The 144179-nt window shown below is 38.6% G+C and overlaps 3 protein-coding genes and 2 non-coding genes across 9 annotated transcripts; 4 read left to right on the forward strand and 1 right to left on the reverse strand.

The window, feature by feature from the left end:
• Window positions 1–8478: 8478 nt before the first annotated feature.
• clu (clusterin) lies at window positions 8479–18943 on the forward strand. 2 transcript variants are annotated; one of them, XM_060866242.1, is made up of 9 exons: window positions 8479–8630; window positions 15166–15287; window positions 15371–15519; window positions 15612–15782; window positions 16197–16554; window positions 17217–17357; window positions 18033–18259; window positions 18361–18540; window positions 18640–18943. In XM_060866242.1, the coding sequence occupies exons 2-9, from the start codon at window positions 15200–15202 to the stop codon at window positions 18673–18675; spliced, it is 1350 nt and encodes a 449-aa protein (XP_060722225.1). In that variant the 5' UTR covers window positions 8479–8630; window positions 15166–15199; the 3' UTR covers window positions 18676–18943. The 2 variants fall into 2 exon arrangements, with proteins under 2 accessions (XP_060722225.1, XP_060722226.1); XM_060866243.1 differs by having other exon boundaries at window positions 18361–18536.
• Window positions 18944–19789: 846 nt separating this feature from the next.
• On the reverse strand, window positions 19790–38541 carry reps1 (RALBP1 associated Eps domain containing 1). Of its 4 annotated transcripts, XM_060866244.1 has the most exons (21): window positions 38331–38541; window positions 37908–38206; window positions 34946–35069; window positions 33523–33716; window positions 32627–32783; window positions 31328–31452; window positions 30053–30215; window positions 29895–29958; window positions 28553–28707; window positions 28286–28407; window positions 27475–27555; window positions 26371–26458; window positions 25378–25473; window positions 25224–25296; window positions 25006–25136; window positions 24846–24913; window positions 24355–24528; window positions 23004–23093; window positions 22694–22842; window positions 22507–22612; window positions 19790–21241 (listed from the first exon to the last, which is right to left on the reverse strand). In XM_060866244.1, the coding sequence occupies exons 2-21, from the start codon at window positions 38058–38060 to the stop codon at window positions 21173–21175; spliced, it is 2382 nt and encodes a 793-aa protein (XP_060722227.1). In that variant the 5' UTR covers window positions 38061–38206; window positions 38331–38541; the 3' UTR covers window positions 19790–21172. The 4 variants fall into 4 exon arrangements, with proteins under 4 accessions (XP_060722227.1, XP_060722230.1, XP_060722229.1 ...); XM_060866247.1 differs by having other exon boundaries at window positions 31391–31452; window positions 37908–38541; XM_060866246.1 differs by having other exon boundaries at window positions 27475–27552; window positions 37908–38541.
• Window positions 38542–39796: 1255 nt separating this feature from the next.
• Window positions 39797–39879, forward strand: trnal-cag (transfer RNA leucine (anticodon CAG)). The gene has a single exon. It is a non-coding gene; the product is annotated as a tRNA-Leu (tRNA).
• A 730-nt stretch (window positions 39880–40609) lies between these two features.
• On the forward strand, window positions 40610–40692 carry trnal-cag (transfer RNA leucine (anticodon CAG)). Its single transcript has one exon. It is a non-coding gene; the product is annotated as a tRNA-Leu (tRNA).
• Window positions 40693–43481: 2789 nt separating this feature from the next.
• bcl11bb (BCL11 transcription factor B b) lies at window positions 43482–73189 on the forward strand. The gene is made up of 3 exons (XM_060866249.1): window positions 43482–43554; window positions 50554–50919; window positions 69906–73189. Exons 1-3 carry the CDS (start codon window positions 43491–43493, stop codon window positions 71855–71857), a joined length of 2382 nt encoding a protein of 793 aa, XP_060722232.1. The 5' UTR covers window positions 43482–43490; the 3' UTR covers window positions 71858–73189.
• Window positions 73190–144179: the final 70990 nt, after the last annotated feature.

Raw genomic sequence — 144179 nt, forward strand, 5'->3', positions numbered from 1 at the left:
TTGGGATTTGTTAATTTGTTTTCTAATTTGTTAATGTGTTTTCGGATTTGTTAATTTGTTTTCGGATTTGTTAATGTGTTTTTCACTTCCCGGCCACCGTAGAAGACAGATTATAGGTTCATAATTTGGTACCAACAGTGTGAATACACGGAAACCAAACCTTCCTTAATGGTGTTGACTTTGGGCCATTACTTCCAATCAATTCTCACCTGAATGCCACAGTGTATTGTTTTTGATCAGGTGCATTCCTTTATTTCCACAATTTACCATCAGCTAATGGCTATTCCAGCATGATAATGCACTTTTTCACAAAACAAAGCTTATCTGAAACTTATCGGTTCAGTGTTCTTCTGCAGTCTTCCCAGCCCTCAGATCTGAAACCTTTGGGATGTAGAACAGGAGATTCACAGCATGAAATTGACCTGAAAAATCTGCAGTCAGCATGGATCAGAATCTTAGAGAAATGTGTCAAACATATTTTGGAGGCTGTTTTGAGAGCATAGAGAGGCCCTGGCCCAAATTAGTATAAGGTTCTTAATGAAGTGCACAAGCACTGGGAAACATTAATGTCATTCACAACTAGGAGCCATTTAGCATAGCCAGTCACTCAGCCAGCATGGTTTTGGGAGGTAAAAATAAACCAGAGAACAGAGAAGCAGCTCATTTGGATACAGAGAGAACATAGGAAATCTTGGGGTGAGTTTGGGATGGAAAAAAGTGTAAAAAAGTATGCTTAAATCACACAGTTTCCCATTAATATTTTTATCAATACTGGAGTCACCAAAAAAAGTTTTGATTGATTGACCACATTGTGGATAAGAAAAACATCCCGTATGTTTCAACCAAAGACGTAAGACTAAAGGATCCATCAAAAAGCACAAATGTTTGATCTGTCACAACAGGAATGTTGTGTGCATTTTATAGTCATACAAATAGCTAGCAGTTTGCAAGCAATCCTCAGAAGCAGCGGTACAATGATGGCAACACATCAAGTTTGATAAATACTGCAAGATGCTCTTCAAATAGTTTGGATGAACTTCTGAAAGCAAACTGTTCCTTGATTCAGGACAGAGGAATTCCATTCAGTAAAGAAATGGTCTTTGGGATGCACACAAACACAACAGGCATTTAGAGGACTTTATAAAAATATACAAACAGTTGGGATACATTTGAGGTTGGATAAATATAGCACAGTCATTTGTAGCGAAATTATCCTTTTGAAAGATGTACCGTGGATCTGGACTTCTAAAAATAAGGTTTCCTTAATGGATTAATACTTATATTGTTCAGAAGGCTGCAATCATGGTCCAGTCATTTGAAGTTTGCTGGCAATTATATAAAAAAGAAAAATATCCGTGAGGCAAAAAGGAGAGCCTATAACTGGTTATCAAGATTTACTCAAAACATCAGGATCACAGTCGCAGTCTATTCTTTGGTGAGCACTGAGACCGCATCGACTGTGTTTGTGCAGATGTGCAGAAGTGATGATCGCACGTGATCGTGAGCAAGGCATTTTAGCACAAACAAACATCTGGCGCGAGTGATAGATATCCTTTTTGTCAGAAAAGAAACATGCCGATTACACACATGGAACATCTTACATAGGAAATGATTTGAAAATGGTTAATAAACATCTCAGTGATGTTGTGGAAAACAAATTTCACACCCTGTCATATCACTTCATGTGTCCTGTAATTTGAAGCAATGATTACTCTCAACATCTGGAAGAGATTAGACCTAAACTTTTACAAACATTTATCTGAAAATCATAGAGATTACTAAATTACCATAAATAAAACACAGTATGTCATGCTGAAATATACTGAAGTCTGATGCGATGGGTAACTTCACTGCCCTATTGGGAGATGGAGAAACAAAAGCATACTATTTGCCTGTTCATTTCACTAACGCAGAGTAGTCTACAGGTTTGAACAGCTATCTAAAGGTTTCACGCCCACCAGCTAACATATGGATGCCAAAAAGCCCATTTGGCTGACATATGCTGTAAGAGTGTATGACTGAATATGTTATGTCATTTCCATAACATTATGCTTATGTTGAGAAGCAAGACACCCCTTTCAGTATAGATAAATACATGGATTATTGAAAAAAAAATTGAGAATTTAGAATACTTGTCTTATACTTGTCTTATTGAATGTTATTGAAATTTAAGTGAACATTAATGTGACTGGGATTTAAAAGACGAGCTGGTATAGATCTGTAGTAAACATCATATCACAATGCTGTTGAATTCTGGAAATAAGTTTTTATTTCTATATTAAAGGTTTGTTCAATAGGAGCAGGTAAGTTTGGACTTTATATAATTTAAGCATAATAATTAATACTTGGAAGCATTTAGAAAACGTATAAACTTTAATATGGTAAACTAAAGCTTGGAGATGTGGGAAAGAGTCTAAAATCGGTTACTGAGGAAAGGATAGCTGGATGGATGGAAGGATGGATGGATGGATGGATGGATAGATGGATGCAACTCATCAACCATGACCTTTAAAGAGAATAGGTCATGGGGTAAATAGAAGAAAATAAAGCACAAAAGAAAAAAGCACAAAGATGTTTTAGTATCTTCAGGAAATGGTGCAAGTAAATATGAACCTTACAGTGAAGCCATTTGGCAGACACCCAAATGGAGTCTCCATGGTGTCTGACTCCAGACTCCAAATGACTAGGCAGTTGAGGGTTAAGGGCCATGCTGAAGGGCCCAGCGGTAGAACCTTAGCAGTGTTAGGATCAATAATCCAACATCTTACCATCACTGATCTGCCACTGAAGCTGGAAGTTCTGTAATTTAATAATTTGAACATATTGAAAACACATTCTGATAAAGTATAAGATCAAAATAGCTCAGTTGCAACATTCACATAAAATGCAAAGACACGATGATTAATTGAACTCAAACAATAAAATTTATTATAGAACAGAAGCTTGATCTCAATTATTGGCGATAACTAGGAAGATCATTTAAATAAGCATTTCCACATTTTCAATACTCCAGAGCATTGTTTTAGTTTTGCCTGATCATCTCGTTCATCATTAGGAATGTTAGTAAGTATTTGATCAGATCTTCCTTAAAGGTGTACTGATATAAAATATTAATCAAACAAGTATTTTTGTGTGTTTTGCATTGGATGAACTGAAAATTCCTGTATGATTTACAGTTCCAAGAAGAGGACGATGAGCTTCCCCTACTGAGACTTGGTTCAATTAGAGTTTCTTAACTCAGATTTTCATCTTTCACATTGTGGATTTCTATAAAGGAAATATAGTCACATAGTTAAATTCCCTTCTAATCTATTCTATTCTGGGTGAAATGTACATAACAAAAACCACATGCATTATAAATGCATTAATACAACAAATAATATGAATATAATGTGTTTTGTTATTTGTCACATCTTTCTGTTAGAGTTCACTTGAAGCTAGTCCAATTTATCTACATTTGTAAGATTAAATATAAAATGTAAATATAATTTTATTAGTATTATATAAAAAAACAATATATTCTTATTCTTTTGGCAGACAATTTTGCTTAAAATACCAAAATAATCTGCTAAAAAAAAGAAAAATTCAAGCAAAAAACAGTTAAATATGTCTATATTTATATTTTATTATCGTATATTTGTTTGATTGTATCTTTTAGTAAGAACAGTAGATTACTGAGACTGTATTCAAGAACTTATAACTAGTTTAACTTAAAAATTTTAGCAGTGTAAAATGATCTCAAGCATGAGCGTCCATGTTTATCTTTAGTATGAAACACTGACATCTAGCGGACAAAACAGGAATAAACATACATCTTAAACTTCCTAACCAATCGCCTGCTTAAGCACATTAGAAATTATGGGAGAAAAAACATTCGTCATCTAGTAAGAATTTTAATTTATTTGTGTTAATTTGACCTCTTAGAGCATTAAAATGTATACTAGTGCCCAAACTCACTCATCCATCCCGAGTAAGAGTTTTATCCCAGTCAGGATCATGGACCCCATTAGCAAGACAACAAAACCAAAGGGAACCCATGTGGGACTGACTGAAATAAGCCTAATATCAGCAAATAATTTCTTGATACTACTATTAATATATATTAATTTTCACAGCAGGCATCCGATTACGAAGAGTTGATCAGTTTCACTACAGCACTTAAATATCCAGTAACTTAATCTGAGTACTGATAATCCTGCAAGGCTTTAGACATCTTTAAGTAGACTGACTGTTTGTTAATCTGTATTATTACTAACAAGGGATGTGATAGCGTTGTGGTTAAGGTTCTGGACTATTGATCCGAAAGGTTGTTAGTTCGAATTCCAGGTCCACCAATCTGCCACTGCTGGGCCCCTGAGTAAGACACTTAACCCTCAATTGCTCAGTTGTATAAAAAGAAATATAAAAAAAGTAAGTTACTCTGTATAAGGGTGCTAAATGTCATGAATGTAAATGTAGAAATGTAATCATTTGCAGGAAGGTTTGTGGGTCATGGCGATAAATAGAATATATGTGTTAAGAAAATAAAGCACAAATATCTTTTAGTACTGTATATTCAGGAAATGGTACAAGTAAATATGAACCTTACAGTGACACCATTTGGAAGACACCCTTGACTAGGCAGTTAAAGGCCATGCTGAAGGGCCCAGCAGCAGCATCTTAACAGTGTTGGGATCAAAAATCCAACATCATACCCACTGATCTGCCACTGAAGCTGGAAGTTCTGTATAACTCTATAAAATAAATAATTTGAACATATTTAAAACACATTCTGGCACGGTGGCTTAGTGGTTAGCACGTTTGCCTCACACCTCCAGGGTTGGGGGGTTCGATTCCCACCTCCGCCTTGCGTGTGTGGTGTTTGCTAGTTCTCCCCATGCCTCGGGGGTTTCCTCCGGGTACTCCGGTTTCCTCCCCTGGTCCAAAGACACGCATGGTAGGTTGATTGGCATCTCTGGAAAATTGTCCGTAGTGTGTGATTGCGTGAGTGAATGAGAGTGTGTGTGTGTTTGTGTGCCCTGCGATGGGTTGGCACTCCGTCCAGGGTGTATCCTGCCTTGATGCCCGATGACGCCTGAGATAGGCACAGACTCCCTGTGACCCGAGAATAGTTCGGATAAGCGGTAGAAAATGAATGAATGAATGAATGAATGAATGAATGAATGAATGAATGAAATATAAGAGTTTATTTCAATTTTTGTTGATTGTTGACTTAAATTTGTTTGTTAGTTATTATCACTGTACATCACTGTGTATCATTATACAGAAAATCTGTATTTAACAAATAATTTCACATTTTATTTTATTGAGAATGTAGAGATGAATGGATGAGACTGAATGGATAAACCTCAGTGCAGGCGGAAAAACAAAACAAAAAACGTTCAGTTCCCACAACAAAAACCTGCTGTTCTGTGAATGTGGTGACATCACTGTTATTTTGTGACAATTCAAACAGCTCATGCTATTTTTAGGATCACTGTTGTATCAGGATCAGACACGAATAAGGCAGAATAAGAGCAGTATTACTAATATGAATGTTTTCAGAGCTTTTCTTTAACAAACTACACACATATACAAGTTTATATCCTCTTATGTGTAACTGGTGTTGATAATTCTATCTCTATGCTGTGTGCAGACGTGGAAGGATTTGACATTGGATGATAAAATCTGTTGTTAAACCTTGAAAAATCCTTTGTGGTTATTATAATTTAGGCCTTTAATAGGAAACACACACAGAATTATGTAAGGGTTTGGCAGTTATATTAGTGGAAGTGTGGGTGTAATGGAAAAACAAATAGTACCAATACAGCCATGATTTGCACAAGTTCATAAAGGAAAAATCCACTTTAAATAAATGGATGTTTCATAATAATTTTATATTCTTTTGCTTTCATTTGGATTCCTGTTTTTTGAGAGCATTACTGTAAGATTCAAGGCTTGCTAAATCTCTATCAATGCTGCGGAGCTTTTGCCCTTCAGTCTGTCTGGCTCTTGTACCTCCTCATCTGTTCACTCTGCTCAAACTGTTTCATTTGTTTCAGGGTGAGTGTTTCATTTAAATAATAATGTACTAATGCTCTATATTTTCATCCGAATGTTACAGCTCAAGGTGAAAACAAATTCATCATTCAGATCTTTTTCCAGAAACCAAAAAACATATTTCAAGTCAACTTGTGTCCAAAAAACAGGCTTTAGTCACCTCTGACTCACTGTACGCGAGACAGGACAAGTTGCAGATGTGGCCGCCTGACATTTTTGGCTCGTGAGATGCCTGACAAACAACTCGGCCCTGGAGTTAGACATGAGGAGTAATAACATGCCCTGAGCAACCACCGAAACCACTTGTCTTCACCACAGCAAACTTAATAACCAAAAAACTAAATCCATTTAACGGCAGTAGATGGCACAGCATATAATCATCAGCATTATAAACAGTGTTTACCGTGCACACTTTGGGGCATGAGGCACATGTTTATCATCAGAGAGCTTCTGACCTTTGAACTTGTGGGTTAGAGTTAAGAACAAAAGTTAGGACAAAAAAACAAGACAAAAACATTAAGTTTGTGTCGAGATGTGCACTGCTGCTATTTTCTATACTAATAAAGTGATTAAATATTATATGTTCAGATATTATTGATAAAAAATGATTAGTAATATGGTAATATAACAACACACATAGCCATGTTTTGTGTCTATAACTGGTTCCAATACCAGGATTTTTAATATTATTTCAATTTATATTTGACTAATCAGTCTTTGCATAATCTCCAGTGCTCACTGGTCTTGGATTTTCTACTTTTATAACTACTTTCCTATCAATTTTACTTTTTAGTTTGGCTCACGGGGGGCACGGTGGCTGAGTGGTTAGCACATTCGCCTCACACCTCCAGGGTTGGGGGTTTGATTCCCGCGTCCGCCTTGTGTGTGGAGTTTGTATGTTCTCCCCGTGCCTCGGGGGTTTCCTCCAAGTACTCCGGTTTCCTCCCCCGGTCCAAAGACATGCAGGGTAGGTTGATTGGCATCTCTGGAAAATTGTCCGGAGTGCGTGCGTGAATGAGAGAGTGTGTGCCCTGCGATGGGTTGGCACTCCGTCCAGTGTGTATCCTGCCTTGACGCCTGAGATAGGCACAGGCTCCCCGTGACTAAAGGTAGCTCAGATAAGCGGTAGAAGATCAGTGAGTGAGTGAGAGTTTGGATCACGGTTCTGTCATAAGAAACCTATACTTTTCAATTAATCTCATGGATACACTAATGCAGATTAATAAAATGTCCGATATCATTATTTCTATTATATATATATTATTATTTTTTCTTTATTTCAACCAAATATCAAATAATGTGATAGAAATATCTCATTATTTTGGCTCAATATGGCTAATATTTTCTTCTTAAGGAGAAAATCTCTCTCTGAATTTTTTTTTGTATTTTATGCCAATATTTAATATCCTATAATCTACCAATAAAACTAATTTATTTAATAAAATCTTACTTTTCCTTTTTTTTTCCAGACACACTGAACTCCAACTTGGGGGAAAAGTCAACATGCTATTCAGCTTAAACATAAAGAATAAGATATTAAACTAATTGTTGTTATTTCGAGATTATAATAATTACATGTTAAATGACTTATCACATCACAAATAATGACATAATATCACATTACTATTATTCAGAATAATGCTAAGTTGAATGCACTATTAAAAAAGAGACATAGCACTTTAACTTGCAATTCAGGGCTTTCATAAAGAATATCTGTGCAATTTCCCCAAAGGATGAATTAGACATTGGTGCACTGCTAATGCAGATGTTATTCACTGTACATGTATTTCACAGTCCCAGCTGAAGAGCTGCCAAAGTAGGTCAGCTGATGTGTCTCTGCTGATTCACTCCTTTATAATGTGATCGCTTCAGCAGACTGGTCAACAACATGACTTGCCCGTAAATGACTGAATGTTTTAATCCCATAAGCCTTTGGTTCAATCTTGAATTGGAACATGGTTGCCAGATTGGGTTTATAGTTTGCAGCCTAATAACAGTTTAAAAAGCCTCTCTAGTCTCAATCGAGGAAGTGTAGGATCTCAGTGATTTCTATGTACTTAAAAATCCTTAACACACAAGATTCAGTGTAAAACAGTTCTTTGTTATTAGTTGATGAGTTGAGTCATGGGTGTTAGCTCTGCTGAAGGATTCAGTTTAATCTAACCAAGCCTCCATGTGCCAAAACACAGACCACAAATCTGGACAAATTGGTGGCACAATTTTATGTCATGGCTTGAATGCCATAGCCTAATTGAGTACTGGTTCCTAGTCGTGTGCATCTTCTTGGCCACAATTTAGATCTTTTACTTCCTGCATGATAATGCACCATGTGAAAAAGCAAAACTTGTCTCAAATTCAAAACAAAAGACAAATTATCCACTCAGGAGTAAAATCTGTCTAATCTGGCAACGAGAACGTGACACTTCTGGAAAAGTCCAGCAGTGTAGAAACAAGGGTGGGGGTGGAGCGATTGTTGATTAGGGGTTCGTTCTCACGCGCTGAATCACGTCGCCACCTCGCGGTATAAATAACGGTGCACGCGCGAAGGGATCTAGAGGACGAACGGATTCAGCTGCACAACAGACGGCTCGGTAAGTGCGCGTGATCTGCCTTCATTTTAACTCTGTACCACACGGACAGAACAGAGTAAAGCTATAATAATAATAATAATAATAATAATAATAATAATAATAATAATAATAATAATAATAACAACAACAAAACAACAATCATCATCATCATCATCATCATAATAGCATCAGCAGTACTATTAGTATTATTTATCATATAATAAAATAATACCAAAACATTTTCTTAATTCAAATACAAGTAAAGGTGAATGTTTTAAAAAATAATAATAATGCTGTTTATTATCTGATACTGTAATCCTAATATAATACATAACAAATATACTGCAAGACAGACATCTCTAATCCCATGTGGTGCAGTAATACTATTAATAATAATAATAATAATAATAATAATAATAATAATAACTTTTAACTTGGATACACACACTGTTATGTAGCTTGTCTCTCTCAACCTTGAGCTGAATGTGTATTGATCTTTTAGTGCAGAGGAAACTGACTCTCAGCTCCAAAAAAGGATGGGGTGGCAAGGTAAAATGGGTTCATGTCATAATGCTCTGTCACTGCAGCACTATTCCAGGTTTGTCCAGCCTCAGGGAAGGCCATCTACAAAAAAGAAAAAAAAAAACACACTAAAGACAATCTGCCAGGAACATTTTTTACTGTCTGTGTTTTTTGGTCCTCAAAATGAAGACTAAAGCTTTGTCTGGATTTTGCTGGATAAGAAACACAGCAGAATGAGGAGAGACACAGTAACAACATTCTAGCAAATGTAGCAAGAAGAAATACTTTCAATAAATATTTTCAGGACAGCATGAAATTTATTGTTGTTTGATACTGTAATACAGACTGCATTGTTTAAAAGAGCAAAACAACAACAACAAAAAAAATTAAAATAAAAAAATGGTATAACTTAATTGTAGTATTTACAAATAAAGTCAAACAGGAGGTCAGAAAGACTACAATGTGATTGGTTGATTTTTTTTATTTATCTTTTGCTAATATAATACTAGTTTCTGCAGAGCTGTAATTAGAGTCAACAAAATTACAACCTGATATTTTATACAGATAAAAAAAAACATAGAAGTGATAGTTTTAGTCACAATTTCTGCACTATTTCAAGCTCCACTCATATGTCTCTATTCCTCATTCTTGAAACATAAATTCAAGTTGCCTGCATAAATTCAGTACCAGTAATGCAGTAATAGAAATAATAATAAAGACTGTTAGGGATGAGTGAGTACAGCATTAGCTGTATCTGTATCCGTATCTGTTAACCATATGAATTATCTGTATCTGTATCCGTACTCGGAGTGGGTGGGGCCTAACCCGGAAGTTGGCGGGCTTGTCTTGAAATGGGCGGGGATTTAACCGGTAATAATTAATTTGTAATATTTATAACACTAGCTTACTACCTTTATGTTTTTATGAAATACAGCAAAAACGTGTCAGACACTCAGTGTCTGGTTACTGGTTAGAGACAGCTGAAGGTTTAAAAAAGAAAAAAAATCTCCGACAGGCAGAGACGCAATGCGAGTCGCATTCTACCAAGCAAGCACCACGTCTGAACGAACCCACGTTTACCAGGACTCTACTGGTTAGTAAGTACGTATTATTAACGTTACAACTCGAAGTAAAAAGCTGAAGAAACCCTAAACGTTAACAGAAAAGACCCGCGAACCCGAGTGACTGAGGGAGAGACAGAGAGCTGTTCTGTGTGTGACTGTGAGTGAGCAGAGCGACACACAGCAACACAATACATCTGTATGTGTGTAGGGGAGGGGCGCTGTGACTAGCCTATCACAGAACGCTGACACAATCAGCTACCCAATGATGATTTTCATTCAATCCGAGCACAGATATTGACTCGTATTACTCGTATAATACTCGTACTCGGCAGAAGTGCTTTACTTTATAGTGTGGTAATTATTTCTCCCCCTACCAAGCTATCTTACAATGCTTATTTTTAAAAAATTATATTACACTTAGAATGCAATGTAAAACCTTTTATCAGTTTATAGTTATGTTTACTGTTATGGGACATTTTTAAAATAATTTTTATAATTTCTTAAAAAATTACAGAGAGAACGTTATATGTTATATATGTTCCGTGTTATATAAAAAAACACACAAAATGCAAATTCCCAAACAACTGTTACAAGAGTCTCATTCCAAAAAGTGTTAAATAATGCATTAAAATTAGATTTTTTTTAATCTTCTGATTATTAGACTTGCAGCATTTGCCATAAAGTCCTATTGAATAAGCTGTTGCCATAGAAACGCAGTTGAATATACAAGCAGTAAGTACAGAATTAAAGCCAACACTGCTATTTTAAATATGAATCATCACATTAACACTGACCAAATGGGAATTCAACAAACACATTGTTTTTCAGATTTGTGTTCTCAGGACTGTGGTTGTATCACTCACATGTTGGTATGCAGTGAATATCAGAGAACTTGTGTGCTGCTTATATAACTAAGCTACCTGCGTCCATGTGGCAAAATCTCAGAGGTTCTCAGTGCAGCGACGCAGCATGCAGGCATTTTTTCAGCATAATAGCACTGTCAGCACATGACGAGTGCCTGACTAACTCACAATTCCTCATCAAGATGAATTGTAAATGGTGGCACAGCTTAGGAAACGATCGTGGGTGCTGTCGCCAGCTAATACTGTTGGAAAAATAATTCACTGTATACTCACACACCGACACACAGATTCAAGATTGATCTTCTGGACTTTGTCTCTGCCTGATTAGGAGGCGACGTCCACAAATCCAACCCCAAATCTTTCCAATCCAGTCCAGAGGTCACAGATTTCATACAACTGGAGGATTTTAGCTGAAGATTATTAGATATTACACAATAACTCAAATCAAAACGTCTCAAATCATAACGCTGCATGATGGATGATTTTCTGATGGTTTTTAGGGTTATACTGTAACTCAAATGCAGGACAAATACTTTAACTCCACAGGAAGATACACATCTGCAGTGTAGCAATGATATGACAGTAGATTATAGAGCTTAAATTAATCGCTTAATTACTAACATAGATGCTTGTATAATGTAGGTGATATTTTTTAGCACTAAAAGTAGAAAATTTAGTCTTTGTTACATCTAGCTGGAGACTATTATCTTGCTATTAAAAAGAATTAGCTGAAAAAGCGAAACGGCTTCATAAAATGACATTATAGCTTGGTGGCTAATAATGACACTGGGCGAGTTAGCTAGCACATTGGTTATTTCTCTACTATTAGAACATAAATTAAGGTAGGAAATATTAGATTAGATTAGATTCAACTTTATTGTCATTGTGCAAGGTACATGTACAGAGCCAATGAAATGCAGTTTGCATCTAACCAGAAGTGCATAGATAGCTTATTTACAAGTGGCAGTGTAATAAATAAGGGTATGAGGTTATACAGAAGGTGTAGTAATATGTACATATAACTGAATAAGGGTATATATAGTGTGGTTTTTATATAAGTATGATACAGTATGAAGTAGTATGACAGATATAGCTGTACAAAAGGAATGTCATTATGAATATATACATCTATATATACAGTATATACACAGAATAAACAGAATAAATATGGATGGACATACAGAAGTGTAATGATAGTTTTTGGGGCAAGGATGCATGATTTTAAAGTGGTGCAAAATAGTGCAAAACACAGAAGAAAAGTGACAGTGCAGTGGTGATTGTTAACACCATATCAGCTGTTCAGTGCAGAAACAGCCACGGGAAAGAAGCTATTTTTCAGTCTATTTGTTCTGGCTCTGAGACAACGGTAGCGTCTGCCCGATGGGAGAAGTGTAAACAGTCCATGGTTGGGGTGAGAGGGATCTATTTGATGATGCCCCTCACCCTTTGCAAACAGCGTTTTTTTGGAAATGTTCTCCAAGGTGGGTAGTTCAATACCGATGATTTGTTGGGCGGTTTTCACCACCCTCTGAAGGGCTTTACGGTCTGAAGCTGTGCAGCTGCTGTACCACACTGAGATGCAGTTTGTGAGGATACTCTCAATGGCACAGTGGTAAAAGTTCTCCAGTATCCTGTAGCACAGACGGGACTTTTTAAGTCTCCTCAGAAAATATAGGCGCTGTTGTGCCTTTCTGATCAGGATGGAAGAGTTCAGAGACCAGGTGAGGTCCTCAGAGATGTGTATTCCAAGGAACTTGAAGCTGGGTACACGCTCAACAGCAGTTCCGTTGATGTGAATTGGAAGATGAGTGTGATTGCCAGCATGTCTGAAATCCACAATGACCTCCTTGGTCTTTTTGGTGTTAAGTTCCAGGTTATTGTCCACACACAATGCTACTAGGTGCTGGATCTCCTCCCTGTAAGCCGCCTCGCCGTTACCTTCAATCAGGCCTACCACTGTGGTGTCGTCTGCAAACTTTATAATGCTGTTTGAGGTATGGACAGGTATGCAGTCATGGGTGAAAAGGGAGTATAGTAGTGGAGACAATACACATCCCTGAGGAACCCCAGTGCTGATGGTGAGACTGGAGGAGGTGACAGTGTTCAGACGAACAGACTGTGATTTGTTCGTAAGGAAGTCCAGAGTCCAATTGCGGAGTTGTGTGCTGATGCCAAGTTGTTCCAGCTTCAGGGTTAGCTTGGAAGGGCTAACTGTATTAAAAGCTGAGCTGAAATCAACAAACAGCATCCTGGCGTAGGTGTCAGGGTTATCCAAGTAAGTCAGGGCAGAATGAAGTACAGTGGAAATGGCGTCCTCAGTTGATCTATTTGGGCGATAGGCAAATTGGTAAGGGTCCAGGCTGGGTGACAGACAAGCTTTAAGGTGGGTGAGGACCAGTCTTTCGAAGCACTTAGAGATGACAGGTGTGAGTGCGACGGGACGAAAGTCAGCCAGTTCTGTTGCAGTGGAGTGCTTTGGCACCGGCACAATGGTAGCAGACTTGAAGCAGGTGGGGACGATTGCCTGGGCCAAGGACAGATTAAAGATGTCCGTGAAGACCTCGGCCAGTTGCTCCACGCATGCTCTGAGTACACGACCAGGGATGCCATCAGGGCCAGCTGCTTTCTGATGACTGGAGAGTACTTGGGCAGTAGGAACAATGAGAGATGGTCTGATTGTCCGAGGTGGGGGAGGGGTGTGATTCTGTAAGCATCGGCCACACTTGATACATGATCCAGAGTTTTTTGTCTCCTGGTGAAACAGGACACATTCTGTTGGAATTTTGGCAGAACAGATCTTAAATTGCAGTCATTAAAATCCCCAGCAACAATATCGGCTCAATCAGGATGCACTGTCTGCAGTTTGCTGATAGCAGAACTTAGTTCTTTTATGGCTATACTAGCCTTAGCATCCGGGGGGGACATACACTGCTATCACAACACTGCAAGTGAGCTCACGTGGTAAATAAAAGGGTCTACACTTAATGATCAGGTATTCAAGATCAGCAGAGCAGTGAGAAGAAACAGTGACAGAAACAATGCACCATGTTTTGTTCACATAAATGCATAAGCCACCTCCTCTGTTCTTAGCTAGCTGGCTATTAATTACATTATTATTAACTACATTATGAATTACACTGAAGGATTGTCAGTGGAGTGGCTACAAAGCTAGCTAGCTAGCTTCAGTAACATACAAATCTATACATTCACACATACTGACAATATGGTATATGAAATGAACCTATTCAGTAATTCAGGCTATTAAATAAGCTGGTGTTACACAGAGACTTACAGCAGTAGCTACATGACCTCCATAGCTGGCTAGCATCACACGGTAATTCTGAAAAGGTGCTTAAGTGTTATTTTAAGAATGACATCAGAAGTGATCCATGTAACATGATGTGTATAGATTTAAATAAATAAAATTCTAAACTACTATTAAACAGCTTCTAATGTCTCTTCTTTTACATATCAGGTGTATTGATTTATTTCATGTAAATGAGGTCTATTGACCATAAATGACTAGAACTTTACAATTTATGCTAACAAATTTTAAATGAAGATAATTAAAGTGTCTAAGACTCCTAATGATCTCCTCCTACCTATTTAAATTAGGTAACAACCTCCTAATCAATACCCAATTGTCAGACTGTATGAAATAGAAAGGACATTATTCATAATAACAATTTCCGGTGTTTATAACAGTTTATAATTACACTCTCCAGTGACACCCAAATGAGGATGAGGTTCCCTTTTGAGTCCGGTTCCTCTCAAGGTTTCTACCTCTTTCATCTAAGTGGGTTTTTCCTCACCACAGTCACCTCAGTCTTGCTCATTGAAGAGAAATACAAACAAGTCCAATATTAATATTGAATTTTTGTCTAATATTAATTTTTGTATAATAAACATTTTGTACTATATTTCTTATGCAAAGCTGCTTTGAGAGAATGACCATTGTTAAAAGTGCTATGTCAGTAACATTGAGTACATTTTCATGCTTTATAAACAGACAAACCAGACAAAAGTTGTATAGTCGACGAGAAACACTGTACGGAGGTTAAGCGAGTATCTGGAGGAAGTCACATTACATCTCTTTTCTACCTTTAGTGTTTCCTGCATCTGAAAGCTGAACTCGCTGAAGATGAGGGCGTGTTTGTCTTTACTAGGCCTTTCGCTCCTCTACATCTCTGCTGAGTGTCTGCTTCCCCCCACCAAGGAAGACCTGAAACGTGAGTATAACAGATGTTCTGTGAGCGCCATTATAATTGCGGTCCGTTTCAGCCGGTGCTTTATGGCAGCTGTGCATCTACAGAGATCTCTCAGCTCGGGGAGAAATATGTGGATAAGGAGATTGAAAACGCCATTAACGGCGTAAAGGAGATGAAGACATTGATGGAGAAGTCGGATGAGGATCACGAGAGGTTCCTGTCATCGTTGGAGGAAACCAAGAAGCAGAAAGAGGTTAGTGAAGATTTTCAGACTTATTTTCCTGACTGTGAGGATTGTAACAATTTGGAAGTTTGCTAGAGCTCCAGATTTCTTGTGTACATTAGGATGCTTTGAAGGTGGCACAGGAGATAGAGGAGAAGCTGAACGAGGAGCAGTCAGTGTGTAATGAAACCACACAGGCCCTGTGGGAGGAGTGTAAGCCGTGCCTGAAGAACACGTGTATCAAATATTACTCCCGAACCTGCAGCAGTGGCTCCGGCCTGGTGGGTCGACAGGTGAGAGCAGAAATTCATAGCGCTCAGGATAAACCCTTGTTTAACCATCTGTTATATGTAACATTGACAAGTTACTTCCTGTTATCCCTTATATTAAGGCAGCTATAAAGAGTCGTTCTGTCACCAGCCTAATTTTATTCCCTCTTTTTTGAAGACAACAAAGTCACAGCTTGTCATGTTACTTACAAACCAGAACAAACAAAGTCCTGACTAACTGACATTTACGAAGCACTGATACTGTACAGCATAATTGTAAAATAATCATCTTACCAAAAAAACCTCACCACACCAACACCTACTAATCAAATCAAGATTTCAGCACCACCATGGTTTAAAACAGAGGAACACTTGTCTATTGTCTGTCTGTTCTACAAGATAGAATTCAAAACCTAATTTTGTGTTCTTCTGTCTCAGCTGGAGGAGCTCTTGAACCGCTCCTCACCTTTCTCCATCTGGATTAACGGTCAGAATATGGAGACTCTGGAGAAAGAGGACCACCAGCAGAGGCAGCACTTCCAGGATCTGGAGAGACGCTACACGAATGTGGCTGACAGCGTTGACACTATCTTCATGGACAGCATGAGAGTGTTTGACCACATGCGCTCACTGCACCAGCCCAGATGGATCCACACACCTTCCTACAGGCCCTTTTTCCATAACCCACAGTTCTCGGGCTTCCATAGCTTGTTCCAGCCTATGAGGCAGATGACACAAGACGTCTTTGGATCATTCGGCTCGTACATGAACGGCGATTTGACTTTTCCTTCTGAAGGTAAATGTTAGTGTGTTTTTATTATTCTGCTATGTGTAAAATTTAATATCCTTCAATTTGTGTGAAATTGGGCAAGCAGTAGCCTAGTGGTTAAAGTGTTGGACAACTTATGCGAATGAGTTCAATTATCCTGTGAGTTCAAATCCCAGGTCCACCAAGCTGCCGCTGGTGGGACCCCGAGCAAGACCCTTAATCCTCAATTGCTCAGTTGTATAACTTCAGATAAAATGCAAGTTGCTCTGGATAAGGGTGTCTGCCAGATATAAACACTATACCTACACTATACCTAATGCACAAGTTCAAGCACCAGCACTGCCAAGCTTCCACATTTGGACCCCTGAGCAAGTCCCTTAACCCTCTCTGCTCCAGTGGTGCTGTATCATGACTGACCCTGTGCTCTGACCCCAACCTCCAAAGTTGAGATATGTGAAGAAAGAATTTCACTGTGCTGTAATGTATGTGAGACAATATAAAGGCTTCTTCTATAAAGTTACACTGCATTATGGACATTCTGTAAATAAGGTTGTTTATTGCTACTCATTCTTCAAGTACTGCATACTCTCCATTGCGTACTCAGCCCTTCCTTGAAAAGGGGTTTTAGGGTTGTTATTTCTAACATATAATATTAACTACCTTCCTGTTCATCTACTGTTTTTTGACAGACGGCAACATGAACGAAGACGTCATCATAACCAAGCCGTTCGGTAACGATAAAATGACCTGCAGGGAGATTCGGCGTAACTCTGCCGGCTGCATCAAACTCCGAGAGGAGTGTGAGAAGTGCAAGGAGATCCAGCACATTGGTGAGCTGTGTCAAACTTGCTTTAAGGCCATTAGGATTTTTTCCAATTCATAATGCCAGTCAGAACATAGTTTATTAACAAAGACCTTTAAAGTAAAATTTAATAATAATTAAATTGATGTTCCTAACAGTTGTTTTTGGTATGTTATTATTTGGTATGTTAGTTATTAGCTATAGCTTTATCTCTTTAGAGTTATGATTGATGTTGTGGAACATCTGTGGGGAAAAACAAAAATGATATAATTTCAGCTATAATAGGTTTAGCTTATTGACTTGGCCGCCTCTGGTTGGTTTGCGGTTATTTGTATGAGGGATCAAGCCTCCTTATCTGAACTTCCCTACCCCGGGTTTGAATTAGTCTGACAGGAAACCAACTCATCTTTATCTACCAAAGCTGCTCAGCAGCAGCAAACAGTTGATTCTTTCAAAAGCAAGACTGTGACATATCACTGAGAAAACTGAAAAGTATGTTCTGGGCCAATTTGTAAGAAAGTAAAATAGCTATTTTTTGCCAAATTAGGGAGCTTGTTTGCTATAGTAATGAAGTCTGGCTTGTCAAACCTTTGGTATCTCCAATGGTTCATGCAGCACCATGATTGTGCCGCATCAGCTATAAATGGTTGAAATGACAATAAAAACATCTTGACTTGACTCTTGACTTGGTTCTCTTGTACAGATTGTTCTGGAAAGAAGCCTCTGGAAGGTCCACTGAAGAAGGACCTAGAACTGGCTCTGGCTGTGGCTGAGAAATTCACAAAGGAGTACAACAATCTCCTGAGGCACTTTGAGGAGGAGATGTTCAACACCTCAAAGCTGCTGGACACGCTGAGGAAGCAGTTTAGCTGGGTGTCCTCGCTCGCCAACCACACCACCAGTGACGACGGCATCTTTAAAGTCCAAACAGTTAGTCCTGATGGCAATGCCTTTCTAATCACATGTATGCATTCAGATACTGTGACCTGTGATCCGTACTGTATGTAACTTCATATTCTGTTTTCCTAAAGATCATCTGTAAGGACACAGAGAACCCTGAGAATCCCGGCGACACCAACATATCCGTCAAACTGTTTGATCAGCCAGAAATAAGCTTCACCGTTCCGGGAGAAATCCCCTGGACCGACCCAAAGTTTTCTGAGGTGGTGGCACAGGAGGCTCTGGATCGCTACAAACAGAACACTGTGTGGGTATTTAAGACACGATTCTGGAATTTCAAGCTTTAATTAACTGTATCACTTTACTCGTTGCACTTATGCCAAAATATCTGTTTTTTTTTTTTATTTCAGAGTTGTTGCAAAGTAATCATGAAGGAAACCGGGTGAAACTTCCTGCTGAAAAAAACCCATCAGGACCCAAAATACAACATTACAGAAACACAGTTAAAAGTTATTTCTGCATTAATCTCCCAAAATACCAATAGCTGTTGTACTACTTAGCTCCACGCTCTCTATCTAGCATAATTCCTGCCTTATTATTCTGATGGAGGCATCAAATGATCCTCAGATGTGTGTGTGAATATAAAAGTGCTTCCAATTTCGCTGTGATAACCAACCGTACATTGAGAAAAAGATAATAAAATGTACAAATATACCTGACTTTTTTGTGTTTTGCTTTAAATGTAAATGAATAAATGATGAATGAACAGGTTAAACATTCCATAACCTTGGTTTTGGTGGCATGGGGAAGTGGTAGCTCAGTGTTTAAGGTGTCGGACTTCTGGTCGGAAGGTCACGTGTTCGATTCCAAGGGCCATCAAGCTGCCATTCCTGGGCCCCTGAGCAAGGCCCTTTAACCTCAATTGCTCAGCTGTATAAATGAGATGAAAGTAAGTCACTCTGGATAAGGGCTTATGCTGTAATGCAATCAAATACTGAAGGTTCAGAGATAAACAGTGAAGGTTTTGGGCTAGAAGGGAACTACAATAATAAAATAAATAAATATAGTGTGCGGTTTTCTGGAATTAATTAAAAGCAACAGGTCATAATGCACAGATGTCATATATACATACAGTGGACATGGGTTCAAGTCCAGCCCAACAAAATCATCTTGTGGACCACAATCTGAAGTTCCTTGTTATTCCACTAGGGGGTGAAATAGAGGGTTTATAATAAACCCACAAAATGTGCTAATGATTAATGTGTAAATATTAGGCTGCAAACAATGATGAGTTTTATACATTTTAGGGTGAACATTTATTCAGTACATTTGCAAAATTTTATATTAATGTCTATTTTGTATAGAACCATGACACAGGCCATTTGTCACCTTATACACACATGTACATACACTATGCTGCTGATCTTTAGATAAGCTATGCACATTATAAATGCATGTGCAGTTTAACTTCTATGTGAAACAAGCTAACGTAAATCCAACACTGCTAAATATAAGTGCGACAAAACTTGAACAGATTCGAAATTCATGACAAAGAAAAAGTTATTAAAATATTGTGCCATTTTTATTTTGTGTAAAAATCACACAGCTGCTAGTTCATTCTGCAGAGATACATCCATGCAGTTAAACATCTATGATCCCACAGCCATAATATAAGCAATTAAATAGAATATTTGCTATTAGTCAGCAATTAATGCAAATTTACATATGCGATCAAAAGGTGTGTATCATACAATATACAACAAACCCCTTATACAGTACATCGACCTGAACAGCAGGGGAAAAAAGGCTCATCTTGATTTAACAGAGGGGATGATTAATGTAAAAAGATGAATGAAAGGAGTAAGGCTTTGTGGACAGAAAATGGAACAAACAAACTAACCAACCAAAACTTAAGACATTAATTTTGAGTAAGATTGTAAAACTCTAGTACTAGTTAAGATAATAGACATACAAATCAAGTGGTTCGATTTTAAGATCAGGAACAACATGCAAAAATTGATACAAGGTAAAATACGAACAAACAAACAAAAAGGAAAGCCAAGGGGAAGTAAGTGCAGTTTCAGGTCTTATTTTTTAAATTGATGGAACATGACTCACTCAGGGTCTGTGCCTTACAGAAAATGCACTGATGAGTGTGGGATTCATGAAAGAAAAGATCTGTTATACAGGGCCAATGACTGTACAAGGTAGAAAAAACATTGTTATACCACAGATGTTAAAAGAAGAGTGATCTTTGATGCATTATGCCTGTGTTTCTCAACTCTACTCCTGGTGTCATTTCACCCTGTGCTTCTCCTTCTTCTAATCATCATCATCATCAAGCGCTGATCAAGTGAGATGGATGTGCAGACCAATGACCTTCAGGACGAGAGCTGAGAAACTCCAGTATTATGCAATATATTTTTAACCATCACTCACACACACACACACACACACACGATGTCCAATGTTAATTTAAGGAAGTTTAGAAGAAACATGAACGAGTGCCTAGCAGTCATTCGTGAGCGTACTTCTGAAACAGAGCATGATCTCCCCACAAGAAAATCTGTCCTCCTCTGCACACATGATTATCAGGCCAGATCTGCTGGACAATCATCCCCATCATCCTCTGTGTGATTCAGGAACATATACGCCCCATAGTAACAGTGCTAACCGTGTGCTGCATAAGCAGAGGATGGACAGTTAGATTTAACTCACACTCTCTGTTTTGTCAAAGTGCCAAAATGTTATATATTCCTACTCCTTGCTGTGAGGACAGCCTCTCTATCAGAGCAGGATGGGGTGTGTGAGAGCATTATGGAGGAAGCAGCAAAGTCTTTCCTCACATAGCCAGATGAGGAGCAGGAAGAGGGCTGACATGAGCGTCCTCGCGGAGGATCTGTAGAACCTTTACTGTCGCTCTTCGCGGCTTTCTTCACATGCTTACAAATGGGAAAAAGGTCTCAGCTGCTCCAGTTGAACTTCCAACGATATTCTCTCCTCCAGCAAGTCCTACAAAAGAGAAAAAAATGAAATGAAAAACACAAAACTGTGAAGCTGAGTACACCTATTTTTCTTGGCTGTCACCTTGCCCTTTACTGTTAACAGTGAGTAAAAGTAGGAAGTTGAGGTGATATTCTCTTTTAAGTCAAGTTTGAAGGATTTCACACACATGAGAAAAAGTTGTTTGCTCCCTTCCTGATTTTTTATTTTTTTGCATGTTTATCACACTTTAATGTTTCAGATCAAACAAATTTAAATATTAGTCAAAGATAACACAAGTAAACACAACATGCAGTTTTTAAATGAAGGGTTTTTTTTTATTATTAAGGGAAAACAAAATCCAAACCCACATGGCCCTGTGTGAAAAAGTGTTTGCCCCTAAACCTACCTGGTTGGCACACCCTTAGCAGCAAGATCTGTAAACAAGTGTTTGCGATAAGTTGCAATGAGTCTGTTACAGTGCTGTGGAGGAATTTTGGTCCACTTCTCCTTGTAGTCTTTTGTGACATCTTGGATCAGTCGTCGCTTTGCTCTTGGGGTAATTTTGGTCGGCCGGCCACTCCTGGGAAGGTTCACCACTGTTCCATGTTTTCACCATTTGTGAATAATGGCTCTCACTGCAGTCCGCTGTCCCAAAGCTTTAGAAACATCTTTATAACCTTTTCCAGAGTGCTAGATCTCAATCACTTTCTTTCTCATTTGTTCCTGAATTTCTTTGGATCTCGGCATGATGTGTAGCCTGTGAGGATCTTTTGGTCTTCTTCACTTTGTCAGTCAGGTCTTATTTAAGTTATTTCTTGATTGCAAACAGGTGTGGCAGTAATCAGTCCTGGAGAAATTTAACTCAGGTCTGATAAACAACAGTTATGTTTTAATAGGGGAGCAAACACTATCACACAGGGCCATGTGGGTTTGGATTTTGTTTTCCCATAATAAAAACTTTCATTTAAAAATTGCATGTTGTGTTTACTTGTATGTTTGACTAATATCTAAAATTTGTTTGATGATCTGAAACGTGTGAAAACGTGCAAAATCAAAAAAATCAGGAAGGGGCAAACACTTTTGCTTTTGCTTTAATCAGTCCTCATGCAGATAGATTGGTTGCTTAAATGAAATATAGACCAAACATGTATATATTAATACTCCCACTTCTATCGTTCTCTGTGCCTTAGGTCCCAATTTCGGAGATGTGTCTTACAGCTCAAGGCAAACATTTGACTGTACATTTCTGAACCACACGCTACCTGGAGGACAACTTGCAGCATAACACACACCTTTAACTGCTGCTGTAATTCACTGTTGAGTCTAGCCAGAACCGTATTCGTCTCTTTATTTCTTCTAATAGAAGCTTGGATCGACTTTTTATCCTTCCCAGCAGATCTACATGGAACAGAAAAGATTAAAAACCAGATACACAAAGATTATGTAAAAAAAAAAAACCTCATTGACACAAACATGTACCGTGGTATAGAAGGCTGCGTGGCGAGAACAGTGGCAATGATGTTGGACTTCTGTGGGTGCTCGTCCATTTCAGGTCTGAGCTCATCTTCTGACTTCAGCCTTCGCCGGACAGGTTTGGGAGGAGGTGCCAGTGGAGTAGATCCTTTGGCCTATGAGAAAATATGAGAGTTCAGGAGCAATACAGAATTAATACATCTATTAGGTGTACACAACTATAACCTGCCAATACTGTGTGAGTATAAATGGGATTATACCATGTTATGCCAACATCAATTCATAATATTTCTGAACCTGTAAGAGAGAAACGTACAGAGTTTACAGTGGCCGCAGGTCGTTCCTCCGGCTGAGTTTCATTCTTCACTGATCTCAAAGCTGCAGCAGTGTCTGCACATTTCTCCACCTGAACACAAAAGCAGGAAATTCAGGAACACAACAGTCTTGTTATTGTCAGTGGACAGGTAAGGTTTATTTTCATAAACTACTTTGTAGGAATTGTACAAAGCCATACTAATCTTACATATGATCATCACATATGTAAATTAAACTATGGGGAACCAATGAAGTAAAGTCTAGGTGATGAAATCAGACCTGCCAACCGTGGAAAATTATTTTGAATAGCAACTTACTCAACTTACTTTACTTTTGAGTAGCAACTAAAATAAAGAGTATAACGTTATGTGCATGATCGTTTGTGTATAATATCTGCATACTATTTTAACAACTCTATGTATTGCCATAAATTAAATCTAATGAACTAAACAGTAACGTCATATCTGACAACACATACATTTCTACTTTCTGCTTCTATTTCCCTGCTTTTCACAAAAAAATCTGACGTCCATCAGATGTGATCTACAGGAGCCAGTAACAATCGAGTCAGAATACGATTGATTAAGTCCTCACTTGTAAAAAACAGTCACTGTAAGAAGAATTGAAGACGGACAGAGACAAATGAAAACCACACTCGTTTTGACGGCTCTCCGCTTGTAGCATTGAAGAGTTTTAAACTGGCGCTATGATTGGTCGAATTATTTTCCCAGGTTGCTGCCCAATGCGGTTACACCCATAGGTGCATTGCCTGGTGCGCAAATGCACAGACAGTTGGTTTTTTACAATGCGTATTTTGAAGTGACAAATCGTAGCAGCGTACTTTGATGTCTAAATGCGTATCTGCTACACAAAATGCGTAAAGGTTGGCAGGTCTGGATGAAATGCACTGCTAGCCAGAGCTGAATAAAAGAAGTCACCAACCTGTGCTGGACTCCTGCTGGACTATTACAAGAACTGATTTAACTCCAAGTGTAACACATTCTCTAATAACTGCACATATTTTATTGGCGAATCTGCTTGAATTTAGATAATTGCTGATATGGTGAAGACACAAGAGTGTGCAAATTGTGGACTCTCTTGAAAAATACACTTTATACACTGTGACACACACTCACTAGGCATACATGCACAGCCCAATCCAGCAATGTAACACAAACTGGAGAATATCAGACAGCCGGCTTTACGTGACTGCTCTGTACAAACCCGGTAATCTGAATTTCCTGAAGCGCTAGATAGTTTATCTGCTTAAAGTTTTAATCTTGTCTGTTACAACAAGGTGAGAAAGCCTGAATCTAGTTTCCCCTCATTAGATGAGTCCTCTGTTTCCCCACCTGTCCACTGTCCTGCTGTTTGTCCCCTTCGTCTGCAGGTTGCTCCACAGCAAACGCCTGAAACTGGCTGAAGTCTGCAAAATTGGGCTGTTCGGGAATCTGCTGTGGTGAAGTACTGGAATGTGCTGGAAGACCATCTCCATCTACAGAACGGTGCCCGTGTGGCACTGATGGCTGAGTAAAAACATTAATACACATTAATAAACATTTAACTAACTGTATGGCAGGATGATAACAGCAAAAATAATCATCATAAGGAGCGTTGATGCTCCTTCCCACTGTTCACAATCAGACTACATTTCTGCAAATGTCATGCAATAAGATAAACCAGTAAACACTCAAGTCAAGACTGAATTTGATATGTTAAGAAACCCATCACAGTGTCATTGTATTATGCCAGCCAAATATTATCATTACCACATTTAAAATCTAGCTTAGATTTTATTAGAATTTGTAATACAGGAATGAGCACTGACTGTTATGACATGTACCTGTGTAGCCAGTGGCCGAGGAGGCACGGCAGGAGGAAAAGCCACCGCTCCTGCCTGCTGCTGAGCCCCTGCAGAAATTAAATATTTATTTTACTATTTGTTATGCACACAGACGATTTGGCTGACCTCAGTAAAAACATCATATGAGTGTGATGTGTACCTGTGGTGATGGTGGCAAAGTTCCTGTTCATGTCTAGAGAGGAAGATCGTGAGTGTGAGGCATGAGGGCGAGGAGGGGGAGGGGGCGGAGCCACAGCTTTCAGACCTTCGGGAGAAGTTCCAGAGTGAGACCTGCAACAAACACAGTGTTCAACATTCGCAGGGTTGTGCTTTACAAACAACACACACACAAACATAGGTTGAAACCGTGTGTGTTACCTCTGTCTGGTTGCGGCACTTGAAATGGGTTCCTGATCAGATGTAAATGAATCAGAGCTGCTATAGCCATCACCTGCATGACAAAAAAAAAAAAAACATTTTTGTCTATACTCCTAAAACAAAGCCAACCTGCCAATCATGTTAAATAACTTACCTACAGTACTACCAGGGAATTTAATTGCTGCTAGCTTTTTGTCCTCTGAGAGTTCAGAAGGTTTAGCGATTAGAGGACTTGTTGGATGTGTGTGGTCTGTAGAATCAAGACAGACAGAGTGAGAACATTTGTCATTTGTCTGGATGGAAATGTTTCTGCGATCCTGGACAGCAGTGTATACGTCTGACTAAAAGACAGATTTACATCAACTGAGTCAAAGCACTTCATGCTGAGACTGGATGGAGGAGGTGTGGCTCCTGCGCAGTGCGTGAGCCAACGTTCAACGGACCCTGACGGCTGTCACATTTCCTAATTAAAAAAAGTGCTTGCACTTCCTTCCGTTCTTCATGTTCAGAATATCCCTACTGGATAAATTACCGCTAAGTGACTGTAGATTGATGACCTCAGAAGATCTGTCAAGTAAAATGCAAGTCATTTCTGCACACTGAGCTTCTCACTCTTTTCATTCTCACAGGACTTTCATAGGTCTTAAGCCGACTGAGACGCTGCTAAATTACATGACTTACATTAGCTCCCTTTAACACTAAAATATCATCATGATTCCTGGATGCAATGAAGCTTCATTTCATTATGTACTGTTATAAGAAGTAAAATAGTTTATTGTTTAATAACCATTCAAATTTTCAATCATTAAATACATATGTGTTAAGCTTAATAAAAATTTACACAGAGACTCTCATTAGACAGAGAGGATGAAATTTAGTCCCAGAAGTGAGGCAATGTTTGTATAAGCCTTCATGCTATGCCAGGAAGCCAGGAAATCCTCCATCCCACATTTATTTCCACTAAATTGACTGACTTGAAATAACTGTACAATAAATAAAGCAATAATTATGATTAACGATTAAAAGGTTGCTAATTAGAAACAATGAAAAGTTTGCTTGCTGATACATTCCTGTACAAACGGTCATTGTTACTGTGAAAAGTTTCTTAAAGTTTGTTTGATCATAAATACAGAGAAATTTTATTTACCACTTCCAGTTCTCTTCAGCTCCATCTCCTGCATGTGTATCTTGCTAGGTGTCATACGGATGGGTACAGGATGCACGATGGCCGTATCCTGTAAATTATTCATGTGTTATTCATTACTGCAGTGTTAAGCATCTTACTTTACTCAACACAGCAGCCACTTGTACACCCCAAGCCCAAATGTGTAGCAAAAGTAAATACTGAAAAACTGTCTGTATAGAGAACTGAACTGACAGAACGTTCATTGAGTAGAGCTAGGCAATATTTATCATGTTATAATTTAGAAAAAAAATATATATATTTTAAAGTGTGGTTTTGAGTCAGAGAAGTTATCTTCCGGTTTATTTTTTACAAAGGAATTTGTTGAATAAACAGATGTTTAATCGATTATCAAGACAAAAATTTAACGTGGTTTTCTTCTGCAGTGTTTCAGAGTTAAGTGAAACAGCATTTTTTGCTTCAGCAATAAAATAAAAATGTGTCTCAAATGTGAATGTGGCCATAATTATTTAAGCCTTTATGTGCGGCTCGAAATCTTTTGGCAAAGTTTGTATGTACCGCTACAAGATCTCAAATGGTGTTGCAAATGATCGATTATTAAAATAATTTTTATTAATGAATTTTTGTTCTGACAATGACGTGGTAGTGAGGGAAAAAAAGCTGCACTTTAAAAGAAAGAATAAGTACAAACGAGTTCTCTCAATCCACACTAGCTGAAGGCTTAGACATTATCTGCCTACATTAACAAAGTTGAACATTAGCAATGCAGCGGCAATAAATAAAACTGTATGCAATGATGGGAGAGAAAAAAAAAAAATCAGTTATGGCCAAGCTCCATCAGTGATTCTCGTTTGCATCATAATTAAGTTTTACAGGTCCGTTAGTGGACATCACATAGGCAGAGTTACGCAAACACAGTGCACTAAACAATAATTCATAGGCTTAGCAAGCGAAACTAAAAAAATAAACAAAACCAAAAATTGTACTGGTCACTGCTGCAGATGAATTAGCAATGAAATCATGCATTTTTTCCCCCCAGACAGAATCTGAAGGGTTAATGAAAAAAAAAATCATTAATCATGAAAGAGCACTAGGTGATTGACTTACAGGGTCAGCTGGTGCAATGTTAGAATCAAATTGGGTCAGAGTTTGCGAGCTTGAAGAGCGTTCGCTAAAAGTCTCCCACTGCTGGAGAGACAGAGCAGAGACATAGAGACGTGTCAGCAGGATACACACACTGGACTCATGTCCGACTGACACGCACAACAGCACCAGTGAGCCTGCAGTAATACTACAGCTTCCACACTCACAACACAATAAATCAACACGTGTGACACTATGAACAAATACCGCCTACTGAACAAAGAATAGATCACTTAACATTTTAATAACATGTAAATGTTAAATAAATGAATGTAGTCCACTTAACAAGAAATGGTTGCTGTCTGCAGTTTTCAATCGTTCTCCAGTTTTGGAGCTTAAAGTCTACGCACCAAAGTTAGCATTCTGCGATCATCACACACTGAGTTTATAGGACCGATAGTTCGGCTCAGCAACATCATTTTCTTGAAATAGAGTCATAAAGGTCTATTAGTGATTATAAATGTGTGGTGATTTAGAAGTGCACAGTCATGATGATACATGAACAGTAGACTGTTAGCCTAAGTTCTGTCAATATGTGACCCAAAACTATTCCGACACCTCTGTCTAGTCTATATTATTACACTTTCAGTAGATGATTAATTTGTGTAAATCTAGATTTGGATTAAATTACATACATTAAATCACCACTTTTTTTTTTTTTTACATACAGTACAAGGTACATTTTATTATTCTGTAAAACGTTAGAAATAGAACAGCTGCATTAAATGCTTAGTATCTGTACGCTGTAATTTTGATGAAGAAACTCAGGCCAAACCTCGTTGCTCTGGTTGAGCTCGGGCCAGTTCTGGTTTAAGGAAGGCATGGAAGGAGATTTATTAGGTGTCACCTCCACTGGGGAACCAGAGAAGCCCACTTCAGGTGCAGGATCTGGGACTCCTAAAATAAATAAATAAATGAATAAATACATAACATCATGGACACACTTCTTTTGCATTTTGCATACTGATCCTGTGTTCCGAAATATTACTTCCGTTATTACTCCAGTTACACATTTCTTGGGTTTCTTGCCTGTGCTTCATACCTGCTGAGTCGTCCAGGTCAATAAGCTTTGGCATTAAGCTCTCTGGAAGCTTCTCTGGAAGGTCATAACCGTTCTTTCTAGCAACCACAAGATGAAACGCTGCACAGAACTCGTCCAGGGTCAGTGCACCGTCTTTATCGAAATCTGATAACTCCCTGCAGGGGGAAGAAATATCATCTTAACACAGAGTCCATTTATTAACATGAAAACTATCAGCCTGTAATGTCTGGTTTCCCCCAGAAAACTGACTTCCTCTTAAAACCATTTAAATGTAGTGTGACTAGACCACAATATGAGAATTCCAGCAAGGAACGGTTAAAAAAACTTCTTAGAAAATCAACATTATTTAAAACTATTATATTTTCACTAAAATCAATCAGTCTCAATATTTTTCTAATTTTTCTATGATTTTAAGGCATTATTTTACAAGCTTATGAAAGTTGATTTTTTTTTTAATTCTTGATGTGAATGTTCATGTGAACTATTTTTTATTTTTTTATTAACTACTGTGTTTATCTCAAGTATTTCTCACGAGATTTCTTTTACAGCATGTGGCAGAGGCTCTAATTTATACAGCTAAGCAACTGAGGGTTAAGGGCCTTGCTCAGGGTCGCAGGAGTGGCAACATGGGAGTTCCTGGGGTTCAAACTCAAGACCTTCTGATCAGAAGTCCAACACCTTAACCACTAAGCTACCACTACCCCCATTTAGCAGGGCTCAGTCTAGTTTGGGAATTTGAAATGGAAAAAGTCTCTCAGGTGAAGCTCGAACATGAAGCTGGCTGAGACGATATTTGGAGTGTCATCAGAAACATTTTTAAGACTAAAGCCTATAACAAATAGTTTTGATTTCTTGGTCATTGTAAAACTCTACATTTCAGGTTCTCAACCTTGGTTTGGTCAGTGACCCAATTTTAAGGTCACAGAGTTTTCCCCAATATACACTATGCGAATATATCTAATGAGAGTAAACCTACGGAGATTTTCACTCCTATGCTCAGGGGCATATTTTAACCAGAGCCAGAGCACAATCAGCTGCTGCGGTAAAATGTGATTTTTTTGGTACTGGACAAACTGAATAGTTTAAATCAGTTTAAATCATTATTATATCATTAACAGTGTTCAATAAAAATCTCCTGTGGCCTTAATTAACCTCAAGGTTAAACACACATGGCATATCTTCATTATTATCCAAAACCGACAGTAGAAGTAGTAAAAATAAAGTAGTAAAGTGCAGGTATGCCCAACATTTCGACTGGTAAGTGCATGTTTGTTTTTGAACAAGCTTAAGCAAGGTCACCCAAGGCAAACACAAACATACTAATCTCAGTAAAGCTGCTTACCAAATGTGAGACAACTCTAAAATAGGCAGCTTCGACTTAGTAAAAAACTCCTTTGCAGCAGAGCCTGTAACAAAAAAAATCACTCGTCAGTATGAAAAACCAGGCATATGTATATATATGCACACGTGATCGGTGCGTTAAATGTTCAACCAACTTACCAGGGATAAAACCTGACAGATCGGGTTGGATAGTTTTAAACTGATTAATGTAATACTGTCTTTGCTCATCTGTGATTTTCCAGGGGTCGTCATAACCACTGGCCTGTCTTTGGATCTCATTTGTAGTAGCAGCAGATGTCACTGTCCGTACTGTTGTGCTCTCCTACAATACACGACGGCACGGGTGGTTAGGAACACACACAAAAAACAATCTTAAAACAGTATGTGTGTGTGTGTAGCAAACATCCTATTTCTGATTTAGTCCTCTCTTTGCTGTTAAAACAACCTCTACCGTGGGCTTTCCACTAGATTTTGGAGCACAGCTGTAGGGCTTTGTGATCATTCAAACAGTATTAGAGAGCTCAGGCTGTGATATGTGGTGAAGAAGCCTGGAGTGCCATCAGCATTCCAGTTTATCCCAAAGGTGTTCAATGAGGATGAGCACACAAGTGTTATCATTCTGGCACAGGTTTGGGCCTCCTGGGTTCAGCAAATGGAAATTACATCATACTAATACATCCTAGAGAACTGCATGCTTTAGATTTTTGTTTAATTAAGACCCACACGTGTGTGTGTGATGTCCATATACTTTTGGCCTGATAAGTGTATGAGGTTAACTAAATTCACAGCTATTGCATAAACAAGTCTGAAGTATGCAAAATATTTTCTTAAAATGTCTTTCCAAATTGTCAATTTGTAAAAACAGACTTTGTTTATTCACAGGAGGAAAAAAATAATAATAATAATAAAAAAAAATAATCACACAATGTCTTTCAGAGAACTATTTATGGGAAAGATTCAGAGCGGCGATTGTAAAGTGTTACCCGCATCAACCGTGGTGCGAAAATGAAGAAATTCAGAAGACAAATCTCTCTTGCTAAACAAAAATCTTTCAAATGTTATTGCAAATGCATTAGCAACAAGCAGCAGAAATGACGTTTGCAAAGGTACATACAGAACCCCCAATGTTTTGGTAATGGGAAATAAACATAGCAGAACCGCAGGTTCCAATCAAATGACGAGGGCAACGATATAAACTGTTGTACATGTAAACATTCTCTCGGCTCCCATGGATACCCGCTTTGTTTGCTGCAGGCATCGTTAATGGGTTAAACTGTGTGTGGGCTCGACAAATATTAAAACAGGCTTGTGCTTATGCCATCACAGAAAATGCTTTATAAACAGAAGCTTTATAAGCAGCATCCATAACAAGCTTTGAAAACAAAAAGGCTATTGAGATGGGCCACAGGTTGAGAGAAGTGGACGGTGCAGTACCTGAGCAGAAGAGGGATGCATTGCTGGAAGTGTGCTGGAGGGAGGTGTGTCTGTAAAACTGACCCAGTTTTCCTGAACGGGAGGAGGAGAGTGGGCAGACCACATCCCATCGCCTGCTACTGGACCTTTATTAGTGAAGTGTTGAGAGAAGACAGGGGTTGAGAAAGCAGGAGTTAGACACCCAACACTTTGGTTTAAGTGGATAATAAAATCTGAAGTAAAATTTCAGTGCCCCACAGAATTATTGGGAACCTGTTTACACTTGCTTATTATACAATATTGGGGCATAGAAGCCTTTATTTTTGCCATATATACATTACAGCACAGTGGATTTATTTTATTCATATATATATATATATATATATATATATATATCAACTGAGGAGGTTGGGGTCAGAGCGCAGAGACAGCTATGGTATAGCGCCTCTAGAGAAGGGAGAGCAAGGGCCCCAACAGTGGCAGCTTGGCAGTGCCAGGGCTTGAACCCCAGACCTCAGATCAACAACCCAGAGCTTTAACCACTTGAGCCACCACTGCCCCTTATATTTGGTCATAATTTTTCTTAATGATATGCTTTTTTCTGCTTATCAAGTCAAAAAAAAAAACACGTCACATTTGTGTTAGTACAATGAATACCTTTTCACATGTTCAAAGTGGTTAAGTAATTGTCTGGATTTGTTTACAACATTAGAGTCTGCATTATATTTTAGTTAGAAAAAAACGAGTTATTAATTTGTAACAATAATGTAATTTTATGCTGATTATCTATGAAGGGTGCCATTAATTCTGGAGGACATTACATAAATCTGACAGCTACCAGGTGAACATCCCTGACCAACATGTCTCTGCAGCTGATTAGATCAGCTGACTTTTCATACTCTATGCATACAGAGTGTGCTTGGAATTTTATTTCCTCAAATGCATCCGGCAGAAAACTCTCCAAAAAGAGAAGCTGCTTGGTGCTCGGCTCATTCACAGAAAATAAAATGCAGATTATGGAAACAAATAAAAGAAGTGAAGTGTGCCAAGGCAGATAATATAACCAGCATTTCGAATTGTGTTACTTAAATAGACTTGAGTTGAGAAAGAAACCAGCTTTTGCTTTCTTTAACATCCTATGAAATGACAACTGTTCATCAATACTGTGAAGAGTTTACATATCCACAAGAGGAAGTGACTCAGCCATCTTCTAATAAAATATATATTCCCCTTTCGGAAAGACATGTCACATGAGTAGCACTTTCTACAAGGGTGAGTCAAATGAAAATCTAAATTTGTTCATGAAAATTAATTATGTACCAGATTGTGCTTCTCTGAATGGTGGCCAAACGGCTCCTGCCACCGCTGCCTGTCGGTCCACGGTGCCTCCGCTTGGTTGGCGCTTGTGCTTCCTCCAGGCAGGAGGTGAAGTGGGCGGAGACTGGTGAGGGGACACTACAGGAGACGTGGCTTCTGGCTGGGGTCAGAAGACATGGAACATTCATTTTCACATTAAAACTATCAACCTTTCACAATTTCAGGTTATTGGCAGAGTGCATTTATAAAATTAAATGCAAATCAAACCGGAACTTATATTACAAGCCTATTCCCGTCATAATATTAGTCACACCCTCAGACCTGAGGTGATGAACATGAAACTATGAGCTACGATTCAAGATGGCTGCAATGAGGAGGTCTTTTTATTTTTATAGGTATAGCTAACATTTATCAATAGACGCTGACAAAAAAGCTTTACAGAAATGGCACAGATTTAGATTCATAATAAACAAAACAGAGAAAACAGACGTGAGAAAAAAATAGAGGGAAGAAGCTTGAGAAGAACCAGACACAAAAGAGAGCTCATCCTCTTTGGAGTGACAGCAGATGGGGGCTTATAAATCATTACAAAATACATTACAGTAAATATAAGTACATATTTGTATGCAAACTAGCATATTACCTAATAAATCACTGACTGAAATCTACAGTAAATTCAGGCAGTAAAAAAAAGGTAAGCTACAGACTGATATATAATGTGCTGAGTTAGTGAGAATCCTTCAAAGGCTAAATATGTCTGCTTTTAAACTGATTTATAAACCAGAGATGGAATTATTAAGTCCCTCCAGTGTTTCACTGAGGTTTTTCGTGATTGTTGTGGCCAAACACACATGCTGTTGCTTTGAATATTAAAGCAGTGATGATGGTTGTTCACTGACCTGGGGTTCAACGGGGGGTGCACAGGGTTGGATCACTTCATGCGTGGACACTTTTTTGGTTGGGACTCGACCCGGTGGTCTGGGGATCACGCTGGAATACGGCCCCTGGTTCTCTGTGTCTGGGTACACAGATGCGTGCCTGGCCTCCTGTTCATTTTTTCCCACCACGAAGCGAGGAAGGGGCAAGTCTTTGACTGCAAAGCCAAAAACAGACACATACTTGGTTACAAAAAAATAAAAAACATGCTAAGTGATAAGCTTGCAACAATAACAGTCAAGGTTCAGTGCTTTACCAAACAGATGACTGGCTCTTTCATAAAAAAAAAATTACAAGGTCTTATAAATGGGTCATTTTCTGAGCTAAAGCAGAGGGTGCTAAGTGTGAGTGTTTGTTCTGTGTAGATGGAAATGCAGATCAGTGCGGGACTTTGAGCTATGATTCTTTTTCCATGACAGAAAATCAAACCACAGTCACAAAAAAATGAGCCATTCAAGCCCTGAGCCATGGAGCTGTGAGCTGTTAACAATGAACATTAAAATCAAACAAACATATTTTATATAAACTAACGTCATTTGTTTTTCCTTAAAGCTGACGGACCAAATAGTCCCATTTTTCTGTTTGCACTATTGCAGAAAATATTGTTCCCAAGTATTGTTTGCTCCAGATGTAACTACAAAGACACAAAGATTCATCAAATCATCAAGCTTCCAAACCAACCTGAGACAGAGCAGGTTTGTCCAAAAGCATGTCTTGAGGTAGTAACTCAGCAGGGCTTACAATAGCTTTATGTGTGGAACCAAATTTGACCGAACAGGCTGGCATATTTAATTTGTGAAATAACCTGCAGAACTAAGCTCTGAGCTAAAAAAAGAAAAAAATTCAACACAAGTCAATCAATGTGTGGCACATTAATAATATTACAAATTATACCTTAATAAAAAAAAGCTAGATTTTAGTAGTAGCAAGAACCTTGATGCTGTAGAACAAATGTTCTTTTAAACTGTATCTCTGCATTATAACCCTTTTCACTGCAATTTCCTGTTGACTCATTTTCTATTCTCTTACAGGCTCTTCGGGCCTAAAAGGGATGCTCTTATTTCCTGCTTGTTTTTCCCCTATCTGTCTTTATTCAGTCTTCATCTATGAAACCAGTCATTTCCTGATCTCTAATACAGGAGCTTTCAGGCTGGCAATAGAGAATACCAAAGGCTGCGCAGAATTTTGGATTTTGGTAACAGAAAAAGATTGAACCCTGTGGTTTAGAGTTTATGATGTTATGTGAGATAAATCCTTACTAGGAATTAAATAGTCATTTATTTGCTTTAATGTGTGCCAAATAAAACAGTCATCCATAAAGAGGGATGCGTCTATCGCTTCCCCCCCATATGCATGACATGTAAGACAGGTTCGCTTTTTGCTTACCACTGTTCAGGCTCTCGACGCGAAGCGGCAGGCCAGACTGGGCTATTGCAATAAGCTTCAATGCAATGTAGAACTGACTCCTTCCGAAATGGCCAAGACGGGTCGCGCCACACAGTTCAGTGATCTGAAACAATAAGAACAGGTCAGAAATTCTGCTGTCAGAATACTTCACACATTAACAAAGTATGGACCATGACTAAGCAGATCTGTAAGATTACTTAGTAAAGGAGAATGTGGTTTTCCTGTCAGTTTTCTATAAGCCAGTTTTGCAACAAAGTAAGTGTAAAAGTAACTCTGCCCATCTCTGATCGTCAAGTTCAAAAGCAAAAAGGTCTGCACCACAGACAGACCCACCCCTCTGCATATGTTGGCAAGAGTCCTTGTTCAGCCTACTGGATCCTCAATGCTGAGGGTGCGAAACTCGTCTGCGGACTCATCACAAAATTAGTTTTTGGCTTGGAGTGTTTCGCAACTGTGCAAGTCAGGCCACAGGGTCAGTGGCGCAAAAAACTCTAAACACCAAGCAAATGCTATATCAAAAACAATGAGTCAAGATATTAAAACAAAGTTTACATTTACATTACAGATAATAAAATATACTGTACAAACAGCTCCAATGATAAAAAGTACTTCAAGAGCTGAAACTAAAAAGAAACAAAAACATGCTTTTTAATCTGCATTGTCCATTTTATCCCTGGTGAAAAAAGAAATTTACTATAATGACCTGAATGACTTTATTGCTTCACACACAGTTTATAAAATCTACACTCAGATACTGTAATCTGTTTATCTATGTAAGCAAGTAATGTTATGCGTGATATGCTCATGGAGGTTAGAGAGATCATTTGCTTGTTCAAACAAGAGCTGATATTGTTGTGCAAAATGACAATGTGCTATTGATATGTCAAATCGCTTTATGACTTATAGTTTCAAATAAATAAACAAGGGTGAATCGTCTGTATTTCACCTCTGTATCAGCTGATTCAATACTGACATCCTCACAATAACCATGAACATTTAGAGACACAAGCAAGAGATTTTATTGATTTTATCTTATTTTGCATATTTAATGCCCCTCATCATGTATATTTCTGAAAGGACAACTAGTGGACAACTGTTGCTTTAAGAGTCTTCAATATGACTTTTTATTATTTTATTAAATATAGCTAGTTGTGAGCCCATGCCTCTGTTCTGATTTGACACAACAAATAAATGTATAAAATAAAAGTAATGTATAAAAGCATGGAAATTCTCTAATGAGCACTGTCATTTTAACACATATTCTCATCCCTGCTAATAGTGCATCACCCTTTTTTATACACATTTTAGTGATGTTCCCTGCACTAACACACCCACTATAACTCGGAAATAAGCTTTTAATTAACTGATTAGCTGAATTAGGCATGTTAGAGCAGGGACAATGCTAAAACTTGTAGGACAGAGAACACAAGAACTAAAGCTATGAAGCTGTGCTTTAAGACAGTGAAGGTTGTCTTGTTTTGGTCAGTTGTGTACTATTCATGACAAATTGTCAGTGGATCAGACTGCAAGCAGCATTTCAGGCCTGAATCCAGCTCCATCTACAGTATCGTTCTCAAGGTACGTCTGTATTGGCCCAAGAAACTTGTTTATAATAGCAGGTTTACATAGTTTGTATAATCAAGTCTAAATATTTCAATCTGGTTTTCTATGTAGGATTGATAAAAAGTCTTACCTTTCAGACTTAGGTTAACAATAAAGTTATTACGTGACAGTAACATGACTTACACGACTACAACACAAGCAAACAGTTGCAAATATTTAGGAAAACGATCCAGCACAATAGTGCAACTTATGTGATATAGAACATACAGTAAATGTATGTTTAAATTTACAGTAAAAACAAAAAAAATGTGGACACCTGAGTACCATAACTATCCTGTGAATTTCATGAGCTTCAAGAAGACATGGATTACCGAGTGTCCAGCACAGACGGCTGACCTCAACCCCAGTGAGCAGCTTTGGGATGAAGGGAACATCAGGGCTCCTCACCCAACATCAGTGACTGATCTGATCTTACTAACACTCTTGTGAAATCCCCACAGCCACAATCCATAATCTAGTGCAAACCTTTCCCAGAAGAGTGGAGGCATTTCAAACAGCAACATAGGGACTAAATCTAACAGTCAGATGCCCATATAGTGTACAACGTTGTGCTAGAAGTGATATGAAGGTACATCACAAAATAATATAATGATATTCCACTGTTGTTTGCTTTCACAATACAGAGTGAGTATAAGAAATTATGTTCAATTTGAAAGATCGCACATAACACGAACAGTCCGACTTACGCTGTATAATATTTAGGGTGTCCGAAAAGTCAGGAACCAAATTAGAGTTAATGTGTACTTCATATGAATGAAATATTCATGCTTTTTCCTAATACATAAAAACGCAACCATCGGATATAAACGGTGCTTTTTGGTACAGTTACTAGCTCCTCACATCATGTAGAGTTTAAATAAATGCATTAGTGATATTGAGTGACATCACCGAACAATATATAAGTACTGAATAGAAGTTTTTTTTTTTTAAAAAATCACACTTTTACAATCTAGATTTTCCACATTCTAATTTGTACACTGGATTTCACTGCTCAAATCTAAGATCACCGAACAGCACTGCTGCAAACTAAATATCGTCAAACACACTCTGTGTGTATCGAGGGGTTCTGTTTAAGCATCGCGATATGATATTCTCGCCATAACGCCTGTTAACAGGTCGCGCTCAAAAGTAATGGCACCCAACAGCAAAGGAACACACCCTCTAGCAGCGAGACATCCCAGCTGTTGTGTTTTAAGAGTTTAAAAATAAAAAAATAATCCGTCCGATACTACAGACCTTATTAGACTGATGATATACACGCAAACGGAGTGTATTGCGACGCAGCTGCGTTGCTGATACACCGCTATAGCTGAGTTACCTGCAGCACCACGTCGTTGGAGAGCTGGGCCGCCCGGAACAGCTCCAGAACCTTGCCGTTGGAGGCCACTTTTTTCGTGTTGTCCACGTCGCAGTACACAAACAAATCCGAGTAGTATTTCTGCTCGACGTCGCTCAGCGTTAAACTCTCCATTGTGGCATATAGGCTAAGTTATTAGCGACAAAGCTAACGCTTAGCTGCCTAGACAGCAATAAATATCCCAGACTGCTAGCGTCAATAAAGCGGCTAGCTAATGCTCGAGTGTGTCCCTTAGATACCTCGTTTCGTCTCAGATTGCTCTGTGAAATGACAAAACAAATCAAACGTTACACTAAAAGCTGTAATGTTAGCTTGGTTGCTAACGCAGGTAAAGTTACAAGTGTTCAGTTAGCAAGCTAAGCGAGCTTATATCCGTTGCCGTACTTCACTTTAAGACACGGGGGGAGCTCTCTGTGCCTTTTAAAATCTGTCTTCGTGTCCTCAGCGACCGAAACGATGCGGCGTGTTCAATCCGCGGAAGGTGTGCTGTGCTGTGGAGTAAAGTTTTCAGGCTCTCCAGACTCCCTCCCTCACACAGACAGACGGCGCCGCCATTCCTGCACCCGTGACGTCATCACCCAGTCTCTAACGCGTATCTACGCGATAGCGGAAAGACCCGGATGTTCAATTCATTTATAATTTCACGTGATTTCAGCGTGCGTTCGTGGTGACAACGTTTTGCTTTTTTTTTTTTTTAAAAAAACTATTTATTTATTTATATATCTATATATACTAGTGCAAAAAAAGAAAAGACAGAAAAATATATGTTCCTAGAAGTTCCATACTTCTAAGTATTTTGTACACTTTGTTATGTTTGAATAAATTCTAAATGACATTAGTTTTCCCTATTTGTGTTAATATAATATATATCATTGCAAAAGCCTCTACCTGCAAACCTTTGGATTAAAAACAAAACACATCTAAGGTGTTACGAGGGGTTTATCATAACCCTGGCAACCATACAATTGAAAAACCTCTGTTGCATTCTGGGTAATGCTTGCGATTCCTTCCACATGAATACGATGTAAATTCGCAGTTTTACCTTTAGGGGTTAGGTTTGAATCCCACTCCAGACAGTGCAGTAATAATTTTCACGACCCTGGGGCTTAAAAGATGAGTGTTAGAGATTCAATGAAGGAAATGTGAATAAAGAGTAATGAATACTGAAAACTCTATTTTAATTTACTGAATCATAAACAATAAAAATGGGAACTAGGAACAGATATAATATCTGTTATAATACTGATCAATATTGTAACATGCACTACAAGTTCACCATAATAGTCTATCATATGCAATACACGTTCACCTTTTTTAGATAGATAGACAGACAGACAGATAGATAGATAGATAGATAGATAGATAGATAGATAGATAGATAGACAGACAGACAGAAGTAATCAAAAGTATTATGTGACAGATTTTTTGAATATAGAAAATAAAGGAATGTCTGTAAGGAAAATGACATTTTGGAACAAAGTCTGTAAAAGAGCATCAGGTGTTCAGCTTTATTGCATAATAATGTATATGTTGTCGTTTGTGTTTGACTTGCTAACTAATTATGTGACAAGATAGATAGAGGGCTCTCAAGTTTTGAAGACAGGCAAGAGTGATATCTCCAACCCCCCACCCAAACACAACAATGGGCCTACCCTTTTCGACACCTTCTCTGGGCCAGCATACTGCAACTTGGCCTTTTTAGGGGGCTTTCCTCTCATGGCGAGTGAGAGAATGCTTAGTTGCCTTTTAGTTGACATCTTTGAAAGACAGGTGCAATGATTAATGCATCAATGGCCAGGATATCAAATACTTACACATGTAGACAACAGCGGTCTTAGTTGACTTTGTCAGTCAGGATGGCCGAGCGGTCTAAGGCGCTGCGTTCAGGTCGCAGTCTCCCCTGGAGGCGTGGGTTCGAATCCCACTTCTGACAGAAACATTTTCCAAAGTAAATTAATTCGGATGTAACACTGGTTATAAGTTGTGCGGATTTTGAGAGAATACTTAGACGTGATTAATACCAAACACCTTACTTACCTGACATAATTCCACCGCCTTTTCTCGCCTTCTCTTCTTTCACATACATATTTACTTGTAAAAATCTGCTTGAATAATCTAATAGTCTTCTAAATCTGGAGATGGATGATCAGTGATGGGCTCACTAAAAAATATTTACTTCAAATAACACCCCATATTGTTATTTAAAAGCTGTGAATTGGTCTATTTGTTAAAATAATTCACACTGAAATACAAGTCCAATCACGTCTCTAAACCATACTGTGGTTAAAACCACGGACCTGGCAGCCCAGATAAAGTTAGGTTTGCAGTGCATTTTGGGCAACACGCATGTTTCTCACTACTATTTCTCACTATCTCACTGACGTATTTTCATTAACCTATAAACAATATAAATGATAACTGTTGAATTAAATAGGTGACTATCACCTCAGACTTGCTCATTGGGAATAAATACATACATACACACTGTGAATTATATATATTTTGAATTTTTATTATATTAATTCTTTATACTACTCCTTATGTTTATCTTCTGTTCTATGTTTATGTTCTGTAAAGCTGCTTTGAGACTTGAAATGTCCATTGTAAAAAGCGCTATACAAATAAACTTGAGTTGAATTGAACTATAAGAAAGGCTACAAACAGTCAGGATGGCCGAGCGGTCTAAGGCGCTGCGTTCAGGTCGCAGTCTCCCCTGGAGGCGTGGGTTCGAATCCCACTTCTGACAAAGTTTGTTTTGTATTTGATTGATGCAACTCAATCGATTACGACAAAAGAATGACGAGGTTTTGTTCAAGGGGGCAATAATAATTATTGCCCCCTTGAACAAAACATCATTCTTTTTTATTTAGTTTTTATATGTTTAATGTTTAATCAGAAAAGTTCCTTGACATTATTTTCAGAATTATTTTCAGGGTCAAACAATCCGTCCTGAAAACGAATATAAAACAGGAGATTTGGACCGATTACGTTTATACAAAATTGGAGGGAACCACTTTTTTTCAACATGATTTCTTCATCATTCTTCAGAAATAAAATAAAACAATGTATGTCCTTATAATATTCTGTGATTATAAACGTATCCACCAGAGGGCGCTGTTGTCCGTCAATGTGCATACATTTCAGACTTTTCTGTATTATCTTATACTGGTATAAAATGCATGATAGTAATGTCATGTGTAACCCATTATGGGAAGAAATGTGCATTCATTCATTCATTCATTCATTCATTCATTCATTCAGTGGATTCTTTAGTAAGTTCAGAATCTATCTCAGGAACCCTGAGGACTGGACATCAGTCCATTGCAGAGCTCCAATAACACACACCTGCATGAAATCATTGAGTATCCGGTTCACCTGTGCATGATGGACAGGCGAGAACATGTGAAAGTCCATACAGACAGGAAAAAGAGATAAGACTAGAACCAGAGCTATAAGGCGACAAGTAGGCTTCATAAAGTAAAATAATGAAAATAATGATTTTTTATTATTACTTAAGATATACAATGAGCCAGCAGAATATTATAAAATGATAAATCTGTTTTAATTTGTAATTTGATGGGAAACTTTAGACATTTTACTCAAGAAATGTAACTAGATACAGTATTCACTTGTTTATCAACCCAGAATCAATGGAAATATCCTCCAGAGTGAAGGCTGGATCAGGTATGACAGGACATACACGTTATGCACGTTATGTCATAGAAAAACGAATCAGCTATTGTTTTTATTTAATAAAAATATTTAAAAATAAGGGCAACCTTGGGGATAATAAGACGACTGTGAGCAAAGAGGCTGGGAAGAATAAAGTGTCCATTAAACTGTTGAGTGTATATAGAGACAGAGATTTTGTGTATTAAAGTGTTGAGAGTGTATAGAGACAGAGATATTGTGTATTAAAGTGTTAAGAGTGTATATAGAGACAGATATTTTGTGTATTAAAGTGTTGAGTGTATATAGAGACAGAGATATTGTGTATTAAAGTGTTAAGAGTGTATATAGAGACAGATATTTTGTGTATTAAAGTGTTGAGTGTATATAGAGACAGAGATATTGTGTACTAAAGTGTTAAGTGTATATAGAGACAAAGATATTGTTTATTAAAGTGTTGAGTGTATATAGAGACAGAGATATTGTTCATTAAAGTGTTGAGTGCATATAGAGTCAGATATTGTTCATTAAAGTGTTGAGTGCATATAGAGTCAGATATTGTGCATTAAAGTGTTAAGAGTTTATACAGAGTCAAATAATTATCTGTATTTTGATTATGTACCTGATAATGTGTTAATGAAATTATTCACAGTGAAGAGACAGAATGGAACAGTTTGCATTGTAAATACAATAAAGCAAACAAACGAATAAAATACAGATACTGTTATTAAAGAGGTTACAAAGTGCATTAAAGTGCCAAAGTTTATCTAAATGAACAAAACGTAACTCGCAATTAACCCGTCTGCATTTTTGTTGAACATTTATCATTACTGCACATAACTGCAATGTTGGGTAAATTCGTCTGTTGTGTAATTTTTGGTCCGTTTCAGTGTGTTAGTTGACTATTAAAAGGTAATCAAGACTCCTGCGTGCGCTTCTGCTTCAACCCCCGCGCGCTGCACAGCCGCCGCTAGTCGCCCCGCAGCGCGCGCTGTTCTTTAGGTCTCCAAACGTCACGTCCGTACTTGAACTTGAATTCCAGTCTTTATTCTTTCAGTCTGAGGCAACCCCTGACCACACACACACACACACACACACACACACACACACACACACACACACACGCACACACCCACCCACACACATACACATACACAAGTACAGGCGCGCGCAGGGTGGGTCCTGTCCGCCTTTCCTCCCTCCCTCCTTCACCCCCTCCCTCGCGAAGAACCCCGACGTAAAACGCGAGACGTAATTAATGACTCGGCCTGTAGGTCGCTTTTTGAGAAGCAGCTCCGTCTCGTGCGCCGTGAGTTGCCGTTGCCGCGCGCTGACGCCGGGCAGGATGGAGCGCAAGCTTTCATTCACCTGTCAAAACCACTTTGGGAGGAATTGGGATTTGCGCCAGAGATGCCTTTTTTGACACTAGCGCGCATTGAGCTTAAACAATAATAATAAAAAAAAGAGAAGAAGAAGACCCCACTTCGAGCCGAGGAGCGTATATTTACAGGCAACTTCTAGGTTGGAGAAGCCGCTGGTGTCGCGCGCTGCGAGCAGAGGAGCTGAATTTTAGATTACAGTAGAAATTAGGAGATTAGATTTAGCTCGCGCTCGGAGGGTCCTGTTATTCGTGCAGAAGGTGCGTCGTTGTTGTTGTTGTTATTAGTATTTTTTTTCCTGCTTGTTCTGTGTAACCCGTGCGCACCGGAGCGTTCTTCCGTTCTGAAAAATCACCTGAAAGCTTCGGACTCCGGAGAGAAGAGCCGAAGAAAAAAGTTTGCGCAGGGGAAGGGGAAGAAGAGGAAGAAGAGGACGGCGTGTTTCTCACGGACTGATTTTATTCCTCTGTGCTGAGTGTGTGTGAGATGCCGGGCGATGTCCCGCCGCAAGCAGGGCAACCCACAGCACCTGTCCGTGAGCCAGAGGGAAAACGTGCAGCGTGAGTAATCCCACTCTCACAACCTTCCACCCACACACACACACACACACACACACACACACACACGATCCTAATCAATAGGCCTAATCAATGACAATAACACGCCTGTCAATAACAACTGTGCACACACGCATGGGAATCACCTATAACTTTACGCACACTCACAAACGCACACACACACACAGGGCGCATGACTTAACTGAGACACACTATTCACCCTGTGATTAAATGGTAAATATTTTATAACTCAAGTTTAAAATACAGAGCAGTGCAGGACAAAATCTATCCATGGACACCGAATAGCTATTACACCAGCTTCATTCATGACAAACGGACCCTTTAAAGAGATTCCAATTAGTCCAGATTAAGTAGACACCTTGATCTGGTCCTTGAAATATATCATTTTTGATCCATTTTATTCGATGTGAAAAAAGGACTGAACTCCAGACATCCCAATAAAGCATAGATTTCTTTTTCATGACCTTTAACCATATTTGTGCTCACTACTAAAAAAAAAAAGGTTCCTGGAAGTTCTTTAGTTTGCCTCACCTTAAACGTGTTTCCAGGAAACTTTCTTCTTTTTTTTTCTTTTTTCTTTAAAAAAAAAACATTCTTCTAACATAACTGGCAGATCCCTAGTTTCAATAAAATCTCAAATTCTATACACATATGCATGATTATTTTTGCTTAACAGTATATCATACAGATTTCATCATAGTACTGAGTACATAGATTATACTTTCATTTTCAAGTGCATTTTATTCTGAGTGGTTTTCTGGTATTTTAAATATTTTGACAATGACACTGTATTTATTCATGTTCACCTGGCCAGCTTTTTTATCCAAACACAGCACAGTTCTTTTTTTTTTTAGCATAATAATCAGATGATCGTCTACATAAACATCAGGTTCTGATATAAATGAAATGCTAAACTAGTTTTGACATTTGTGAAGTTTTGATTAAAGTGCAGAAAGTATAGATTAAACAAATCATGCACAACTGCTGTGTTTATTAAAAAACAATTTTAAAAATAGATCTTTGCATAGAAATATACGCACGTGCAAACATTTTTATGCGGTTTGTTTAATATTCTAGTAGCCATTTAATACTAGGCTATTTTTTAAATGTAGGATTTGCTGATGATTGCATATAATTATATATACACAGAAATAAACAATACACTGATTTATAGAATGGTAAGACATGATGCAATTTGCATTTAATTGAACAGGATGAATGATTTGGCTTATGTTTATCTTAATTAGCAAATGAACACATTGTTCTAGTGAAGCCATGCCTCTATAGCTTTACAGTCTCTCGTCGGCTTACAGCGCAATCATCATCATCGACATCATTATCAACGTCACCTCATAATAATCAAATCTTACTTTAATTAGAGCTTAAAAAGACTTCACACATTTGGCCCCGAATGCTATTCGTATCATGTAATTTTGAAATGTCTTTTTTATCTGATGTTTTAACAGAAAAACACGTAAGATTCAGTTCCTGTCTATAGTCAACAGCAGCTTAATCAGCGCAATTTATCCAGCCTGTTTCCTATTGAACAGCTAAAACATGTTCGTTTCACCACCAAGGGCTGTATAGTAGCTAGATTTCTGTGTGTGCTGAAAATAATCTGTGTGTCATAGTACGATTCTTGAGATGATGTGTTGAAGGACGTGATTGTGTCACTAACGTCAGCGTCTCGCTTAGGCCTGTAGAGTTAGACGATTCTTCCTGACCTTTAACCTGTCTGACTGCGATGTTTTAATTTCAGGAACGCTGACGTGCTTTTATGACCATTTCGAAGATGTGTATGGTTTGGATGTGTTACATAGATGTAATCTTGTATAATTATTATCCATTGTAGGTGTATTTATTCCTTAATATACTATTGAGCACTTCAAGATATGGTCAGAAATCAAAACAAAAATAGACACATGTAAAGTGGATTTATAAATGTGCACTGAAAAGGGAGAGAAAGAAAACTGTGAATATGTGAATTAGGAGCTGTGTAGCTGTAGATATCATAAGGTTCTGTAGTAGTAAGAAGATCAAGCCATGCAGATATGGAACATACAACACAGAATATACGTGCATAATACTCAGGTCTATACTAAATATTAAATATACTAGACTATCAGGCATGTTTTTTCTTACAGAGGTTAATGTTTTGGTCATATATATATGTGTGTGTGTGAGTGAGTGAGTGAGTGAGTGAGTGAGTGAGTGAGTGAGAGGAAGCAGAGGAGCCTATGGTCTCTTTCAAGACTGTAAACTTTTGAGCTTTGCTCTAGGGCTTCTTCTTCTAGATCCATGAAACGTATGCATACACAGTGTAAAGTTTGTGATATAGTTACTGAAGGCATGGCAATAACTTGTTGCGTGTGTGTGTGTGTGTGTGTGTTTGCTTTTGTGTCCTAGTGTATATGTTTGTTTTTAAGATTGTGACTCATATATAATTGTTTGTTTGTGTGGCCCTGCACGTGTCTGTCTAAGGAAAAGTGTGTGTGTGTGTGTGTGGGTGGGTGGGTGTGTGTGTGTGTGGGTGGGTGGTTGTGTTGATAAATTCATACAGAGTGTATTACTATTATTACTAATATTCCGAAGACCGTACACAAGGGGAAATACCAGAGCATTCTCATTCGGATAAGCTAACGCTCTTGAAACAGGACGTGTCAGTTGAGACGGTTGCTCAATGCAGGTAGAGTTAACTGCGAGTTAAGGGTGGTGAGATCTATAGGTCACATTATGTTAAAAAAGGTGTGGAAACTGGAGGAACCACATATTTCAAGCTACTATATACTGATCATGAGCCCGAAGAGAAAGGCAGCTTTAAATGTTTACAATGATTCAAATTGCCTGCGTGAATTTGACAAATGAAATCATCATTAAAACACTGAATGTACATACTGTATATATGTATACACACACACACACACACACACACACACACACACACACACGGTAATGACTGTATGACTTTTAATTTGTATGTGTGTGTGCGTGTGTGCAAATATATGTTTTTAAATTTAGGCACATTATAAATATTTGTATTCATTATATTTATCTCATTCATTTATATACAGTTAAATGAATGTGTATATATATATAAACATATATGTGTGTGTGTGTGCGTGTGTGTGTGTGTGTACACATCTATAACTGCCCAAATTAGTAAATTATATCTAATAATTATTTTAATATCGCTTTCATGTAGATGTATACAGTTTAATGTATGTGTGTATATAAACGTGTGTGTGTGTTTCATTATGTTGGTGGGGATCAAATATTCCTACAACGATGGGAATATAACAGATGGGAGGTTTAGTTGGTCCCTACTAGATTATTTTTTTTTTCTTTTTTTTTTCTTTAGATTTTTACTGCAAATTTTATTTAAAATGATTCATTTGTTATTAAGATGAGGGTTGGATGTTTGGCTAGGTATAGCGTTAATTAGGTGATAAGGTTACTGAGACATGTGTGTGTGCGTGTGTGTGTGTTTGATAGTGTTCTATGTAATTTTACCATTTTCTTAAAAAAAGACAACCATGAGTCAATTCTTGAACCTTGTGTATATTTATGTGTAGGAGGGGGATGTCCATCACAGTCAGGTGGTTCACTTTACTGTACATGTAGTGCAGCAGCATGCACAATGATTCAAAACGATTTGGTGCGATGGTCTGCAGACTCACACGCGTGACCTTTTGACTGTACACTGTAAGAGAGTGACCAGCATGACTACTTTGTCTTCTTCTTCTTGTTCTTCTTCTGATGAGTCTTACCAAATGATAAGTAACGTCTCATGTTGGAATCAACTTCCGAACGCACGTGGACACGAAAGCTGTTGTTTCAGGGTCTGTCACATGTGCACTGATTCGTTTCAGCAGTTTTGTCTAAAGCAGGGCTTCGTATTCACGCCCACGTTATCCATCAGCATGGTGGCATGGAAAGCATGTGTGGTAGGGTTTGCTCGATCAGTGTGTGTGTATGTGTGTGTGAGTCAGTAGTCAGTACTGTGACTGATAGGGGGTGCTGTAAGTCTTTAGGAGCTTGGAGCAATTGGGAAAAGTGAAACCCCTATACACCAGAAACCCCCAACCACCTCAACCCCCACCCCAACTCTGTTTCTTTTGTGTGTCTGTGTGTGAATATGCTTTTTCGGAATTTGTCCTTCCCTCTCATTATAGCCTTAAGGAATAATGTGTGATAAGTGTATTTATCGTGTGCACATCCCCCATGAGTCTACCTGCCATCCCAGGAGTATCGTTCCCAATCCGTAATCACTTCCAACCCCTTATCTTAAGCTGGATATAATTCATTCACTTTATTGTCTGTCAATTCTGTTCCCTGAGGATTGTGTATGAAATTGCTGCTTTGTGTGTGTGTGTGTGTGTGTTTTCCATGCTGAACACTGACTATAATTGAGTAAAGTTACAATACAGTGATGCACGAAAACATCTTGTGAAGCACGCAGTAATTCAAGAGCATTAAAACAACATGTTCGCTGTAGCTTTTTTTGCCCGGCCTTCAGCGCTTCACCCAGCCGTACTCGGAGCATGCCATTCTCTGTAAACGCAGCTGCCGAGCTTCGCTGATGGTTCGATGGTTAGAGCGTTTATGTATTTATTTATTCTTGCTCATGTCATGTTTGCGTCTGAAATACTTTTGTGACACAAACAGGTTTTGAGTGAACACGAGCGCTTGGTTTGGACTACCGTATATTTACAGAATACAGAATTCATTAGTGTTCACTAGTCACTAAAAAAATGTTCAGAGGTAAACAAGTTTTTGAATTGAACTGATCATTTAAAGATCAGGTAAACAATAATAATAATAATAATAATAATAATAATAATAATAATAATAATAATAAATGACAAACAATATGCTTATTTATAGTTGCTGTTATGATGATAATAATATTAACAATATTATTATTATTATTATTATTATTATTATTATTATTATTATTAAAAATAATAATAATATTGTCATAATAATTGCTAGTAATAATCACAATGTTGGAATAGTATTATTATTATTTCTTTTGTTTGTTATTTTTTATTTAGAATTTGATATTTGTGTGTGTGTGTGTATGTGCTTCGCGGCCCCACCTGCATTTTTTTTGCGCTGTGCCCCGTAGCAGTGCTGGGCGTTTTTTCTCAGGGGCGAGGGTGCTACTGAACGAGCTCCTGTCCTCCATTCCTGTGGCGTTGGGATCTTTGCCAACTCCATGACATTTATGTTCCTCCTCCGGCGATCTTACTCAACCGTGTGTGAACAAACAGGCTGATGCCTCTTTCATCTCACACTGAGAGCTGAGTACAGATGGCCAGGTGTGTGTCAGCGACACGGCTTCAGAAACGCTTCGCTGTTAACGTTCAGGCTGCCATCTCGCAGCAACGTTCTCCTGCGAGAACATGGAGGGGTTGATAGACACCAGACGTGGATGTAGTGTTCCATGATTATTTATGCATATATCAGATGTTATAACATGCAATAAGATCCCAGCGGTTCTAAGGTATTAGTATTACTCTAGGATGGGATATGAGAGAAATGATTTAAAATGTATGCATACATTTTTCTATTTAATGTATAATAATGTACAAGTAAGCACTCTCTCTCTCTCTCTCTCTCTCTCTCTCTCTCTCTCTCTCTCTCTTTGCCTGTAATTTACCTGAGATTAAAAGATAAACCTATTTAACATATGTAACATATGCTATCATGAATACAAGGCAGACAGTACAGTTGTAGTCTGGTTTGCAAACGATCAAGTGCTAGCGTGACAGAGCACAAATATTCAAACAGGAGGTGGTTGTTTGTCGAGTATCCTTAACCGATCTTTTCCCAAAAGCGCACCTGCGAAGCGGCCTGCGGCTCTCGCGCCTTGTTTGCGGCTTCAGCAAGCGCTCCTTGGCTTCTACCTGTACAGTGCATATGCACATCTCCAGCATCCGGTCCAGCATGCAGAGAAGTAGACCGGAAATAGACAGCACTGCAGGATTGTGCTATTGCACGGCTGTGACAAACACACACATACACACACATACACACACATACACACACACCACACACACACACACAGACACCTTGTCTGATCTCAGTTTGTAGTTCACAGGTGTTCTGCTTTTTGTGGTGTGAAGAAAGAGAAAGGTATTTTGCAACTGCAAGACACTACTTGTGCGTTATAGCAAGCGTACACTATCAGGATCACAAGCTGCGGTCACTTTGAGGCCAAGTTTATGCTCTGAAGCTGAGAACATGGCGTCAGCTAACCTCAAGCTCGTTTCAAGGACATTGTTGTTTCTAGAGTTTTAGTAAAGAAAAAGAAATCAGATGATCTGAAATTAAACATCAGGAGGAACGAAGAATAGCCACAATCTAAAATTTTAGTGGAATGGCTTGATGAAAAATCAAACTAAAGCAACTTTCTCCTTGTCCAGATATAATCAGTTTTCAGCGGTCGGACGTTTTTTGCCTTACTTTTCTTTTGAAAATTGAAAAGTAATTGAAAATTTTCTTTTGATACTGTAGCTCATCACTAATAAACGTCTAGCTCACATAAAATCTTTTCTGTTTACAGCTGTGTATAACAACATTCAGCTCTACAGTGGTGAAGTTTAGGACACAGTGTGACTTAGTGTAAGATCTAAACAATAAGAAAATACTTACCAGGTAGGAATCTTGGGTAACTGGAATCACACAAAATAAGCGGAATTCAGCTATTGGAAAGCTGAAAGGGATCTGAATGCACGTACAGTCTAACGTTTAGCCAAAATTTTAAATCTGAAACTCAGATTTTTCCTGTCATTTTTAATAAATTGATATCAATAAAATGTTTATTTAAGAATTATATGGCTTTGAAGTAAGTAAAGGTTTGCATGTGTATTTATACAAGACTTTGTGTGAGATAGACTCAAAGCTTTCCATAAACTTGTTTAAATAAAAAAGCTGAAAATTCAACTCTGTCTCGTCCTCTCTCTTTTCCCCAAACAGCCGAGGCCAACCATGAAATGGGGGTGGAGCCTCGTTCAACAGGGGCGTGTCCTCGCAGTCCAATGGGCAACGCTGGAGAAAGAGACCTGCTGACCTGTGGCCAGTGTCAGACCAACTTCCCTTTGGGAGACATCTTGGCCTTCATCGAGCACAAGCGAAGGCTGTGCCGCGGGGCTGGAGCCTGCTATGAGAAGCCCAGCAATGGCGGTGCCACGTCCTCATCACCCCGTGCTCTACGAGTAGAACTCACCAGGAGACCCTGCCCCGTGGAGATCGGCATCCAGGTCACACCGGGAGAGGAAGAGGAAGAAAAGCGTCTAACGCCTGCAAGAGGAATCTGCCCCAAGCAAGAGAGTGTACCGACAGGTACGAGGTGGGAGGGGAGAGGAGGGGAGGGTTTGTGGGAGGACTTGGAGAGAAGTGATTGATATGGACTGTAGTGAAAAAAATACATGTTCGTACATACATCCAGGTGTAGGTCGGGGTGTGTGTTACGCTTTGGAAGCACATCTGCACTTGAAATTTCACGCATAAAAATCCTGATCCTAATCCCACAAAAATATAAAGATTTTTTCCTTTAGCTTTGGTGGCAGGAGGGATTACATGGCAGCTGTCAGATGAGTTCATTAGACTCCTATTTTTTTCCCCTTTCTTTCTTTTTCTTCTTCCCTCAAACAAACTCTGACTAAAGGACAAGATTTTATTCCTAGGAAGAATTTTCTTGGCATTTTAGCTTGTAAGGTGCTTTCACATTTCCCAAAGTGCATGCTGTAACTGGAACAACGCTTTTATTAGCCCTAGCTAGTATCCGCTAACTAACTAACTAACTAACTAACTAACTAACTAACTAACTAACTAAGTATCTCTAAATAAATAACTCACTATGCAGACTATTTATTATTACCACTAATAATGATGAAAGACTGGTTTCATTGTGGTGAGGATGATGTTTGGTTTTGGAGGCTGAAAAAAAAGACAAGACCGTCGGCTTGTTTCTGGAAAACTGATTGTTAGTTTGAATCCCAGGCTAAATGTGGCTTTGAATAAAAGTAGCTGTGAAAGGAGGAAGTATAAATAAGTGCTTGTGTCAATGACTGCATGCAACTACAGTTCAAGTGGAACGTCACGTCATGTCACTTATGTTCCAGTCCCAACAACAGACAGAAAATTATAACATTGTAAAATTTTAAATGAAATGTTTTCAATTGTTCATGACTTATATGTTCTCACTTACATGCCCTTTTCTCCAGCTCTTGTCCTCCTTGATTGTTTTTCTTGTTTGAGTCTCAACACTCAGCATGACCTGTTTGGTCAGAAGGTAAAAAAAAATTGACGTCACTCAGTGCTTTCTTTCTTCAAACTTTCTATTTTGGAATCTCTGAACCTCTGCAGAGACCAAAAAATGCCAATGGGACCATTTTTCATAAAAGAAAAAGTCACATTCCTTCTGAATTACGGTCGCTAAATTTAGCATGTGCTTACAGTTGAAACTTTTTTTCCTGTTGTCCTGGTGTGAAAGCTCCCTTAGAACAAACAAGTGAGGACACAAAATGTTAAAGAGAGTAAGAAGATAAGACAAGTTTCAAAAATCATCTGTACCGGTAGCTTACTGTTTATTCCACGTTTACACAGTAGGGCTTTGCTAGCTAGCTTAGTTATCTAATCAGCCCAATCAGACGTCTGTATTTGGCGCAGCTTGGTGTAAATAAGCAAATAATCAACAAGTGTATTATTTATCGTACAACTCATTTTTCAAAACATGAACTTGTATTTAGAAATTGGACTGAATTTATATGAAAAGTTACAAAGGTTAACGCTGGGGTTAGCATTTGGATCATTTCTTTTACCTTTGTTTGTTTGAATGAAATTGAATGATGTCCAAGCACATAATTTGTTCTTGTCTGAATTCTCTCTCTTTTTTTAAAAGAGATCAGGGCTTTTTTTCCTGGTATCAGGTTTTAATAAGTGGTTTTTGAAATGAAAGCGTACACTTTGCTACAGAAGTCGCTGCCAATGTTGGGTTGTTGTTTCAATTAGGTCTCATTAGCAAGTCACCACTTGACGTATCCTCCGTATTTAGATAGGATCAAAAACATTTTCAGGTGTTCAAACTGTTCCTGTGCTCTTCAGTGTTGGAATGAAACTCGGTTGGAGGAAGATGACATCAAGGAAATATGGGAAAACATTGATGAAAGAATTTCTTTTTCTTTCTTTCTTTCTTTCTTTCTTTATTTCTTTCTTTCTTTCTTTCTTTCTCTCTTTCTTTCTTTCTGTCTGTCTTTCTTTCTTTCTTTCTTTCTCTCTTTCTTTCTGTCTTTCTGTCTTTCTTTCTTTCTTTCTTTCTTTCTTTCTTTCTTTCTCTCTTTCTTTCTGTCTTTCTGTCTTTCTTTCTTTCTTTCTTTCTTTCTTTCTTTCTTTCTCATTTGTAATAAAACATCCCTTGAGAGCCCAAAGCACTTTGCCAGATGAAACCAATTTTCTTTATAGACAAAAAAAAACTGAACCTTTCCCTACATGTTGGAAGGATTTAATATATTAGGAGACAAAATTTAGGGAAGCTCATTAAGAAAAAAATAGGATTATATTATTATTATTTTTATTATTATTATTATTATTATTATTATTATTATTATTATTAAGGGAGTTTTTTTGCCAGAGAGCTATAGAAAGCTGCAGAGCGACAAGTTCAACATGATCATCATGAAAAGAGCAGCAGCTAACCTACTATACACTACACCCAGGCCTCAATACTATGTCTACTGTATTTGAGGGGGATTTTTCACTGAGGTTTCTAATATACAGCTAGCTCTAGCTTAAGGTCATGACCCACATGTGTGATTCACACAACCTCAGTGAATGAATATTGTTTATCTTTTTTTAAATGTTGTTAGATAAAAATCATCATTTATGGTACCGGTGGACTAAATGTTTCTATAATTTTGTTGCGAGAAAAAGATTGTTGTACACACACACACACACACACACACACACACACACACACACACACACACACACACACACATTTTTTGGCCATGAGTTGAGATCAGATTACAAACATAACCTAACTTAGTCCTGGTTTAGTCCCGTCATGATCAGTAACGGCCAACGGCACAAAGTTCTGGCAGAGTCAGACATGTTTTAGTCCCAGAGAGTGACGTCTCTTGAAAAACAGGGGATAGCTACGTAAAAGTTAGCGATGATGAAATGTAAACCGAACGTTTAGCAGACAGAAAAAAGTATCTTTTCTGTCAAACTGTCTTTTTTGCACAAACTGATTTCAGGATACAACATAAAGCACAACGTTAATAATTTTTCATTACAGAATGACATGGAGAACATGTTATTGCACAGTCTTGTTAAAGAATTTCAGGATCTTCTTGTACACTGTGAAAAGAAAAAAAAAAGCGGATTGAACTTACTGTGCATACGTATTTACAATCGTATCCAGGTTTACGTTATTCATTAGAGCTTAGATATTCAAGCCCAATGCTATTCATTAATTTTATTATCTTAAAATCAACTCTTCGGTTGTCTTGCAGTTTCTCTGAGTGTCAGTGGAGTCGGTTGACGTTGCATCCAGTCAAAAAGTTAAACATTTTTCCAAGGCGGATGATACGTACATTGTATAAGCTGCCATGCTAACGGTTATGATTAACAATTCATTATCTTATTTTTAAATCCAATTGGCCCAATTGTTTATCGAGGACAAATTGTTCAGTTGTTTTGTTTATAATTTTATATAATTTCATTTTCTATCATATCATAATCTTGCTATAGGCAAAAATGGATTTATCTCACGGTATATTTGTATATTACTTTTACGTTTTATTTGCTCTTGAAAGAAAGAAAGAAAGAAAGAAAGAAAGAAAGAAAGAAAGAAAGAAAGAAAGAAAGAAAAACTTCTAAGGTGAGGAATAATTTTGTAGCTGTTATGTAGAGTAACAGCAGAATAAATACAGCCTGATACTGTAGATGTCCTGTGTCATAAATATGTTGTGTCTTAATATTTACTCATTCTAAGACTAAATTTCTTAAACATGGATGTAATTAAAATACTGATATGGACGAACTTAAGCAATATCACAGAAACAAAATAATGAAAATGAGTGAAAAATATATAGTCTGTAGCCTAGCATCTTGAAGATGGAAAAAAGTGCTGATGATATTCACAAAGCTCCAAAAAATCAAGAAGTGACATGATATATTGTGATCATATTATCATATTGCGCACCAACGTAGCTTCATATATGTTATCCAGTGCATATACTCACAATTCCTCCATCACTCTGCTCAGATGACGTTGAATAGTTCAAGGCAAATAGCAGGTTTGTGTGGTATTTATTCTCTCATTCTAATACTTTCTGAAGTAAAATTCCCAGAAAGAAAACACATGGACTTGTAGCGTAGACGTACCACAAAAATCGTAGGCTAATAATAAACAGATTAGCAAGATTTAAGATTTTTTATGCTATACGTCTGACTTACTCCTCTTAGGCTGTGCATATCAATGAAATTTAAGAATAAATAGAAATATTAAGAAAGAAAAAGAGATAATAGAGTAAGAGAATGTATTGTGCAGTGTGTTTACATGTTATGTGCACAGATTGCGCAATACATTCTCTTGCCTTTATCATCTCTATTAAAATTCTGTCCTGCTATTTGCGATTATTATTATTATTATTATTATTATTATTATTATTATTATTATTATTATTATTATTATTACACTGTGCAATTATTACAGAATGAAAAGTGATGTATAAACATGCAGGGGTTTATAGTTGAGTTCTATGTAGTAAAAATTATGAAATTAAAAGAGCATAATTTCCAATATGCTGACGTTTTCTCAAATAAACCTTTATGAAAATTTAGGGAAAGAGTCTCCAGTCTTAGAGCTAAGCAACATTCAGTAAACTCCAGGAAAGTTTGGTTTCTTGGTAACAAGCTGTTTTTTTGGGGGTTTTTTTTTGGTGGTGGTGAGGAAATGACTGTTTTATTGTATACAGATACTATAACATAAGTGACAACAGGAAAGAACTTGTCTTGTGGACATGCCACATGCCACAACATTGACTATATGCAACTATAAACAGATAAAAAGTCCTTATAGTTGTCATTAAGTAATGTGATTGTAATTACTGTGGCATGAGCTGTTGTATTAACTCTGGTTCCCAAACCAGTTGTTGATTATTTTCCAATGACAACACAACACGGTGTATTTTATTCCTCGCTTAGAAGCGTCAAAGGAAATGAAGGTTATCTGCAGACATTACAGTACAGAGGAGCTCCAGGGCGAAACTGTAGCATGCCACAGCATGAAAACTTTGCTAATCAAATTGAATGCAGTAAGGCTTTATGTATATCTTTGGTCAGAAGGAATTTATACTGATTGCTCAAGGTTAGAGTTTGATGAGTACACAACGTTAACCGTTCACATCCAACAATGACTGAGAATGTCTAATCAGGCTTTGTCAAATTATTCACGTCTATCTACTGACAGTACTTTGCCATAGGCACAAAAAGATGCCTATGGCAGCCGAAAACTATTAAAGGAAAAGTGGCCTTCATTTATGTCCATAACCTTTCCTGCTAAGGAAGGGACTGAGAGTGTAGAGATATGTCCCTCCGTCCACTGCGGTCCCACAGGCCCGATCCTGGCACATTGGCAGACATTTAAACTCGATTGCAGCCTTGGCCGTCATTTGAACTCATCTCCCCCCCAACATCATGATCCCGCTGGGGCAGTTTGACAGCGTGGCAGGCTCAAGCATGAGGAAGTTATCCCTGACCTCCAGCTTAAAGGATCAGCATCACTTTGAGATGTGATATGAGCTGTCCTTGATATGCTAGTGGAGAAACTTCCTTCCAAAAATTTTGCTTTATTTAGTATAATTTAGTATATATGAGCATAAATGAGGTGAAAAGTGTTTAACTGATCTTACTGTAGCTAAGTGTGAGCAACAGTAAGCATCAGGCAACATCAAGAAATCATTAGCAATTAGTCAATTATTAATAAAACAAAGAAACTAACAAAACAAATCAGATAGGAAAGTCTATTTTATTTTCAGTAAGGTTAAAGTTCACATAGATACAGACTGAATTCTTTTTGTTTTTTTTTTTACTGTCATGATTTTTTTTCTCATGCAAATAAATGCATTAATTCATTGATTAAATTGCATCATAGTTTTTAAAATTAAAAACTGAAAATGAGCAAATTGCCGCGCAATACAAATTTTTGCACAATTTCTTAGCTCACCTTTTACTTTATTTTCCAAAACATTACCTACTGTTTTTTTTGTAACTGTCAGAACAGTACTTAATAATTATTTACTTCAATTATTTACTTATATAAAAGTTATTTCCTTTTCTTTTTATTTGGGGAAAAAAAATCACAACTGCAAATTTGTATAGCGCTTTTAACAGTGGACATTGTCTCAAAGCAGCTTTACAGAACATAAAAAACATAATATATAGTACAAAAACGTTTAATATTACACAGATTAATATTAGACAAAAGTTTGAGACTAATATCAGTATTTGAATTTGTTTGTATTTATCCCCATTGAATAAAGCCTGAGGTGACTGTGATGAAGAAAACTCCCTTAGATGGAAGAGGAAAAAACATTGAGAGGAACCAGACTCAAAAGTAAACCTCACCCTCATTTGGGTGACACTGGAGGGTGTGATTATAAACTGTTATAAACACCAGTGAGTGTTATTATGAATAATGTCCTTTCTACAGTCTTATAAAGTATTGATTTGAAATTTGTTGTCCTCAAAGACCGCATGTTTTTAGTTGTTATTTCCTGTTTATTAGAGACGTGATCAAATACCATATTTTAGACCCTGTATATTTCTCACTCTCTTCTTCCATGCTTCTTTTTTGTCTCTGTCAGGCATCACAAATGTTATATATATATATATTGTATTATACAGTATTGCATTGAAACAGCTCTCGAGTGTAACAAATTCCATTAGCTTTATAATCCTTAAACATAGCAATCTCTGATCTCTGAATATGGATCTGGATCTAATAAATAGATAAAATATTACTGTACACATTTAATTAATGAGATTAATATTTGAGTAGATGGATGATATTCGGAAGAGGTCCGAATGTATTTGTTTGAGATTTACTTTACAGTCAAATATTTGAGAACTGTTCTGCTTCTCAGTAATAAATCAAGAAGAAGAAGAAGTAATTTGCTCAAATTCATATTCAGGGCAATTAAGAGCAGATCTTTGGCGAATGGCAGGAATATTTTCCTCAACATTCCAACACATTTCTTAAGTGCGCAAGTGAAAGATTCTTTGAAATGACAAATTTCAGTGGAATCAGTGCAACACACTTGCCGGGACGCATGACACAGCTTCCAGATGTGAGCGTAATCATTGGTGAGAGAGAGCGGTCCGTCAAACCTTTGAGGTTTTCCTTGTATAAACGTTCGCCTCACGAGGCCCGAACCTTGATCAAGAGGTCTCCAAGAGTTCTTTTGTTTCCCGGCTGCAGATGGTGCTCTGTGTTTCCTATACAACATGTATCCGAGTGTGTAAGATATGTGGGATTGTAAACAAGACTGGATTGTCACGGTATAACCATAAACCACCAGGCTTGATTACGGCATGTTTCTTATTTAACACGCTACCTGTTCTTTTGTGAAATACAAATGCCATCAATTTTCTCCTCATTTGCAAAACCGCATAGACGACGACACCTACACCATGCGTTTATTGCAGGCTGCATAGTAAATTGTATTTTTTTTTTTAATCTGCCTAAGCAAGCACACGTCCTCACACGCTGGCCCTTTGCAGTATTCGTCTAATCACCGAGCGTGCTCTCATTTAAATATTAGAGTAGTCTTTAATCATGGAAAGTAATCAGTGTCATGCATATTCATACGGTCCCGGTCTAACAGTCTCATTGTCTCGCTTCAGTGCCAAATCATCTCAGCCAGTCTCTCAGCTGCCTGCTCTGATAGCGAGAGCCTGGTGCTGTGCCAAAAATACAAAAAAAAACAACCATCTCAAGTTTGAAAGAACTTCTCTCGCATTTATATGTTGTCCCTGAAGAGAGAGGTGTGAGTGTGCATGTGTGTGTGTGTGTGCATTTGTGGGTGTGTTTGTGTGTCTGCGGGATGAGAGAGAGAGAGGAGAGATTTTCGAAAGATGGCGAGACTGATCCCTGTTCCGAGCGATGAATATTTGCGCAGGGGCTCAAGGAAAACTCCATTTGCATAATGACTTTGTAGTTCTGCATTAATTAAATTTGCATATGAAACTGCGTTAATTACCTCTGATCATCTGGTTTCGACTCAGCTGCATTTGATGTCCAGCCTTCAGGGTTGTGATTAGAGGTTACAGTGGCATTTTGTGTGTGTGTGTGTGTGTGTGTGTGTGTGTGTGTGTGTGTGTGTGTGTGTGTGTGTGTGCATGTGGGTGCGTGTCTATGAGTGTGAAGAGGCTAGGTGTGTGCAGTTAGTTAGTGGCAATAGATCGTTAGCGGATGTGAAAGCCATTTTCTCACACTGTCACTTCAGAGTACACAGGATGAGCAAACTGTATCTGTAGCCCTCCATATCCTCTGTACAGAACTGACTATAAAGGCGTTTGATGTACAGCTCAATATCATAACGCATCATAGTATTTGGTCCAAACTTCTCCATTTCACATCATTGCATTTAGTTGTAGGTAAAACCCTGGAGTAATTGATAACACTTTCTATGAAGGCCATACATATATAAAGGCCTATGAGCACATTCATAACATGTTATGATTATTTATTACGGTTTATAGCAATGTTTAGAATGAAATTGCGCTGACCTGTTAGTACCTCAGGTTGTTTAATTCAACTCAACTACAAACTGTTGTAAGAAATATTATTTATTTATATTATTTACTGTCCAGTGTCACCAAAATGAGGACGAGTCATCAAGTCTTCAAGTTTTTCTTTGTTACCTCAGACTTGATCATTAGGGATAAATATTAGAGATAAACTTAAATTTTTTAAAACTTAATTTTAAACTTTACAATTTTTATTCTGTATTTTTAAGTTCTGTAAAGCTGCTTTGAGACAATGTGAACTGTTAAAAGTGCTATAGAAATAAATTGAAAATATTACATAATAATTGAAAAAATATATTGAATTGAATTATACACTTCATGGTTAACATTATAAGCCTTGTCAATGTAAAACATGTTACATCACAAGTTTCGAAGAAATTCAGGGTAATTTTATTTATTTATTTATTTATTTATTTAAATCTGGTGAAGTTATATATTTTAATAAGTCGTCAACGTCTCTGGTGTGATTCCTTTATTAAAGAAGATAAACCAGGTCTTATTTTGCACAAGACAAAATATGACTCTTTGGTTAAGTGATATGTGTCATGAAGTTATACACATCATTTTAACCATGAAAATAAAGTAATAACATGCATAATAACAAGAGCTATAAAGTATAATACACTGTCATAGGTATTTGTCATGTTGTTAAATATCCAATGATGCACCATATGTTTATTAGATTATATTATAAATATATTCAGTTTTATAGATTATGTAAAATAATAGCTCTCTAGCTTAAAAAAAAATCACATTGCATTGGTGTGACTGTTATGTAAGTGTTGTGTGTATTCTGTGAAAAAAATACACTCCAGCATCAAGTCCAATCTCGTTTCACTATATCAGTAATGTTTGCTCACATAATAATTTCAACATGTTATCGTGTACAGAGAAAATAACCAAAAACCCCCAAAAAATTTTTTTACCCAAGGCAAGGACATTGGCTGAAGAAAACAATTCAAATAAATTGCATACATTTATAATGTCGATTCAAAGCTACAGCTGTTACACTTAAACAATAAAAGGTTATAAGATGGGACACGTGTGAGAACATCTTAACGAATCTGTACTTACAAATCTGTAGTTTTGTTCAACTATCCATCACTGGAGCAATAATTAATTCCAGTTAGGCTTTTCTGAAGGTTTTGTTTTGGCCTTTTGAAAAATGTCAAGATCCCAACTACCTTTGGACCAAAGATGTCAATCGACAAAAATGTATTTCACTTAATGTTAGAGATATAAATAATTAGGTTTTAAGTAAACAACTTTTGAGGGTTTTTTATGACACTCTAGGAACCTGTAAGAACCTAAGAAGACTTTTGTTGCATTACAGAACACACTTCTGGCAAAAGCATCCACCTTTCCTGCTGTAGTGAGTTGTGGTTTCAGACAAAAAAGCCTACAATACAAACACATAAGTCTGGCTTGTGAAATCCCCAGGAGTTTTGCATTGCCCCAGGGACTCATGGGATTGGGATTGGAGGCGTGGCTTTCGGGGCTGGCTCAGACCACCCCTAGGACGGCTGATTGGTTTTTCGACCCTGCTCCATGCTGGATCGGTTAAAGTGCGGCAGAAAAGAGCGACACGCCATGTGCTTTCCACTCGCCGCCCTGTAAGGAGTTAAAGTCTCCCACATGAAGGCATCAAACGCTCCACATACCGCTTTATGGTAGTCATATGGCAACCGATTTGATATTTTTCCTACCACAGCAGGGAATAAAACTCGCCACTAATTTAGGCTGCAAGCGCCGCCGCTAAATTTCAGCATGTGCTGACGGTGTTCGCCAGATGTTTTCCTTTTGGTCCCTCTCGCTTTTCAGCCCTCTCTCTCTCTCTCTGGACTTGCCTAATGTTCTCTCACATTTTGTGAGAAGCTGCCTGGCTGTGGCACAAGTTTAGAAAACAGAGACTAAGTTTTTATTATAATTATTAAAAACATCATTGCTCTGGTTATAGTTTTCAGCTTGTGAGGAATCATGTCCCATTGGATCTGTCAGCAACAGCTCGTTCTCATCGTGTCTCTGCGAGCTAACCGCACTGCTGACGCCCAGATGCGACCCTCTGCTTCTGGAGCATGTTTAAGCCCCTGTGATTTTCTGCTTTTACTCATTATTTTTCTTCTCCTGCTCCTTGATTATGAGAGGACCTCCAGATTATATGGGTCATGTTCTATTAAGATGGAGCACATCACAATGTTTTCCTGTTTTTCATAGCGTATTATAAATGCATGGTTTTTACACCCTCACGCATTTTTTTTACATTTTTCTGTCTGTCGCGCTCTCTTTCGTCCCCTCGGGAAGGTATTAAGGTGAAAGTATAGGGTGCTGTATGTTAAAAGAGACACACACTGATCTCCTTGTGAAAACACTCCTTCCCTATTTTTTTTTCTTAGGCCCCTAAAGGCTTAGCCCTCAAAAGCCGAGGACTTGCTTAGCAAAAGAAGTAAGCGAGATCTGAAGCTGCGGCTGTTTTAAACAAACAGTTTTTCTCCGCAGACATTACAACATCTCACGTCGATGGCGAGATCTCATTGCATGAGCTTAATTCAGTGGTAAAGTGTGGTGTCGGCTTGAGCATTACCAGCCAGAACGTAAGCTCAGTTACAGCGGCTTTGCTCGCCACCGTTATTGTCGTTGCGTTCTGGGTGGCATTATAAAAATGCGACCGCTTTTAAACACCGAAGTTCTCATATGCTTTTTTACGGTTGTCTTATTTTCCCCTCCCTCACTCAAGCTGTCTGTCTTTTTCCCTGGCGCTGATTTTGATCTGTCTTGATGTGATAAATGCCGCATGCTGACCATGACTGGGCCATATGCCACCGCTTTGCTGTGGATACTATTTTCACTGTGCAGCAAAACACAATCCAGACCTCTCCTTGAGAATCGCGCATTTACACTGTACTCTCTCACGGCTGGAGAGTTGATCGTTGGCAGTTTCACCTGGCTTAGCCTTTGTATGACATCGCTCGGTAAATTGAAACCGGTTTAGCTTTGCCTAAGGCAAAGTCCTGGTCTGTTCCACTCTCACCCTCTGATACTCTTATATGCACTGAAACACAGCCCTTTTTTTTAGATCTCGATGGAAAAAATTTTGTCTTTGCTGTGTCATGCTAATAAGATCTCATGTCGTTACAGTACATAGGTTATAGATTTAACTTGGAGACGTTATGGACACTATGGTACCATAAGTACCCTTTTTTGTCTCTGTGGGAGCCCCTGCAAAATGAAATAAGCCCTGATCTTATCTGATTTTGTTCATGCCAGCACAGGCTTGTCCTGACGTGCTCACTGAGTTAGCCATGGCCCTGGCGCTACAGGCGCTGCCGTGATGAAAGAGCCTCCTTAACCATAAGCTATGTAGGGAACCGAGCCAGGGATTGAAATGCATCAGGGTGATAACAGCCAAGGGAAAAACGAATCTCCTCTTGTTTATTTCCCCCACGGCTGCAGCCAGGATCAGGGGGACTGGTCTGGTTGACATGGCCATTTTTGTCCAAATTTGACTGACAGGATTTGCCATGATCTCATGATCTATTTGTGCATTTTGAGCTACCAGATTGCTTTGTGTTAGTTTAGCTTAACAGTATCATAATCCTATCGTTATCATTATCAAGATTGTGAGCATAGTGAAGTATTCTCTTCTACTGTTTTATTGTTTAATTTCTTATCTCTTCTCTTCTCTTCTCTTCTCTTCTCTTCTCTTCTCTTCTCTTCTCTTCTCTTCTCTTCTCTTCTCTTCTCTTCTTCTCTCTTCTCTTCTCAAACCTATGTCTCTGTTTGTTTTCTGATTGTGTGAACAAAAGCAGAACTTTACCCATTTACTAAAGCCTGTTTTACACATGCACATGCACAAAACTCACAAACACACTCGTAACACAGCTCTCTAATATGGTCAGCTCTAGGGCTCGGTGCCAGCAGGCATGGCAGTAAGGTGGTTGGCATGCGTGGCGGCTTCTGCCATCATAAGGGCCGGGCGGCATCTGAGGAGCCGTTTTATAGCACATGCACACACACACACATGCACGCACTCTGATTATAGAAGCCTGATTGCATTGGAAGGCACTCTGAAGGTCTGCTGAGTTTTACAGTGGCCTTTAAATGGGTCTAGATGCCTGCACTCAGCTGGGGACCATTATGGGGTACGTTATCCTAAAAAATGGCAGGGCAATTATTTCCCATACGGGACTGTTCTTTGTGCCAGTTTGCTCACACACATGCAGAGGTCCACACACACACACACTTGTTTTGTACACTTATGGCTTCCTGCTGTGAAACTGAAGAGATCCGTATGAGCCTCCAATAGTTGCGATGAACATGTTGGAGTCAGAGCTACCTGGACTCTGGTCCTGATCTGTGAGCTGATTCTTTCAGTCTTATGTTGGAGCAGTTAGCGTTTGTGTGAAAAAGAGAGCGAGAGAAAGCGTAAAGCCTGTGGATGTGTGGGTGGGAGATGGTGCCCATCCAGGAGAAGATTGACGAGATGCATAGCACCCAGCTTACTTTCCCTTTGATCTTGTTTCTCTCACTTGCTTTTTTTCCCTTACTTCCCCGCACGGCGGTCTGCATCTCCCTTCAACCACAAGCTTGAGTGTCATTCATCAAACCCCTTGAGCCCTTAGACATTGGCGGCTCATGCCAGCCGGGTCTTAGCATAGCGACACATACTGGGGCTTGTGCCCGAACCTTGATTCAGGCTTGCTGCGATGCCATGAAAAGCTTAGCTAGCGCACTCTGTATTGCTGTGGCCAGGCCAGGAGTCATAGCTCTTATTGACAGAGTTGTCTTTCCACTTATTTTTCACTGTCTGCTCCTGCCTTTGGCACAAGGTCCTCCTCTTGTTCCCCTCATGTCTATCTGATGATGGCACACCGTTCAGACCCAGTATGTGTTTTCAATTAGCAGCTTGTGCGTCTTAACCTGTGGTAGAAGAGCATAATGTCTAGCTTACTGAGGCTTATTGATCTGACACCCCACCCACCCACACACACACAAACACACACACACACACACACACACACATACATACACACACATACATACCACCTGCTGGAAAGCAGGCATCTAGCCAAGATTCAAGTTGGAGTGTGTGTATGAGGTGAGGGAAGCCTTTATGTCCAGTCTTATTTCTTAAGACTATTTTTTGTGTGTGTGAGTGTGTCTGTGTGTGTGTCTGTGTGTACAGCAGCCACATTACATTTCATTCATCCTGCAGGTGGAGCCACAACCGGTCTGCTTCTGAAATATGTGTGTGCACCATTCACAATGACTTAGTGGCTACACACACACACACACACACACACACACACACACACACACACACACAAACTGTTCCACTTCAGATTAGCTGCATTTTCTAATAAAGCTGCCTCTTCCACTTAGGAAGAAGAAACACTCAAAGAGTCAAAGAGCTCTGAATCAGAGCATACAACTTGTCAGTTCAGTGTTAAAGGAATGCTTTTTAACCTATTATCTGTTAAAAGCAGTGAAATCTGGTCATGATATTGAACGGGTAACACAAAAGTTACAGAGAAACGGAGAATGCGAGCGACTCACACACAGCTCCTTAATCACTGCTAATGACATGTTAAGGCTGGTTTGTACTTCTGTGTCGAAGCGTGTTTGCGTATGTGTTCCAGTGCAGAGCAGGGGTTTATGGGAAAGCCTGACATGCAGAGGCACAACAATGGACTGACATGCAAACCCCCATATATATAAAACACTAACCCCTATATATATAAAACACTAACAGAGTGTTGTGTGTACCTAAGGTGTTGTTAGTATATCTAATGCTGATTGGTTGAAAGCAGGAGGTGTGTCTGTTTGTGTACCGAGAAGCGTTGTGATCCATTGTCTGCATGTTTTATAGAGAGTTGTACATCAATATTTTATTTTATATTATTATTTTGATGCATTTAGAAAAGTGTGTAAAACAAAGATAAACAAAAACTGATGCTGTAGCGGATTAATACATATTCTCCTTTATTATGTGATTCATCGCTTTCTGTCAAGAGAATCTGAAAAATCTAGTTGACTGTCTGGATTTACATTATAATTCATTTCATATAGCGAGTGATCCTGATTTATCACATCCACTCCTTTGCTACTTCTACATTACTCCATTCTTCACTAAAGCACCCGTACACAGCCTTACGTATTCATAATTATACAGGCACAGAAATTTAAACCTGAGCTATATCGTGTTAATAGTGGAGCAGGTGTTAATAAATGAACCCAAATGGAGAGCAAATCTAGGGAGTCACTTATCAGGGCTGCAGGAATGTAAAGACAGGGCTAGAAACAAATTAACCCCATCCTTTTCTTCATACTGTACTGTATACTGTTTTTATACCCATTGGTGCTATTGCAAGCCATTTGCTAACAGCAATGCAAGCTGGGATTTGCAAAGAAAAGCATTTCACCGTGCTGCTATGTATATGTGACAAATATGTGACAAATAAGTCTGCTTCAATAAGATGATTTTGAGGTTGAAAATTTAACCTTTCGTTTTTTTTTTCTTGGACAGCCGTGCTAGTCCATGTATACCAGACAGGCCTGAGTCGCAGCATTGGTACCATACATGCAATTACAATGGACAAGAATTTTGTGATGTTTCCCTGCACTGAAACCTGTTTACTTGAAATGCAAATATAATGGATGCCTAGGGGCAGCTCATTATAACAAAGAAAGAAAAAAGAATAAAAAAGAAGTTTGGTAACGGATGATAGAACTGGTTAACACTGACATCTCAAAGTAAACATGGTCATGCTGTAAATTTGGCCCTGTGGTTATTGTTACAGTGCAACAGTCAGGTTTGTTGTTATATCACCAGAGTTTAAACAATTATTGGCTAAATTCAGCATCTACCTTTAAACAACCATTAGAAACCATTTATACTCCTTTTCTTGTCCATTGTAATATTGGAGTGTTTCTTTAATTCTGTTGCTCAGAGACCGAACAATTTCTCTCTAGAAGTCCTCGGATTTGAACTCACAGCTTTCTGGACACTAAGACGGAGGCTTGACTGCTAAGCGGATATCGACTGCTTAACACCCTCAACACAATTGTACACTAGTTCATAGAAGATTGTAGCCAAGCCTGAAATTATATTATAGTAGATAATATGTAGTGTGCTTCCTGATAATCCCAGTGGACTAGCATAGAAATGATAGACCCCAAGCTGCAACAAGATACCCATAATACCCGGTGTGCTATAGGAAATAAATTTCATATATATATATATATATATATATATATATACATATATATCCCCTGTGTGGTATTTCATGAGCACACTGATTCAGGCCTGACTTTAAACTGCTCACTTGTAAAATTAATTATACTATGTATTGTAACAAGAGAGATAGCAACACATTCTTATGAGGTCTTTCTTTCCCATCCACACACATGCACACAAATATACATACACAGACATCCTGGTGTGTATCTGCTGCAGAAGCAGCTTTTCCACTGAAGTGGCAGCATGACCCACACCACCATGCATGCATACATGTTTGTGTGTGTGTGTGTGTGTGTGATTTGCATGGCAGTCTGGCCTCTTGATTAGCTGCCATCATCTGAAACAAGACATCAGCAATGCGAGGTGAGGCCCTGTGGGCGCCCGGGAGCTGCAGATCACAGCCATGCTAATGTGGGCATCGTGCCAGGTGTCACACAGTGGGTGACAGGTTTTCAGAGGGGGCGTGGTCCCTGCTGGGGGGGTGTCACACTTGGTGCGTTATCACCTCGTCCTTTGTTCTCTATGCAAATCTACCTTCGTAGCATCCTCCACTGCTAGGAATGTGACACATTCTGAAAGCTGAGCTCCCAGAAGTGCAAGGCGTAAGGCTTACAAACACACAGACTCTCACTCACACACACACGCACACACACACACACACACATACACTCATCACTATGACTGGCAGTGTCTCACCCAGATCACTAAACATGGATGGGCATTGATGTGTTGCATTGGTGTTAGAGCTAGCAATCATCTTAGCATCCCCTTTTCTCAAAAAATGAGGCTTATGAACTTTTTCAGAGATAATTAAATATCAAACACCCTCCTTCACCAATATACACAAGCTAGTGGCCTCAAAATGAGAGCTAAACCCTGAAAAGGTCTCTCAAAGGACGGCTTAATTGGCTGTGTGGGTTTTGTAACACCATCTCCACAACGGTGGGGAACTTTAATGCTGGACCACCTCTAATACACACACATCATTAATCACATATACACAGACACAGTGTGATGGGAAGTGAGCCCCTCCTCAATGATTAGCGCCGCCAGTTTGGCTAGCATGAAAATGCTGCACAGCCTGGCATATCTTATCACAGCCGTGACTCAACTTGGCCATTTAACCTGTAATCCTTGCATTATTCATGGAAGTGTGAGGGGTGGGGGGGCAAATGTGGCCATTAGGCTCTCACAATGAACACCCTGAGAGTAGAGAAGGCACTCTGCTAACTGCTAGTTGACCTCTACGGCCCACGGCGAGAGCTTTTTTTTTAGCACGGACCACCGTAATTGCTGCAAATTGAATCACAGAGCGAGTGGCAATGATTCCTTAATGAGCACTTTTATTGGCTGGAGCAGTGCGGTGTGGCACAGCCCTGCCCGGTGCCATGCGGCGCGACCCAATGGGCCATGATCAGATGGAGATTTGTGATCCTGAGGTGGCTGATGGGTAATTTCACACCATCACACCATACAAGCTGCCGTTGCAAGACACGGCTCTCTGATGGGTCATTAGCATATTTTAACTTATTCATGATGGGCTTCTCTCATTCTCTCTCTCTCTCTCTCTCTCTCTCTCTCTCTCTCTCTCTCTCTCTCAAGCTTGTTTTGAAAGTTGATGAAATTTGTCTTTGGTCGTCATTAGGCCTGCCTGTCTGTTAGCTGACACGCTCCTTTGGCAACATATGGCTCTTTCTGTAAGAAGTGATAAGATGCAAATTGCCAGAGCTTGAGCGCACATTTATGGCAGAGTAGAGGCGCACACTCATAAAGAGACCTGCACACATACACACATTCTTCCAGTCCCTCTCCTCACACCCCCTCTCTATCACTCTCCCTGTCTGTCTCACTGCCATCTCCTATCTTCCACCTCTCTATTTAGAAAAATCCAGTTCGCCACTAAGCAGTCACTTGAGGAATGTGTGATCTTGACGAGGCGTCATTAGAACTCATGGGGGGACATCAATTACGTCCACTTCTGATCCACACTTCAGCTCCGGGCTGAGTTCCATGCATGCTGAGAAGAGAAAGGAGCAGGCACGTTTATATTTTAGTATCAATCCTCCCCCTCTTCCTGCTCCCTCCTGTCAGCCATGTGTGTGAAGCCTGGCCAAACTAAACACGGACATCAGGCCTCCACACTTCTCTCCTCTTCTCCAGCAGAGTAGCACCAGTGGGACTCTGGCCATGCCATACAAGCCCCTGGCCATGGCCCCAATAACACCCTTTGGCCCCTGTCAGCCGTAGAGACAGTATCACACCCCCATTAGTGCATAGCATCTCCACACACATGCACACCATACAAAATAGAGGAACCACTATCTTCTTCTCTGCCTGAAGTTGAAAACCTGATCCATAATGTAATATTAAATACGACAATTTTCCATTGAATATAATATTTCACTCACTAATAGGTTTCTAGATCACTTTCACTACCAAACGATTATCCTGTATTCTTGATATATATATTATATATTATATATATATGTGTGTGTGTGTGTGTTGTGTGTGTGTGTGTGTGTGTTCTACATTCTACATTCATATTCCAAACACTCAAGCTTTATACATATGCTAGTGACTATAATGCAGTTTTATGAGTCGGAGTGAAACTGATCACCACCTCCTTTGTTTTTTTCTTCATCTCCTCTTTCCTCTGCCTTTGCTACATACTTATTCCCATATGGAAATTGCAAATGCGTGTGTCTGTGTGTGCGTGTGAATTGAGCTGTATATTAAAGCCTGTCTGGCATCAACATTAGCATAATGCGTTGAGGCCTTCAGGCTGTACCTGCCATCTGCATAAGGCTCCAGCCCTTAGGGAGTCTCAGGGAGACGATCACACACCAACCCTCCACCCTCCGGCCCTTGATCCTTACACAGTCACGTACAGACACATCCTCTCAACTGAGGATTTAGCAAACAGCAGGCACCGTGAGGCCACTGATAACCTGGCAGAGTATCAGCCGATTCGGCTCTCCCACTTACAGCGATGCAATTTTCATTTTGTCTCATAAAATGGCTGTCACCAGAGTGCGGTGAGATGCCGCTCACATGTTGCTTGTTTAATTTTTAAAGTGAAATGATCCATGAACCTCATCATAGAGAACTCTTCCCTTTGATTATACCCAAAGCCATTGCTGCAAACAAACAGATGCAGGAATGTCATGAAAATCTATTAAAGCGTGTCATCAGAGCCTCTCCTAGGAATGTGTTGCAGAGTTAAGAGCTAATATTTATTCTTTCATTCACACCGTGTACCCTTTGTGTCTTCCAGGGAAAGATGAGCCCTCGAGCTACATCTGCACTACATGCAAGCAGACCTTCACCAGCGCATGGTTCCTGCTGCAGCATGCTCAGAACACACATGGCATCCGTATCTACCTGGACAACCACCCTTCCAGCTGCTCCCTTACACCCCGTATGGCATTGCCCCCTCCTCTGGGAGCAGATGCCTTGCCTCGCTCACCTCTTGCCAGTTTTCTGGGAGACAGCAGCAACCCATTCCACTTGCTCCGCATGGCAGCACCTCTTCTGCGAGAACCTCAGCCTACTGGATACATGGAGACCCGCTTGCCATCTACACCACCATTTGTAAGTCCACCTCCACCGCCACGTCATCACCTTGAGCGTTTGGGCCCAGAGGAGATGGGCATTCTCACCCAGCATCCCAGTGCCTTTGAGCGGGTGATGCGCCTGGCACCAATGCCCATGGAACCTCCATCCATGGATTTCTCCCGCCGCCTCCGTGAGCTGGCCAGTAACAACAATAATGGTGGGCCCACACCTCCTCTTTCACCCAACCGTGTGCCCCCTGTGCATAGGCTCCTCAGCCCCACGCTCTTTCAGCCTGGTGCCAAGCCAGCGCCATTCCTCGGAACACCAACACAGCCTCTTCCAGTTGCTCCCAGGTCCAGCTCTTCACCAACATTGGGTAATGCAGGCAAGGTCAAGTCCTGTGAGTTCTGTGGAAAGACCTTTAAATTTCAGAGCAATCTGATAGTACATCGGCGTAGTCACACTGGTGAAAGGCCTTACAAGTGCCACCTGTGCGATCATGCCTGCTCTCAGGCCAGCAAGCTGAAACGGCACATGAAGACCCACTTACAGAAGTCAGGTTCACTGAGCAGCTCGCCAGATCGGGGGAGGCGTGATTCAACAGGAGAGGAGCAAAAGAGTGGAGAAGGCAGGGAAATACTAGACAATGATGATGAAGATGAGGAAGAGGAGGAGGAGGAGGAGGAAGAGGAGGAGATAGAAGAGCAACAGAATGGCAGTAGCAGGCCCGCATCTAATCTCAGCATGGACTCTGAGCTCAGCAGAAACCGGGAGAACGAGTCCCAGCCTTTGATGACAGAAAAACCTCTCTCCATTGACAGTGGGAAGGAAAGCCAATATAATGACATCGACAATCACTTGAGACTGCCTTTGAGCCGCAGGTCAAGGGAAGAGGCAGACACAGATTCTTCAGCCAGAGAAACAGATGCAGTAGGTCGACACATGGTTAATGGCAGGGGCAGTGGGCCTGAGGACCCCATGTCAGGTTTTTTCCAGCATAAGCCTGCACCTGTCTCTAGCCCAAACCTCTCTGGCTCTTCAGCCAAGAGGATCAAAGTAGAGAAGGACATGGAGCTTCCATCTCTGCCACTCATTTCTTCTGAAAATGTGTACTCTCAGCTGTTGGCTGGCTATGCTGCTTCCCGCCACTACATCAGGGAGCCCTTTCTGACCTTTGGTGACTCCCGGCAGTCACCTTTTGCCACATCCTCTGAGCATTCCTCCTCAGAGACAGGTAGTCTGCGCTTTTCTACACCCCCTGGGGAGCTGCTGGAAGGTGGAGTGTTGTCAGGACGGAGTGGCAGCAGCACACCACATCTCCGAGGTCCGGGTCCTGGCAGGCCTCCTGGCTCTAAAGAGAGCCGTAGGAGTGACACATGTGAGTACTGTGGCAAGGTGTTCAAGAACTGCAGCAACCTGACAGTGCATCGGCGCAGCCACACGGGCGAGAGGCCATACAAATGCGACCTGTGCAGCTATGCCTGTGCACAGAGCAGCAAGCTCACACGCCACATGAAGACCCATGGCCAGTTTGGCAAGGAGGTGTATCGCTGCGACATCTGCCACATGCCCTTCAGCGTCTACAGCACCCTTGAAAAACACATGAAGAAGTGGCATGGTGAACACTTGATGAGCAACAATGTCAAACTTGAGCAGGCAGATCGAGCATAGGTTATGTGCAGTAAAGCACAAACATCAGACAGTATGATGAGTTTAGCTGGATAATCTTTTGAATAAATCTAAATATAGAGTTTTTGGAATGATTTGGTGTGTTTTTGTTTTGTTTTGTTTTTGTTTTGTGTTTTTTTTCTAGTGCCACCTGAGAAATAAGAACGTTAGTAAATGTTTGTGGATGGATTTTAAAAAGCCCTGCTGGCATTCCCAGCAACCACCAGGAATTTGTCCATTAAGAATCCATGGAGCCTTTCTACTGTGCAATAATTTCTGTATTTATTGGGTCATTTCTTGATGATACATGGCATGTGCAGGTATATTATGGCATGTGCAGGGGTTTTAATGCATTCCTATGTTAGAATATTATTTTCAGACACCATTTTAAGATATGACACTTACTGAGATTTCGGCATTCTGCCACAATTTTGTTTGAGGAATTTCCTGAAAGGAAAAGAAGTAATTTTAACCTGTCCTGCAAAAATCTGAAGAAGTCATACTTCTAAAAATCAGTGAGAGATTTCCTTGTGTACTACTGCTGTTTGCAGTCACACCAGACGTGGGTGATATATTAAAGCATAAAGCACTGAATGTCAACTTGACAATAAATATTAAACAAATTCGAGGGACATGGAATACCAGGGATGTCTCAGGCAGCTGGATGACAGTTTGACTGTATTTTAATGATTCCCTTTGACCACCATCCAGCTGAATATGTTCTTGATATGACTTGTATGATTTCAGCTGTCAAGCAAAACAAATTCTTCTCTATGACAATACACTCTCACTCATTTATTGCATTCTTCATAAGGCTGGTAATGTGATATAGCCCGTATTTTTGTGATCCGAATGTTTACATTACCGCCATTTTTTTTAAACAAAATTTAACACCAGTGTATATTTTCTTAACACATAAGTTAATGGGTTTGACCTCATAGTAGTATAAACATTTTATCCTGAATTAAGTGAAATGAAAATTGAACAATGTTATTAACATTCTAGGGCCCAAAGTGTTAAAAAACTGTTGTAACAAAACCTCAGCCAGGACCATTCATTTACCTGGTCTTGCAGTATTATAGATGTATTATTTAAAAAATTGGTTTGTTATGCTAACATGCAATGTCCTAAGTGGCTGCTTAATCCCCAGACCATTGTGGAATGAATCAATGTGCTCATTTTAGATGTTGGAGGCCTCCCAGCCTCCTACTTTTCACACTTCAACAATTCAGAAGGCTGCTGTGGCTTTAACAAATAACCATTCTCCCCTCAAATCTTAGAAATCTCAGCCTGCTGCTTTTTTTAAAAAAAAAAAAAAAAGATTTTTTTTTTTTTTTTTTTACATTTTAGACATTTTATTTCCAGTACTGTTTTCATTCCAAATGTAAGCTTAAAATTCAGCACTTAATAAAATGCTTTTTTTTTTTTTTTTTTTAGTATCTCCAAGAAAATTCATGGAAAGATACCATGAAAAAAATTCTACATTTCTTACATGATCGTTACTCCTAGCTTAACATGTTTAATTCTTTGTCCTTTGGGTAGCATACGTAAAAACAAGGTGGATTAAAATTTAGAACGTAAACCAGAGAAGGTTTTATTCAAGATGCTCAGAGACAAACTGGCCCAGATACACACGCTTGTGTTTTACTGCCGTTCAATCCAGCGTGCACACATACCATTATGCAGTGTGTACACTTGTAAAAAGGAATTTCATTCCAGCCACAAGAAATCACAAAGAAGAGGTTAAATATTTATGCATTTGATGTGCGTATGTGTACTACCTTTCAGAATCGAATTCAATGCACAAGTTTGTCCGAGACAACCAAGCCATTTAGTTCTTCACTGATACTGAGAGCTGGATCTTCACCAGCTTGGAAGAAAACAGAAAAAAAGATTAAAAAATGACACTCTGTCTTTAAAATAATGTTTACAGTGTTGAAGTACAAGGATAACAAATTCCTGTGTAAATGTGTTTTAAAAGAGAATAATCTCATGTTTTTTCTACCATTTTCCAATGCCATGGCAGGGTTGTTTGTTTGTTTGTTTAATATATTATTTTGTTTTTTGGTGCAGGGTTTCTTCCCCTACCCCCATAAATTTAAATGGATATATTCGTATATGTTTCGTTCACTGTTAAAATACACAGTGTATTTGTATACCAGTGGCATTTTATGAAACGATGCAAAAAAAAAAAAATCTTTATATTTTGCAGTCCATTATAAAATTGTGAGTCTATCCAAATGTTTTTTTTTTCTTTTACTTTTTTTTCTCTCATCTCTATACCTGTTCATAATTTTGGTAAATCCATCCTTGTGAGGATGTAAAAAAAAAGAAAATAAAAAGGAATAAAAATTAAACCTGTTTATTGAATCGCTGTTTTGTGTTAAACTTAAAGCTGAACTAATCTTAATTTGAAATGAAATTAATAAAATATTAAATAATTAAAATATTGTAGAAAAAATATGAAATACATGAAGAAATAAAACAAACACAGACTCCTAGCTGTCAATAGCCTAAATGGTCCACTGCAGGCAAATTTAATTGGCACCAGGTTTTATGTGAGGCTTTTAAGATTCAGGTTTGACTGACTGGTAAATGCAGCTATTTAAAGCCCCAGTAAATCTCATTCAGTGTCTTATTTTCAACACACAATCATATGAAACCTCCAGACAGTAGTGCTGCTTACTTCATGACCTTTGACCTAAGGACTTCACTTTTTTTTAGCCCTTCCTTTCTGTTGCACCTGCCCGCCCCTCTCTGCAGTGAGAGATGCTCTAAACACAATGACCCGTCTGACCTCTCTTGACCCTGTCAATGTCGCCACGTCCCTTCTTCCCACGTGAGCCAGGTGGGCTTTTATAGCCCTAACAATGTTCTGTGTAAGGGAGGGAAACTACTTTAAAAAAACCCTTATAGCCTATTTACGCATGGCCAATCATGGTACTTTGCTGCTGAATGAGGCTCTCACGATTTGCACACTGAGCTATCTTTTCTGAGAGACCTTCCCTTATTTGTACCAACAAACAATTAAAGCGTAGACTCTGCGTCCTGAAACGTCTTCTAGTGTTCTGTGTTGACGTGACTGTCTGCTCAAACAGCTAGGCATGGATGTGGTTAGACTGACCCTGGACATCTGGGATGCATCTTCAGTCCTGAAACAGCCCATTCCCAGCAAGTCTCTGAATAAGATTAAAAGACAGCAGATTCCCAAAGTCTCTCTCATGGCACCATGCTCCCTTGAGGTCTCACCATTTTCCCATTCTAATTATGCGACTCAGCCACACCGATGCATCTCTAGGCCATTTTGACCACCGCTCCACACAGGGTAGTGTCATAGTTCACATCTGACATGTGATTTAAAGTCCCTTTTAAGCTTGGGTAATAGAAGGTCCCCATTTGTGCTGTGTGGCAAATGCCACTGGAAGAAAACGCGCCTTCATTTACTAGGCCAAAACGTCTAGAATGTGAATGGGTCATACACAAGGAGACTTTAGGAAATGATGGCTTTTGGTAAAACCACAGCCTCGGGGAACAGGGTGTCAGCAGGGGCTGTGGTCGAGGACTTGACCACACAGATTGACCACAGAATCCTTTATTTTTTAAATAGTATTGCAGGGGCCAAACCCCACCGGGTCTCTGCGTCTATATCCAGTTAGCAATCTCTATTCCCTGACCAAGGCGAAAGGAAATGGCACCCAGTGAGCAGGCTTTACCCCCAAGGCAGAGGAGCCGACAACCAGAGCAAATCCGACCCATATGGACAGGCCTGGGAACATGGAGGGTGCACAGAGCAGTTTTGGAAAAAAGGATGGGCAGGAGACGAAGAGGACTGCGGTTGCTCCACGGTCAATCGGCAGCTGCGGATCTTTTTTTCCGAGGAGATCTGACTGAGAGGAACAAAGGCTTTGTGGTGCTGCAGAATGTATCTGTAAAGCAAAGGGAATGCATGCTCCCTGATTGAAGAGAACAAAGAAAAAACTGTTCATTGTGCCCTTGTTACGTCAACGAACACTCGAACAGCACACAAAACATTTTAGAACTCGATTGAATGATTGAATTGTCAAATCTGATTGGGTGAAAGGTGTTTATTACACACACACACACACACACACACACACACACATATATATATATATACACACACTATATATATATATATATATATATATATATATATATATATATATATATATATATATATATACACATACACATATTATATAACAGTACCACATTATTTATAATCACAGACAATTCAATATTTATTTGTGACAAAAGTGTAGGTAATTGTGTTTTTTTTGTTAGGACATGCTTGTTTATAGAGTTTATAGAAGGAAATTCTGATATCACAACTTTTTCAGTCAAAGGAAAAAAGTCTTCCACCACAGAAAAGTCTTCAGGGCAGAAAGATTCAAGGTTTTTCTGTAACATAACAAGCATCATTTTCTTCTCATATTAACGTCAGGTGAGCGTGAAAGAACAACTATTTCTTGGTACAAGAATGATACATGATACGTCAAAACAGGAACTGAGTTTTGCAACAGCTCCAGTTAGTTTAAACGTTTATTTTAAAGAAAACTAAAAGTGATCAAATGAATATGAATAATGTGGTATGGTAATAATAATAAAACAGAGTGCAGTACGATGTGAAGCAATTAGTCAGCTTTGGGGTGTAACTGAGGGTAACTGGGGGTAAAAAATAAATATAAAATGAAAACATGGGGGAAAAAACTGAGTGATTTTGTGAATGAACTTAAACAAGTAAATGAGGAATATTACAGCTATTTTACTACATAGTTTAAGATGAAGAACTTTACACAGCTTAATGAAGTTTCAAGTGATTATATTAAGATTTTTAAATTGTATTTTTTTGTCAGTAGCTCTAGTACAAAAAGAAAGAAGCCAACAAACTCTGATGTTTTGATGGTTGAACATTTTTATTGAAGCACTCCTCCTCCTCCTCCTCCTCCTCAAATGGGTGAACACTAATGTGAATTTTCTGTGATAAAGCAAAAGTAAGTAGAAGAAAGAAGACTATCACAAATACACACCTAGAATGTGAATAATTACCTCTAGTATCTCCAAGCTGTAGTCATTTGGCTTCTTAAAGCCAGACCTCCCTGAAGCAGATGTAAAATTAGGAATCTTTCTGAGCCGCCAGGGCTGTTACCTCGAGGGGGTCGGTGTAATTGTTGATATTGGACTCTGCTCCTGTCCCAGAGAAATATTAAATCTTCTCATTTGATTTTCAAGCATAATTATGTCGTAAAAAAGAAAACTGGCTGTGAGACGGCGGGCCCCGCCAGTCGAATTTGCTTTCATCAAGTACGGACTGGCTTAATTACAGAGCACATCACCGGCCGTCTTTTCACCGCGCAGCCACACTCAGCCGATTTGTCTCCCTCTCTCTCTCTCCGAGTCATCACTCTCTCATGTTCACAGCTGATCACAAAGCGACTGAGGCGGTTTGATACTCGATCACACACACAGCACCAAACAACACAGTGAGGAACTTTCAGTCAATACTTTTCCAGTGATTAGGTAGTGTACTCAGTATCGGGTTACAGATACAACAAACACTGCTTCTAACCATCGCGTGAAGAAGAAGAGTTCTCATAAATCAAGGGAAATGATGAAACATGAGTCACAAATCGTTCGAGTTTCAACTGTATAACACATTAGCAGAGTACATCAGTCACCTATTCTAATGGCTATAATAATAATCATAATAATAAACACACATTATATCCAGCATCAGCTCATCTGACATCAGCCGTGTGGACACAGATTAAACAGATTGATGCCTTGACATAGTGTATGAAAAGTGTTGTGTTTTTTCCTTATTTACATGATTATAAACCTGGTAACATGACTGTAGTAGAATATAGTACACGACAGACAGACAGACAGACAGACAGACTGAGACAAATAGATACACAGACAGACAAAGAGCAAGACAAACAGGTATACATAAAGATAGATATAAAAAAAAAAGACAGGCAAACTAGATAAATAAACAGAAAGACTGATAGTTTACATAAACAGGCAGAAAGACAAATAGAGAGACACAGAGCCAGAGAAAAAGACAGACAAACAGAATTAGATAATCAGACAGACAGATATAAACAGTTAGAAAGAACATACGCATAAACAGACAGAGAGCAAGAGAGACAAAAGAGAGATGATTAAAGAGGTAGTCAGTAGGAGAGACACATAAAAAGACATGCATAGAAGATTCATAAATAGACAGACAGACAGACAGACAGACTCATCACCAGAGAGAAAGACAGACCGATATAGACAGACAGACAGACTCATCACCAGAGAGACAGACAGACCGATACAGACAGAGACAGAGATCAGGACAGACAGACAGACCGATAGGTAGATAGATAGATAGATAGATAGATAGATAGATAGATAGATAGATAGATAGATAGATAGAGTGTGTGTGTGAGATAGAGAATGAGCATGAGCACAGTCCTTATTAGTGGATAACTAGCTCCGCTGGCTCGTAGATCTGCACGTTTATGGCGAGCGTCGTCTTGAGAAGTGTTTGCTCAGCACTGGGCTTGTTACAGTGATAAGTGAAGACAGAGCTTCTCTCCCTCAAATGCTCCATCAGGATGACACACACTCCTGGCATCGGTTTATGCACACCAACTCGGCAGAGCGCTGCACTGTGTGGGGAGAAAAAAAACCTGAAAGTTTATCACCCAGTGTAGAGGAGTTAGAGTCTGTGTAGATTATCTGTTTCATCAATTCCTTCTTTTTGCATCATGTTCAAGCAACGTCAAGATGACTGAGTGCTGTACAAGATTTACTCGAAACCTGTGTTTTACAGACTGGAGAAAGTCTTGGCATGGAGAGAGAAAGAGAGAGAGAGAGAGAGAGAGAGAGAGAGAGAGAGAGAGAGAGAGAGAGAGTATGTGTATGTCTGTGTCTGTGTTTATCTGAGACAGAGAGTGCGTGTCTGTGTGTCTGCATCTGTGTACGTGTACATGTATGTGTGTGTTTGTGTGAGTGTGTGTGTGTGTGTGTGTGTGTGTGTGTGTGAGCGCCTCTGTGTGTATGGGAATGTTTTTATATCTTGGTGGGGAATATCTGACAGTTTTGACTTTGTTGGGGCATTTGGGACGTTTGTTTTTACACAAAACTCCAGCTTTTATTTTAAAATCTAAAAGCACCAAAAAGCTTCCTTTTAGTTACTGAGGTTGGGCTAAATCTGAATTGGCTAAAGACATTAAAGCTGTGTTGAAGGAGTCATTTGGTCACACAAGTATAATATGAGAAAAGTGTGTGTGTTTATGTGTGTGTGTGTATCATGCTTCACTCCTGACTATATAATTGCCTCTTCACCTGAAAAGAGAGTTCCCGTATTAGCTAACCGAGAAGCTACATGATGACGACTCTAGAAGACTCTGGACTTTTGTCTATTTTTCAAAGTTTCATTTCAAATGAATTTGCTAGATGAGTTAGATGGAAGCTAAAGGATTTTTTTAATGACTCATACACAGAGTTGAGGTTTGACTTTCATAGTCTGTTGCCGTTTTCTTGGTGGCTTTGGAGAGTGGAAGAATGTCACTGTCACAGACATTCAGATTTCAAAACTGCACTTTTTTTTCCAGTCAGCATACCGACAGTGAAGAACCACTGACAAGTCAACATGGTCAACTTGTAAGTTTACATTCCGTTATGTAATGATTACTACGATTATCACATCGACCCCAAATTCGACATATTTTAAGACGAACAGCTTGATTTCAGTAGCAGTTTTTTTTTAGAAATCTACTTGTGAAATATGATTCACGGCATGGTGATTTTTCTGTGATTAATTAAATCTCAACATTATTAAAAGAATAATAATTCTGTCATTTTAATAAGCTGTTATAATATAAAAAATTATGATTTTTTTTTACTTCAGCCACACAGTTAACGACTTACGAAGACGTTTTCTTACACCCCAGAGCAGTTCTTAAATCTGAACAATTCTCTAAAAGCAGTCCTGACAATAGTTTTCCCTTTATTATAAACCAATCTTTGATCATTTTTCATCTTTGATTATTTTTCTATAACACAATAACCATCGTCATGCCTTTTATTCCCTCCTTATTTGTCAAATTAATTTGGGATTAACATTAAAAAGGTGAGAAAATAAATCAATATTGCGAACAAGTTCAATTCTTAAAACAATCAAATAGATCATTCCAACATTGTTAAGATCTTTATTTTCCTACCATGGAGCACTCGTATATATATTTGAAGAATATCAGATGCTAAATTGTTAATCCTCCTGCCTGAGCAGCCTGTCTTACCATTGACCCTCTTTAAATGAAAGAGAAAAATAGTCCTTTTTGCATTCCTCTATTCCAAAAATCCAATTAATCACTTGTGTTTGTTGCCATGTCTTCTGGACCGGGGCAATTTCCTGACACTCGAGGTCTCTTTCCTGACACTCATTAGCCTGGTATTATGTAGCTTGATATTTTTCCTCCTGCGAAGCCTTCATTTGGGGCTGCGGTGTTTGGTCGTGGACCACCAGCTGGAGCCACTTATCCTCCCCCAGTTCAGATGTCCTGCGTCCAAGGGAATCGGCGTCATTAGCCTGATTTAACGTGATCACTCTGCTCAGGTTGTTTGAATGATCCCATCATTGCGAATTAAGCTTCTCTATAGCACACAGAGGCTGTAGTTTACATAAACCCATGACAGTGTGCTGCTTGGCAGAACCTGGCTGCGCTGTTTAGGGCCTCGGCGCCCTCCAGGTAATGCCGTGCCGGCCAAGTGTGATCACTCAGGCAATTTGAATGATTTTCAACGGGCGCCCGGAAAGTAGCATGGGGGATAAAGACAAGCACGACCACAAGCGATGCACACACACATACACACACACACATACACACACCGACCAAACACGGGTGCTGAAATTTGCATGGTGCTCAGTAATACATTAGTGAACATCACTTGGCAATCTGTTCATACCAGCTTAATTGGATTTTAATACCGCCTCTGATCTTGTTTTCTAATTAATGGCGGTGGCTGGCAACCAAGCAGAACCGTGCACTGAACTACACCTTTGATCCTGGCCATATGGAGCTCCTCCAAGCATGGCTGCGGTGGAGAAATCCGTCACCTCAGCGCTGGGTGTAAAGGTGCAGGGACGATATGGGGGGAAGTGTGGCACAAACCCCAGCCTCCCCGGTGCCATCCCTATTGATGAATTTCCCTCACGATCGGTTGTGATCACAGATAAATAAAACATGAGCCAGTGAACTGATGCAAATAAGCCCTTGCATGCTTTAGGGAAATGTCAATTGCTTCTCCAATCTGTTTATTTCCCCCCCTTTCCATGGCCTTTTTGACGAGTGCCTACTAAAAATGTTCCATTCTTTCTACTGGCAAGGTAAGAGCTACATTTCTACAAAGTAACTGAATGGCGTTTGATAAAGTGTTTGTGAAACACAAATGATATACAATCCATACGTATGCATTATGTAGTTCTCATCCAAGCTCTAGGATGTTCGTTTTGAATTCAGCGATATGAGGAATGCTAGAAACGTCTTTGACGTACCGAACGGCCTTCCAGAGAACACGCTATTGACGTGGCCTCATTCTTGCCATGCATGGCCCCGTTTGAGGGCTTGCTATTGAAAAGGTGTTTGCCCTTCACAAGGTAATTAATTTAAATAATGTTCATTACCTTTAAGCTGAATGCCTAATATCCATATGCTTTTCTCTCTGTGCTTCAGTTTAATGATGAAAGACAGACTGATGACTGAAATCAATTAACGCTAGAGGAAAGTCAAGTGCGGATATTCAGAGAAGGTCCCCGTCTCATTTAAGAGTTCAAGTGCACATCAAAGAGTGTGGAATAAAAATGTCTATATGTTCAAGTGCCTTCTAATCGAGAGCGTAAGTGTTGTTTTGTCAAAGTTATTTCGCTTTGTGTTTTTAAGATGCAGGCAGCAGAACGTCAATGCCAAGCCTCTTTCTTCAATCGAGGAATAAATGAATGAATCAAAGGGCTTCCACATGCATATACCACTCTATTGAACTCCTGAAAGACACCGAGAAACTATGAGGAGAGCCTTGTTCATAAACATTTAACATAGAGTAAGCATTGTGTTAAAGATCTGTAGCATGATCATCATCATCATGATCATCATCCTCATCAAGTAAATATGTAGATTTAAGGTAACAAATTTAATAAACCCTGACTTTTTAATATAATAACATGCCAAAATGTACCAAGATATATTGTTCATTTATTTATTCATGGTTTTAAGGTGGGAATGCACTTATAAAGTACAGATACTCTCCGATTTATGATAGTTTGACTTATGAATTTGATTCTTATGATGGACGATAGAAATACAGGCAGGAAGGAATTAATGTTGGGTCTGGGGTGAACTCGGAAATGACTCTGACCTGTTAGTTCCTCAGAAGCTGCTTAATTCTGCTCAACTACAATATGTTGTAGAAAGGACATTAGATTTCATTTACATATTTCCTGTCCAATGTCACCTAAATAAGGATGAGGTTCACTTCTGAGTCTGGTTCCTCTCAGGGTTTTTTCCTCATAACATCCCAGGGAGTTTTTCCTCGCCACCGTCACCTCAGTCTTGTTCATTAGGGATAAATGTTAGAGATAAACAGTAACTTCATTTGAAACGTTAAACTTAAAATTTTTTTATCCTGTTTCTATAATCCTGTAAAGCTGCTCTGAGATAATGTGAATTGCCTCGCCTCATGATTGACAAAGTGCAGTTGTCTCAGTGTTAGTGCACGCATATTTTCTGTGGTTTTGGTGTTTCAAAGCCCAATCTTAGTGAAAAAAGAATGGTCGTATACAGTAGTACAGTATACTACCCCATACTGTATACTACCCCATATTGTATACTACCCCATACTGATCACCATTCTTTAAGACTCCTGGGTAGGCTAGGTCATGGTTGGACTTGCAATATTTTCTAGTTACAATGAGTATATTCACACCTAGGGACAAATTTCGAGCAGCTCCTTTACCTACCGATATGTTTTTGGAGATGGAAGGAAAGTAAGGAACCTGGAAATCCACACAGTTATGCAGAGAACATGTAAAACTCAGCACAGAAAGTAACCCCGAATCGAACCAGAACAGACCATGGAGCGGTGAGGCAGCGACACTTCCTACAGCACATCAGTGACACCGTGAATAATATTAATACTATTAACAACCAGGACCTATGATTTAAATGCCATTATAGATGAATGTGAATGATATCCACATTTGAAAAAATCCCCTAAAATATCAGAAGCCACTGTATTCTCTGTCATTCCTGTACACGATTTAAGAAATCTCTACTGGTTTTATGTAGAACAAACAGACAGGGGAGTTAGTTCCACTATTCACCTTTGCAGAAAGCAAGGAAACGTTTAGAAACCATTCATGTAAGACAAGGCACTGGTTCAACAGCATGTATCAGAATGAGAATCATGTTTACAGATATTGCATGCTGCTATGCTGTCAGTAATGAGTACAGTTTGCACTTACAGAAGCTAAGCAGCTAGTTAAACTAGCGTGAATTTTCACGAGTTGAATCTCAGTATCACTCAGTGTCTGTATCACTCAGTATCTGTGTCAGTGATTTATTCAACAGCTACTAAACGGTTGATTTCTGTTAGTTTTAGGCAAAAAAAAAAGAAGTCTTTACGATGATGTGAAGTCTATAATACTTTTACGTTCCATGTTTGAAATTGTATTTTAGATGCTGTCTAATTCACAAAACTGCTCTCTTTTTATATGTATATTAAAAAGCATAACGGAAAGAAACAATCTTGATTCATATTGTAAAAAACACTAAAGCAAAAAAAAAAAAAAAAAGTGAGTTAGCAATGCATTTATTAGGCAAATTCTGTAAATAAAGGTTATCATCCACTAATAATTTGGATTTTGAATAGAATTTATTTACATCAGTAATTGAGCTCTTGAGTTAATAATAATAATAATAATAATAATAATAATAATAATAATAATAATAATAATAATAATCAAAAATATTATTATTATTATTATTATTTTCTTTCTTTCTTTCTTTCTTTCTTTCTTTCTTTCTTTCTTTCTATTAATCTGCCCATATTACAAAAAATACAATCAAAATACAAGAATACGGTCAATAAAATAAAAACAAAATAAATAAAAAATACTAAAAAAAAAAGATAAAACCAAAAAAGGTAAATTAATATTTTATTTAATTAATACAATTTAACAAAGTGTCATTAGCTGTATAATTGACCAAAGGTAAAATAATTAGACGAATATTAAAAAAATAATAATAATAATAACGGCACATACGAAGTGGTACAGATTGAACAAACTTAACTAAATGTGAGATTAATAAATGTAATTATTTAATTAAAAAAAAAATTAAACATCAAGTTAATACAACTATCTAAACAATTATAAAATGCAGAGTTAACATAACACCAGGGTAAGAAATGTAACTAGATAAGATAGCAAAATATCACATTTAAGTAGAAATTTGACTAAATGGTGTGTTAACAAATTTGACCAAAAGTAAATCAAACGCAATTTGACTTAACATGCTTAAAAAGATTAATATTTGCATATTGTGACATTGTGTTCAAGGTTATTATAAAGGACAATGTTACCTAACCTTTGCTGCAGGCTTCTGGCAACCACTCAACACTCCACCTTTATTATGAATAAAAAACAGCACTTTCAATCAACACAATTCCCTCTGGCCACAGAGCAGTTTTAATTCTAGAGTGATGAGCTTTAAGTTCAACTCCAAAGGTGTCAGTCAAGTTGGAAGAAGTAATAAAGAGCACCTGGCATCAGTCAGAGAAGATCACATTATGATTCATTTTTTTACTTCCCGTTTTGTTTTGTGACAGAAATATATGTGTGTGTGTGTGTGTGTGTGTGTGTGTGTGTGTGTGTGTGTGAGTGTGTGTGTGTGAAGAAAAGGGGTCAAAAGGGAGAGAATACAAATTAATATAAATTAATGGCCACAGATCATCTGTTCAATGACCATCTGCCTTCAAGTACATGAGCTGAAAATTGAAGCATATTTGAATAATTGAAGAAGATTGCTAAGGGCAAGGTGTTTTCCAGTTTCCTTGATAATGTCTTTAGAACTATGCTATGACCTGCTATGACCGGCAAAGCTATAAAAGAAAGTTTTGTGATTATCTTGAAGACAGACGATTACAGGAAAGTTTGCGATGACATGATATTGGTGATAGTTCAGTATAAAATGACAAACACGGTTGCACTGATTTGGTGCTGTAAATGAGCTCAACATACGATCCAGATAGTTCAAAATTGGCTGATATGAGTCAGGTGTATTACCATGGGAGGAACCACAAAGCTTTACAGAGCACAGAGTTCTAATTTCTGGAATAAAGAACCACAGATTAGCATAGTAGATTAGCGGTGTTAGATAGCAAGATACAAGAGTTCATTTATCTCAGACCCACAGATGAAGCATCAATGTACATCATGTAAACACTGATCTTTGAGAATTAAACAAATTAATATAGAGTTTGCAAAGGATTATTCTCTCAGTCAAAGATGTTAACCAGCTAACCAGATGGCATGAAACACTTGGAATTACTCAACATGGGAGATCAAAAGCCAAGAAATGTTCAGACATATCTGGTCAGAAGGTTTATTTGTGACAATTATAGAAATTATAGAAATGATCTTCCCTGAAAACACACTGCTATCACTAACTGTGATATTTGTCAAGATGATGAGAACATGTTCACAAGTTGTCATTACCCAAGCATAAACTAAATCCATGTGAGCATTGTAATAGCAAATTGAGCCTGCTGTGAATGTTCGGTCTGACTGCACAGAGGACATAACACTGATCTTCATCGGGGAAGTGTCAAAAGCGACACAGAAGCAGGGAAATACATTCTACATCAAGTTTTTGGTTTAAAAAAAAAGGGGTGTGAAATTTCCCAGCCAAATGTAGTTCAGCCAAGGTTACAACTTTGCACTGAAGCTACAGGGCTAGCAAAGCTAATAAGGCTTATACACTTAACATGCATATCAAATCAAATGACTTTACAGTGTGAGAAAAAATCTGACAATTAAAATCATCCATGGGAGTAAAAAAATAATATGGTAAAATGGGAATATAATATTAGTGTAGAGTAGAATCAAGTTTGGCTAACTACTTCCCACAAAAATCAATCAATTAATCAATCAATCAATCAATCAATCAATCAATCAATCATTAAGTGGGGGTTTAGTGGTTAACATGTTTGCCTTAGATCTTCAGGGTTGGTGTTAGAATCTCGATTCTGCCTTGTGTTTGTGAAGTTTCTCCCTGTGCTTCAGATGTTCGATGCAATTGGTTAAGGCTCTGGGTTGTTGATTGGAGGATCAGGGATAAAGCTGACACTGTTGGGGCCTTGAGCAAGGCTCGTAACTTTCTCTGCTCCAGGGGTGCTGTATCATAACTGACCCCAACTTCCAAAGTTGGGATATAAAAAAAAAATTATTTGACTGTGCTGTAATGCATATATGAAAAATAAATGCTTCTTCTTTTTTAAGGTGACTGCCACTACTAGTAACTCTGTAACATAGTTTTAATAGATAACAGTGTCACACAGTGGCATAAACCACATATACATGTCTGAGCGAGTCACAAATGTGCCATTTTCATGGAGTTTTCATAAACTGTTACCCATAAGCCTCTTGTACTTGTTAGCTCTTGTGAAAAACTAAAGAAACAACCTCAGACACAAAGCATGTCTTGGCTAGATGGACTACACTTGTGGAAAATCTCACTTTTGACCACACTATGATGAATTATGATGCTGTGGATCTTTTGAGATAACTGTATGCAGTAGATGCCTACTTAATGCTAATTATTTTTACTGTATGATTATCATCCCTTCAAATGTTATTAACTCTTGTATTAACTCTATTCTCGAGTCATCACTTTGGTTTGGCTGAAAATAATATTCCTGAGAGGCTGATGCTCTGCCCTGCCGGCCCTGTCCAAGCCTGCTGTGTGTTCAGTGAGAAATCTCAGACTGTCTGTGGGAGTGCTGGAGTGAGTCACGTCAGTTCACTCCTTCCTCAGTTTAGACTAGATTAACTTGTCAAACAACTGGTCCTTTGCCAGTCTGCTCTTTCCAAGCGGATCTGCAACTCTGATCCTTTCTTGGACTGATAGTTGAGGCTTAACAGAACTCAGGGCCAGCAAGAAGCGAGAAATAAGCGGCTGTGGATTTAAGACCACTTTACCTGGATTCAGTGGTGCAGGATGGCGGGATTAGCAGCTTGGGTCTGGCGGCATACTAGTCTGTTTAGTTTAAGGTAAAGTGTCATTCTGTGAACACACAATTCAGGGACTACAGATTGCAAAGGGAGCGGTAAAGAAAGACTTATGAAGTCTTTATTGTTTAGGGCCCTAATAGATCAATCTGAATAATATCCTTAAAGTATGATGGAGCGTCTATGGCTGACCATTCCAATTCCAAGCAGGATATCTGGTAGCCGTAGTTTAGCCAAGTTCTAAACTACATTCTTCTGGACTAAACATTTACTAAAAATTTGTAGACACTTTGCCTTAACACTCAGAACATTTTATTCTGAATGTTGTCCACCTTTCAGTTATAATATCTCCACTCTTCTGGGAAGGCTTTCCACTAGATTTTGGAGCGTGGCTGTTGGGATTTGTGTTGATTCAGCCAGAAAAACATTAGTGAAATCAGACATTGATGTCAGACGACGAGTTTTGGAGTGCAGTCCAGTTTATCCCAAAGCTGTTCAGTGGAGTTGAGGTCAGGGCTCTGTGCAGTAATTCTTTCACTCCAGCTTTGGCAAGCCTTGTTTTCATAGATCTACACATGCATTGTCATGCCAGAACAGGTTTTGGGTCTCTTAGTCCTAGTAAAGTGAAACTGTAAAAGTACATCATACAAAAACATATGTGTGCTTCCAAATTTGGAGAAGAACCAAATATCGATGTGATGCTCATGTGTCCACGAATGTTTGCCCTGTAGAAAGAAAGATAAATCCCAACCACTTCCACAAACACTTTTGTCTATCCTCATCCACTCCCACAATTACTACTGCTTGTATCTGGCTGAGATATTTTATAACAAATGTAGTCATATACATACAGTATATAACAAACTATAAACAAATTACTTTTTCAAACTGCAATGACCTCGCTCAGGATAAAGTGGTTCCCTGGTGATGAATAAATGAAAGCAGTGAATGATTTATATATGGTTATGTTAATAAATGTCTTTGTTTGGACGAGCTTTATAACAGAGTATTCACTCTCAACAATCAAGAGATAGAGAAAAGTTCCTGTTACTCGTGACTTTTTTGTTGGGTCGTGTGGGTCCTGTTACGTGGATACGTGGCCTTTTACAATAGGTTGCTACAAAGTACAAGAAGCTCAAAATTGTATATAATGCCATTATCAGGTGTCCACAAACTTATGGCTATACAGTTATATACAGTATAGTTTTTTTAAATCAAAAATACAGAATACTTCCAATTAAGGTATGTGCCAGTCAGCCACCAGCTCTAGTCGTTTTCCTAAACCCACCCTTAATCCTAATCCTAACCCACCAGATCATGTTGGTTTGATATTTCACAGGCTAGTCTAGGCATAAATTTATACAACTCTGTACAGGAGACCCAATGCTCATGTCTTCCAGGCAGCTACCTGCTGCCGTTCTCCTCTCAGCTCTAATTGGTAATTATTTTTCAGGGTTAATGCCTTTATTCAGGTTGTCACCGTCTGGTGAGGAGTGAAGGATTATGAACCTCATGGGGGGAAGCGGTGCGAGATGAGACCCTGGCACAGGCACGACTGATCATTTTTGTGCAGGCAGAGATGGAGGACAGCTCATCTTTGATCCACTGGGGTCTTCGCAGGCCAGAGGGGTGACAGCTGCACTTTCTTTAGCCCCACATTTGAATTTGAATTCTATCTTATGATGCAGCTATGCGCCGACTTGGCAGGCCAGTGGGGTAATCTGTTCCGCGCAAAACGCAGAGCCTTTCTTCCTGTGTGCCCTCACAGAGATTTGAGTAATTAAAGTTAAATGGAATGCATTAAGAAAAAAAAACCTCACTTGTACCGGTGGCTGTCTTGCGAGTGCCAAGCGTGAATAGTCAGGGCTGTCCTTCGCTCTCTAATCCCTCGTACTATTTCTGCCCCTGTGACTTTGGCTGCCGCTGCACTGGAAGCTTAGCTTTCTTCACAAGCCGTCTTTGCAAGCTGAAAAGTGGAACTTCTGAACTGGTGACAGTTATTTGGAGTAAACATCTGTGCTGGTGTTGCTTTTCGGCCCTGTCTCTTGTACTCTGAGCAACAGAGTCAGGAACTCAAATGTGCTATGTCATACATTACCATCTGAAAAAAAAAGACACAACCAGTCTTGAGAATAGCTTTAATTTGTTACATATAGGAAAACTCTACAGTGAATTACATTAAATATGTTTCTATTTAAGTATTTGTGGTGCTTTCAGTGTTTCCGGTGCTAATTTGTTGGTAGCTGCTGTATTTTTTTTTTCCTGTGATATGTTAGCGTTTTTGTGCAACATTTTGATGGACGTTGTTAGCGCGCTTGATGTCGAAAGGTGTTTAATAGAAAAAAACTTGTGTCATAGCAGACAGATACTACTGCTATATCAGCATGTGCTTCTTACTCACTGTTTTCCAGGAATGTTTAAGATTTACATGTATTCGTTTAGCAGACACTTTGATTTAAATAAACTTACAAATAAGGAAATACAACTGATATCGATACATCAAGCATCTAATAAAAGTAGCTTAAGTGGTAGTGCAAAGTGGTTAAGGCTCTGGGTTACTGATCTTAAGGTTGGCGTTTCAAGCCGTGATATTGCCAAGCTTCTATTGTTGGGCCCCTGAGCAAGTCCCTTAACCCTCTCTGCTCCACTCTAACACTCTAACCCAAACTTCCAAAGCTGGTATATATGGAGACAGAATTTTACTGTGCTGTAATGTACAGGTATATGTGACAAAAATAAGGCTATTTCTAGGTAGTGCTACCATGTAGTAGTTTATCTGAGTGCACAGAGTAGATGTGGTGTAAGTGCAAATTAGTTTTTTTTTTTTTGAAGGAATGAAATGTTTTTAAATTATTTTGGATTTTGCTGTTTGAATTTGAGATCGGAAATTCATTCCACCACTAAGGGATAGACAGTTTGAAGGTTTAATATAATATGTAGAATAATGGAGATAGCTAAAAGACTTAAAGCTTCAGAGTGTAATGCTTAAAAATGTTAAAAACTATACTGGTATCGATGGCAATATTAAATTTATAGGATGATCTGAAGCTGTTCAAGCTTCAAAAGCTGATCTGTTTGTGCAGTGTGTACAGATGAGTAGGGAAAGGACAGAGCTGGACAGACTAAAGCACTAAAGCACTGCTACATACTGTAGAGAGATAAAGCAAGGACTATATGTCACTGCACATTTATGTTTTTCTTGACTCCAAAAGACCTTGGATAAAACTTTTGCACGCTTTAATCACTTTACATAGAAAGAGGAAAAACTATGACATGATCATACTGGAAAGTCACCAATAATTTATATTTTGTGTTTATTGCGTGCTGCACAGATTTACAGTATTTCCTATGAATGTAAACAATCATCTCAGAAGTAACTTTCTCACCGTATTGCGTCATTGCAGGGAACAAACCAACAAAGAGAAAAATAACTAGATTTCTTGTGAATTAGTCTTTTTTTAAACTTTCAAATCAGCAAAAAAACAAAAGGATTGCTGTGCTAGACAGTTTCATTAGTGTCATCATTCAAAAGAAAGAAGGCGGGGGAAGCTGTGAGACAAACAATTTTGCTTTGAGCTACGATACTTAGGTGATAAAAGGGACGGCCCCAAAATGTACGTGGAGTCATAAATTGAGTCCAACAGTTCCTGTGTTGCATAAAAGACATTAAGTAGTGACTGACAGGTTGCTATACAGCACATTTGAAGCAGGAGGAAATGGTGTCTGCTCATGCATGTCTCAAACCGTAGCACCTTTAAAAAAAATAAAAGAGTTTAGAAGGACAGTAGGTATGCAGGCGTTCTCAGGACTTTGTGTTTCTTACAGTTTTTCTATTGCAGGTTCAAATAGGAACCATACTGAGAAACATATATACATGGAGTCTATTCAAACTTTGTAATTCCTCTGAACTGCTTAGTGGATACCATCAGGTCTATTAATTAATCTATGATAAACCATAAAATGGAACCATTGGTACTTTTTTAGTGGACTATACAAAAAGCGCAGTCCTAGTTATCTGGTGGTAAAAGAGATCATGGATACCTAACACCTTGCTAGTAAGATATCGATCCATCCCATCCATTTTTCTGAAGCACCTATCCATCCTACACTGGGAAACTGGAATTGATCACTAAGGACACAGCTAGATGAGACCCTGAGAGACAGTGGGACCAATCATGAAAATGGGGAGACCTCCGCACACAGGACAGAGACAGAGGAGACCTGGCTAGATATTGTGATTATGATGTAAAATTGAAACCAGAAACCTTTTTTTTTAAAACAAGCGCATTATAAAACATAAACAATAAATACCATGTATATCTCATAAATCATCAGCTCTCACAGGAATTTGAAACAAATGTAATAATTATGTTTAATTTCACAAGAAAGAAGTTAGATATAAAGCTAGAAGCACTAAACTTCATTTGGCTCGTGTGGATTTATGTGAATTCGCAATTATGAGATCTTGGCTCTCTAGCAAAGGGTGACATATGGTAAAAAAAACTAAGACCAAACATAATGATGATCACCAAATAAATTTTCATGCCATTCCTAAAAAATGTGTCTAATTACACAGGTTTTTAAGAAGCAAACACAGGAGCGAAGTGTGGCAGCCAAAATGTGGCTCATCTCTCATTATATAGTGCCATAAATAAGTTTGAGATCTCAGGCATAATACCTGTCAAATTGGATGCCGTTTTTTATTTCCAGACGGATGAAGATGGAGACAGAGGATACAAAACGAGCATTGTAAAGGTCTTTGGCTGGATGTGTGATGATCTCCCTACCTCTTGATAACATGGAAGAAAGTGAGGTCCAAGTTTACCCGGCCTCCCATCACAGGCGCCATGAGACAGACTCCACATCAAAGTCGGAGCAAAAAAAACCCCCCGACCGACCTGTTGCAACACACACCTGAGAAAAAAAGCAAATTGATTACTCCTTAACCTTCAACGCTAACAAAGTTAACCCTCTGATATGAGTATGAAATAATTATAACCTGCAGTTTTCAGTGGGCATTACTTCTGTATGTATATTTTCATTGACTTATGTGAAGACCTCCAAGTTCTGGACAGAAAAAAATCTACTTTAATAGCTACCTGTCAAGTGTAATTAAGTGTGTTTTTCCTTTTCTATGTTTTCCCATAGCCTGCAGGGAGACGTTGCTCTTAGCCGTGTCTGCTTCAGCGCCTTTGCCACCCAAAACTTGGAGACAGTTTTAATTGCAACACGACGACCACAAGAAAAGCCCAGAATCCCCATAAAAGCACAGCAAAGCTGGCTGCATGCCCACAGAGGAGCGCAAGCCACACCGTAATTACAGGTAAAAGACCGTACGTTTTCTTAGACTGTTCTGAGTGAGTGAGTGAGTGAGTGAGTGAGTGAGTAAGATGGATCATATTTTAACGTTTCAGATCTCATCACACCTTTCAGTGATCATGGTATATCATACATGAGGACATAAAGGAGGAGTGGTGTGTTTCTGAGGGAGTTGGGATTGTTTTCACTGGGAAAGGTGAAACATGTGGTTGGGATCTTTTTAAATTCAGGGTTTCACTAATAAAGGTGCTGGGAAATTTTGTTGTAGCACACAAGTCTGGACAAGTCTTGAACATTGGCCTTGCTAAATATGATCTTGGACTTAGAGTTTGAATTTAGAGTTTGTAAAAACAAAAAATAATAATATGCAGGTTGACTTCATTTCACATACACAGTTTGGCAAGAAGTTTGGATCTGTGGACTAATATAATCTATTGTAATCCCCACGACTCCTTGCACTGAGGAAAGAGGTGCTTTGTTATGGTTTGCTTTGCCAAATTTTACCTGCAAACATGGTGTACGAGTGTAACGTTCTTATTTAAACGTAAGAACTTAAATGGTAAGAACTAGCCAAATTTTTGTATTGTCACATAAGATTCATTGCTGGATGTTGTGTTAAAAGTGTACCATGTTTTTTAAATTAAGAGACAGAGCATCTAATACAATCCAAATTACAAATGACTGCCATTTTACACATTTTAGAGAGGTGTAAATGAAATGTTTAACAATAAATAAATATATTATATAGTATAAATTGTATCAGGAATAATGAATGAACAAAAGCTGAAATGCAACAAGGTGTTTCTTATAACATTGTTCTCTAGCATTGCTATGACATGAATGTATGAATGTATGTATTCACAGTATGAATGCAGTACTTTCCTACTGCATTCATACTGTCAGTGTATAGTATAAGTATGAGAACTGGGACTCATTTTGGTTCCAGCATTGGTCTTGACTAAAGCTAGTCCCGGTCCTGGACTTGTCTTATACTTGCTGGTTGTCGGTTTTAACAACAGCTCTATTCAAGTGCATAAAAAACAAGCAGCTTTCTGAACTCACATTTCAATCTATGCTTAAGTAAAGAACAAAACATTTTGGGGATGCGCTGTTATTGGAAAATAATCAATGACAGTTAATTGATGAGGTCATGTGGCCTGACAAAAAAGCAAAGTTACTGATACTATACTAAAGTGTGTTATTTCCCAACAGTTTTCCAATTGTTTTATTCCTCATAAAGCAATTTATTTATTAAAGAACTAGTCACTGATTTTACATTTAAATGTTGTAGAATGTCACTGAAATGTTTAAGTGAAAACAAACTTAAAACCTATTTTCGATATCCATCTCCTGTCAATGACCTCTTTCTCTTTTTTCACTCTTTTATCCTTTGTTTTATGATTGTTTTCTGTGTTTGTGTTGTGGTTTAATGTCTTTTCCCCCATGTCATATGTCTACTATAACTTACTGTAATGTGGCCTTGGTCTTGTGAAGGGCAAAATATAAAAACAATATATTCTTGTCTGTTATTGTTTATCCAGTTTAGTGTTGTGGTGGATCGAAAGCTTTTCCTCGAATCGCTGGGAGAAATGTAGGACACATCACAGATCCCTATCTTTCACAGAACATCGCACAAAACTTAGACAATTGAAGATTGGATAAAGACCAGGCATGTTTATACAATCTTCAGCTTTCCAGTTTTAATAAGTCTGTGCCTACTGCAGACTCGGTTTCTTGTTCTTGGCTGAGAGAAGCAGAACCTGATGTGGTCTTCTGCTGTTGTACTGTAGCACATCCTCCTCACAAATTTGGTGGACTTTGTTTTCTGAGATGCTTTTCTGCTCACCACAATTGTGAGGAGCCGATATTTGAGCCACTGTAGAACTTCTGGTCATCTTAAACCAGTCTGGACATAATCTTCTGGTCTATCTAAAGGACAAGGCAGCTTCATCTGCAGACATGATTCCAGGGTAAAAATTCCAGGAGATCCTCCATTTCTGCCCCTAAAGCTGTCAAATCCCAAACAAATTCATATTTACAGCATTGGCCAGATGCTCATATCCAGAGCAACTTACATTTATATATAACTGGGGATTAAGGGTTGGACCCTTTTTCAAGGGTACAACAGTGGACACTTTGTGGACATGGGATTTAAACTCACAACCTTCTGAGCAGCAGTCCACCACCTTAACCACTAAGCTACCACATCCCATACAGTACATGTAGACTAATGTAGACAAATTCGGCAAACATACCTCTAAGGTTAATGTGAAAAACACTCACTAGTCAACAGCTTGTCCAAATGTATTTTATATAAGCTTATTATTTAGTTGCGTCCATAGATGGAGTGCCATGATTAACGTCACCTCCTCCACTCGTTGATTTAATTCTTAATATTCTTTCCAAGTGGTTCAGCAAGTTGCCTGTCAGGACGTTCACTGCATGCAGCTGCAGACAGGAGTGACTGCATGCAGCTGGTGTTTATTAAAATATTGACTTTCATGAGACTGCCATTGTTTCTTTCTGTCATAGCCAGAGCACTTAAGGCAAGCATGTGCCATGATCAATGAGACTGAGAAAAGGCTGCTGTTAGCTCCTTGTCAGGACGAATGAAGCTCTTCAGTAGTCCATGTCCATTCCAATGTCTGGCCTTAGTAAGGCAAAACAAGTGGACTTGTGCTATAGTCATGAAGATTCTTCTCTACTCATAACACATTCACTTAAACCTCAGGGACCTCAAAATGGACAGCCCTCATATCTCTATCCAGAACACCAATCACTGGGAAAGAACAAAAATATGGATTGTTTTCTGTAGGACAAGGAGGACTGCTTTGAGAACTACACAATTGTAAGTCTGGTAGATTTGATTTGTTGATGTCTGTCCATTTTTTAGACATTTTTATCCGAAGCAACTTCCATCTAAAATACAAACAAAGCATATCAAATTTACAATTACTTTTACTTAGGGTTAGGGTTAAGGCACTACAAAAAGTTAGGTCCATACAGTGGTTCTCTCATAGTCTCTAGGTTTGAAGTCGGTCTAAGTCCATGCAACGTTGCTCACACTTTTGAAGAAAGTAGTTAATACATGCTCAAAAAGTCGCTAGAGGTAATTAACCGATGAGGTCATTGACTCATTACCATATTAATTGATTCATCTTGATTATGTGCATATCAAAAAAAATGTACAAGATGAGAGATTTTCTGAACACACAATGGAACAAAACAGAACAGAAAATAATAGATTATAACTTATTCATTAGAAAAAGAACATTTTGCTAATAGTATCTAAAAATCAGTGCACATTTACCTTTATTATAATATTTGAGTACATGACAATAACCATTATATGCTTAGAAATTTGCTTGGTGTTTTTTGTTTGTTTGTTTTTTAAATACTACTACTACTACTACTACTACTAATAATAATAATAATAATAATAATAAGAAGAAGAAGAAGAAGAAGAAGAAGAAGAAGAAGAAGAAGAAGAAAATCATAAAGTAGTCTAAACAATTTTCAAATCTAGTTATAAAACTCTGAGATGTCCATGTCTTTTAAGGAAAATTGATTGGCACCCACATTTTCATATTTGTCATAAACAAACAGATAAAACTATGTAATATTTTTTATTTCTCTGAAACCGAGAACTACCAATTAATTTCACAAAAAAATGAAACAGAATCAGCTGGGGCTGATTTCTTTCTGTCCCAAACTGTAGATTAATGCATCCTACCTATCAGTGACCATCAAGTCAAGTGATTAGACTTTTTGAAATGCAGCCTGGGAAACAAAATTTGTGTGCACTTTGTGAATAATTTCTTTAAGCTTGCCTCACTGGTATAGCCATAAAATGGCATGTAATCATTGAAAGCACTGATTTTTCAAAACGGAAGAAAAACTGGATGTAAATTGACTAAGCAGATTGTCCAATCAAAGTTCAAATTACACAAAGGAACAAATGATAAAAGGATAAGTTTTGTGTGGTTTGAATAAAAGAGCTGGCTAATAGTAAGTGCAGCATTTCTGTTTACCATGCTCACTATTTAGAAGAGACATGGCATGATTTATGTACCTATGCATAATAGTTTTATGTCCACGATGAGACCCCGTGCTAGAAGGCTCATACATAGTGTTTCATAATAATAATATTTTTTACTCCATGACCATCACTGCTAGGGTGGTAGGTTAACCCAGTTCACTTAACCCTAATAGTCAGCGGATATAAAGGACGTGAGACAATGCACCTTTGTACCCTTTTTGAACCCTCCTGTCCTCCACAGCAACATCCGCCGTTATATAGTGATGTTGAAAACCGAATGAGATCACGCCAACTTTTTGTCATTGCCTTGTTGCCTCAAATCAAGAGTCCTCCCTCCCAGTAGGGACCATGAGAAGCCAAGAGCAGCATGCCGAAACGTGTCCCTCGCTGCTTCTTTCACTGTCTGCATAATAACCATCTACGCAGGGATTCTCTCTAAGAAAGAGAGCTCCTGGTAAGTAGAGCAGCCAAGCTTCTCCGGAGACAGACAGAGACTCCAGCAGGAGAGGGGAAATCAAAAGTTAAATTATAAAAAGAAACAAAAAGAGCAGAGTCTTGCTGGTTTAATGATAATTTCAGGAACTGTTCAAAAGGATGCTCGCACAATCACATAACAAGGGGCCGAGGAGGAAAAGCAGAATTATTTAATTACCTCCTACGAGTAATACATTGTACTTTTTGTGTCCTACTTTTAAATAAAGGTCTTTTTCAAGTTAAAATCATTTATTTATTTCTTTATTTTCAGCTTTTTGTTTGGTCAGACATTGTTTGGAAGTAAATGTAGGAAAAATGATAATGTAGGAATGCTAATTATTTAGGGAATAGCAGAATAGTAGATTATTTGAGTTTAAGCACACAAGGGTCAGTTATAGCAGTGGCAATGTGTCCTGAGCCAAAAGTGGCCTAACTTTTTGCAGCCACATTTAAGGTTTTTGTGGTATTTGGAATCAGAGCCAAAAACGGCTCATATGCAACCAAGCATATCTAATGCCTGTGCTGCATTTCAGTGTTGGGCCAAAAATGGCCCAAGTGTAAGTTCTGCTCCATATCATGCCTGAAATATGGTCTCATCAAGACTGAGTTGTGGCTGTGTTCTGGCAGCCAGATCCGGTTGAGTTCAGAGCCGTCATTCCAAGGCGGTATGTGGGCCAGATGAAAATGGGAAGCATGGGCCAGCGCTGGGCCATCATTCATCTAGTGGGCCATCATACAAGTGACTGTCAGGATGATTTCAAAATGGTTTTACAAAGCTGTTAATCAGGCAACTCTAGGGGTTGGAGTTCAGAAGCCTAAAACACTACTCACTGATCAAATTGAATACATCAGTTTATATTAACATTGACTTTAGTGCTTTGATCATCCATCCATCCATCCATCCATCCATCCATCCATCCGTCCATTTTCTGTACCACTTATTCTACACAGGAAGCCTGGAGACAATCGTAGGGGAGTCAGGACAGAAGGTACGGGACACACTGGACTGGGTGCCGACTCTGGGCACAATCAAAAACACACTCATTCACACACTATGGACAATTTAGTGATATTAATCGGCCTACTCCTGGGGGAGAAAACGCCCAGAAGCAACCCTTTCCAGAGGAAATCCCTGAAGCACCAGAAGAACATGCAAACTCTAAGCATTGGAGGTGAGGGGCAAACATGCCCACCATTAAGTGACAAGTGATATGACATACAGCTAAGTATGGTGACCCATACTCAGAATTTGTTCTCTGTATATATCCCATCCAAAGTGCACACACACAGCAGTGAACACACACACCTTGAACACACACCCGGAGCAGTGGTCAGCCATTTATGTTGCGGTGCCCGGGGAGCAGTTGGGGGGTTTGGTGCCTTGCTCAAGGGCACCTCAGTCGTGGTATTTCCGGCCCGAGACTCGAACCCACAACCTTAGGGTTAGAAGTCAGCCACCTTGTTCCGTTGATTCTTCACCATTTCATTCATTTATTCATATTCATTATGGTCAGGGTTGCAGTAGACATGTTTTTTATCCTGGGAATGCTGTGCATGAGATGGGAATGCACCATCAACGGAACGCTAGTCTTTCCCATAACACATATTCACACGTGTGGCAGTGTAGAGTAGCCAGTCCAGCTATGTCCATGTTCTTGGGAGTTGAAAAGAAACCTGAAAGCCAGTAGGAAACCCCACTGGAAGACACTGACACATGAAGCTGCATACAGACAGTAATCTGAGCTTGTGAATGAACTGGAGTTCTGGAGCTATGAGGCACCAACCTTACCCCACACTCTCCCACCATGACACCCACTTTGTCATTTATCATCTCAATTTATAGAATAAAATATCTTTAGTACAAAACAGAACTGACCATAAACACACTACAAACCTGGAAATAAAAATGTTTAGAGTGTGATAACTCTCTGCTGACATAATCACAAGATCCCATTTCTGCTCAATTTATTATTGGATTGTTGAAGTGATATGTGATTGTGATGGATGCTCTAGGCTTTATGTAATTATTGCGAGTGGTTATCATTGTCATTACTGATGGTTTATATCACTTTTATAGCTATGTCCACCCTTGTAGAAGTGTGATTAATAGCCACTGTTCTGGGAACACATTAAGGAAGCCTTTCGATGGAAAGCCTTTCACGCTTAAGTGACTGGCTTCTTAAAACTTAAGATGTTAGATTAACTTAAATATAAATATACTTTAATTATTCTGATTAATAAGAATATGAATAAGAAGAAAGCTGTCTCAAGAAAGAAAACTACCAGTAAGTGTTATAGATATTTATTTGATTATATATATATATATATATATATATATATATATATATATATATATATATATATACATATATATATATATATTTTTATCCCGGTCAAGGTTACTGTGGATCTAGAGCTTATCTTGTGAACACCAGGTGTGAGGCTGGAATACAACCTGGATGAAACCCCAGTCAATCACAAGGTACCATGCACGTAAAACATTCACACACTCCTACACACCTAGCAGTGATTTAGAATATCAGATCTGCCTGCCATGTTTTTGGAAGGTGGGAGGAAATCGTAGAACCTGACAGAAACCCAGGGAGAACATGCGACACCCACACAGATCGTAACCTGAGCTCAGGATTGTACCAGGATCCCTGGAGCTGTGAGGCAAAAACGTTATCCTGTGTACCTAAGAATATACAATTCTAGTCTACAATGTAATCTACAATGAAAATAAAAAGAAATAATGTTTCACTAATTATTCAGCACTATTAGGAATAGTGGAATAGAAACATTTTTCTAGGAATAGAAACATTTAGGCTGTTCTTCTTATCTGATAATAAAATAACAACACTATTGGAAGTGTATATGTGTGAATGTTTAAATCAATGATGCATCATACTAGCAAGGAATAAATGTCTGAGGAATATATTCTGATAATCTAATTTCATACTGTTTCTTAGACAGTTCAAATAATTGTCTTTGTTATACTGTAAAAACATATTTGAATAAATCCTATGAATTCTGGATAGGGTGTTTTGGAGGAAAAACCAATCACCATTGACACCATCAGACACTGACAATTTCAAGTGTATGCAATCTGTCCTGTCTTCAGAAGCAACCTTGAGGTGTTGATGGAGATGACAGAACATACTGCAGCGTCTCCGTGACCTTGCTAAGACGTAAATACACCAGCTGGCCTGCAGTGACTGCTCTTAGATACAGTATCTGACATCTTCATTTGTCTTATCCATTTTCCTTCCACGATGGTCGAGTGACAAAGCACTCAAAAGATTCTCATAGCTCGCTTGTTATCTGATCCCATCAATTACTGTTGACGCTTCTGTCCGACCCGTCTTATGTCGCTCTTTGTCATCTTTTGGAGATAAGGTGTCACATCTGCAATCGAGGGGCCATTAAAGCACACAAGCCTTCACCACTTGCTCCGCAGAGACCATCTGAGAGGTTTGCCCTTTTTCATTAGGTCATATGGTCACTTTTTAGAGTGACTGGTAATGAAACCTTATTTGACAAGGTTGAAAGAGCATTCAACATCCTCTGGGCTTGGTTTTGAAAAAACTGTCAAACATCATCAATTGCACTCATTTCAATAATCTTACTGATTGGATTTTGTTCCGTAATTCCTGGACCTTTTGTGTTCTATTTGTGTTTGTTCTCTGGCTGATGCCTTTATCCATAGTGTCAGAATACACTTGAGGTTTAAGGGTCAGGTTACTGGGATTTGAACTCACAACCTTTCAGTCAGTAGTCAAATTCATTAAAACCCGACTTTCTAATCATATTAAAATCATTACCTGCAGCAGGCAATAAGCCTAACCTTAGACAGTTTAGAGTAGGAAAGGAAGGATGTATTCTCTAATTCAATATATAACAAGAGTATGATTTAATAGCCTTTGATTAAAATGTGAATAACTGTTGTTAGAAAAAGAAGAAGAAGAAGAAGAAGAAGAAGAAGAAGAAGAAGAAAGAATTGAGGTGTGTGTGTGTGAGAGAGGGAGAGAGAGAGAGTGTGAGTGTGTGTGAGAGAGTGTGTGTGTGTGTGTGAGAGAGTGTGTGTGTGTGTGTGTGTGTGTGTGAGTGTGTGTGTGAGTGTGTGTGTAAGCCTATTAACTTATCAGTTTAAAGAATAAATTATTATTACATACACCAGTTGTCTGCCTTTTTTCAATAATAATAATAATCAGATTATAATCAATTACATTCCATAAGAACCAATTTGAATTTGTATTTCCGTCATTGCGTTTTGAACCGATTCGTTGATCCAAATCCTCTGACTGTTACACTGCTAATTTATTTGTCTTATCAACTTTGAGAAAGAGAAACAAGAGAGTGTTCATAGCTGTTATAATGTGTCAGCTAACCACAAATAAAGGAGTTACGTTAAATCTAACTAAAGTATAAATAGATAAAATGTTGAATTAATGAGCGTAATGGCATTGCTGTGGTGTAGGATTCATTTTTTATACTAGCGTGCCCAGTCACGTTTACTAGATTATTTCATAAGCAAATGAAAATATGTGTGCTGTGTATGGTGGTTAAAATTTCTGTTTTATTGTTGTCTTGCACCTCCTATACAGCAAAGGTCAACACGTTAAAGAGCTCAAAGCAGCTCCATGAAATCTATTAGATCAGGTTTGAGTTTGGCATCTTGGCTTCAGGTTCTTACTCTACCAGCTTTGACCTTTTCTGCTCTCCTTTTTCCAAAGTCCTAATAGTTACATAGGTGTCATGTTCAAAAGATTTTTGGTTTGTTTCACAGTTGATTCTCATACAGGGCTATAAATGGCCTCGAGTCTTCCTGAGAAAATCAGTGTGTGAGAAATGGAGAAAAGGAAAAAGGCAGTTTATCAAAGCCAGCTGCTAGTGTGTGTACCATCAGAGAGACGGCTGTTAACACTTACCTTGTTGTCTTTCTTCACGCATACGCACACCGTCTCCAGTGTTTGGGCTGGCCGTCCTCCACTGCATTTTCAACACAAACTAAATAAATAAAGAATAATGGCCGCTGAGCGAGTGTACGGTGTACAGCATATGTCAGAGACTGAAATCAGAGATCTATCTATTACATGTGGATCATGTGTATTTTTATTGCCACTCCTTAATAGACAAGTATTCGGGGGAAGTGGATGTTGCGCCTCCTGGAATATGGTGCAAAATGGAGGACAACATACAGGGACACACAGTATATGATCTGGGTATAAGACCATGTGAATTCGGTGCGCAGCTGACAGACTGGTGCTTTGTGGATCAGCGATTCTGCTTTTAATTGAACAAACCATCACCACTGCACAAGAGTAAAGGCTGTGAGTAAAGGGCTGGTTTCCAAAAGCCTCAGACCTTCTGATATAAAATGCTAAAGGTGAAACATGGCTTTCTATAGTAACATTTCTAAAATAACATCATTCACATGCATTCAATTCACATAATAAGGCAAATTTATGGTAAAAAATGTATATTTTAGTTTTCCGCCATAGCGCACAGAAGAAGCTTCTTCCATGGATGTTGCACAACATTATAAATAACTATAAACCATTTAAAAGTGTGTAGTACCATTTATAAAAAAGGAATAACACACTTGAACCCAGACTGTTTGCATTTTACATCGATCTTATCACTGAAAGTCGGCCGTTTTCATTCCTTTTGGCTGTCGCTGCACCGAGTTGCTCAATATTTGCATAAAGTTCAACTTTTCTCAACTTTATCCTGCCCATGGACATGCTCTAGTCATCAATGGTCGCTGTGTCTCATATCACCAGAATTCTTATTAAAAACATATGATCTCCGGTCACATTAGGAAAATAATCCAGCCCCTTTCGTATCACACCTCACTTGCTTAGATACACGATATATATTTCATCTGTTTTGTTTGGTGTTTTCTGTATACCCAATGTTTAGCGCTGTTTTTTGTAGCCTACCTTTAGCCAACATTGCATAGATGATGCACTTCTACACTATTTTGTCGTTTTAAAACTGTTTTAAAAAAAACATCTGCACTTTTTCACTTCCTGTTTTCTGCTCCTCTCCCACCCCCACCTCCTGTTTCATCTGCAGTCTGCAAAGAGCCTAAACCTCATATTGTTCTGAGAAATCTTCACATGTTCCATGTTCTTTCAGAGATTTCTTTGGGCTCTTCTCAGAGGTACTTAAGATTAAGCATAAACCAGGCTTTAAACAACACACATCCTTACTATAAGTTATACGTCCTGCTTCTTCTTTTACAGATTTCATCCTACATTATTATAAATACTCAGACACAGATATTGAGAGATCTCAGATAGATGAGACTACATTACAGTTTAGATGGTTGATTGTACACCCTGCAGTGTGTAACCCTGTCCCGTTGGCTTTGACTGTGCGCCCTGCTGCAGCCTCTGCTATTGAACTCCAAAACCTCTCAAAAGGCTTCTTTATCCTGTCCGTACAAAAAAGTCTGCCCCACCGCAGCCTCTGTTCACACCCTTAAGCCCCTAGACAGTCAACCAACCCCCACTCCTCCACCACAAAACATTTTAAACCCATTTAAAGCAGAAGACGTCCTTTATGTCCACATTTGTTGCTGCTGGTTTGCCCTGTCAACCCCGTCCACACAATAGACGTGCAAAAACATTGACCAGCAGCTTTTAAACCTTGTTCCCCATTGCAAGCACAAAGAAACCTGGAGGGAAACGCACACCTGCGCCTTTATGTCACCGACTCACGTTGGCCGATGGCGCATGAGAAATATGAGAGGACGGATAACACTGTGGGACACGAACGAGATGTTCGGGAAAGTGTTTGTCATTACGATACACCCACCCTGATTTCCCTAATGAGTATATGTGTGTATGGTATCATTTTGGAACATCATTACAGAGACGGCCTGAGGCATCTCATCACCGCTCGACTCTATCGCAGACCATTTACACTCGTCGAGGATACTATACAGGTATGGAGTAACACATCTGAAAGGAAATATACTTCATTGTGTTGCCTTCAAGAGCCGAAAGTATGATTTATGCCTGAGAGTCTAATCAGCACCTGGAATGTGTGTGTGTGAGAGAGAGGGCGTGAGATAATCACTAGACCACAGCTTCTGCTCTGGAACTGGCTTGGTCAGTCAGCAAAAGAAAGAAAGTGTGGGGAAGAAGAAAAAAAGAATGGATCAAGCCGCCTATAGTTTTGACTTCGCTTGAAAGGCTGCATTTTCCCATGTACACAAGAGAAAACCTGTCCCGCTCCTGGACGCCTGCCAACTTAACATGCTGAGACCAACTGTGATCTGTGTTACATTTCGGCATTAACTGCACTCCCACCGGCTCTGCCAACTATTGATAGCATATCATTGTGTAATTATGGAGAATGCCAGACATATCCACTAACTTTGATTTATGCTGGTAAAACGCACCACGTCGTAGAGCTGCGTCGCGCAAGCTGATATTTCACTGCCTCTGAATATGTCAGGGCTTGCAGTTAACTAGCAAATATGTGCATGATGCTAAGTGGAATTCGGACAAGCGTATCTTGGGGTCATAGTATTTGGGTGTGAATATGGAAAAATATTTATTTTGATTTTATTTCTTTTTATCCAATTAAGACGGATTATAACTAAGTATTTAAAAGCTACAGTATGACTCTTGTTCAGAAGACCTAACTACTGAATACTGAGAGTTTAAAGTCACATCTTTCTGCTCAGCATCCCGTATCCTTGACCACTGAGCCACCAACTGACCGCTTGTGTAAGTGTATAAGCAGCAGTGCTATCACCCCCTTGTGGCCCACAGCTCCTCATCAGTATGTTTCCTTATCAAACACAGAAGCTCACTTGTATTTTATCTTGCTTTTCACTTACAAGAGTGTGACACTGTGACTCATTGGATGTTATCAAGCTGCTGGAAATCACTGTGTGTTAAATGAAAGGTTTTTTTTTTAAATTGCAAATAACAAAGTATGTCTGCAAGCTAACATTATGGGTTACGAGTATTACAAGTGAACATTAAGTCTAATTTTTAAAGATTCCTCAATCCCTGTTAGACATAGATGTCTTTATAAGGTGATCCCATGATTGGGGTGTCATTTAGCTTAAGGTTAGCTTCATTTTTAACACTGAATTTTTACAAGGCTTCTTTGCTGCATTTTGTTTTAAAATGAATAACAATGTTTAAAGTAACAGGGGTGATTTTGAGTTTTGAATACATAAAATAGCGTTAAATAGAAGCCATGCTAATAGCAGGACAGGATTTACTTCAAAGAATCTTTTTAAAAGGAATCATTTATTTATGTGGAATTTAGGTAACAGGGTTATGAAGTGTGCTCATTGCTCAATATCATAAAATCACTAAAAATAAACAAAAAGAGTTGATAACTTATTAACAGGGTTTTTTTTTAAATATCTGTCACCTTAAGTGATGTCACTCTGACTTGCTGATGTGGCACAGTATTCATTCGTCCATCCATCCGATCCTCTGTTCCTCCATCCATTTATCCATCCATTCATCCATCCATCCATCTTTATCCTGCTCGGGTTTGCTGTGGATTTAGAGTCTAACCCATGAATGCAAGGTGATAAATTACGGTAAGACTTTGTCACATATACCTTAAAGCACAGTAAAATTCTTTTAGTTCTCATTTTTTTTCAGATTGTCAGCCTTAATACTTCACCCTGGAGCAAAGAGGGTTAAGGGCCTTGCTTAAGAGCCCAACATTGGCAGCTTGGTGGTGCTGGGGCTTGAGCCTAAGAATTTCAGACCAGTAACTCACACGCATATCTATTGAGCCACTGGGTTTAAATGCTTGAATTAAAAATCCATCAAACCCAGACCATTTCACATCTAGGGGCAATATAGAGTAGCTGGTCTATCTATTAACCAGGTTCTACAGATGGAGTAAACTGGAGAACCTAGAGAAAAGCCACACAGACAAGAGGAGAACATACAAAACTCCACACAGGCATTAAGATCAAACGAGACGTGTTGTGAGGCGGCAATGCGACCCGCTGTGCCAGGACATGGTATGATTTACTGTCATCTATAAACATAAACATGAACAGAATTTTGCTGTGCAGCCGAATGCTATGGCCTTAAAAAGGCAGCCATCTTGGAAAATTCACTTTGTTCTTTGGTGCAATTTGGCATGACTCCCAGCCTCCTGCAGTTTAAAGGCAGAATTGTTTTTACCATTTGTGATTTAAACTTAAATTTGTACATGCAGAGTCATCCTATTTCAAAGTGACATTACAAGGCAAAAAAGTAATTTGGGTGAAATAAGCTACCATCGCTTGTTAGCTCAAGTGCAAAACTAAAGAAGCAAATGTCAGACACCAAGCATGTCTTTGCTGATTGACATTTGCACTAATGACACAATTATGTAAATCCGATTTTTGTGAACCATCCCTTTAAGTATGTTGAGAGTCAGAGAGCATAGAAGTGCATCGAGGCATTAGCTCTCTGTCTAAATTGTGCCTCATTTACACACAATCTTTTCATTATTACCACCTCAACATACAAAACGCTCAGCGAATTACAGAAAATGTGTTTGCATTGGATGCTGAAGCTGTAAAATACACACACACATGCACATACACACGGCACCAGACCACCTCTAAAGTCAGGACCACCTCAATGTTTTCCGTCAGAGTCTCACAGAAGTTCTGGAGCTGTAATGCTTTAATTGCTATGGGACTGGAAGGCTAATAAGCTTTCTAAATCGGGCTGCTTTTATTTGTTTTGTTTTTGACTCGCGGCTAGAAGGGAAAATGCAGCCGCTCTAATTGGAACGCTGTCATTAAGAGATATTCGGTATTAAAGTTTCTTCCTCCAGTAATAGTTTTGCGGATTTCTTTATTACCGACTTGCGTTCCCCTTGTCGAAGCGACTTCAAGGAGGAAGTTATTTAAACCCAATATAAAAGTGTCATAAAACGCAGTCGTTGCTCACCAGTGTCCGGATTCTGAGAGATGTGGTAATGAAATTGGGGCCCTCCATTTTCTTACTCCATCACTGATACCTACTGCTGGAGTTTGTGTTTAATCAAGTTTGGCGAGAGCCAGTGGCTTTTCATAATAGGGACCAGATGACCTTTCTTTTAACATAAGCATTTCAGGGTTCTTTTTTCCCTTGTCTTGAATTTTCCTAACACTAATGTGTCCTTCATGCTTTATGCTCCTCGCATACTCACCAGGCTTCAGTGTTAGTTACAAAAGTAAAATATTAATACAGTATCACTGTAAATGATACACTCATTATATTAACCACTCTCAGGGAGGATGTTTATATGTACAGCACAAAATACTTTAATAGCAGTAATAAAGTCTGATTGAAGATTCTGGCAAATACTTCAATACACTCACGATGTGCCTTTAAGTAAAGTGATAATGTGCAAACTGCAGGTCAATCGATGGTTGGATTTCTTTTTCCACAGCAACTTGCCAATAAGCCCACTATAGAAAAAGGACCAAGATATAAAATCCAAGCTTTGTGCCAAGTCGTTTTTCTTTGGCGATTTCTTTCAGAATAAGAAGTGTTTTGTTGCAGAGCCCCAGAGAGAAATACAGTACCACTGTAACTGAGATGTAACTAAAGATGAATACATTATACACATAGTATATTTTCTTCTCAAGGTTGTGACTAGAGAGAGATATGCACCAAGATGGGGATCCTGTGTAAAAAAAAAGTGCAAAAACACAAAGCGTCTCAGTGTAGGGTTTTTACCTTCATGCGGCCATATGACAAAACAAAAGACAGACAGACAGACAGACAGACAGACAGAAAGACAGACAGACATCGCATTGTCACCCAGATGAGGACGGGTTTCCTCTCGAGGCTTCTCAGGGAGTCTCAGGGAGTTTTTGCATCTGGACTCTTTACCATTTTGGAGTAAATATAAAGTAAAGCTTTGTCATTTTTATTCTCAATTTCTTTCCTCATGTAAAGCTGTTTTTGTGACAATGTTCATAGTTATAATCATTATATAAATTAAAATTGAATTGAATTAAAAGTGTGGAATTGCATTAAGCTACTAGTTTGTTTGCGCTGTATTTTGGGGAATACATACGAACTGTATTGTGGCCTGATGGCTGGCCTACTACTTGGAGGTGCTCACTGCTGTTGTTATATGAGACTCCTGGGGATAGAAACACTTGGGAGGCCAACTCAGTGGCTTTAAACTGATGTTTCAGTGGTCGTTCTTGCGCTCAGGTCTCCGTCATTGAACATTTGATAGCTTCAGCAGGACAGAATTTATTTAAAATTTATAATGAATTCAGACATCACACTGATTCTCATACTAAAAATAAGCCCCTGGTTCCAAAACCCCATTAGAAAAAAAACTAGAAAGGACTGTTTTTTTATCTCTGTGTCACCCTGATGAGGATGGGTTCCCTTTGAGTTTGGTTCTTCTCAAGGTTTCTTCCTCATATTGGGAAACAGTAGGTCAGTGGTTAAGGTGTTGGACTACTGATTGGAAGGTCAAATCCCAGGTCCACCAAGACGCCAAACCTAGGCCCCCGAGCAAGGACCCATTATTTCAATTCAATGGAATTCAAATTTATTTGTATAGCGCTTTTAACAATAGACATTCTATATGCAGCTTTACAGAATATAAGAAATATAGTACAAAAAAATTAATATTATACAAAGATAAATCTTAAACAAAAGTTCAAGATTAAAATTAGACATATTTAAATGTGTTTGTATTTATCCCTAATGAAGAAGTCTGAGGTGACTGAGGCGAATGTGGTGAGGAAAAACTCCCTTAGAATGAAGAGGAAGAAACCTTTAGAGGAAACAGACTCAAAAGAGAACCTCATCCTCATTTGGGTGACTCTGGAGGGTGTGATTATAAATATACAGTCCGACAATTGTGGCTCAATTAGGTGTTTTGTCCTTAAGACCATTTTTTGTCCTTGAATTAACAGTTGGCATCTCCCCATTTGAATGTCTAAAATCCTTACTACAGGCTATAACACTAAATCCACATACTAATATATGAAATGGATAGCAACATACATACTGTATACTTACATACAGTATATACTATATGTCATGGGGGATCAACATTTAAACACCAGAGTTTAGGTAAGTGATACATACATATATACAATGTAATATCTGAATGAATGTCCAGGACCCAAAGTTTCCCAGATGAACCATAAGTAGATCTATTTCAATTGAATATTTTACTTAATATAGGGTCACAATTTTATTCATACAATCCCAATTAAGACAATGAGAAAAGTCAGATATAATACAATAATATGACCTCGATCAACCTAAAAAAGGCCACAAGACAAAACAAAAGACAGACACAGACAGACATCACACTGTCACCCAGATGAGGACGGGTTTCCTCAAGCTCCTCTCCAGGTTTCTCAGGGAGTCTTGCATCTGGACTCTTTACCATTTTGGGGTAAATATAAAGTAAAGCTTTGTCATTTTTATTCTGAATTGTTTTCCTCCTGTAAAGCTTTTTTGTTCACTCCAAAGCTCTGTAGTCTGCTTCTTACATGTTAATTCTTATTTTATTCATAATAGTAATCCATATCAGTTAGCTAGTAACCATTCCATGTGCTGAGTTTTTTCAATTTTGCCTATTTAATTTTATTTAATGGCAATTTATTTCATTTGTGTTTTATTTGCTACTCGACTTTGCAAAGCTATTTATTCATTTATTATATCTCGTTTTTATATTTTTCTTATTCTATTTCATTTTATTTCATTGTATTGCATTCTATTCTCTGACCCAAATCTATTAAATTATGTTTGTTATAAAATGGACAGTCGTAAAAAAAAACCTCGTCTTTTTACCTCGTCTATACTGTATATCAAGTCTGCCTTCGTGAATACATTATAGCGCCTAGTCAGGAATCAGATGGAAAGAAAATCTCACACTTTTTGTGTCCAACTTTGTCTAACTCTTGCACTCTTTCTTAATTGAATTTTCAGCAATTAGCATGAAAGGGAAGAGAAGTGCGACGTGTTCGCAATATTGTTCAAGTGAAGGTGTCGCAGGTAAAAGTTTTGTCGTTGACACTCGAGAGAGGTCCAGATCCTCTCACCTGTTTCCTAACACAATGGCAGCACATCTCAATTAACACCTTCTTCCTCTATACGTGGTGTCATGGGACGGCATATCTGCAAAACAAGACCTCAATCAACACGGTGTCACCCGCATGTGAGAATGAAAGACGTTCCTTTCGCTTGGCTCCTTTCTTCTTCTTTTTTTCAAAAAGAATTTAACACTTTTCATTTTAATTGGACCAATTCTGATGTGTCACTATGTGTGGCACAGTGTAATATACTGTACCTATAAGAGGAGTTTTGAATGAAGGTATTGGTTGGGAGATTTTCTCTTTCATGTATGACCAATAAGCCAATTGGTTCTCAATTTTTTTGTTTAAACTGGTGACGTAAACAAATCGGACACGTTCTAGGTCTCGCCTTTTGCGTAAGAGCTGCTTGAGTGCTCTTTTTACGTTTTACCTGAACTGGAAAATCTCCTCCTCCCTGCTGAGACATGTAGGAGCTTCAGTTTTCATCTTTGGTTCTTCTATCTGAACCCGTTCTTGCTGATGAGCCAGAGTTGGGAAAGCGCAGGCCCTGAATAAAAGGCGAGGCTGACAAAGATTGATGGGTGAGCGCTCTCCCTGATTCGCTGATTAAACCCATCAATCTATATGCAGAGGAGTTGTCCAATGCAAATGGATCCAATCTGCAGAAACAGAGTGGTATTGTCTGCGCTTTATGGAGAGTGCCAAAGTTAGACGTGTCGGGATTGGCAGCTCGGGCTCGTCTCTGGGAAATAGCGCTGCGGGAGTCCGCCGTCAAAGGCTGTCCAGCACTAATGGACAAACTATTACACGTGATGATATTCATCCACGGCGGGGTCATTAATTATTTGCAGTTTTGCAGCAGGCAAATGCGCTCTCCCACAGAATAATGAAGGCAAATCGGTTCCTGTTATGGTAAACTCCACTATCATGCTCCTTTATGGCCTTCATGCTGAGTAGACTATTAGGTCCGAGGTATTATTCTGTTGAAAATTCAAACCTTAGCAATCTGAAACTTCTTATTCTTATGTCTGTATGTGTCCATTTTATTCAGTAATATTGTTTGCAAATCTTTATTTATTTATTTATTTCTAAAAGGAGACATTGGGATGGGTTTAGGCTAAAATGGACAGAAGTCTAGTCCTTTTTGGTACTAATTTGTATGCATTGGCACTTAGATATTTGACCTTGGCCCTGTTTGGATCAATTCTAATATCAAATCAGTTCATCTGTGGGATACAGTGATAGTTTTTTTTTATCAATCCTACATAGATTTAAGCACTTGTTCTTGAGAGATCTTACTAAAAATAATTCTTGGACGAATGGACCACCCAAAAACATAATTCCTCCACCACCTATTTAGTGGCTGGTGATATTAGTTGTAGTGGCTTGAATAGTCAAATGAATTTTTTTCCTTATTGTTTTCTGAAAATAAAAATCCCCACAATCCTTATGTGTAGCTTGGGTTGTTGTGGACCCAAAATATTTCAGCAGACTGTAGCAGGACAGATCAGCGTATGTAACTCACCCTGGTTCAGCGGGTCCGGTGTTTAAACCTAAACCGGTCATCACTTGAGTAGCAGATTTTCTGTCTGTGGATTTTCTGTTTGATGTAAACAATTTAGCTGAAGATTTAGCTGACTCATCGATTTTTATTTATTTATTTACTCTCTCTGGTCTGATTAGTAAAGTGGCTACAGGATGTTTAAGGATTAACAGAAGCATGGTTTTTCTATGATGTTTGTTTATTGTAATGTTCATTAGGTTTATTGTACAGGCGGTATTGGAGAGTTCCGTACGTTATTGAAGTCGTACATGATTCTACAAACTCCTCTGAGTGAAAAAAATCATACACAAAAGAGTTGAATGATTCTGAGGAACTATAGTTTGTTCCTAACATTAAATCTGTCTGAGATGAAAGAAATAAACCTCGTAGATCAAGTGTACAACTTACGAAGCAGACGTTGGGCTTCAAATATGTCTTTGCTGACTGTACGTTTTGGGGGAAACAGAAATAAATCCTTGAAAATGTAAAAAAAAAAAAAAGGGATTAAAATTCAATCGCTGCTGCTCTCTTTAAAATGCTAAGATCAAAAATAGAGTTTAATTTGCAAAAGTAAGCATTTCATTCATCTCTCCACCTCTCCATTTACGTATCAGGATGTCAATGTGACCTTTGACCTTAGACTACTTCCCATCTGAATCACAGTCCTTGGAGTAAAATCGAGCAAAGAGTTTGGTTCAGAGGCTAATCCAGAGCTACACGCATCCCCCTAGGATGTCCTGCAGGGACATGACAAAACAGAGAGAGAGAGAAAAAAGCTGAAAGGATGGGGAGAAGAGGAGGAGGAGGAGGAGGGGAAAAAGAGAAAAGGCGGGCAGGAGTGATGCCAGGGGGACTACGGGCTGCTCTCCCCATCTCCCATAATCACCAGGGCGATGCTCGGATGCCTCCCATATTTGCATAATGCCATCCTGACACTTTTACTTCCGCCATCCATCACCAGCGGCGTGAGTCCTGCGCCCGGCTTCATGCCTCCGTCTCCCCTCTGATTGCGTCCTGTGTTTATCTGCCCAAGCACAAAAGATTGATTCCCCGCTGTCTCGCAGCCTTATGTTCGGCAGATAGGGATTTCTCACAGAATGATGAAGCACCCAGTCAGCTAATGATAAACAGAAAAACACATATTCAGAAAGGACCGTCCCTCTCTCTCTCTCTCTCTCTCTCTTTTAAACAGGCGTCTTTTTTCGTTTCTCTTTTTTGTATGTGCGTGTGTGGGGCGTGTGCAAAAACGGATGTCAGGTTAAGGAACTGAACATCCTCTGCTGGGACTTCAATTTGAAACGCAATTGTTTTCCTGTCAACTCTCGGCTTCTTCTCCCTGGATTTGCAGGGGGGGGAAAAAGAAGAAGAAGAAACAGGAGGAAAAACCAAGATAGCAATTAAAATAAAAGATGGCATTCCGGTGGACGGTCTTGTTTCTGAGCGTTCGTTTTGTGGTGACAGCGAAGTTTCTGAAGAGTCTCCGTGTGCTTGTAATGAGGGGCGTTTAAAGAACACGAACAAGAACAAGGTCAGAGCTGCACCACTTCACATCCTCCTACAGATCTTTCAGTCGCTTCTTCTTAAAGGCCAACTCCTGCAGCCGTGACCCCTGCGATAGAAGAAGTGAATTGATGTGAAGTGAAGTGAAGTGAAGTGAAGTGAAGTGGACCCCCAACTCCAACCCCCACCCACACCCACACCCCCTCAAGTATCAGTCCAATGATAAGAAAATAGCATTAGCGACTGTCACTTCTAAGAGGAGAGATATTATTTTATTTATTGAAATGAGATTGAAATGATAAATCTTCTCTCCTCTCCTCCTGATAAAACACTTGGCCTCATAAGCCTCGACGTTGGGGACGGGGATTTGGGAAGATGAAGGGGAGAGAAAAAGAAATTCATAATGCATAATAAAACAAAAGGTGTCGTGGGAAACGTCGGCGATATTAAAACCAGTGGCAGACAGTTATATATGAAAAATGCAGATTTTAAAATGTAAATAACCGCGGCCAGCGAGGGCTTTTGATCCAAAGATAGGGTGACAGCACAATGGAGGAGAAAAAAAAAGACACTTAGCAGACAATAGATTTTACTTGTCTGTGTAGAGAGAGAGAGAGAGAGAGAGAGAGAGAGAGAGAGAGAGAGAGAGAGAGAGAGATCAGAAAACAGGCCCATGTTAACACTCACCTCTTTATCATCTAAACAAGCTCAAAAACCTGTAAACAACATCACAAACAATTACAAGTAAAACCAACCTCAACAATGAATCTAAGCTAGAGCTCAAAGATGTATCCTTTTATCTGGTTTCTGAAATTCACAGGATAAAAGCTAATACAATTAGCACAAATGTTCTTACAGCTTTTACAGTGATCATGGCTCATAGTCTACACCCCAGTTAGAGTAAATATTAACATTCACACTTCTAATAGCTGTGTTTTTACACGTACAGTGTTTAGCAGATGCTCAGAGTGGCTCGGTTACAGTATAAACACATCCTCATGCTAGTTCGGTAGGACGAGGTCTATTAATGCTAGCAAGCTAAAGCCCTAACAAGGTTATTTATACAACCTTAGTTATTTAAAAAGTATTTAAATAGCTATTTCTTAATACAGTTAGTTATTTAAATTAGTTATTTTAAGTATTTTGGCTGAATAGCATCAGCTACTTAGAAGCTACAGTATGTACAAGATTATTTTTTAGCCTGGGAGCTACAACTGCAAACTACATGAAAAATCATTCTAAATATTTGACAGTGGAATAAGTGGAAAATGCAAACAAGATTTGTTGAAGTTAAACAAAATAAACGTGACTATAAACAAGGACAAAATTACAGATATGTACACAAAGTACTAACACTTCAGCATTTCATAGGCTCTAGAAGCACTGACAGTTGTTTTATCGTATTATTATGATGTGAAAAATATACAAATAATCAGTGATATGGTGGCATTTTCTGTGAGGGGATGTGCCCATTTATGGAAGGAGTCTCCAGTGTCAGAGCTTTATAACATGTCAATTATAAATCCTTTTCTTAAGCTTACAAAGCCTGAATGTATCTACACATGCAGCCTAGCAGACTTCCAAGAAGAAGCTCAAAACAATTCCGACATCAAGCGGCTAAATGAACGGAAAGAAAAAATGCGTACACTTTTTTTTATTAACCATCAATTCTTTAGTATTATTTTTTTTTCAGCTTCTCTCACTCTGATCTTCTGACATTCTAAGTACCAGAATTATTCAAATACACCTTGCAGTTTTTGAGATATACTTATTTTAAATTGAGCATGTCGTTTTCAAGCAAGAGGCTCAGAAATAGGTCGAGGGTTGAACAGGTTAAAAATAATTGTTAGTGACGAAAAGTAGCTTGAGGTGTCACTGGTATTAGAACATTTCAGGATGGTAGCAATACCTTTACATTTATAGAACAGGTCAGAGCAAAACCTTAATCTAGAATCAATTACGTTTTAAATCTCGTTTATATATCTGAGCACTCAAGGATTAAAGACCTTGCTCAGGGGCCCAACAGCAGTGATCTGGCAGCGCTTGGATTTGAATTCAACCTTCTAGTCGATAGACCAACATCTCTACCACTGATCTACTGCTGCCCCACAGACAAGGTGGTGACCCATCACAGGGCACAATCCCATCCACCCACACAAGACAATGTAAAAGTCAGCCTCCAGTGCATGTCTTTGGACTGGAGAGGAAACCAAAGTCCCCAGAGGAAACCCCTGAAGCACGGGGGTGGAAATCAAACCTACAACCCGAAGGTGTGAGACAAATACGCAAACCACTAAACCGCTGTGCCCCCAGCTGCTCGCCCACACAGTTTTAAGTCCTCCAGAAACCAGCCGTAAATCTTATCACAAAATCAGGGAGATATTCTAATCCAAAACACTTCACTATAACATAACAAGCTGATCACAACCATACAGTAAATGAACATTCGTTTAGGCTTTTCCATGTCATCGACGCTAAGCAACGTTTTCATTCTTCATTTGTCCTACTTTTCTTAACTTCAACAAGTTTCCGTTGACAGATAAACACAATGGCGGCTGTTTATCGAGACATAACACATCCATCATGTTTGTCTCATGGTACGCTGCCATGGCACAAGTGGCTTTCAGACACGGTAAAAACCACAACAAGGGTGCGCTGAAACACTTTTTTTTAGATTAGGGCAAACATTTAGAATCTCTGCGTGATCCCTTTAGTGTGTCTCGCTGCTTATGCAACAAAAACCTGTAACAAACATAGAGAACACGTCTCTTCCGCTTGTTATGCGTTATGTAGCAACCACGATGGGGGCATACTGTTACAGAAAAAGAATTAAACAGACTCACAACCACAAAGCTGATTTTTATGGCACACATTCATGTCCTGTAGAGTTTTACTTTTCCAAAGATTTCCAATTTTTCCTTCATAATTGCATGAATTAATTCCTTTTTATTTCATGTTTCCATGTATTACTCTGAACATCAGTAAAACAAGTTGTCCTGTTATCACTTATAATATAGCACTATATCGCACTAGAAACCATCATTCCTTTACCAGTCTCTCATTTTTTCCTCTTATGAATTTAATAGGACAAAAAATGTTTTTTTAATTATGTATTTACATTTTTAAATAAATAAATGCATTAATTAATTAATTAATTAATTTATGTATGTATTTATACTTTTTTTATTTTTTTTTTACTTTTTGTTCCACTGTTACTGAGATTATAATATTGTGGGTCCACAACAACCCAAGCTGGGGATTTTTTTTTTTTTTTCAGAAAACAATAAGGAAAAAATAATAATTTGACTATTCAAGCCACTACAACTGGGGGGCACAGTGGCTTAGTGGTTAGCGTGTTCGCCTCACACCTCCAGGGTCGGGGTTCAATTCCCGCCTCCACCTTGTGTGTGTGGAGTTTGCATGTTCTCCCCGTGCCTCGGGGGTTTCCTCCGGGTACTCCGGTTTCCTCCCCCGGTCCAAAGACACGCATGGTAGGTTGATTGGCATCTCTGGAAAATTGTCCGTAGTGTGTGAGTGAATGAGAGTGTGTGTGTGTGTGTGTGCCCTGTGATGGGTTGGCACTCCGTCCAGGGTGTATCCTGCCTTGATGCCCGATGACGCCTGAGATAGGCACAGGCTCCCCGTGACCCGAGGTAGTTCGGATAAGCGGTAGAAGATGAATGAATGAATGAAGCCACTACAACTAATATCACCAGCCACTAAATAGGTGGTGGAGGAATTATGTTTTTGGGTGGTCCATTCGTCCAAGGATTATTTTTCGTAAGATCTCTCCAGAACAAGTGCTTAAATCTATGTAGGATTGATAAGAAACTATCACTGTAACCCACAGATGAACTGATTTGATATTAGAATTGATCCAAACAGGGCCAAGGTCAAATATCTAAATGCCAATGCATACAAATTAGTACCAAAAAGGACTAGACTTCTGTCCATTTTAGCCTAAACCCATCCCAATGTCTCCTTTTAGAAATAAGATTTGCAAACAATATTACTGAATAAAATGGACACATACAGACATAAGAATTCCTTTTTATCTCATGTTTCCATGTATTACTCTGAACATCAGTAAAACAAGTTGTCCTGTTATCACTTATACTATAGCACTATATCGCACTAGAAACCATCATTCCTTTACCAGTCTCTCATTTTTCCTCTTAGGAAGTTAATAGGACAAAAAAAAGAAATTTTAAATAAATAAATAAATAAATGCAGTTCCACTTTTCTGTAGCACATAATGGGAAACCTACTTCAAGGTACAAAGCACTACTACCTGAGACTTAGGTTTAAGTTAATAAACGTGCCAGTGAACAAACTGTTACTACAGAAACAACACTGTGTTAGAACGAGTGCATTGTTAGAAACCCTGTGATTTGCTTTTTTATTAATGATGATGTAATTCATAATGTTGGAACTGCTGTTACTGTATCTATTGAAAATGAACTAACATTTTCTAACAAGAGACAAGAGAGAAACTTGTTTTGGATTTGGATCAATAATTATGTGCCGCTTCATCTAAAGTTATCTTATACAGTTTGGCTCCAGGATAAAAACTGGAAAGTTTTAGCAACCAGTTTAGCATCATGTCTAAATTATATTTTAACTTCCTCAATTTATGTTCATTATCTCATTTTTTGAGGCTGTATGTTGTGCTGTTGTCTAAAAAAAAGACACAGTGAAAGGCGCAAGTTTAACAGGTGACTTTTAACATGTTTCCCACATAATAAAAGTTTTTTAACTGCAAACAGTCCACAAAAAAACACCTGAATTTGGAATCTTTTCTCTGAAAAGGTGGACGAAACAATTTTCTTTGTTTTTGCTGCGAAAAAAGAGATGTTGATTTGAATTTAATTCTCATTTGATTTGTATTTATTTTAATTATCAGATTATTTAGGTTATATTCTTAAACTGTGTGTAATTTGTACTTTTGGTTGTAAACTAAAGGCTGTAAGGTTTTTTTTTTTTACCTTTTTAAAGCCGCTGTCACAAAAGAAAAGAAAAAAAAAAATTTTGTCTTGACTGATCAACTCTGTTTGGAGAAAGTTGTGTAAATTTAATTTTTTTGGACAAGCCGTCTCTTTAAGAAGACAAACTGCACAGTAATAAACTCTCTCTGGTGTCTGCATCAGTATTGGAATGATGAAAGAGGACGTGGTGTCTCGTCGTGTCTGGAGGTGTGTACAGTTTACACAAAGCAAAATTAGTCGTGTCCGTCAGTGGACACGAACGAGGAAGCCCTCAGGCAGCCGTTCACTCCCGAGTGCAGACATGTCGTCCAGGCTCTGGTCGCGTTTCAACAGAGACCCCGTCTGCTCTTCGCCACGTCTACGCACGCCCACAACACACGTCTGAGCCGTACCATTATGGCTCCCAGTTTTTTTTTTCCTTCTCCTTTCTTTTTTCTCCCCTCTCAAGGATTTGCTTTTGTTGGTATTGTGTTTCAGAGCAGAGATGGATGAAGGCCAAGGTTAGGGAGGATTTCGCAAAACCCATAACAAAGATATAGGCATATGAGGGGAAAAATATGTTAAAGGAATTTTTTGGAATTAGCCGTTGCATTGAGACAAGGATAATAATAGTTATATTAACAAAAAGAGTTATTAGTATCATTAACAAGAATGTTAAATAGCAAGAACATCCTGTTCACTCACCCAGTTTCCCCGTAAACAGAAAATAAAACACAGGAGTTTTATATACACTCCATAAAACATGGCCTGTATTATTCTACCAAAATGATGAGAGGAAATAAGTGCAAAGGAACTGAATCTTTTTTTTCCCCCTCTGGATCCTGTGTATATGATGCCTGGGCTACGATTAATGATAGTTTGAAATCCAATCTTTCTTCCTTCTATGGTGGGGGGAACAGTTTCATTAAAATTGATCATACTTGCAAATCTTCTGCACAAAAGGCACAGATATTTCACTCTATTTTTCGCCAACGTTTGTGCATGAAAATCCATGGAAAATCCATCAAATCCTTTCAAAATCCAATAATATTTGCATAGAGCTTAAAACATGCAAAGTCACTGAATATGCATTAAACCGAAAGCCCTCTGCTTTTGCATTAAAATGAATCCAGAGTCACTCGACTCCTACAGGGAAAAACTAGAATGAGTCTTCCAGTTAAGCAGCGCTTGTCCCAGTCCGTCAGGTTGATTGCCAGCGTATTGACTCTGAACAATAAAATATCCATAATCGCCCATGCTGTTATTCATATACGTGTATAAAACCCACTGGATGGGGGGAGAGGAATGCATGAGTGGAGCTGTAAAAATGTCTGCACCTTGACTCATATACAAACAACAGACTTTGCCTTTGTCTTGTTCTTTTCTGGAGATCCATCAAGGCCATGTAAGTGGAGGCTGCGCCATTTGCTCCGTGCCAACCCGGTAATGACAAACACACATTGGCAACACATTAAGAATTCAACAAGCAATCTATTCAGCAATTAATGATGTAGGAAATCAGCCCTCCTGCTGAAGATGCCACGCGCAGAAGGAAGTGTGTGGGGTTTGTTGCGGAGCTGCGTTCACGGCCGCCCTTGGGCCCTTCGTGGCATTTTTTTCCCAGTCCACTCATTTGTTCTTACAGAGACAAATGCCATGTTTTTGCCTCATACATTTCATGGCCAGTCATCAATGCAGTGAAAGTTTCACTGTCAAGAGTTTCTTCACCACTTTTATAGGCAGGAAACTCGTGTTATTGAGCCATATACTTCAGACACCATAATATATCATTGGCAAATGTGGCGTGATGCTCAGAGCTCTGTTATCCCAGTGCACTGATTTTTGCAGATGCAGACAATTGTTACTCAAATTTTGAAAATAGTCTGTTCTGATAACATTAGGACAGTGGAGGTGAACATTTCCAGTGACGCCTTAGACGCCTCTATTGTGCATTCCAAGTTAGGTCATGTTCAGGTGCTTCAGAGAAGAATGAAAATGCCATACTGTACACATAAATACAGATGATATCTAATTTCTGGACACTTTACTGAGCAGTGAGGAGGGATTAGCTTCAGGTTTGACAGGCTTCTTGTGTTAAAAAAGAAAAAAAAATCTTCTCTGTGCAGGTATTTGGCTCAAGGCCTTAAAGTAGGGGAAGAAAACCGACCTCGATCAGAGCCCCAGGTGAACTTTTCGCTTTCTTAAACAGTCAGGGAAAACAAAAATGATTGACAATTAGTGCCCCGAAACAACCTGGCAATTTTGCGAGTTATTCATGTGCAGTGGCAAGCTTAAAGCACGTCAATAAATCACATAGCTTGGTTGCGACGGTTAAACTTTGCACCAACAAGTCCCCAAAAACTTTTAATTAATGGAGTGTGTATTGTTTTTAGCATGTGATCAAAATTAATCAGCCCTCAATTTAAGATATTAAAATCAAATTAATCATGTGAAAAGGCAAATGATGCTTGACACAGCTCCAGCTGTGATGAGCCACTGTTTTTCCCCTCGTGCACCTCTCCTCAGGGGGACATTAGGAAACTCGGTGCCTGTGTCAGCTCCGTTACTGTCACAGCCACTTACAACAACACAGCCTCGGTTTATTAAGTTGTGGGAGCTTGTTCGCTTTAATAAGCAGCTAAAATGCGGGACGTTTATGTTAAATTAAAGCTATTAGGTAATGTCATTAGATTTTGTAATTGTTTTTTTTTTGTTTTTTTTGTTTTTTTGAGGAGTTTGGATAGCCTTGTTTGGTTGGGTCTAAGTAGCTACCAATTAAAAGAAAAAAGCTATAATTATTTTTTTTCCCATTGTGTACGGATTTCCAGGATATACAGCATCACCTCATAATTGCAGTTAGTTAGAAGTAGGCTTTAATTTTGAAGAAAGATGAGTGTTAGGACTTTTTCATAAGAGTAACTGAACACACAGTAAATACAGACTCCATCCACAGGCAGAGCGAAGGAGATACAAATCAGTCGATTAGGTGTGATGAATGGACCGTTTGATAATCTAAACTCAAGCTTGCAGGGATGATCAGATAAGCGTCACTTGCTCTCTATGAACATTCGCCACCCCACATGCAGTGCAGTGGGACTCCAGTCTTAAAAAAAAAAAAAAAAAAACCCAGTTTGACATGTTCTTATGCGCTAGCTGCCATTTTAGACTTAGCAATTTAGCATTAGACAGGATTATTGGTTTTCTTGCCCTTTATACATGTTAATTTCTGAATAAAGTAGAAGCAGTAGTACCTCAAGAGGTTTAGGGTTGTTGATCATAAGAATGGGGTTCAAGTCTCAGCACTGCCAAGCTGCCACTGTTGGGCCCCTGATAAAGGCCCTTAACCCTCTCTGCTTCAGGGGCGCTGCATCATAGCTAAATCTGTGCTATGAGCAAAACCTCCAAAGCTGGGATATTTAAAGTAAGAACTTAACTCTTCTGTAATGTATGTGACAAAAATAGGCTTCTATTAATAATTCACTGTTTATAATGTGTTGATATGACTCAGAGTTACTCGATTGCTTAGAAACACACCCTCAGCACACTGCACCTGGTACATTTATCAGCACTGTATCAGTATCACTGCCTTGTCTGTGGTCCATTTCTCAAAATATATAGTCACTGGTGGTTCTACAGTTGTCACTTTCCATTGGCTACAGGAGAAACGTGTTGAAGTGTTGTGCATATGAATAGATAAGTATCGACCAGTAATTGTATATCTATTGTTTACGTTATTAGATAAACACATATGGTTAATGAGTGCAAGTAGGCAGGCAGACCTAATAAATAATAATTCATTCATTCATCTTCAAACCGCTTATCCGAACTACCTCGGGTCACGGGGAGTCTGTGCCTATCTCAGGCGTAATCGGGCATCAAGGCAGGATACACCCTGGACGGAGTGCCAACCCATCGCAGGGCACACACACACACACACACACACACACACACACACACTCACACTCATTCACTCACGCAATCACACACTACGGACAATTTTCCAGAGATGCCAATCAACCTACCATGCATGTCTTTGGACCGGGGGAGGAAACCGGAGTACCCGGAGGAAACCCCAGAGGCACGGTCAGAACATGCAAACTCCACACATACAAGGTGGAGGCGCAAATCGAACCCCGACCCTGGAGGTGTGAGGCGAACGTGCTAACCACTAAGCCAACGTGCCCCCCCTAATAAATAATAATAATAAGTATTATTATAAAATAAGTTGTTGACATCTTTTTTTGGGGATGTTTTCTAGATAACTTTAGATGTTAGTTTTAACCTTGGTAAACTCCAAGGAACTGTGGCTCCACACAAGCAAGAAAAAACTCTTCCTATGCTTCTTTCCTCTCCTGTCAAGTGTGGCCACTGCTTAATGGTAAACTTAATGATAAAGGCACAATAGTCATTGATCCTGCTTAAATTCAAAGTTTCCTGTTTTGAAATTTAAATCCGTCATGGTGGAACACAGACGTGCAGATAAAGGGCCAAAGATCTCCTGGGAAGCCACTCACGATTGCAAATCTGAACTAAGGCACGTCAGGTGGCTTGATGAATCTGCTGTGAGGCTGCACCTTACCATGCAAGCCCTCCTCAGATCATCATCTTGTCCTTATTCTGTCAACGGCATTGATGAGGCTGTCAGGGGTGCTGCTCGTTTGAGGCTGCATCGCCTTCCTTTGCATATGCACAACAAGGAGAGATCAGGGAAGAGAGATGTGGCAGGGGGAGAGGTAAGAGGTGAGGCAGGTGCTGTGAGGGAAGCACCATGGGGAATAGCATCTGAGGCTAAGGACATGAAGCACATTCCCAACGGAGTTGGCAAAGCAGGAGCTGAGCAGCAGAAAGAAGCCTGGAGCCTCTCTTAGGCAACGCAGAGGGAGGGCGTCGCATCCCTGTAATCACAAAGTTTAGCTTGAGCAGTGGGACTGTGACTAGTGCTGGGGGAGTATGAGCAAATGAAATGAAATCTTTCCCAAAGCATTTTAAAGTTGATCTACACAGTGGGAGACAAGTTGGTGTCGCATGAAGCAAAGGAAGTTCTCCTCTTCGTCCTCACCGGATGATGTTGAAGCCCATCATCTAGAGCTGCTACGAACACAAATCTCTAATTAGCCTCACAGCTGGAAGCCGCCACCAAGCCACTTCAGATTCAGGGAGTCACAGGTCGAGGGGCCGGCGTTAACGATCTCAAACACACAGCGCAGGCCCTGTGATCATCGGCCACGCTAAACATGAAGCTGGGGGTAGCATAGAGGCCTCATCTCCATTCACATCCCCGCAGGACAACTCAAACGTTAGCATAACAAGGGCTCCTTAATTAGACCCCAACACCTTAATAGGCCCCATCATTAATATTCATTATCTTCTGCTTACTACACTATCACAAGTACAGCTTGTGTAAATCGGCCAGGATACATCCACCTACGGTACTAACCTGGTAACGACAAGAATTGGATGGATGGAAAGAAATGTACTAATGGAACTAGGGGTCATTATGAAGAACAGGAAATCAGGAGGCTCTTTCAGGGATTATTAGTACATTACAATTAGTGTAAAAAGAGGTATGCTGCTATTATGCATGGCTGTTGCCTTGCTTGTAAACACTGCATGAGTAATGTGCCAGAACACAAAGACAAAGGGAGGAAGATGAGGTAGGAATGGCATCAAGAAAGTCCTCTATTCTTCTTAAACGCTCTGCTCAAAAGTTAGGCAAGAAACCCTCACCAATTGGTTTGCAGAACACCAAATATGCAGAAAAGTATGTGGATGTGATCATGTTATCCAACTGAGGTAATAGTTTATAAAAATGTTGAAATAGAAAAACCCCAGAAAATGGTAAACATGGTAAACTCCATTTAGCGCCATTCCACAAAAAAAAGGCAAAGTAAAAGTAAAAGCATTGTTTAGAGTTGTGAGGAAAAAAATCCCAGGCAAACAAATACTTTAGTGGTATTAGCATGTAGCGCGTCTGGTGCTGAAGTGTTTGCGCATTCCTGCGGACAGCAGGAGAAGAAGCAGGTTTAACAGTGAGCCTCAGGCCCCAGAGAACGTTTTGGATGGTGGTCTGGTATGGCTACAGCGCCAGCTTGCAGTGTGTTCTCCCAAAAGAGAAAGAACACTTACCTGAAAGCCTAAAAGATCTGCCTGAAGCTAGGGAGGAAGGCGACTGTTGAAGGCTGAAGCAGCCTATTTTGTCCCTCTGGGAGGTCTGGGTGCCAAGGGTTGTTATTACGCTTAGGACGAGCCTTTGTGGACAGATTTATCGACTTTGGCGAGGATCTCTCGTACCGGTGCCAAGTTAAGCCGCAGCATAATTAGCAAACCACAGAGGAATGTGTTTGATGTTGGCTATTACAATAGCCTCTCAGATAGATGCCTAGACATGCTCTGGTACTGTCCATGCATGCACACCGAGCGTGACCTCAAGCTGTTTCACGAAACGCAGGAGGCTCACATGCACACACGCACATGCGCTTGCACACACAAGCGTGCAGAAAGGACAATTACTCCCATTAAACGGGCCCAGATGCTTCCTTGATTAAATTTGACCACACAAACACAAATGAAAGCAAATGGGTACGCGAGAAGGCTTCCCTGAGCATATGTTCAGCGGCTTGCTCCGAGCACATCATGATGAGGGAGAGAGAGTGGGAGAGAGAGAGAGAGAAAGAGAGAGAGGCATAATTGAATTTGTTGTTGATTCCATACTGGGCGGATATTTCCAAGTTTATAACAAAGCCTTGATCACTACAAAAACAGCAGGGAACAGTTGACAGCCATATCTGTGATCTCAGCAAGTATTCACTTTCCCTCAGTGTGCATAAGTACCATGAGTCAAAACTTTCACCCAGTTATACCTTTGCCACACCCCAGGAGGAGAAATGGCACCGCCTTCATTTTTCCTCTAAACATGATCTATAAGAAAAAAAAAAACTTCTTCGACTTCTGCTTTTCTGATGATGAAAATAACTTTAAATAAAACATTTCAGCATTTCGCACAGACTCTGTATTTGCTACTACATATTCTGAAGGGGCATACAGCTGCAAATCACATATTGTTCATGTTATTATTCCATGCTTGTTTTGTCACACTGGAATGAGGAACTTGCAGTCCAATACACCACATTTGATTGACACCAGGTTTTGCAGCTTGTCAGTCATGCATCAAACTCATTATGAGTTTCCAGCAAATAAAGCTGGTTTGGACTGTTTCTGGTTGTGTCTAAGGTCTATAAACACCACTCTTCTTGCTAACTTGGTTTTCATTCAGAAAATACTGTTTTGTAATATTGTGGCCATAACTTTTCCTCCAGCTGACAGAATGTGAGCAAAATTAGTGTGTTGAAAAATGGCACTTACTGTATATGGTCAAGGACCACTACAACAAAAGAAATATTCTTCTAGAGAATTCAAGTTTATCTCTGCACATTTGGCACCCTTTAAATTGTGTCAATAGAAAAATGTGGTCTGTACAAAACGGTTGGCCTGCTAATTACTAAGTAGCATCTCACTGGGGTGTTGCTTTGCTGGGTTATTAAATACTGCTTACATGTTGCTCACAAGTTAGAAAAATGAGCCCTGTACTGGTCTGTCTAAAAGCTGTGACTGTCCAGTTCTTTATATGTGGCCAAAAAGAACTACATGTGATCTACAAATTACAAATATATCCTTTTTCCCTTCTTTTTTTGATGGATGGCTATGTTCAGCCTTATTTTGCTGTTGCCGACAAAAATAATAATAAAAAAATACTAGAGTCATGAGTACAGAGCGCATAATGTGATGTGTTCACTGGCAGCCGATTTAATGGATTGAGACCCAAGTTCTGGCAGTTTCATAAATTTATGATTAAAGTCTCACAATCTGACAGGTACTACAATGCTTGTCCCAAAGACACCAATAAGACGATTATGCAAAATGGTACAAATACACTAGTGGCCAAAAATAAACTAAACATGCAGGGACAGAACAAAATATCCATATTTACTCAATCAAACCCTGAAGCATGCTTGTTTACGTGAGTCCATTTTCTACACAAGTACGGATCACGCAGATTTATAACAAACACAATGCAGTCATTTTTTATTGTAGGTCTATCATTAGAAGATCTTTTAGTGTTTAATCTGATATGGACACAGATTCTGCTACAGAAATCGGCCAAGACTTTATTGGGATCATCTTGTGAAGTGTGACGCTCTAATTACACCTTGTAAAACCAGCCTAAGAGGAAAGGCATGTTTTCTCAATCAGAAGGAGCAAGATGTGACAAAGACACTTTTGTTTTGGTTTTGAGATGCTATATAGAGTGTATATTATATTTACTTTATTTATCTAGTTCGGACCTTAATTAGCTCAGTGTCACCTTTCTTTTTACTAGTTATTCACTTTCTGATTCATTTGTAAAATGGGAGTCTTGGCACTATTTTAAGGAAGCCTGAATCTGTGGCTCTCATATTGCTCTGTCCCAGAACCAAATGACCCAAGACCCCATGCGTGTCCACAACCAGGTGTTTCTGAACCTTCCATTTAAGACACATGTCCATAGCTTCACTTTTCCCCCTCAAATCTTCAAAATCATTTGGTGAAGAACAGATTCAGGATAGCTGGGTTTGCTGTGCCTAAATGCATAGGCATAAAATCTACTTTTTTAACCACTATATTTTAATCAGATTGTCCTATCCCACATCATCAGATCCCCTGCACACCACCTGAATCCCCATGATGATGGAGCCGAGGACAGATCAGTGAACTGGCTGTGGCTTTGAATGCTTTCAATACGCTATGTAAAGAACTAGCTCACCAATTCAATCTGTAGTATTAATGGGATTAATATCCCAGAGTATATTTTCCCTCAGGATACAGTTCAGGCTCAGCACCCCAGAGGAGTCACTTAAACACTAATTCTAATATCAGTGTACGTCCATGCCTCATTGCTGCATTAACCAGCAGAGAAAATAGCACTGAACCAAACGAGCTTTAGAGTCAGGCCTGCGTTTAACTTGGAGAGGTGGAATGAGGCTTTATTCCAATTCTCTTCGGTGCAGCTGCAGAACGTTTGAGGCCATAAGCTCCAAATAAGTCTTCGTCACTTGCACCGGGGCCTTATTAATTACCTGGGCCGAGCTGAAGCTTCAGTGTGCCAGAGGGCTCAGCAGCTAATGCATCCCATTCGACAGAGGCTGCTCTGGCTAATGCCTCCCTGGAGGGAAGTCTCCCTAATTAATCCACCATTTCCACTTTAGCTGCACCCTCCCCTCTGAGACCTGGAGGAAGTGTGGATGGGTGAGTGATTTAAATTACTCACAAACAATGCCCAAATGTGGCAGGGGGAGCGCTAAAAAGGGCTAATACAGTAAGATGTATGGTGTTTCACCATCTTGTGGGCTTTTCATAGAAGACCTAGTGGCTGCACATGTTACCAACTTTCCCCGTTGGCGATAAATGAGTGCGTGACATGGCCGTATTTTGGATTGGCATTTGATTTGGTGAGTTTGAATTAGACTCCTTTGAAAATGCTTGCTTTGGATGCATTACATAATCTCTTGATTTTTCATAGACTGTTGTCCTGTCCAAGGTGTTTCCTGGCTTGTGCTATGAGTTTATTAGAATAGGCTCCAGGTTCCCCGTGACTCAGTAGGATAAGTGGTTTAGAGAATGAATGGATGGCTGGATGGATGGTTGGATGGAAGAATGATGGATGAATGAATAGACATAGAATATTATGTATATTACACTTTATTATGTATATTACACTTCCTAAAAGCACCATCTGATGAAAACTATAGGTGTAAATTAGGTCAGGAGAGCCTTAACCATTAGTTTCATCTAAACAGACCTTTTGAAATGTAAAAGGATTAAACATGAGTGAAGCTAATGACTATCACTACATAATTAGTTAGCTCAATTGTTATATAAACACATTGCTGAACAATAATTTAAAGTACTCTAATCCAGAAAAATCTATTTGAGAATGTTAATTGCTATTTCTAACTGATTACAATGATATATTTTGCACAAATGATCTAACACAGCACTAAATTCTCTTTTCAACTTTAAACCTGGCCACTGTGGTGTTGCAGCAGGTAGCACTGACACATCACAGCTTCAGGGTCCCTCAGTATTAAGTGGATACTGAATTGTTTAAATGAGAATTTCCTTTATAGTATTTGTGGTGTACTGCTGCATTTCTACTATGTATCGGGCATACACAGTTTGGGATGAAACCAATGAAAAAAACAAAACAATCTGTAAAGTCTGTCTCTATTTTGGTAAATTTGGTTTGGCAGTTCTTACAGCTAATTAAGCTTTCTCATATATATACGCCTTAGGCTAAAAGGTAATGTGTGAACAGGGCAATGTAAATAATGAGTCACTAGCATAAATGGTAACCATTATTAAAGATTAAAAAAAACAACAAAAGATCAGGACACACATGTGTTTCAGAGTATCCTTTGTTCCCCTGGAGTACTTTGGCTGATATTTTGGTAGATTGTAAAATGCTATACTCTTGTATGCCATTTTGTGGCCTTCATTATATTGTCATTTTAAATCATCAGCAACAGTGGCCAGGAGATTATGAGTGACATGCTCAAACAGTGCAAGTAGACTGCCCTGGCTCTCAACATGCTCTGGCATGAGGGCCATGATCTGCCTGCCAGATTGTTAATGTGTGTGTCTGCATGTCTGGCCAAGGGCCTAAGTTCACTCTGATGAAGAAGGGGATTGCTTAGAGATTGCTGAGATGTTTAAAATCAGATGTTAGAGGATAAAAACACCAAAGTGCTTTGTTACCTTGGGTCCTGGGTCAGCATAGGGGTCATTATACATCTGGGACCAATTAACATAATAGGTTAATATTAGTATTTGCTGTGTGTATGGTGTAATTAGACATTGACATCTTTTCTGTTGCTTTGGCTTTGTTTTCCAGCTTATTTTAAATGTGGTGAAAGTTGAAGAGGCAGACTATCAGCTTTTAAGTACCAAATTGGCCGACTCAGTCAGAACTCTTCTACATTTAGTCATCCAATCAGAACTCTTCAACACGTGGCAACCCAACTGGAAATCAAATCAGGACTCTTCTACATTTAGAGGTCCAATCAGAACTATCAGAACATGTATATTTTTTCAATGGGTAGCCCAATCAGAACATTTCATTTTGTGGGGTAACCAGAAAAGAAAATCTTGCTCTCCGATTTTGGGGACCCGAAATAATTGGTTCATTTGAAAATCAGCTGGGGTTTGACCAGCTGAATGTCAGCATGTCAAAAGAGCCAACAATATGTCTAGACTTTTAGATCTTATTTGTGGATCCTTAAATGTGTTTTTGTGTCACTGTGAAAACCAAAAGACTTTTAATGCTAGTAAAGCAGGTCATCATGAGGCTGAAAATAAGACATGGTACAGTTTTAGAATGCAACAATGCACTGGTGAGTTGTGAACTAAGTACATAACATGGTTGCATACTGGAAATGTCTTCAGTGGAGAACAATAACATTTACAGTACATTGAGGAAAAGTTGACAAACAGGTCGAGAATATTATCCAAGATGTAGGAATAGATGCGTCAAAGACATCAGCATGACAGCAAATTCTTATGATAACATTCAAAAAACTGGAAGACCTAAAAAGAATTAAGACTGGATTATGAAATACTTATAAAGTCTTATAGCAATCTTAGTCAAAATAATCTGTAATAAAGAGTGATCAAATGAGGAAAGGTGTAAAGAAACAGTTCAGCCAAAGTATACACATGATTTATGTTTACTGTATGTTGGCCTGGGTATACATGCCTACTAGTGGAAATTGCCTTTATTGATGTGATAGCTACCAGAAGTAATAGTAGAACATATGAAGGCTAACTACTCAAATTCATCCAAATTCCTCAAGACTGAGAAGATGGCACTTTATATTACAGCTGGACGATGACCCAAAACATATGGCTAACGAAACCACAAGGCTAAACGGTGGAATGTTTGACAGTGGCCAAGTCTGTAACCCAACCTGAACCAGACGGAGTTGAATTTAACCTACTGAAGAGGAGACTGAGGACCCAAAGCCTTCAAATGGAAAATTCCTGCATTTTAGGCCTGGCAGAAGAGCATCACCACAGAAAAAACCAGCACCACCCAATCACAGACTTTCACATTTTCAGCCCATTTGAAATAATGTTATAAAATAGATTTAAATCAAATGTCAACCTTTTCACTTTAACTGTAGTAATAACTTTGTGTAGTTCAGTGTGCCAGAAATGTGTCATACTCAACACTGTATATTATACTTATGCACGTGTTAAACAATCCCATGAATAATCTCCCCAAAACACACACACACAGAATCTGCATGTGGTAGTCTAAAATTTGGTCTCATGCCTGAACAGGTTTTTTTTGCATATATGCAACATGCACAGGATATGCCACATTCACAGGATGTCACAAAAGTATCATTCAAGTAAAATTCTTTAATTTTGTTTTCTTTTACATGACCAAGCAGCACAATTATCAAATTTAATGGCTATTTCAGCCTGTGTCCTTGTCCATATATTGTGGATGCTGTTTCATCAGATTAAATTATGTTTGTTAATTGTTCGTTTATTCAGGTTTTGTGTGTCATACACAAATCAGGCATGTTTGTGCATTGGCCTTGTCTATGTTGTTTTCTGAACTGTAGAAACAGCTTCATGAAAGCTCACAATCTTTCATGAAATGTTTTCTCTTTCATGAAAGGAGTCATAAACGGTTTCTCAATAGGAGGAATGTTCTTGTTGAAACAACCGTGTAAGAACAAAGTTGCAAGGACACCTGGAGAGTCTGAGATGTTTGAGTAACAGACTTCACAAATGTTACTGAAGAACTTTGCAAGATAATAGTCTGGGACAAAATGAGGGAATGCGCTCAAGTGGTATATAATCGTTTATTAAATTCCACTTTAGATTGATTTTCAGTTCTTTTATATGAAATAATATAAAGTATGAGTACTGTCATAATAATGTTGTGATCTATAGGGCTGTATAACTGCTTCAAAAAACTTTACTATGAATATAATGATGTACAATAGGCATTGCAGGAAATGTTGAAAACCAATTCATTTTGACCTGATTAGTTTATTTTTAGGCTATACCTACACTATGTTTAATTCTGTGTTATACAGGTGCATCTCAATAAATTAGAATGTTGTGGAAAAGTTCATTTATTTCAGTAAATCAAATCAAATAGTGAAACGTGTGTTATATAAATTCAGTACACACAGACTGAAGTAGTTTAAGTCTTTGGTACTTTTAATTGTGATGATTTTGGCTCACATTTTACAAAAACCCACCAATTCACCAATTAATCTCAAACAATTAGAATATGGTGACATGCCAATCAGCTAATCAACTCAAAACACCTGCAAAGATTTCCTGAGTTTTGTATTTCATTTGGAAACCAAGGTCCTAGAGTCTGGACGGAGGGTGGAGAAGCTTATAGTCCAAGTTGCTTGAATTCCAGTGTTTAGTTTCCACAGTCACTGGAATTCAGGCAACTTGGACTAACCCTAGTTTCCACAGTCGCCGAAATGTTCCAGTGTATAGTTTCCACAGTCGGCGAAATGAGTTTCCTCCGCAGGGTGGCCGGGCACTCCCTTAGAGATAGGGTGAGGAGCTCGGTCACCCGGGAGGAGCTCAGAGTAGAGCCGCTGCTCCTCCACATCGAGAGGAGTCAGCTAAGGTGGCTCGGGCATCTGTTCCGGATGCCTCCTGGACGCCTCCCTGGGGAAGTGTTCCGGGCATGTCCAACCGGGAGAAGGCCCGGGGAAGACCTAGGACACGCTGGAGAGACTATGTCTCTCGGTTGGCCTGGGAACGCCTCGGTATTCCCCCGGAAGAGCTGGAGGAAGTGTCTGGGGAGAGGGAAGTCTGGGCGTCCCTGCTTAGACTGCTGCCCCCGTGACCTGGCCCCGGATAAGCGGTAGAAAATGGATGGATGGATGGAGTTTCCACAGTCTGTGATGATTTTTGGGTGCAATGTCATCTGCTGGTGTTGGTCCACTGTGTTTTTTGAAAACCAAAGTCACTGCACCAACTTTTTAAAGATCCTGATTTCATTTTCCAGCAGGATTTGGCACTTGCCCACACTGCCAAAAGCACCAAAAGTTGGTTAAATGACCATGGTGTTGGTGTGCTTTACTGGCCAGCAAACTCACCAGACCTGAACCCCAAAAAATGCAGACGAGTTGACTGCCACTGTCAAAGAAATCTGGGCTTCCGTACCACCTAGGCAGTGCCACAGACTTATCAGGCCGAATTGAGGCAGTAATTAAAGCAAAACTATCCCCTACCCAGTATTGAGTACATATACAGTAAATGAGCATACTTTCCAGAAGGCCAACAATTCACTAAAAATGTTTTTTTAATTGTTTTATGAACTACAGTATTCTCATTTTTGAGAAAATGAATTGGAGTTTTTTTTGTTAAATGTGAGCCAAAATCATCACAATTAAATGAACCAAAGACTTAATCTACTTCAGTCTGTATGTACTGAATTTATATAATATACAAGTTTCACTATTTAAATTGAATTACTGAAATAAATGAACTTTTCCACAACATTCTAATTTATTGGGATGCAGCTGTTAGTGATATACTAACACAGTTTAAAATGTACAGCTCAACATACAATCACGACCATTCATTTCTCCTTTACTGGAAAATAACCAACAAGTGTATCATCAATATTTCAAAAACCTTCATGTAAATGCTCTAGACTCACCCATGTGTCAAAGGACAATTTCACCTGGATAGTGTGAGTCTGTGCACAAGAACTGCTGCTGTATTTATATAGACATATAAACTTTGTCAACTCTGACTCATTTATTTTTCAAAGCTTCTTTTTGACAATTATTACAATTATGTTACAATTATTAGTCTCAAATCTACTGGACAGACCACATGTTCACCAGTAAACATCACAACTGCACTAATATTAACAAAACACTCAACAAGTTTACTGAGTAAACAATAACAAGCTATGGGTAAAACCATCTGTGCTTAACCTGCTAGCTAGTTCAATATTAGGGATGAGCGAGTACAGCATTATCTGTATATGTATCCGTATCTGTTAACCATATGAATTATCTGTATCCGTATCCGTACTCGGAGTAGGTGGGGCCTAACCCGGAAGTAGACGGGGCTTGTCTTGAAATGGGCGGGGCTTTAGCCTGTAATAATTAATTTGGAATATTTATAACACTAGTTTACTACCTTTATGTTTTATGAAATACAGCAAAAACATGTCAGACACTCGGTGTCTGGTTACTGGTTAGAGACAGTTGAAGGTTTAAAAAAGAACAAAAATCTCTGACAGGCAGAGACGCAATGCGAGTCGCATTTTACCAAGCAAGCACCACGTCTGAACGAACCCACGTTTACCAGAACTCTACTGGTTAGTAAGTACGTATTATTAACGTTACAACCCGAAGTAAAAAGCTGAAGAAACCCTAAACGTTAACGGAAAAGACCCGCAAACCCGAGTGACTGAGGGAGAGACAGTGAGCTGTTCTGTGTGTGACTGTGAGTGAGCAGAGCGAGACACAGCAACACAATACATCTGTATGTGTGTAGGGGAGGGGCGCTGTGACTAGCCTATCACAGAACGCCGACACAATCAGCTACCCAATGATGATTTTCATTCAATCCGAGCACAGATATTGACTCGTATTACTCGTATAATACTCGTATTCGGCAGAAGTGCTTTATCGTTTCAGCCGAGTATCCGGCTCATCTCTATTCAATATATTAGGTACATCTTTTAACCAACTTCTCATTGGAAACTTGCAGATGTTCAGGCTGATAAATACGTGTCATCACGTAAATCTACGGAAGCGTATTGCATGCATTCACTTGAGGAAAAAAAATCTACTCTGTTTTTCTGAATTATCTCGGAATTATGAGATCATTTTTCATAAAAAAAAAAAAAAAAAAAAAAAAATTCATTGTTCTGTTTTTCTGAATTAATGAGATCCCTCAAAATCCTGCCAGGAGCTCTATTTTAGGTGGATTGCATGGAAGTAAACATGTCCCGCCTTTCAAGTTTAATCCGGTTTTATTTTACTTTGGGTTTGAGACATTGGGAGATACTGCTGTCTTTAAGTAATATAAATGGTATTGTTATTAGTACCTCAAGACTTTGCGCCTGTTCAGACGAAAAGAACATTCTGATCTGCTTGACATTGCTGTGTTTCTTCAGGATCCGTTGAACCGATGTGGTATGCAGGATTTTGAGGGATCTCGTTAATTCAGAAAAACAGAGCAAAATAATTTTTTTCATGAAGATTATTCTCATAATTCTGAGATAATTCACTCATTAATTCATAAAAACAGTGAAAAAACTTTTTATTCATGAAAAATTCTCATAATTCTGAGATAATTAACTCGTTAATTCAGAAAAACAGTAGGTTTTTTTCCTCAAGTATAAATCAGTTAAATCAGTTGACTGGTAACAATATAGAAACAGTATACAAGGTAACTAATAGCTATCTGCTACAAATTCAAAGCTAGCAAAATTAGCTTGCTAGATATTTGGAAAAAGGTTTGAAATGTAATTCTTACTTTAATAACTATCTTTTTTAATGTTGTAAACTTTCAAATTGGTTAAAAATCTGTTAAAATACAAATGTAAAAGCAGTATATGTACTAATATATAGCTTTTTCCCCTATATGTAGTTATCTAAACATTTCAATTGACCTAAACAATGTATTATTACTGTAAACATTCATTATAGTATGAATGCCATACATATTAATTACAGAAATTACCAACCAACTCAGCTGATCTATGATATCTCTAAGCAAATCAGTTGAACCTCAACTCAAAATGACAGTCACTCCAGGTTTCAGTGATGCAACGTACAGTACTTTAGTCTTTTTTTTTTATAGATCTTATAGACACATTATACTGTACATCTGTGTCAGTACCTGAGATTACACAAGAACTTTTGTTTACAAGATTTTGTTTAGTTGTGTGGTAGTTTTTCAGGTGGTTGTTCTATCAAGCCAGTCTCAGGTAAAATCAAGAGAGAAAGCAGCCTAATATGAGGAGTTCTCTGAAAATTTATAGGAATTTTTTTTAAAAAGGAGTGTTTTGGTTTTCTCCTTCTTTCTGATCATATACAAATGAGCTAATAGGAAGGAAATATTGTTTGTTAACTAATTTAACAAAAGAAATGCCATGACCACAAACTTTCCCCTTGCCCAACAAATTAAACATTAATTCTTTATACTAGTTGGAAATATTTTGCAATCAAGTCTTTCAGTTTAAAGCCTTAAGTTTTAGTTCTGACATCCGACTACAGTTCCTCTTATCCAAATCAGAAAAAAATGGCTTTTTTTAGCATGAATTCTCATGATATTTTGACAGCATTCCCACTGACATAAAACACATCCTTTTTCTGTTAGCCAAATTTATATAACTTATTTGATAGATGCCCCATGTTGCTTTCAGGGGAACAAAAATAACCCCACCAGCATCCGTCTGAGCTGTTTTATAACTCCTCGTTCCTGCTAATTGGCATTAACCTTAATGTGACTCACCTGTGTAGCTTGTAGTGCCTTTGTATTTGTGATTAAACTACTTCAAAGTTAAAATCTTTTTTTTTTATATATATTGTTTTTACATTATGGATTTAATTAGCATTTATTCACAACCATTACAAGGGTAAATGACTTAATTGTAGGGCATGGAAAGAACCCAACAAAAGGAAAGTGGTAGATCAGCTACTCACAAATTTCATCCAAGGACATCATACTTATGAGTCTTTTTATCAATTAGAAATAAAGCTCTTAATAACAGTGGAGCTTCCCTTCCATGACTTAGTGGTGGATATGCCAGGTTTGTTAAATTCAGCAAAGGAAGCTCAGAACAATGCAGGGTTCTGTCCTGATTTAATCCAAAAATGAAGTTAGTGTAAAGATTGAACCACATTTGAAGTTAGAGCTTCATGGTGGGACAATCCATCCACGTGTACTGTAGAGAAAAGTATCTGGGAAAATTTGCCAAATATTGAAGGAAGCTCTTAGATATAATATTACTTAATATATTTATATATTGGCCTTATATAGTGTATACAGTAGCATTGTTTAAATAAATGAAATAATCGGATGATTAGCAGAAAACCCATTTGTTTGCACAATTCAAATGCAGTCAAACAGCCGTTTCAAGATTTGACGATAAAGAACTCTTTAATGTTTACAATCACATACACAGTTCATTCGCAAATGATACTTTAAATATAGTTTACAGTTCAATCCAGGAGATGGTGCGGTACACTGGAGAAGTGACTCACAGCATTGGTAGATTAAAATTAAAACTATATATCTAACACAGCTGTAGCTGCAAACAATATCACTCATTTTACTGTAAACTTTTTGTAAAGGCTTAAGCTACAGGTAAAACCATCTGTGCTTGAAGTGCTAGTCTAGCAAGCTAACTTTGCTAGCTATTTCAACATATTAAGTACGTCTTATAACCAACTTGTCATTGGAACCTCAGAATGTTCAGGCTGATAATGAGCTAAACCTGGACTGTCATCAAGTAGAACAGTTACCTGGTAACAATATAGAAACATTATACAAGGTAACTAATAGTTAGCAAATAGCAAAGTTAGCTAGCTATTTATGTGAAAAAGTAAAACATGTAATGCTTGCTTTTTTTTAATGTCACATGCTTTCAACTTGATTTAATTCTGTTAAAACAAATTTAAAAAGAGGTATGTGTGCTAATATGTAGATTTTTCCCTATATTTAGTTCTCTAAACATTTCAATTGACATAGAGATACAAAACAATTTATCTTTACTGTAAACATTCATTATAGTATGAATGCTGTACATATTAATTACAGTAATTACCAACCAACTTGTCTGCTCTATGATATTTATACATTTATCTGCTTATCACTAAACAAAGTTTAGTTTCAGTTGAACCTCAACTCAAAATGGCAGTCACTCCAGGTTTCAGTGATGCAACGTACCAAGTGTTATCTTTTATTTATAGATAACACTTTATACATCTGTGTCAGAACCCTGAGATTACACAACAACTCGACACCATTAGAGGTGGTTGTGTGAAGATTTCAGCATGTACTTTGCATATAAGTGGAGGATTTGTGTGAATTTGTTTTTTTCCTATGAACCATTCCTTTGAAGTTACAAGGGTTATTTCGTATCCAAATGAATTGTTTCATTGGTATTAGTGCAACATGAAAACATTAATGTGTTTCAAAGGTCAACAACCAACTATAAAAGCAATCTAGTCCTGTTTTTCCTTTAAATATTCAGACAGCAGTTAATTATCAGCTGGGTATTTCTCTCTCTCTCTCTCTCTCTCTCTCTCTCTCTCTCTCTCTCTCTGTGTGTGTGTGTGTGTGTGTGTGTGTGTGTGTGTGTGTGTTTGTACTTAGAGCATGCTGCCTCTACTGGAGAGCTCTAATAAAAGCGTGATGTGAGAGAGGTAACGTATGGGACCCATTAGATTGTTTATTAAAAGTTGTTCCCTTCTGCTCTCCTAAACACTAAACCACAGACATTTTGAAAAAAGTTCTCCTTGGCCACAGGATCGGCAATCACAGCCTGTATAAGGGAAGTCCACTCAGTCCAAAAACAGATGATCACATGAAACATTCTGTTTTAACCCAATATTGCACAGAGTCTGTGGGAATTCTCATGAGTGGGAGCGAGTTTGTTGGGTTCCATATGAATTAAGTTTTAATTAAAGCTTCAAGTGCTAACTCAACCCTGCTTTAAACTGAACCGTTCAGAACTTTCCATTGGCATGCGGCACAACATACTACAAACTATCATGTGTTTGTAAATCATTTTAAATAAACTACCCGGTCTGTAAACATTTTAATATATTATTACATTCATCACTACTGTATAAGCAAATTTCCAGAAGCTTGCAGGTGATCACTATTATTATTCCCTAAAATATTTATTTATTTATTTTCTAACTTTTTTACTACTTATTGTAGTAAGTGAAACTATTTTTGATCACAAAAACAAACACAGTATATAAATGAATTCTAATAAATGTTATAACACAATAAAACTTACAAATAAAAGTACATAATTCAAATGTACACTTCTCCCAATTGTAGCTTATCAACTAAGATGCATTTCATTTTCATATACAAAAGTTATAGAGATGAATGGAGCTAACAAGTAACGGAAAGCTTGAAGGCATCAATTTAGCATCTTGTAAACCACATGTTTAATGTACCTCATATTCGCCTCAAAAGACACTGGGTCAATAATGTGATTTATACATAAACAGTATCATAAAATTCACCAACTATGTAAGAAAGAAAATGCTTCCAGGTTCAAGATGGAACTACTACATTTTTGACTCACAAACATTATTTTGTGTATTTTCATAGAGTCATAAATTACACAAGCAAATCTGAGGTACTTAACAAATCAGCTTAACAAATCAGCTTGATAGATAGATAGATAGATAGATAGATAGATAGATAGATAGATAGATAGATAGATACTTTATTGATCCCAGAGTTAGCGAACTCAATCTTTACACTTAACTTCCTGGATGTTTACTGTTAACTAACTCAATGTTTGCATCTAGCTAATTCAATATTTACAATTAAATAACAATTAACTAAATGAACATTTACAGTTAGCTCAGTAAATATTTATATCTAAAACACTATTTACAGTTAGTTAACTTAGTGTTCATAGTTAGCTAACTCAGCTTTACTAACCTCATAGCTCTGAGTTTACAGTTAGTTAACTCAATGTTTGCAGCTAACTAGCATTATGTTTACAGCTAGCTAACTCAGAACTCACAGCTAGATAGCTTGATTATAAAAGTTAGCTAATTCAATGTTCCCAGATAGATAGATAGACAGATAGATAGATAGATAGATAGATAGATAGATAGATAGATAGATAGATAGATAGATAGATAATCTAATTGGCTAATTTCAATCTCTTAAAATCTTTTTTTTTTATTAAAACAAATGTCCAAACTGGTTATTTGTTTTTCCTCCAGATACTTTGCCTTAGACAATGGCCACCAGACCTCCAAATCAAGCTGATGTGCTTGAGATTATTCTTATCAAAACACACAGGCACATGTGCTCACCAGACGAGAGAGGAGCTCCAGCGAAAATTGGATTAGCCTGTAAAATCACAGATATGCATCTGAGGACAGATCCCCAATTTGGATAAGAGACAGAAGGCTACATTCTCAGTCGTGTGTGTGTGTGTGTGTGTGTGTGTGTGGTCTGAGAAGCTAAGAGTGTAACAGGTCTCTAAGCCTTTCAGAGTCCACTCATACAGTGTGAAGTCCGGAGGTATGAATTAAGCCTGAGTCTGAATTGTTTGCTTTTCCTTCTCACTGAGGCACATTACTTGGTCATTATTAAAGCCTAAATTAAGGCTTTAATAATCTCAGTGCTTTGCTATGTTTATGTTACACAACTTTAGGGCTCTGAAAAATACCGGTGAAGCCAGAAGGTGTAGTCGAGCCACTAAACCGATAAAGACATGCAAAACAGCAACCAGTTACACAAGCTGAACTTAAGTCAGGGTGTGAATTATTTCACCCAGAGATGACTCTGCTACAGCCAGTTGTATTGTGTTGTACCTGTAGCAATATAACCACTGGACTGCATTGTTGATTATGTTTTCTTTAGATCTTGTAGGAAAACAGGTTTGATTTTTTTGGTGTGGAGACACTCCAGCTTACGTGATTTTCTACCCTTTGTCCAATTTTAAAACTCCGAACAATAAAATAAATGAGATTGTTTGTGCATCACTCCTGTGTCTAAGCACAGGTACAGTCTTAATTCATAATTTAATCATGTAACCGTCTAATGATCAAGCACAACCTGCACACCCAGAAATCTTACAGCAAACATTTATAAAGGTCAAAGCGATCAGTTTGTAGGAAAATGTAAATGGATCATTTGGTGCGATGTTGTGATTTCTGTAGCTGGCTTATTCCTATTATTACTACCAATTCAATAAAATTCAATTCAATTTATTTGTATATTGCAATTCACATTGTCTCAAAGCAACGATTAATGTTTAAAATTAAGTTAATATTTATCACTAACATTTATCCCTAATGATCAAACCTGAGGTGACAATGGCAAGGAAAAACTCCCTGAGATGATATAAGGAAGAATCCTCTCAAGTTCTACAAACTGTTGTAGAAAGGACATTGTTTACATTTATATTATTTCTTGTTCAGTATAATATAAATGTAAACAATGTCTTTTCTACAACAGTTTGTAGTCGAGTGGAATTGTAGCTCTTGAGGAACTAATAGGTCAGCACAAATTCCAAGTTCATCACAGACCCCTACACTAATTCCTTCCTGTCGAAGTCTTCAAATGATCGCTGACCCGAGCCCAAAGCTGGCTGGCACAACAGTAACTTCCAATGTTCTGTGGTAGATTATATGAAAAGCATAGAAAAGTTGTTTTATGTTTATAATGAAAGTAGAAATCTAAAAATTTAACTGATGTTTTTAAAGGTAATCAACAAAGCAAACAAATATGTGTTTATGTCGGTAAACATGGCAACACAACCGGTTTGGCAAAAGACAGAAGATAGATTACTCCAAGCACTTTTCTAACTTTGCAGCTGTTTGATTGTTTGCTTTCTCCCTTGCTTCAGGATGCCTTATAATCCCCCTAAAAGAATAGGCTGTATTGAAAATTTGACAGAGCTTACCGTGGGACACGACATGTTTGCTAACCAAAGTGGAACGTCGCATCTTACAGCAATTTGGTTTAAAAAGAAAGGAAAGAAAAAAAGAAAGAAGAGTTGGGATTCCCTAGTGTACCAGATGATACCAATTTACAGCGTGTCTTGGTTCAAATCCAGCTGCAGACTTTGAGACTTTTTAGGGCTAATGCAGACTCAACAGGACAACTTGTGGTCCTGTTCTCTTCCAGCTCCGAGGCCTTGACCCGGTGCTCAGAGCTTTTTCGCTGGGTGATTGAAAGGCACCACACTTGAGAGCATCAGCGCCTCTCGTTTGTTGAAGTAATGCGTTGACCCAGTGCGCCGTGTGCCTTTGAGCTGCAGCCAAGCCATCTGAATCCACTCGGCTCAAATAAGGGGACTTAGCGTTCAAAGGAGCTCCGCCAAGGGACGAGTCCTTTCGAGCTCTCACACCGAGGAGCGAAGGACAGCACCGGAGGCCTGGAAGAAACACAGCCAAGACGTGATAAATCAGCACTGCAGGCCAAAGCAAGTTTACCCATAATTACTTCAGCATGTTCTGGTTTATTTATTTTGTTGACACTTCTGAGTCCCATCTTAAGCGCCATCTCTATCTTTGGCCTGTGCGTCTGTAAAGTGGCTCCATATCAAAAAACACTACAGCAATAAATGGGAATGACAGATAACCGCACGCTGCCTCATATCATTTAACCACCTTCACAGGAACAGTCGCTTATTTCTCAGCAGTACTTTATGGTGCACTACAACTCACTGACTTTTCCCAGGATGAACACACTCCTGGCTCTACAAGTATACAAAGTACGCATGAGTCACGGCCGGGGTCTGTGGCGTACAAGGACTTTGGTATCGTGTCCTGTATTTTATTGTGTATTGTCCTTTTTTGGGGGATTTTTTTCTTGTCCTGTGTTTCATTGCACATCGTGATTTTATTTATTTTTTATCAACGATTCTTTGTTTTCAGCTTGATTTGATTCATCCTCTGTGTCCAGCACTTTGCCAAATTATGCATGAGGACAAACATTTACATCCCTCATGGTTTTTGAAGGGAACAAAAATGAAAGCGAACCTCTATATTTCATTTCATCTACAAAAGCAATTGGCAAAGCAAGGCAAAAAATAAACTGCCATGAGGAACTAAAAGATTTGCCACGACCTTCTCTGTTTTTTTAAGGCACAAATATTACAAGGGAAAGAATCCAAAAGCTGTTAAAAGAGTACTTTAAGGGTTGGAGTCAAAAAGTTTGAGTCTAAGACTGTGCCTGTACAGAGTTTTGCATGTTCTCTGGCTACTCAAAATGGTCCCTGGATATAAATAAATACAGTACATTAATGTTTATCTAGCATGAGTCGCAGAAGTGGGTGATCTGAGACGAGATTGTAAATGGGAATAAGTATGAAAATGTATGTTTGTAGTTGGATTGGCTTCTCAATCGGAGTGTATATTAAATCATAATCATATTTTACACCCAGTCATCCAGGGATATTCTCCACATGCTCTGCAACCCTGATCGAGTCAAAACTAAATCTATAATAAATAAATACAAATAAATGCAAAAGAAGATTTTTAAAGATTTTTAAGCATATTCCTCATGAATAGATTAATTTATTCCTCGAAATAAATCTATATATATTTTTTACAAGTGATAATGAAGAAGCATGAAAGAAACACACTCAGGCTTTGATATGCGAAAGGTTTGTATGTTTAAAAATGTGTAAACTTGATAACACATGCCAAAAAAAAAAGTAAAAAATACAGAAAAAGGTCCACAGAGGATTGCGTCTTTCAAATTAAATAACATGTCTTGTCCGTTTTGAGTGTTTAACATGAATGAATATGCAATTAGGCATCTTTCTATCTAAAGGTGTAAAGTACAGAAAGGAGTCAATGCTTATAGAGTAATTTAGCACCTGCAGTGTGATTTACTGTAGCCTGAAAGTCAGACTTGTGAGCAAATTGCTACAACAGAGTGCATGAACACACACACACACACACACACACATGCTGGCATCTCATCCGCCGGCAGTTTATACACAAAGCCTACAGGTTTCCATTCTCTGTATACCTCAGCATGTGTTTATTCATATATTACTCATTCTGTTGCACTTTATACCATACATTATTGACGTGTTTTCTTTCTGTTAAACTTTAATATCCTCTCATTGTATACAAATCCTTATGTTTGACTATTATGCAATAATGTAATGATATCTATATATTTCTATTTATATAAAACTTGACATTAACATGCTTAAAAACTTAACATGCTTATTTTTACCTTATACATTATTTACAGAACTGACTCATTTATTATCACAATATGTTTTCTTCTTATTATTTATTTTTTTTTTTACGTATACACTTTCAAATTTCAATCCTTAAATTTGAAGTTTAGCTCAAATCAAATTATGTGCACTGTAAAAACTGCTTTAATATCTCTGTAACTCAGTATATTGACAAAAGAAACCTGAATCGTGAATCTTGAATACAGTATATTAAATTGTCCTGTTCAACCACTTGAAGACAAACTGATTTCATTTCATTACATGAACTACTGTTTAAAAATTAGAATGTTTATCAGAATGATACTGTAATAAAATAATAAGATATTTAATGTGATGAATAAGTTTAATATTAGATATCTGCAGTACATCTGAATATCCAATGCTACCATTAATTAAGCAGAGCCTGAGAGAAGGTTTTCATTCACGTTTACCTCATTAACATAACGCATACGTGACATAATGACATCGTGTCTTGACAGAAAGTCACGTCTTTTATTCATTTCTTCGTTTCATATATAAGTTATTTAACATGCCTCACTACCTTCATCCACTGTAGTCTTCACAGGAGTCTCTTTATGGTGGAACTCAGATGTAAAAAAAAATCTAATTTACACACACTGGGGTCCAGTCAGAAGGGAGGAATCTGCAGACAGTTGAAGGTTGAATCTGACTGAAGTGATGAGAAACATTTAGTTGAAATGCTTCTGCAGAAAGTGAAAAATGGAAACATAATGCTTTAGTAACAGAACATCAAGCAGCAAGCTTATGAATAGATAAAAATGTAGTGTAGTTAAGACTGCTGAGAATTGAACTATATTTCTATATTTTTGTTGCTTATATATATATATATATATATATATATATATATATATATATATATATATATATATATATATATATAAAATATTTATAGACGGACTAATTACCATTTTTGTTCTATTTCATATTGGAATAAATTTACTAAAATTAGTACATTTAGGTTCAGGTTTTATGCTTCTTTGTAGAATGTTCATAGAAAGAAGCATATATGTTTAGAATAACACAGAAAATATTTTTTCTAGTCATCTAAAATGGCCTGAACAGAAAACTTTGTGTGTTTGTGCGTGTGTTATTCCT

The sequence above is a fragment of the Tachysurus vachellii genome, chromosome 3 (assembly GCF_030014155.1).
Source record: "Tachysurus vachellii isolate PV-2020 chromosome 3, HZAU_Pvac_v1, whole genome shotgun sequence".
In the NCBI taxonomy this organism is placed as follows: Eukaryota; Metazoa; Chordata; class Actinopteri; order Siluriformes; family Bagridae; genus Tachysurus; species Tachysurus vachellii.

Coding starts and splice junctions, on each gene's coding strand:
- reps1 (XM_060866244.1), bottom strand. CDS start 38,060: ATGGAGAGTTTAACGCTGAGCGACGTCGAGCAGAAATACTACTCGGAT. Junction 31,453..32,626: donor ATTCAGAGAAGCACAATCTG/GTACATAATTAA, acceptor TCACTAATAAAG/GTCCAGTAGCAGGCGATGGG. Junction 27,556..28,285: donor AGCTCAACCAGAGCAACGAG/GTTTGGCCTGAG, acceptor CTGTCTCTCCAG/CAGTGGGAGACTTTTAGCGA.
- clu (XM_060866242.1), top strand. CDS start 15,200: ATGAGGGCGTGTTTGTCTTTACTAGGCCTTTCGCTCCTCTACATCTCT. Junction 15,783..16,196: donor CCGGCCTGGTGGGTCGACAG/GTGAGAGCAGAA, acceptor CTTCTGTCTCAG/CTGGAGGAGCTCTTGAACCG. Junction 18,260..18,360: donor GCATCTTTAAAGTCCAAACA/GTTAGTCCTGAT, acceptor GTTTTCCTAAAG/ATCATCTGTAAGGACACAGA.
- bcl11bb (XM_060866249.1), top strand. CDS start 43,491: ATGTCCCGCCGCAAGCAGGGCAACCCACAGCACCTGTCCGTGAGCCAG. Junction 43,555..50,553: donor CCAGAGGGAAAACGTGCAGC/GTGAGTAATCCC, acceptor TTCCCCAAACAG/CCGAGGCCAACCATGAAATG. Junction 50,920..69,905: donor GCAAGAGAGTGTACCGACAG/GTACGAGGTGGG, acceptor TGTGTCTTCCAG/GGAAAGATGAGCCCTCGAGC.